This window comes from Meles meles, chromosome 1, assembly GCF_922984935.1.
Source record: "Meles meles chromosome 1, mMelMel3.1 paternal haplotype, whole genome shotgun sequence".
NCBI lineage: Eukaryota > Metazoa > Chordata > Mammalia > Carnivora > Mustelidae > Meles > Meles meles.
The window spans coordinates 1798065-1938208 of record NC_060066.1 but is presented as its reverse complement, the minus strand read 5'-3'; the positions used below and the strand labels follow the sequence as shown (position 1 = coordinate 1938208).

Here is a 140144-nt window from a genome sequence, read left to right as displayed (position 1 = left end):
GGGCCTGAGCGGTAGTGGAAGGGATGGTGGGTGTACGTCTCTCACCGTGTGCAGCCTGAGCTGAAGGGACCCCTTGCCTGAGGCCCCCAGGAGTCCGGCTCAGCTGGGGGCTCTTCCAGACCCATGGCCCCGAGTCAGAGGGGCTGGATGCTCCCGGGGCCAGGCCCTGGGCAGAGGGTCCCCATAGCATGGTCCTCGTGGGCTCCTGGGGCAAGGACAGTGCCAGGGTCCGAGCTGGGCCTTCCACACTCAGTAGGCTTGCGCCCCCACAACCCCGACCCCCTCCACGCCCCACAGAGGTGCTAACAGCCATGCTTTGCGGAGGAGGAGCCAGAGGCCCTGGGGCAGGTGGGGGCAGGATGGGGACCCGAGGGGCGGCCAGGGGGTGTGGGCTGGTGAGCAATGGCAGAGGGACTGCCAGGGCTTCCTTGAGGTGCGGCCCCAGCAACTCACGTCCACCCGCTCTGGGCTGAAGCCGAGGTCTCTCCCCGCCCCAGCCCCACGCTCCCCGGGGCGAGTGTGACAATCCCACCCACCGTGGGGCTCCCATAAATCCTGTCTGGCCGGGGAGCGGGGAGCAAGACAGGCCCCAGTCCTGGTTCTGCCAGCGTTCCCTCTGCGGGCCTTGGGCTGGGTTCCCGGAGGTGCGTCTGCAGGGCCAGAGTCCCTGTGGGGTACGCAGGGTCCCAGGCATCCCCCACAGCTCCGTACACTCTTCTGGGCTGCCCCTGGTGGGAGCAAGCGTTCTGGGGTGAGGACTTCAGGTGGGCAGGCCAGGGCAGCGAGGGGCCAGGGAGAGGGCCCCCGGGACGGTGCTGATGGAGGCGGCCGCTGCTGCCCGAGGGCGGGACTCAGGGCCTCCCCACTCAAGGTGAGGCGTCAGCGTGCCCTTCAGAGCCCAGCATCTGGGTCTGGAGCGGCAGTGGGGCCGAGAGCAGAGCTGGCGGGCAGAGGCAGCCCCAGCCGAGGGAGGCCGCCTGCAGACGCAGGCATCCAGGAGGGAGGCCCAGCCCGTCTCCTCCCCAGCAGCCAGGCTCACGCCCCACCTCCCCGCAAGCAGCCTGTCTTCACCTGTGAAACGGGCCGGCCGAACCCCAGCCCAGGGGCCTCACCTGGCAGCCCCTGAGCGGGGCCGCCCACCATTCCCATGTCCTGGCTGTGACCAGGATCTCCTGGTCCCTCTAGCCCCAAACCCAGGCTTCCCCTGCCCCCAGGGCCCAGCCAGCCGCTGCCGGCCCTGGACTGAGATGCTGGCGCTGAGCCGCAGGCCGGTGTCTGGCAGCTGCCCTGACACTGAGCGCCCCGAGCGCCCCACGCCTGGAGCTGGAGGTGCCAAAATCAATTTGCTCCTGACACGTCCGCAGAGCTCCCCCGGGGCGGGCAGCCGACGGCCGCTGCGGCAGGGCTGACGAGGAGGCCATGGTACTGGCTGGGGGGGGTCTGTCCACTCCCTCCTGTCCCCGCGGCTGCCGCTGCGGCCCACACCTCTGTGGTGCGGCGCTCCTCGGCCCCTGGAGGAGGAAGAGCTGAGAAATGCAGCTTCACAGAATCTTTAAAAACCCTGAAGCGGTCTTTGGAACAAAGCGCCCTGGATCTGGGAAGCTTCGGACCCTCTTCTGTGGAGGATGGGGGGCTGGGGGAGGGGCTGGGGGAGGGGCTGGGGGGCGGGGCCCTCTGCTCCTGGCCCCCTGCACCCGGCAGGCCTTTCCGGAATGCCCCTCCCAGGCAAGGGGCATCTGGGGGGCAGCCACACCCCTTGGGGTCCTACTGGGGCCTGGGAAGGGTGCTGCTGACCCAGTGCTGTGCCCCGGAGGCCGCGGCCTGCTCCCCCCCCCACCCCCGCGCCTCCCTGGCGCCCACTCCCCACACCAGGAGAGCAGCTGCCTCTTGCCCTCTCCCGCCCACAGGGGCCAGGCCACGGCTAAAGGCCTCTTTGGCTCCAGCCCCTCCCACCTGGGGGTGCCTCCCCCGCTCCCTGGCCCCTGGTCCACGCCCCCTCAGCTGGGCGCCAGGAGACTCAGAGCTGCATCCAACCGCACCCCCACCCCGGTCACTGCTTCCAGAGTGGGGACTCCGAGGTCCTGGGAGGGCTCAGGGCTCGTGCTGGGTCTTCAGGGAGGAAGGCCCAGGGCCCTGCTGCGGTGGGAAGTCAAGGCTCCGGCTGGGACAGCCCCAAGGGAGGGGCAGCCCTGCAGAGAGGCAGCCCTGGACCACCCCATCTGTGTTCCACACCCGTGTCACACACCGCCTAGCACGCACACTCCTCGTGCACACACACTCACACACAGTCGTGACATGCACGCATGCTCACTCACACATTTTGTACATGCACACCCACACGCGTGTGCATGCGTGCACACTCACGTTCGTGACACACTTGTGCTGCACGCGCACTCACGCACTCGTGCGTGCACACATCACACGTATGTGACATGCACGTGCACTCTCTCTCACACTCACACGGCTGCCACGGCCTCTGCCCCCCACTACAGCTCAGGCTCCTGCTCCGGGGATCCCAGAGACGGAACGGTGCCTCCCACCGGAAGGACAGAGACCAGAGCCATGGCCAGCGAAGCAGGGAGTTTATTAGGCACGGGGGTGGGCAGCCAGAGGTCAATGTCCCCGTGGCGGGGTCAGCGTGCTGGTGGGAGGCAGACCAGTGGGAAACTCCTGGGTCGGTGTGGGCCAGGTAAGGGCATTAACCTGCAAAACAACAGCTTCCATCAGCTCCCACCTGGGTGCATCCCTGTAGGGGTGCGGCGTGGCTGCCGCAAGGTGGGAGGGGTCCGGCTCTGACTCCCACCTGGCTCTCTCCACCATGCCCCGCTCTTTGGGGGAGCTGACAGCTGTCCCGCAAAGCAGAGTGGGGTCCCTGACCCCGGGGAGTACAGCAGACGGCACTTGAGCGCCTGGCATACACCTGGGGTTCTACCTGAAGTATCTCATTTGTCCCTAAAAAGAGCCCTGTGAGGTGGGGACCCAGCCTGTGGGGCGGGCGGGGGCTGGGACCCGGCTGGACACAAGCTCTGACCTGCTCGGATGCTCCGAGGAAGAGAAAGTGGGAGGGGAGGGAGCTAGGCTCAGGGAGCCCCGGCCCTGCCCCCACCCCATGGCGCCTCTTTCCTGTGCCTCACCCCTTCTCCCTGGCCTCCCACCTCCAACCCTGGGCTCCTGTCGGAACCCGGCCCAGCTGGAGGGACCTCCGAGCAGGGCTCCAGCAGTGACTTCTCATCCTGCCAGGTACCCGGGAGGGGGCGGGCGGCATCTGCAGGCAAAACACAGGCCACCAACTTCCGTCTTACAGAGGCAGCGAGCGACCGTTTCAGTGTAAGACTCCCCAGATACCGCCCGGGACGCTCGCGCACTAGGTCACTAGCTCACCATGGAAGTTCACCACCAGCTGGGCTCTGCTGGGATTCTGCTCAGTCGGGCGCTTACGGCAGGGGTGTCCGCCAGGCTGGGCTGTGCCTGGAGCCTCTCAGAACCCACTGTGCACTGCCCCCGCCACACGCCCTCACGGAGCCCCGGCGCTGAATTCCGGGGGAGAGCCAGCGGGGCCGAGCGGATGGCCAAATGGCCGAGTGGGATCCGAGCCCGAGTCAGTAATGCTCGCGGCCAGCCGTGACCAAGAGCACAGAGCCTGGCTTCAGCTCAGCCTGCACCCACCCCACGCGGACCTTCTTGGGGCCCACACCGCCCCTCAACTCCCCTGCCCTAAGTTCACGGCCCCTCCCCCTCTGGGCTAGTCTCTCAGCGGGGCCACCGGCACAGGGCCAGCACATCCACACCCCACGCCAGCCATGGCCATGCCCGGCTCCGAACAGCCCACTGCCCCGCTGGCACTGGACTGAGACTAGACCCTTACCCTGCATTCACCCCCCAGAACGTGACCCTGGCCTGCCTACCTCCTCCACCATGATCAACTTCTCGCTGCGGCCAAACATAATTTTCATGGCTCGCGCTTTCTCGTCTCGTCTCTCAAGGAGGGTCAGGTTCCAGATCAGCTTCATCTTGTGACCAGGGTCAGGGCTCAGTGTGTGACCAGGGTCAGGGCTCAGAGTGTGAACAGGATCAGGGCTCAGCATGGGACCAGGTCATACTCAGTGTCCACCCTGGAACATTGCCTTCTGACTGCCTGGGGCCAGCCCCCCATGAGCCCACCTGGCTGCACAGAGGTGACTGAGAGACTTGGAACATGGGTGCCACACGGACCCCAGGGGCCTGAGGGGGAGAGTCCCCACCTCTCAGGTCACTGTCAGTGTCCTTCAGACGTGTCATTCTTCATCCACGAACCAGTCTGCCAAATGGCGCTGCCACCCTCCCGTGATGAGGGGGACCCCAGCTGCTGGGGAGACGGGGGCCCCGATCCCGAAGGCGCCCTGCTCTGGTGATGTGCCCGATCCCAGCCTCGTGGGCCTGCTGGCCTCCTGACAGAGTGATCAGGGCCTGACATGCTCCCAGGGCCGGCACTCCAACCGTCGCCCTCCCGGACGGAGGCTGGCACAAGTCAGTCCTGTCCCAGGAGGAGGGGTCTGGGGGCTGGGCAGGGGGACACCCGGGCCCATATATATTCTGTGGGTCCTTGCCGGTGACACTCTCTGAATAGCTTATTAGAAATTAATATTTAATTCTCTTCTGTGGATTTAGCTTAATTTTTCAATTTATTATTGCAATTACTGAGAAGCACCCAGAAGCAAAACCGCTTGCTTTGAGGGAGACAGCAGAAGGGGACGCCTTGCCACGTCCAACCTGATTCGCAGACTTTGCCCCGGGGGCTTCCTCCTGGGTCCTACCCAAGGGTCCTTCTCTTCAGAAAACGCTCTTTCCTCTGTCAGCATTGGCTGAGGATACCCCCTTCCAAGGGTCCTCCCTTCCGTGGGCAGGACCCCGGCCTCTACAGGGGTCCTGAAGGCCGAAGCCCGTCTCCTTCTGCTTTGATTCAGAGGCCACAGCCTGGAGACACCAGATGAGGAAGAGGGGGAGGGGAGAGCCATCAGCCCCGCCCACGTGGTCACAGCCCTGCCTGCCATAAGGGAGGGACTGTCCCACGGACACAGCTGAAGCCCACGCTCCCCGAAGCTCCGTGGCTGGAAACAGCAGGGCAGGGACTCAGGCGGTCCCACCGTCACAGACAAGGTCTCTCCCCCAGCAGCGCCACGGGCGGGAGGCTCACACGGCCCCAGTGAAGCCCCAGGGCCTCCCTCATACTTCTGCTGCGCCGTGTTCCCTGGGGACGCGCAGGGGTCCTGCGGTGGGCAAGCTCGGGCCTCCTGCTCCCTGGTGAGTAAGGGCCACTGTGAGGCCGGCGTGGCTGGGAGGCCTGACCCTGAACCCTCCCCAAGGCCGAGGTGGGCTTGGGGTCAGGCCTGCCTCTAACCTTCTTCCCGCCTGGGATGAGCCCCTCAGAGCCTCAGCCAGCATTCATTGCTGCAAGCCCCCAGCTCCTGTCCTGCTGGCCCCCGGAGGTCCGGTGTCCTGGTACAACCCCTGGGCTGGTGTGTATTCGTAGTGACTGTGGTCACGGAGAGGACCGCATGGCCCACTTGGACAGGTACGGGCCCAGAGCCACGAGTCATGGGCACCAAACCTGAGGCCCATGGGAGCTGGGGGAGGAAGGAGGGGGGACACAGAGAGATGGTGGGGGCAGGGTGCCCCAGGGACAAGGAGGTGCAATGACCCTCCCTCCAGGAGTGGGCCTGGAGTCGCCCACAGGCCTCATGCGACCCTCCCTGTGACAGGGGCAAAGGCCTGGAAGCTCCGACGTGGGGGATGGTATCCAGGCCTGGACATCAGGGGTCAGCAGGGGGATCCCGCTTCTGGGGGGATCCATGGGGCTGGCAGCTCAGGGCCAGTCTGGGGACAGTTCTCAGGAGATGGGTAGGGTCAGCTAAACGGAGAAGAAGAAAAACCAAGACCGGGCTGGGGGAGGGGGACGAGGGAGGAAACGCACAAACTCGGTGCTCCAGCGGCCGCACCAAGGGCACGCACGGCCTCATCGCACCCCAGCCAGGTCTTGGCGTCCCGAGCCACGGAGGATGAAACGGGGACTCCACGCACGACCTACCCAAGGCCACAGGGTTAGAAACCAAAGTTAGAAAGCCAGGGAGGGTTCGACCCCGGTCCTTTGACCCCGCCCCGTCCCGCCCCGCCCACCAGCCCTGTCCCACCCACCGCCCCAGCCCCGCCCACCAGCCCAGCCCCGCACCGCCCCAGCCCCGCCCCCAGCTCCAGCCCCGCCCCAGCCCCGCCCCAGCCCCGCCCCCAGCTCCAGCCCCGCCCCAGCCCCGCCCCGCCGGCCGGCCGAGTCCCACCCAGGCACCACGCGGCGGGCGGTAGATCCGGCGGGGACGGGGGAGATGCGACCCCCTCGCCAGGCCGGCTGCGGGCTCTGTCATGTCCGCGCCGCGCACACCCGTGCGGCCTTCTGTGCTGCGCCCCAGCACCTTCACGCTTTTCTTTCCCCCCTTCCTCCCGCAGAGCCGTTTCCGCGGGCCGGCTCAGTGCCGCCCTCCTCATAGGGCCACCGGCCCAGCCCCGGCGGCCGAGCAAGCCAGGGGTGAGGCGACCGCGCGCAGAGGGAGGGGTCCGAACACTGGTTACGGCTCCCTCGGGCCCACCAGGAAAGAACTGCCCCAGAGGAGCGCCCCAGAAGCCTCCAGCCTCTCGGCCCCTTCGCCGGCCCCTCCTCTCCCACTCAAGACCCTGCGCGCCCCGCCCCAGCCAGCTCTTGCCCCGCCCCGGTGCGCCACCCACCGTGGCCCACGCCTTTGCCTGGGCTGTGCCCTGGGCCTGCAGTGCCCTCCTTGTCCCACAGAGGAGCCCATACCCACCTCTCAATACTCGACTTTCAAGAGCCACCTCTTCCAGGAAGCGCTCGGGGCAGAGCTGTCCCTCCAGTGGCTTCCACTCTGCCCTGGCAGTTTAGCACCTGAAGGGCCTCCCTCTCCCCGAGGCTGTGAGCTGCTCGGGTCGGTGCTGGATCTGACGCACCTGCAGCCGGCGGCAGTGAGGGGCTGGAGCGTTTGCTGAATCGCACGGACAGATTACTGACCTCGGGAGCTGGGCTCGTGTCCCCTACCCTAAGCAGTGGGGAGGACAAGATACAGCCCTGCTGGCTGGAGGGCCACCAGAGCAGGTGCATGGTAACAGGAACACAACTGTGGGAGTGCTCACGGGGACAGCGAAACAGCCAGCGTCATCGAGAACAGCCCCCCACCCTGGACCTCACCAGGCGCCTAGCAGGAGCTCTGGACACAGGACCTGGGCCCCATAGGACGGACTTCCACGGATCAACCCCTAAGGAGCCCCTGGACCCCGGGGAGCCTCCAGCATTGCAGGCTGGCGCCCATCTCGGCGGGCATGCTCGCAGGCTAGGGCAGGGCCGGCAGGGCTGCCCAAAGTCACCAGATCCCAGGGGCCAGGACCCTCGGGTCTTTGATCAGCTCAGTACGGAGAGGTCATCCGATTCCTCCCCAAACTTTGCCGCCATGAACGACGGCGCCCCAACAATGGGCACCCCTCACCCATCTGGAGCCACAGACCTGGCGGACCTGCGCTCGGTCGGGTCACACGGACCGAGCCAGGAGCCTGGTTCTGGCGCTCCTCGCTGTGTGACCTGGGCAGCCACCTAACCTCTGCACAGGGGTCCCCTCACAGCCCCAGCTCTGGAGGGCTCACCCCCCGTGCTGCCCACTTTTGAGCACGGCCCTTCATGGTTCTGCAGGCCCATTTACCCACCTGAGAAATGGGGACACACCTACATCTCCTTCACGGGGCTGTGGAGGGGATGCAGTGAGGTGGTCCCCAGGCAAGGCTCCGACCCAGTGCTCGATGTGGAGACACCCCCTCCCAGGGTGACAGACTCGGGTCCCCGATTCCAATTACAGCCTGCGGGAGGGGGAGCGGGCCGTCAAAGGTCTTTCCTGGCTGCACACGGAGACACACGCATGTCCATGCAGACACACGCATGGAGACACACCCACACACATAGAGACACATGAGAAAGGCACATGGGTGTGCACTGCAGAGAAGCGTGGGTGCAAACCACATCCCCCCACACGCGCTTCCCAAATGGAAATCGATGCCTTCAGCTCAATACTTCACAGCTTTCAGAAAACATTAAAAATATGATTTGCTATAAAGCTCCATTTAGCCCCTTACGTTTTTTGTGCGCAAGAAAAATACCTCATTGATTGTTGCCTAGATACTGGGATCATCCGTGTCTTGGAGCCCAGCCGTGGCTCCAGCAGGGAGCCTGGGACCCAGGACAGGCACCTGCTAGCGCTCCGGGAGCCTCCGTCCTTCCCCCTCCCACACCTCCTTCGTGTCCTGTGTGTGGCCTGGTGACACAGACGGCTCACACCCCGCAGGGGCCCACAAATAGTCCACAGCGACCCAGGTCCGACACGGAGAGAGGTCCTGGGCCCAGACGCTATGGTCATGCGTGCTCAGGACAGTGGGGAGGGGACGCCCCCAGACCCCAAGGACTCCGCTGCTACTGCAAGGTCCCTCGGCCGAGATCTGGACAGCGGTGCGCCAGAGGCCGGTCTGCCCGGTACGCTCAGCTTCCTCCTGTGTGCCAGCGGCACCCCAGGAACGAGGGACACGGGGCTCACTTGCAGCCTGGGCCCTGTGCCCCCAGGACTTGAAGGAGTTCCAGCTGGGCTGCAGGGGTGGGGCTCCCTGTCCACCTCCAGACACCCCATGCTGGGGCCCAGAGTTACCCCAACTTCCTCTTCCAGACCCCCATGCTGAGCTGACTCCAACCCTCACCTACGGGAGAGGCCTCTTCACCAAATAACCAGGCCCGCACGTGCTTTGGGGAACAGCGGCGCTTTCCTGGGTGGGGAAGGGGCTCCCACAGAGAGCAGGGCTCAGGCTGGGGTGGGTTTGAGCAGGGCCGGGGAGCTGGCTTGTCCCACCTATCGCATCATGTGCCTGCCAGGACTCAGGACACCCAGTCCTGACCACAGACTGTCCGCACAGCTCGCACGCTGAGCTCCGATCCTGGTCACACGCTGAGCCCCGATGCGGTCCCAGACTAGCCTTCATGCCGCAAACTGGGTCCGGGGACCCTGGGGGTCGTGAGGCTGGCCACTCACACTTCGGAGAGTCCCGGCCCTGGACCCCTTGGCGGCGCCTGCTGGGTGGCCGCAGCTGTCCGACCTGAGCGAGCACCGATCCCGACCAGGAGGGAGACCGCCGCCCCAGCGCTCTGTAAATGGGGAACAGCTGCGCTCATGGGGTGGTCATGGCCACGGGAGCGGGCGAGGGTGCGCAGCGGGTGGCCCAGACAGCGGGCATGACATCGGGGCGGCTTGCCCCTCCGAGCTGCCGGATGGCACCGTCCCACCCCGGAATGAGCAGGTGCGCGGGGCTGTCTCAGGCGTCTTCCAAGCCCGAGAACAGGGAACGGAGCTCCTCGCTCAGGGGCTGCTTTTCTCCGCGGAAATAATCCCCCGCCACCCCGCCTTTGAGTCGAGCCTTTTCCTTCCGGCAAGTGCTGTTTATGCTCAGCTGCCTTTGTCCTCGGAGAGGGAAAGAGGGCAGCCATCCCAGCCCATTTCTCTGGGGCCTGAGCAAGGGCCCCCTGCGAGACCCTGCCCGCGCCCCCCGGGCCGGCGGTGGGCAGACAGCGTCCGGGGTGCCGGGCCTCTCTTCCGGCCTGGCTGGCCAGCCTCAGATGAGGTGTCCCTGTGTCCCCCAGGACCCCTGGCCCGCAGCCGCCCTTGGCTCCCTCTGGCCGGGGAAAGGGCTCCAGGGCGCAGAGTGGCTGTGTAGCCTTCACTGCTGCCCAGCCGGGAAAGGGAAGGAGGAGAATCTGACAGAGAGAGGGCGGGCATGCTGCAGGAGTTAGAGCCCCAGGCCCCGGGGGGAGGAGCAAGGGGAAGGTCCAGCCTTTACAGCCCCTCCCTGCTCTCCAGATCGCTGGGGATCCCTCTGCTGGGCACCCAAACTGACCTTCTTCCTAGGCCCATCTGTGTGGCCCCTGCAGACCACCCCTCCCCCTGGCCATGCAGACGTCAGTCATGACTTCAAGACATCAAGATGCTCCTGGGTGCCTGCCAGGCCTCTTGTGTCCTACTTCTGACCTCAGCACGGGAGGCCGTGTGTGACCAAGGGCAAGCCCTGAGAAAGGGCCGGTGTTCCCTGCAGAATGGGACTGCGGGGCTGATGGCGCCCTCCGCCCCCCCACTGAGCCCCTCCTCAGGTTGAGGGGCACCAGCTGTGGACCCTAGCAGGAAGGGACGGGGCACAGGCTCACTGCTCTTGAGCCCTAGATGGGGACACCCTGGGGTGGGGGCGCAGGAAGCACTGGCTCCCCAAGTGCCCCGGAGGAGTGTGGTCTGTCCCCATCAGGGCAGCCCCGAGGGCCTCGTAGGGAGGCTGCCTGGGGCCCAGCCCTTCCCAGGGCTCAAAGGCCTCTGCTCCCTTGGGGGCCCACCCCACCTGGCCTGCTGCTGGGGCAAGCTGCTGACCTCGCCAGGAAAGTAGGTCCCGCCCACCGTCCCAGCCCCCAAGAGGCTCCTAGCACCGGGACTTCTCTGCGGGTCTGAGACTTCAGCAGCGAACCCGTCTGGACCCCACCGAATCCATGGCTGCTTGGGACTTCCACGCGTCCCCCTTACAACGAACAGCGGAAGTTCTGGGGCAGCACGGTGGAGACGCCGAGTAGGGGGTACCAGGGGCTGTTGGTACCTGGTATATTCCCAGGGAAAGCCAAGACCTCTGAGCTCTCCTGGCCTCAGGGTTCATCCTGGCCTTGGGACCCGCCTGCGTCGGGGTGCTAGGAGGACCAGTCAAGGCGATGCCGTGTGTGTCCACAGCGGGCCAACCACCAACGCGTCTCCCTTCCCCGGCCCCACCCCTGATGCTCCACGCAGACCGGGAGCTGGCTCCTGCTTCTCCTGGTGAAATCCCAGCACAGCCTTAGGGACAGCATGACCCAAAGCGACGCTGCCTGCCAAGGACAAGCCTCGGACTGCCGGAGCTCCCTGTCCCTGACCTGGCATGTCAGCCTTGCTGGGGTGGCTCAGGACGAGAGAGCAGGCCTGTCTAAGACAAGTCTGGATGCAGGATCCTGAGGGCCCGGACAAGGAAACGGTCGCAGAACTTCCTGCAGCCCCCCCGCCTCCCCCTCACCCGCTCACATACTGCCTGCCACAGACACCGTCACAGGCTGTGGGGGACAGTGGGTGACAGTGGCTGGGGGACATCAAGGGTGGCTGCGGAGCTCAGCAGGGCCTGCCTGCCCCTCCCCGAGCCCATCCCCCAGCCACTGCAGTGTCCCAGGGACAGGTCCGGAGGCTGGACCACAAGGTGCCCAGAGGACACACAGGCCCCTTCCTGCCACCGCCCTCACACGGCGCGCCCCAACCTGCAGCCAGAGGCATCCTTACGTAGCCTTGCCGCGCTCTGGATGTGGAAGCCAGCCTCCAGGGGCCCCGCGGTCCTCCCTCCGTGGAGTCGCGCCCTGCGGGATGGCCCCTCACACCAGTGCGGCTGGCCCTGAGGGAGTGATACTGCATGGTGACCAGGGGTGGCTCTCAGGGACCCGCCGCCCTGCGGGCCTCACATAGGGGAAGCCAGATTTGAACCGGATCCTCCTGCCCGTGTCGGGCCCCCGGGTCACGCGGCCCTGAGCCCATACCTTCGGAGCCTGCACCTTTGGAGAGATGCTGAGCAGAACTGCCGGCCAAGCCCCTTCCTGACTCAGAGAAACTCAAGGTAGAAGATGGTGATTGCCGTTTGGGCCACGAAGTTCGAGGCCTCTTCGCTGCACAGCGTAGAGAGCCCCGGTGCCTGTTCTGCATGCGGCAGAGGCCCCACGGCTCTGGGTCAGTCCCGGGTCGGCCCCAGCTCCTGCCCAGCACGCGCCGTGGGGCTCAGCACCTCCGCTCCCCGCCCAACACGCCCCAGCAGCCTGGCTCCCTGCCTTGGGCTCCAGCCACTGCCTGCTGCACCCCCGACACGAGCTGCTACCGGCCGCCCCAGGGTGCTGGCCAGGCAGGACCTGGCAGAAGTCAGTGCCTGTAGGAAGGTGAGCTCAGCGTTGGCCGACCCTCGCCCATGGGCTCCAGGAAGACAGGCCCCACCTGCCATGTCGCCTGCTGGGTGGCTGGGGCGGAGCCCGTGCCTGACACAGAAGACCCTGGACGGACAGACAGATGAGCCGAAGGGCAGCGGGACGGAAGTCTCGGGAGCAGCTGCAGCGCGCGCCACTGGGGCACTACCGCCAGAGAGGCAGCCGTGATGCGGGTGAGCGGCAGGACCGTGGCTCCAGACGACAGGAAGTGTAGCTCTTGGCCCTGCGTCTCTGGAGCTGTTGTCATGGTGACCGGAGCCCCAGCCTCCCATCCTAGGGCATGGGGTGCCTGCCTGCCTGGGGCTGGGGGCCCAGGCCGAGCCCGTGCCCTGCCGGTGGCTCCGCACTGAGCTGGTGCGTGTGCTCAGTCAACGACGGCTCTGGGCTGGCCCCGAGACCATCTGGGCTGTCAGGTGGATGTTGGTGCTCTCCATTCATTTGTCCATCCATTATTCCACCCATCCGCCCACACATCCAACCGTCCATCCACCCATCCACCCATCCATTCATCCATCCATCCGCCATCCACCCATCCATCCACCATCCATCCACCCACCCATCCATTCATCCATCCATCCACCATCCATCCACCCACCCATCCACCCATCTACCTAACTCTCCATCCACACACACATCCACCATCCACCCACCGTCTGTCCATCTACTTTCTCAAAATCATTACACGGGGTGTGGGGGGGGAGTGAGGCACAGAAACTCAGCCACGGGGGAGGGAAGGGATTGGTGGGGATGGGGGGAGTCGGCAGCTTCTTGGAGTAGGTGGGACTGAACTTGGGTTTTGGTTGGGGGGGTGTCCACAATGAGTTTTTGAGGGAGGATCCAGTCCCGCTGCAGGGTGGCGTGGGGGACCTGCTGGGCGTTCTGCTGTTCAGCTTCCTCAAGCTGCCTCAGTGTCATTTCTGCTTTGGAAGGAACCCACACCCCAGCCTGAAGACAGCGGCCATCTGAACAGCCCCGCTTCCCAGCCTTGAGCTATTACTACCCTGGGTTCTAGGTCAGGACCCTGGGCCAGAGAGTTAAGTGGCCTGCCCAGGGCTTCCAAGATGGTGCGTACAGCTCTGAGGCCCAGGTCTCTCTGGCCCCAGCTGTCATCACGGGTCGCAGGCCGGCTGCGTGGAGGAGGGGACAGGGAGGAGCCAGCAAGCCCAGAGTGAATGAGAAGCAGACCTCCAGCTGCTCGCCGCTGGGGTGGGAGAGCCGCAGGAGCCCACCGCCCTCCCAGCAGGGCAAGGACATCTGAGCCACGGAGCAGTGCAGCACCTGGGACAGCGCCGCATCTAGGCGCCTGGACGTGGACCCAGGTGTGCGTCCTCGGTGCAGACACACAAGCAGCGTCCTCATCAGCAGGACACCTGCCCTTTTCTGAGCCTTCGCTCATGATAACCTCACCCAGAGTGGCGGGGCGGGTCCTGTCAACACCCCAGTCTGCAGAAGGTTCGGAGCGGGAAGTAACCTGCCCGAAGCCACCAGCTTGTGAGCTGTGGGGTCAGGATTCGAACCTGGTGCCCAGCAACACCGCCAGCTTTTAACCACCGCAGGCGCTGCGCAGAAGGGCTGACATCACAGCTGTGCCCTGAGGTCGGTCTGACCCTCGGCACACGGCTGGTCTGCTAAAGGAAGCGTGGAAGGCGGGGGACCGGTTACATGCCTTCATCACAAGACCTGCACGGCTCTGGGGCCTCCAAGGCAGGTGATGGGCTGTACGGAGCACGGCAGCTGGGTCAGGCCGCTCTCCCCCCACAGCCCAACCATGTGACCTGGGGCATGCCGCTGGCCTCCCCGAAGCTCCGGGGCCTGGCTACCCCATCTGTGCAGCCCAGGCAGAGCCCAGCCAACCGGACCCTGCTCTGACCTCACGTTCACCATCTGCCAGAGTTGTGTCCACGCCTCCCCTGCCCGGGCTCAGACCAGCCTTCCTGGACAGCAGCCAAGTGCCCCCTTAGATGCGATCAGCACTCAGGCCTGTCCCCCCACATCTACCCTCCAACCCTGCACCTCATAGCAGAGGGGAGGAGAGGCGGGGAAGCTGGGAGCCACCGGAGCAGCCGCGGGGACTGGGCTGGAGCGGAGTACGATCCCAACGCAACCCTCCAAACCTGTGCTCAGCCTCCACCAAGCCTGCCTCTCTCTACCCCAGCAGCAAGCTGCCCCTGGCCTCTCCACGGACGTCAAGAGGAAGAGACAGGTGGGCCGGCAGGCAGGGCCCAGGAGCCAGCGGACGCACGGGCTAGGACATACGGTGGAGGCGGGGGCAGTCTTCGACGGGCAGCTCTGCGGACCCAGCCTGTGGCTCCTGGCCCGGCACAAGGCACAGCCCCTCCCCTACCACCCCTGCTCCAGCCCCCAGCACCTGCTGCCTCCCCAGCAGTGAGGGAGCCAATGCGGAGATACTGGCTCCTGCCGGCGGCCGGGGGCAGGCTGTCCAGGAGCAGCAGACCTCACTCGGCGTCCAGAGGGTAGGTCAAGAGTCACCTGAGGGGCTGGCCTCTCGGCTCCCCAGGGACCATCTGGTAAAGCCCAGACAGACTTCCTTAAGGAGGGGAGATGGTTTCCCATTGGGCATCACTCCCTCTGAGAAGGGAGGGGGCCCTCTGCCAAGGCCACACGAGGCGCGGAGAGCGATGGAATGGGGCGATCTGGAAAGGCAGGAGGGCCCAGGACCCAGGCGGGGCTGGCAGGGGGGTAGATGGTTGGGGCCTCAGATCAGCCCCCCACGAGCCCCCCACGGCCCATGCTGGGGAGGCGCCGTTGTCCACATCAAACCCTCATGACCCACACGGTGATCACCGCCTTGTTCCAGTGGTCAGAGGGCAGGTGCCGATGGGGAGGCCACAACACTGACTGGGAAATGTGGAGGCATGGGCTGAATTGTGTCCCCTAAATTCACACGCTGAGACCCTACCCCCAGGACCCCGGGACGCAGCCTTCGCGGAGGAGATGGTGTTGGTGAGCTTGCACGGGGGAGCGCGAAACCACCACGACTGGCACCCTCGGAAGACGGAAGTGTGGCCGCAGATGTGCAGGGAGAATGCCGTGCGGACATGGGGACGGCGCTCTGTCCACTAGCCAAGGAGAGGACAGGTGCCCCCTCACGGCCCTCAGAATGCGCCAGCGGGGCCGGCACCTTGACCTTGGACTTCCGGCCTGCAGACGGCGGAACAGTAAACAGTGGCCGTTGTGGCCGCCCGGTCTGTGGTGATTAACAGATCCTGGGCCGGGTCCATCTCCTCGCTGACCCTGGAGAGTGGCCTCCTGATGGAGAGCCTGGACGAGGCCGAGAACTGGCCTGAGCAGAGCTGTCCCTTCCTCCTTCCTCCTCTCCCCAGCCTGCCCCGAAGCCCTCACTGTCCTGGAAACCCGCGGGCCCCACCCCTGCTCTCCTGGGCCTCCCAAGTCTGCCAGGACCAGAGGGGCTGAGGTCCTGCCGCACAGGGCCACAGGTCCGTCTCTGGAAGCAAGGCTGGAGTCCCCTGGGCCTCTACCCAGGTCCCGTTCCCAAGACACAGAGTCGCTCCATCCCGATGGCTGCCCTCCTCGGTCCTGCCGGGGACGGTGCTGGGCAGTACACACCGACCGTGACCCCTGGGACAGCCCGTGTCGGAGAGCAAATCCCGAGGCCGCGCAATCCCAGCCGCTCTACCAGAGTCAGTGTGGCGCTGGGACAAAGCGGCCTGGGGACCAGGCAGGAAGGAAAGGGCAGGGACCCCAGCCCCACCTCCCACCCAGGTGTGGTCTCCGGCCAGCCTCCACCTACTCCCCCCGCGCTCTGGGTGCTCTGGGCACCTCCGCCCCTCCAGACAGCCGTGGGGATTAATCACTGGGTAAATGACAGCCGCGCCCTGAAGGAGCTGCGGGGGCTGGCGGCGGGGGGCCAATCAACCCCAATTACGCTCTTGACTGGGGCCCAATTACTGTGGGCTGTACGGGTCAGCAGCATCCTGGGCTGTAATTGTTGAATTAATTCATGGGCTGGGAGGAGCTCCACCTTCCCGTCCCCGGGCCGGGCTCCCTGCCCGCAGCGCCGCAGCGGCCCCTCCCAGGCTCTCCTGGGTCCAGTGCAGGAGGGGCGGCTGCGGAGCCAAGTCTGAGTCACCATCCCCGTCTGGGAAGGGGGCTTGCTGCCAGCGTGCCCTTCGCGTGGAGAACACCCGCTCGCTCTCCGGGACGCAGCTGCCGCACTGCCGCCGCCTCCGCACAGCCCCTGCTTCCTTCCCCACAGAACCCGGGGCCCTGCGGCCAGCTCAGCCCCTTCCTCCCAGTAGGACCCTGGACGGGGTGTGGCCACTGCTGCTTGAACTAGGCAAGGCTTCGTGGAAATGAGAGGACCAAGGGCTTGGAACCCGCTGTGTCCGCCGTGGGTCCTGCGACCCTCAGGCCTCCACAGGTACCCATGTCCACTGTGAAGAAGGACAGAAGGACAGGTGCTTGGCCATCGGTCCAGTGGGCACGCACCCAGGTGCCCCGCTCTGCCGGCTCCCCCTTCACTGAAAAGAAGGTAGTGGGGGGACCCCCAGCACAGCCTGCCGGTGGGGCCGTGGCCTGGCTGAGCAGAGTGGGGGGGTGCCCCCCACCCCGGCCCATACAGGTGGTGCTCAGGTGAGAAGAGAGGCCCCAGCTCCTCCCCGCCTGGGCGGGGGGACGACAGGAGGGAGGGGGCCTTAGGCTCCCACCACCACCCCTGTAATTCTCTGGGACTGGAGGGCCGCTGAAGCTGGGGCCCGAGCAGGGCGGCGTGGCCAGGAGTACGGTGCCCCACGGCAGGCCCGGAACCCTGGAGAGCTTTCTTCAAGGACAGGCCGGCCCCGGGGCGGGGGGGGACACCGTGCCCCGCCCCCGCACCGCTGCGTGCCCCAGTGCAGGTCGCAGGGGTTCACACCTGGGAAACCCCCAGCGCGCGCCCACACCCTTCCAGAAGCAGTTTGGAGCCGCAGCCTCAGACGCAGCAGGCACAGCGGGTGCGCCTTCCCCGCACAGACCGGAAGCAGAGCAAAAACCGGAGTCAGTGCAGAAGGAAACTCACGACGGCTAACACAATCCTCGGAGAGCAGAGGTGCCACCCCCGGGGACAGTCTGGAGGGGGAAGGCCTGGGCAGCAGAGGGCTGCCAGGGGCGGTGACCCCCGGAGCCCTCCGGGACCTGCCCCAGCCCTCCGGCCCCGCCCTTCGCACCTGCCTGCAGCTCACAAGGTGGGTGCTGGCCCCGGGGCGCCGGCGGAGTAGCTGCCTGCAGGACAGGATCCTGTCCCTGAGCCCCGCCCGCCCGCGCCCTCGGCTCGTGCCCAGCCCAGTGGGAGTGTGGGGTGCGCAGGCCCAGAGCAGCTCGGGCAGAAGGCCGGGATGGGCCTGGTGCTTTGCCCACTTCCCAGCAGACTGACCAGCACCAGGGGCAGGGCCTGGGGGCCAGAAAGGTCTCGGGGGTCCAGCAGGCAGGGGCGGGCAGTGAGCCAGTGACAACCCAGGCCCCGCAGGGCACGCTGCACACACTCGCCTGGACGCCCACCGAGGGATGGAGGGGCTCGCCCGCGAGCTGCACACTAAGTGTGGCATCAGGCCTCGAGCCCGAGGTCAGGGCTCCCAGTCTCCCTCCTGGGCCTGTGCCCGGGCCGGGACCTTGTCTCCCTCCGGGGACGGGGCCTGGGTGGAGCCCCAGGCTGCTGGCTCTTCGGTCCCTGGCCTGCCGCTGGAAGCTGTCTGGGGCAGTCACTCCCCCTTCCTGAGCCTCAGTACCCTCCTGTGACAGTTGGGGGTGTCCCCGCCCCACACGGCTTCTCTGACAGTGGATGCCCGCCCGGACCCAGACGGCACACTTACCCCTCGGCCTTGGGCTGCAGGGGACCTGGAGTCCCAGACCAGCAGCGCTGACAGTGGGTGCTCCCTGAAGCCAGAGCCTCCTCAGGGGGCCCGGGCAGCTGGAGGCCTCTGTGTGCTGGACCCGAGGTGGGCCCCCACCCCTGGGTTCTGCTGTCCCGTGGTGCAGGGGTCCAGAAGGGCTCACGGGGGGGGGGGCGTGTCCCGGAACCCCGGCTCCTGCAGCCAGAGACTCATCAGGGAAAATGTAGCAAAGGGAAGGGAGGGAGGGGTTGGCAGGGGTGAAGGGGTGATGGGCATTTGGGCATCAGGTGCTGGCTTTGGACTCCATGGGCCAAGGGCACCCCCCTTGTCTGCAGGGATCTGGTCCCAGTGCCGGTCCCGGTGGTCCTGGAGAGGACGCCCAGGTGTTCGCGGCCAGGGGGCTGGGCCGGCCTCCATGCCCCCAGCTACGCAGCTCTGTGCCCGCTCTCAGCCCGGTGCTCGGTCCCTCTGCCCCCCGGGCCCCTTCCCTCTGACCCACCGGCCCCCTCATTCTGTACCCCCACCCCCGAGGCTGCCCAGCCCCCACCCCACTCCTCAGAAGCCGCTTCCCATGCAAATGTATTCAGAATACATGACATTTCAGAAACATCTATTTGTATATATTTAGACTCCATTTCAAAAGAATTATTCAAAATCGGAGCCATTTGGATAGATGGGTGTGGAACGGATTGTTTCTTAAGTGCTCACGTTAAAAATACCATGTTTTCTAAGTGGATCACAAATGCTATAATTATTGAAATGGGCACATTCTGCTGGGGGAAAATTACCGAATCATGACTTGATTTACGATTCTGTGTCCCGAGGACACGGCACGGGGGCACCCGCCCCAGACAGCGCTCCGGGGCTGGGGACAGCGCTCCGGGGCAACCACGCTAAAGGGGCGTGGGGAGCCCCTGACAGCTGGTGGCTTTGCCAGCGACCCCACTGAGACCACGAGCACCTGCTCCGAGCTGGGGCCTGCCCTGGGGGACGGAGAAGTCCAGGTGTGAGGAGACGGGAGGAGGCCAGTGTCTGAGGCCGAAGTGGGAGCTGGAGGTTCTGAGGTCGGGCAAGGGCCTCGCTCCCCAGGGGCCTGGGACATGGAGGGGCTGGAGTCGGGGCGACCTGGGCGCCAGCCCGGCCCTCACGCGTGTGTGCTTCCACACCTGCAGACTGGCCGCAGTGACCCCACTCTCACAAGGAAGGCGTGGGAAGGGTCTGGAATGGCACCCGGAATGCCCCGTGATTGCTGCGGGGCTCAGCTGTGGGGTGACGGGCCTCGGCCAGGCCTCATCCTCGCTCTACTGGCCCCCCCCACCCCAACCCCCCCACCCCCACAAAAAGCTCGCCTGCGCGCCTGCTGCTCCCTGCCTCATGCAAGGCCTCACCAGACTGCGTCCTCTTCCCTAAATAGGGAGCCCAGCCCTGGCCCCAGGGCCTTTGCATGGGCTAGTCCACTGTCTGAACCACCCTAGCCCCCTCTCCGTCTGGGCATGTCCTGCACTTTGGGGGATGGCCCCCACCCCCTGCTGTTGCCCTCTGGGATCAGGACAGGTGGGGCTTGTCTCGGCTCCCCGCTGAGCTCCCAACTTCTGGTGGGTAGGGCTCAGTCATGCCAGGCCACGTCACTGGCGGGGACAGACGCGGACCAGGGAGCCAGACTGCGCATACGGCGGACCTCACTCACCGGCTGCAGAAAGCAGGCTAGGGGACACCCTCCGTGCATGCGCACGGGGTGAGGCCAGCAACCCTCTGAGGGGTGCCCGAGGCTGCCGGCGGGCAGAGTGTGTACCACGTGCCAGACCCAGGGCAGGTGCCCTATCAGGGCCGGTCCCTCCAGTGGAAGGTCTTGCTGGTGAGCAAAACCCAGCCCGTGTTTTCACGCCCCCCGCTGGCTTTGTCTGGACCTGGCATGTCGGGGGGAGGGACCTCCTTTGGCCTCAGGGGAGCGGGGATAGAAGGCTCCAAAGAGACTCCCCTGGCCTGGCCACACCACTTGAGGGTCACTCAGGGGACAGACACGCCCAGCCTGTCCCCAAGGCCCCTCCAGGCTTCCAAAGGCCACCGACTGGGTGCCATGAGTAGGTCAGGACGTGCGGGCCCGGTCACACGGCGAGCCTCCCGTGGCATCAGAAGGGCGCCCGCTGAGTGCACCGCGGGGAGACACGCGAGTGGGACGGTGACTGCAAGACGGGCCCCAGGAAGCCGCCCGGGCCACACGCGCAGGATGATCGTTGCCTGGAGACACAACACCATTGTGCCGTTATCAGCGCCCCGACTCTCTGGGGGTGGGATTACCGGGAGCTCACATTTTGTTTGATTTTTGTTTTTGTGTTTTGGCTACAAGGAGCTTCTGTAATGAAGACAGAAGTCTGGGCAGAGAAGGCTTTCGGGACTCACTGCTGCTCTTCCCAGCTGCCCCGGGACAGGGGGGCAGGGAGTGTCCGGGGCTGAGACCCGTGCCCCAGGAGGTCATTGAGGGGACCAGCCCCCGGGCCCCGCCCTGACCCCATTCCCTCTTGTCTGCCCTGAGTCTCCCGGGGCAGCCTCCTACCTGCACTAGGCAACCTCTGAGCGTGTCAGACATGGAAACCCACCGATTAGCCCCCTGCCCCTGCCCTATCCCTGTGACTCACTCAGTCCCCAGGCCCCCTCCTGCTGGAGGCTCCAGGACAGCCGTGGGAACAAATGAAGATCCCCACAGACATCCAGCTCCCTAGTCCCCGGCCTCCACATGGGTGTCCCCTGTGTCCCCAGACGAACCGCCACTCCTCCCCTGAGAGCTCCAGACGACCCCCACTCTGGGCAGAGTCGCACCGACACCCGATTGCCCCCAAACCCCTCCTCATTTCCCAGAGTTAATAAGAAGTACACGCTGCCCGAGGGCCGGACGGTCTGTGCGGAGGCCGCAGCCCTAGTAGAAGGACCCAGGTGAAAAGCGGGCTCTCAGGGAAAATCCCCAGGGTACCGTGTTGTGATGGAGACTAGCAGAAGAGGCAGTGGTCAGGGTTGGTCGGCAAAGGCGTCACTACGAAGCTGACTTTTCCGTCCAGAGCAGAAGACAGAAGGGGAGGGAGCCAGCAGATTTGTGAGAACGGTCCCGGCAGGAGGGCAGCGCGTGCAAAAGTCCTGAGGCGCAGGGCACCTGGGCATCCCTGAAATGAGGGGGCAGCGCTGGCGTGGTCTGAGCAATGGAGAGCAGAGGTGAGGCCTCGGGGCCTCAGGACCTTTGCCTGTCCTGTCCACACCACCTGGGGTGCCCGTGCCCCGACCCCAGCCTCGCCCACCCTCACCTCCCACAAGTCTTCACTCATTTGGCAGCAAAGTTCTTGCTGCCCGTCCTCAGGGGACGCGTCCCTCTTGGCCATGCCCTCCCCTACCGCATCCCTCTCCGCTCGGTCGTCCGTGGGCCGTACTGCTGTCCCCCCCGACTGGACCGTCCGCTCTGCGAGGGCGGGACAGGGACTCAGAGAGGGGCTTGTGTTTTGGGTGGTTGCCCTGGTAAGCGTCACCCTGTCAGGGGTCCACGGCCTTCCACGAGCTACTCCAGCTGGAGGGCCCATGGGAAGGCGGCTCCCACGGCCCGTGCAGGTCTCCCAGCTCTGCCCCGCCGCGTGAGCCGGTACCGGACCCCCGGATTCTCGGGGTCCTTATCTACAAAACACGGTCACGCCGGGTGGCACATGTGGTCCCTGGCGACTTCAGGCCATAGACACGCGCACTCTCCTCCTTGCTAAGAACCTCCCGGACGCGCACCCTTCGGCGTCCTGGGGAGCCCCCCGCGCAACCCCGAGTAGAGAGGGAGGAGACGCCGCCTCTTGGCCGAGCGTCGGCCTCTCCCCCAGCAGCGAGCGCGTGATGATACCCACGGGGCAGCCGGCGGTGCTCACCGCGTCTTCCCGGGCAAGGGTCAGAATCGGTGTACGGGCGGGTCTGAGACGATGAGCGGTTGCTCCTCCTTGCCTCCTGTCCTGCGCGGTGGGCCTGGGTCTGTGCATCCTCCCTCAGGGCGGCAGCCAGCCCGACCCGTCGGACGGAGCCCAGCCCCTTTACCCAAAGAGGGGCTCTAGACCCCCCTTGCTCACTGCCCCCCACCAGCCTCTTCTCTGGGAGCAGGGCCCCAGCACCCCTGCCTCCCTTACCCCGGCCCCTTCCAGGCTGCACGGGAAGTGCTCGGCTCCCCCAGACCTTGCGCCCCATTACCACCAGTGGGCAACGCCTCTCCCTTCCGCTGCCCTGGCTGAGCCCGGCCCTGAGACGCGTCCAGCTGGGCTACAGAGGACAGAGAGAGGGTCCCACCTGCTGCTCAGCGCACCGGCCGCCAGCATTCCCCAGAAGCCCGCTCTCCAGCAGAGGCCTCTGTGGGACGCAGCCCTCTCCGGCCCCCCACCTCTCCCACCTCCTGCAGACCCCACCCAGGTTGGTGCGCGAAGACACAGCTTCGCCAGGCACTAGCAGGACCTGGAGACTGGAGGAGAGCTGCGGGTCAGGGCGAGGCTCCCAGGGGAGGTCCCGGGGGCGAGGCAGGTGGAAAGACAGAAGATCCACACTCTGAGGTCAAGGTCAGGCTGAGTGCCCTTGGCAGCCCAGCCATAGCCCTCCGCAGCCACTCAGCTGCCACATCCCTGCCAGCCCCGAGCCTTTAGGCGGGAGCCCCTGCCTGAACACCAGCGGCCACACCGGCTGCCCCAGGAGCCGACGGGGGGTGGGGGGGTGGGAGGGGTCAGGTAAGGACAGTCAACACCGTACACAGTTCCATCAGACGGAAAACAGGCGAAACCGCTGTGGAGGGCCGACCTCCATGGGCAAGCAGGGAAGTCAAGGCCTCAGGGTGGGGCTCACCAGGGGGGTACTTGGGAACAGCCAGAGCAAAGGCCCCGCCCAAGGCAGGAACGTGCCGGCGTGGGTGAGGAACCGCGGGGCTGGTCCCAGTCCAGGACCACACTGAGTTCTCAGAGGCCGGCGGCCCGGGCCTCGGGACCCCTGCCCACGGGGGAACCCAGAGTCGTAAGCAGGAGAGACGCTTGGGGAAGCCACGTGGGGCGGGCAGTGAGCTCGCTGCCCAGAGTGCCTCCTCCAGGCTGACCCTCTGGGGGTCCCCTCTCCGGAGCCGGGACAGGTCTGCTGGTGAGGACGCCCCCGACTGACGCCCCGGCCTCACCCTGACTGGCTCTCACAAGCCATTAACGTGTTGGCGCCTCAGGGTCCTCTTCCAGCAAGGCCCAGCCCACCTTCCCGGGCCGCAGCGGGAGGCAGGAGGTCGCCTGTGGTGCGCGCGGAGCTCGGAGCGGAGGACAGGGTCCCTGAGCAGAAATGACAGGTGTCCGGCTGTCACAGAGGCTGCGGCCACCGCCGTCGCCCCAGACGAGAGGCCAGAGAGGAGGGGACGAGCAGCGGCCTGGAGGGGGTCGCCTGTCCTGTCAGTGCCGGACCCGCCCCGCCGTCCCCCACGTAAGGCAGCGCTGGCAGGAGGCTCCCCACCCCAGAGACTGCCGTCCCCACCCCAAGCCTGCATCTCAGGATTAGAAAGACACCGTTTGACGTTGTTTCCTTTGGCTTCAGGTGGAAAGACCCAGACCCCACTGGAACAGCCAGCGTCGACGGGGAAGACGTGACGCACCTAACATTCCTCAACAGTGTCCCTCCTGGTGCCCCCTCTGGGGAGGGGTGCCTGCAGGCTTCCCCAGCTGTTCCCTCCCCCGGATTCCTGGCTCGCCGTGCAGGCAGACCCCGCCCACGGGCTCCCGCTCCGCGGCCGACCCCACGATCCAGAAAATCCCGCCGCCCCGAGACCCCACAAGGAGAGCTCTCTGGGGTGTGGCTAGTCCCCTTCGAGGTGAGCATGGTCCCCGGGGACACCCCTGCCTCAGAGGGCAATCCCGGAGGGCTGGGCTGGAGCCGGCAGGAGGGCGGCCTGCTGGGCAGGGGGGACGCCAGAGTCACAGCCAGCTGGACGGTGACTGCCACCTCCCGCAGGGGCTGGGACGCCAGACGCCGAAGCCACGGCCCCAGAGGCTGGGAGAGCAGAATTCAACGCTCTCCGGAAGAGAGTCCCGATTCCAGCTGAGGTGGAGCCACGGACTTGTCGTCCAGGGTCATCAGGCAAGCGGGAGAGCAGCCCGGAGAGAACAGGGCAGACGACCGAGGAGCGCGAACACGGGCAGGACGGGCCCGTGTCCGGAGAACGCAGGATACGGCCGTCGGAAGGCAGCAAGAGGCCGCTCAGAGTGAACAGACGTATCTCAAAGGAAATAAGCTTTTAGAAATGAAAAACCGTGGTTTCTGAAGACTCAGCTGACGGGTAAGGCTGACTCTGTCCGCTGTAAAGGGAAGACGGACCCGAGTGGCTTCGCTGGGACTCCACGGGCCGACAGTCTGGAAGCAGAGCCAAGGTCAAGGTCATGGGTTGGCAGGGGCTGGGGGAGGGTCTGACGGGGGTGCGGTCAGTGCCTGCAGAGGGACTGCCGGGGGCAGGAAGACAGCAGGACGGAGGGAAGCAGAGACGCTCGCTCGCTTGGCCGGAGGGAGGCCCCCAGCACGGCCACCCAGGCACGACCCTTGCTCAGGAAGGGGCCACGGCCTCACCTGAGACTCGGTCACAGTGGGGACACCTGGCAAAAGTGCGAGGAAAACAAAGGAACAACTGAAACATAAAGTAGAAACGGAACACTTTTTAAATAAAAGAAAAAAATGAACTAATTTTTTGAAAATGCAGCTGATTCTAGACACGCGACAACGACGTGTGATTGGGTGAGATTAGGGGTTCGATCCTGGACTTCTGGACGCGGTGCTGGGACCCCCCCCCCAGCAGGGTCCGTGCTCCGCCCGGAGCTCCATGAGCGCGGGTTTGCGGCGGCCGCTGACGGCGGAGGGTCCAGCACCGGGCACCCCGCCCCGAGGGTGACGGCGTCACAGGCGTCAAGGGACAGATCTGCGGGCGGCCAAGGGGCAGCGACAGCCGGGAGTGTGGCCAGAGCCTCGGTCTCTCCGCACTCTTTTCCAACACGTTTATGTACGTCAGCACAGGTGTTCAAAATAACCGTTAAAAACTCCGATTCTAAGAAGGGAGCATCCGCAAAGACAAACACGATCCAACGAAGCGGGAGAAACTTGGGCGGATGCGCCGAGAATGATCGAACCCACCGGCGGAGAGATGGGGTCACGGCCCGGCTCTTTTTTTTTTTTTTTTTTAAAGATTTATTTATTTGACAGATAGAGATCACAAGTAGGCAGAGAGGCAGGCAGAGAGAGAGAGAGGAGGAAGCAGGCTCCCAGCCAAGCAGAGAGCCCGATGCGGGGCTCGATCCCAGGACCCTGGGATCATGACCTGAGCTGAAGGCAGAGGCTTTAACCCGCTGAGCCACCCAGGCGCCCCACGGCCCGGCCCTTAACTCCAGTCAGGACAGACGTGTCCGAGGCCTCGAGGCTCAGAAATACCAACGCCAAGAGAACGGAAAACCGTGAAGACACGAATCCCAAGAAAGCTGCCACAGACGCCACGTGGGACAGAAAGGCCGCTCCGTAGGTGGAAAGCTCCCCCGGGCCAAGACGAGACAGCAGGCCCTCCTCGTACGGAGCCTGAGACTTTCCGAAACCCTGGCCTTCACAGAGCCACGGCGGGGTGGCCCCGATCCCACACCCTGCACAGGCATTCGGCTGCTTACGGGTCGGGTGGACCACGGAGGCCACAGACACAGAGATCTCAGTTAGCAAGTGATGAGCTCCCCGCGCCCTCTTCTCACACACACGTGGGGCTCGCGCGTGTGGGATTCTCCAAGCCGTAAAGCAAGTTCACGAATCTCAAGGAACCGGCATCGCGATGGAGACATTCCCCGAACAAGACGCATCCCTTGGAAGGTCACGTAGGAGGGGCGCATTTCAAACACCCCCGCGTCCCCACGTTTCACAATTCACTTCCTACTAACCCACGGGGCACGGCAAACGCCCTGCAGAGGCGCGCGTTAAGCTGAGCCAAGAGGACGGTCCAGGGCGTCCCGTGGGGGGTGCAGGGACAGCAGGGACACGCGGAGGCCAGTGTAGGGGCACAAATCCTAAAGGCAGCACGGGCACGTGACAGCCCTCCGTGACACCATGACAGTGGGTTATTGTCACGGTTACTTGCTGCGGCCGTGCCGGAGCTGCCCCAGAGACACAGGAAGGTTCGGTCCGGACGTCTGCTTCCGCCACCCCAGCCAGGCTCACCCGGCGGCGGAGGAGGCTGAGGACCCGTCTCACAGGACACGAGCGTGTTAGACGCCGCGAAGCTCCCATCGCCCGTCCAGAACTTGACGCCAGCGACCACCCCACACCCTCCTCGAGCACTTCGCGAACGTCCTCGGTCTGACAACGAACATGCCCCATTCCCGACATGGCGGTGCCAGGCGCGTCCCTGTCACAGCCGGCCCGGACACCACCAGGGCTGCCCGCCCCCAGCGCCTGAGGGGAAGCCGGTTTCGGAAGGACACCCGGGAGGGACACACGGGAGGGAAAGCCGAAGGCTGAGAGGAGTCGGCAGACACCAAGACCCCAGCGTTCGGCAGATTCGTGTTCCGTTCACGGGATTGCACGCGTGTGCACACCAGCAACAGGCTGGCCCGTGCATCGTTCCCACGAACAGACAAAAACACGTGTTCAGGAACAAACCTCTGAAAAGACAAGAAGCTACACGCGGAGGAAATCATGGTTTTAATGCATCGGCAGCATCGAAGTCGGCAGAAACACGGAGAGCGACGCGGCGTTCGCAGACGGGAGGACCCAGCGTCACGAAGACCAGGTCTCCCCAAACGATCTCGAGCCCGTCGAACAGCCAGCGGTCCTGACGGAGCCTGGAGACGGGATCCTGAGACGCGTGGGAGAGCCAGGGGCCGGGAAGGAGCCGTGTGGCAAGGCCGGCAGGCGTCTCTGAGCAGAGCTGCGGGCCCCACACGGGGAGGCGGGGAAGGGACTCGGGGAGGCGTACGGAGAGCGTGGCGCTCGCAGAGCCCGACACGCCCCGGGCAGTGGGGCAGGCGGACACGGGAGGGCGTCTCCCCGCACTGCGCCGCAACTGTGTGCGGCGAGGAGGAGTGAGTGTGAGCGGCAAACGACCAGCAGCATCTTTCAGACAAGTGTGCACGGCGCCCGGGAGTCACCGAGAGACCCCACGGGGACGGCAGGAAAAGCCGCAGCCGGGACGGGGTGTCTGGTGCGGACCCGCAGAGCGCCAGCGTCTACGCGGGAAACACGGCCCGTATGTGTGTGGCTACATTCCAGAAACCATTAGGAAGGGAAAAAACAAACAATCCAATTTTTAAAATGGGCAAAAGGCATGAACAGACTTCGCAGCGCAGGAAACACAAACATAAACAGATGAAAAATTCCAGCCTCGTTAGTCATCAGGGAAATGCAAATGAAGACCACAATTAGATACCAGTTTACACCCACCGCATTGGCAAAAATCAAAGAATCTGACACTGTCAAATAGCGGACAGGCGGCGCTCTCCCAGCGGAGAACGTGGCGGCCGCAGCGCGCGGCAAAGCGGGACCGGCTTGCGCTCCCCCACGAGGCCGACGCGGTGTCGGAGCGGGGCTGTGCGCGTGACCCGGGAGCTGGAAGCACGCGACGTCCCGCGGGGAGGGGAGGAGGGGACGGCGTCGCGGTCTCCCCGCTCCGGGTCGCTCTGCGCCCCTGTGAGACCCTCGCGGCCGAGCCCCGCAAAGGCCCGCGGGCAAGTGCTGGGAACGAAGCTGAATGAGACGGGCAAAGCCCTGGGAGGACGCAGATGGCCTCATCGTTACGCAGCTAAAACTAAGCCAAACTACAAAAGCCACCGTCTGGCCACCAACACCTTTTACCAACACCGTCTGTTCAAAATAACACGACGCCGAGGTAGGTAAGGGCCGGGGGGGTCATGAACGGGAACTTTAGGGAGAGCTTCTGGGGGCGGAGCCGAGGGCAGGGTCCGAGCCCGCGGACGCGCAGGCGTGATGTGGGGCGAGGGACTGCGGGTGCCGCCCGCAAGCTCCTGACGTCGCGCCCCACGGTCGCCCTGCGCTGTGTGCGACGTCGTGGATCAAGTAGCTACTCGGAAAAGGCCGTGAACGACGACGCGGACGGCTGCACGGCCGTCCACCACACAGCAACCCTCCTGTCTGGGAACCCGGGTCAGGGTCCCCTGCCTCGCCATCCTGACACGCCACGTTCATGACTCTCGCGGTCCGCGGTGCCGTCCGCCAGCCCAGCGTTAGGATCCTGACATGCCAGCATGAGACTCCCCGACTCCCACGCCCTGAAGACCCACCCCATAAAGTTCCCGGAAGCATGTCGCTTGCCAAGGCCACGTGGGGCCGCGCTCCCTGGCTGGGCCTCCCTCCCCACAGCCCTCACCACGCAGTCCCCGCCAAGGCGGCCCCTGAGACCGCAGGGCTCTGGTCCCCACGAGAGGCCCTCACCGTGCAGATGGCTCAGGGTCCCTTTCTCTTGGGGCGGGCCCAAGACTCCCCAGCTGCCGGGTCCCCCTGCCCAGCCCCAGCTCACCCCCAGAGCAGGGGCCAAGATCCGGTTTCCAAACCCCGGCCCAGTCCCTGGCCCGCAGGCCACTTCTTGCCCTCCACCTCCCCCAGACGCCTCCGGGCACGGCCCTGGCTTGGGCCAGAGGAGGGAGGCAGCCGGACGAGGCCCTCAGCCTGGAATCCAGCAGACAGATTCCAAGCACGTGTGATTTGGGGGAGGCCCTGAGCCTGCATAGGGTTGGCCCTGTCCCCACCCAGACTGGGACATCCTGGGGCTCCCCGAGCACCCAGTGGGAAGTGTCTGCACGAGGCAGAAGCTGGTCGGTCGTGAACCCTCCCCCGCTACCCACCGGCACGGGCTGGGCTCTGCACACAGGGCCAGCCAGGAGGGCAAAGGCCGCTGCCCAAGGTGGCCACACCAGGCCCTCTTCCCTCTGCCCAGGGAGTGCACCTGATCTCCAGTCGCACACCTGTGCGCGCAGGTGCCAGAGGCAGCCGGACGGCTCCTCGGCCAGCATGGACGTCAGTCCCGGCCCCGGTGCATCCACAGAGCCTGGAGCCTGGGCACCCAAGGGGCTGGAGGGAGGGACAGGCAGGTGGTGAGGGCTCGTCTGGGGGCCTGAGGAGGCGGGGACAGCGCTAACACCTTCCCAGGGGTGGGGGACAGAGTACAAGGAGGGCACGGGAGAAGTCCCGGGAAAGAAAATCCTGGACACCTAGGACGGGGGGCAGTGGGCTGACCTCTGTCGGGGCGGGACTGAGCCGCCAGGGAGAGCTGGGACGGCAGGCCCGGCAGGGGTGTCCGAACCTGAAGGGTCACCGAGGCTGGCAGGGGGCAGGGCAGGACTGCGGCCCCTCCCTGGATCGCGAAAGGCCTTCTCCCCCCCACAGAACTGAGTCCAGGGAACGGAGGCACGGGCTGGCGACTTCTCAGACCCCCCACGATGGGCAGGGCCTGGAAGAGGCCAGGAGACGAGGGGAAGATGAAAGCCGGGGTGGACGGAGGGTCACGGTGGACACAGGGGCGCGACCGTGGGGATGTAGGTGTTACACACTGTTCAAGACCTCTGCTGCCCTCCTGCTCCCGACCCCCGTAGCGGGTCTGGCTTCTGGATCGCCTCATCCCGACAGGAGAGCGGGAGCGTCTCACCACTTCCACACAGATCCTGGCAACGCTCGCCTGAGTGTCGTCGGCCACCCCACGGCCCTGCCCGGAGCCCGGCGGCGTCTGAGCTGCTGCCCGGCCAGTCTGCGCCCCAGAGTCGGAACACAGGGGCAAAGCCGTACTATCCCGCCGTGGACACGGACGCGGACCCACCTCGAGCCGGCGCGGTGGGGGGTGGTTCTGTTACCGCAGCCACACGGCCTGACAGACAGACGCAGGCAGGCGCGGGACGAGCTCCGATTCACAGAACCGAGGCGGGCAAGTCCGGCCACCGACCCGCTGTGTGGGGTTCTCGGGATCCCGGCTCCCTCGTTCAGAGCGGACAAGCAAGGCTCTGGTCCATGGGGACCCCGGGGGCTGGGGGGGCGGGCGGGGCAGTCACAGATGCTGGGGGGCCCCAGGCTCCCAGAATCCACGGCTCCACTCCCGCTCCCGGCCCAGCGCCTCCCTCAGAGTTTCGCAGCTGCCCTCGCCGCAGCATGGAAAGCGCATCCGGAGGGGAGGTGCACGCCGGGGGCTCCCTGGGGTCCTCACCCGGCCACCGACAGGGCTGCGGCTCCTCTGATCCCCGCAGCGCAGAAGCCAGGTGAGCCCCAGCTGCTGGGTGCCACGCGGCAATCCCGGCCCACACCAGATCCCAGGCCCCTCCCCGAGCGGGCGGCCGTCCGTCCCCGCCTGGTCAGCCAGCCCGCAGCGCCGCCCCCCTGCAAAGGCCCGTGGCTGCTCCAACTGTCCTGAGAACACGGGCGTCCCTGGGCTTTGGTTTTTCCTCGGGAACCTTTCCGTCTGTCCTGCTGACAGCAGCATTAACGAGCCCTCGCGGGCGTCCTGGAAGCAGCTAAGAACCAGGTGGAGAACACAGTCGATGTGGTCCGGGAACGCACAGACGTGAGCCGGGCAGAGCCGGACAGGACGGTCACCCAGTGCTCCCGGCTTCCCCACCGGCAGGGGCTCACTCAGGACAGGGCAGAGCCCCACACAGACAGCCTCGCTGACTGTCCTTCCCGCCGGTGCCCCTCGCAGAGGGCGAGGGTGAACCATGGCTCCCCCAGGCCCGGGGTCTGCACCCGGCCAAAGAGGACACGGGGACCCTGGAGGGTGACTCGGTGCCTCTGGAGGGAAGGCGGGCTGTTGCAAAACCCCTTCCTTGGACAGGAGCGTGTTTCCGGGACGGGAATGCTGAACCCCGCAAACACACAGAAGACAGGGACTGGGGGGAGGAGCCCGCGTCAGGGTCATCTGGTCCAGGCTTCCCAAACCCCGCCTTTGGGCAGGTCTGACCCCCTTGTTCTCAGGGACCTCATCCCACGACACCTGCTCCAGGGGCTTCTCTGTGGGTCCAGCACCTGGGGCTGAAGGGGGCACCGAACCCCCAGAAGGCCACCATCACGACTCGAGATCTTGTCCTCCCTGACTGAGGATCAGGAGGCGGCACGCTCCGGGCTGTCCCGCCCATGTCCCTGTCCTGTCCACGTCCCCACGTGCCCCACGACGGGCCCACCAGCAGCTTCAGCACCCACGGTTCGTCCACTTAGGGCACACCACACCCCTGCCCGTCCCGTGGCGACGCCGCAGCCCTGCTCTCTAGGGAGTCAGGCAGGCCCGGGAGCGCTACGGCCCTGGAGACGCGCCCCTGGCTCATTCGGGGAGCAGGTCACATCCTCCGCGGGCCGCACACACCTTCTGTCTGCAGAGCACGCGCTGGGAGAGACGGCTTGTTTGACGTCCGGGCTGTGTGCTTGGCTCAAGTCTGCTGTTCTCCGTTCCTGCTGTCGAGAGGTAAACAGACACCGATCTGTCTTCCCAAGGAGGCCAGATTAACGCCACCTCAGAGCAGGTGGGAGGAAGGGCCGGGCTGTGCCTCCAGCCAGCCGTGTGACCCAGGCCAAGCAGCTGCGCCTCTCTGGGCCTCTGCTCCTCGGGTGTCTTTGGGGCCGCGATATTGCCCCACCCGGAGCTGTGTTCGGAGCAAGAGAAGGCACCGCGCGTGCTCAGCCCCCGCCCGGCTGCTGCCTGCCCGTCGCTTCATGGCCGGAACCCAGGAGGGAGGCATCTCCAGATGAGGCAGGACGGCTCGGAGACAGGACTTAGTCTCATCGAAGTCTGGGATCAGGTAACCAACAGAGCCAGGACTCAGGCCAGGCCATTTCCAAGCTTTGCTCCTTCTCTGGCAGCGAGCTCGCGGGGACACTGGGGCGCGCTGGCTTCCCGATGGTCGTCGCCACCCTCGTCACTCCTGCGTGCAGTGGTTTGGAGGCAGGCCTGGGGGTCCACGGCAGCGAGTGCCCACCCTGGCTCCTCCTCGCACTGGGCCGGTCTCCTGCCCTCCCTGCCCCTTGGCTGTTTTATCTGCAGGATGGACGCATCATTTCTGCCCTGTGTCCCGCCCAGGACAGGTGTGAGGCTCCGCTGAGCCACGCAGGGACAGGCTTGCTCTCAGTCAGGTGCTGCCCGGTAGGAGGACCGCGAGGGCGTGCAGAGTCGCACACCAGGCCCCTCCTCCCCGGCCCACGCCCTTCCCACCCAGAAGCACGGCCCTCGGTGGCTCACACTGACTGGCCTCAGACCCGGTGCAGCTCCCCCCAGGGCGGGTATGAGGGAGCTGGACTGGGCCGGTGTGGCTGGTCGGAAGGAGCAGGCGCCGTCGCGGTAGGGGCTCCGGAGCTGCACAACTGGGCAGCCTCCCAGCTGGGGCTGGGTGTCACCCTGTGCGGGGACTCAGGGGGGACGCAGTGGGGATGCTCACCGCGGGGCAGGTGGAGGCCGGGCTGCGGCCCACTCCTCCTTCCTGCCGCCTCCAGCCCCTTTAGACCGCGGGCTGCCCTGGGAGGAGCCCGGCCTTTCCCAGAAGACAGGAATGATTTCACGCAGATATTCCCGGCTTTTTGCTGGGCGAGCAGCACAGGTCTGTGTCTCCTTTCCCTCCTTTCTTGGCGGAAAGGGCAGCAGAGCCGTGGGCCCTGGTCCCACAGGCCTGGCCGCGCTGAGGTGTTTCAGTGAAACCCAACTGTGTCTGTCTGCGGACATCAGGGCTCAGCCTGCTGGACCGAGAGGCTCCCTGCCCTGAGGCGCTGGCTTCCCCGGTGCCCGCTACGCCCTCCCCTTCTCTTCCGTCCCACCCCGTGGCCTCGCTGATCAGCCAACCCCCGTTGGCCCCCGAGGAACTGCCGTGGCCATCAGGCCCACCACCCCGCTCCAGCCTGCCTCTACCAGTTCGAGGCGACAAGCAGCCCGAACGCTCCCCGAGCTTCCAGAAAGCTCTAAATCCCCATCTGTGCACAGTGGGTGGGAGTGGGCTGCCCCGTGGGGCTATCTGCACCGCTGCTCCCTGGCCACCTTCTCTGGGTCTTCCCAGCTGCTTGCGGGGCACCCGCCGTTTCCTGACCATCTGGCTCCCGGGGAAATTCAGAGAGCTCGGGGGGAGCTTGGCCTTCAGAGACCTGGGCCCAGAGTCTGCTCCACCACTTGCTAGGCCCACGATTTCAGGCAAATGCAAGCCTTTCCCGAGTTTCAGCCCCACATCTACAAACGGGTGGGCAGCAACCCATCGTGAGGGGCACGAGTGTGGGGAGGGACTGGGCCACACTCCCGGAGCTCCTGGTGCTGTGCTCGGTGCCCCGGGCCCTCTATCGCCGGGCGCTGCCCCATGGGAAGCTCCGAGGAGGCCGCACAGGGCCCTCTGGCAGGCCCTCCGCCCTCACTCTGTGCTCAGCCCTCGGCCGCCCCCCAGATTGGCCGGGAGGGGCAGGACTGTGTTTCCCCTCGGAGAGCTGGAGGCCCGCGGGGAGGGGTGGGGCTCTGACGTCCAGAGGAAGCCACTGGACATCATCCAAGGGGAGAACAGGACAGGGTGTGGTCCTGCATGCGAGGCCACGTGGCCAAGAACCGTGGCACTTCCAGAGCCACAACTGAATCTCCGCCTCCCCTGTGTTGCCCACCTGCCTGGAGTGGCCTTCTTGGCAAGGCAGGGGCTCTGGAAAAGGCAGCCACTGTCCCCACTGACAGGAGAGCTGACCGTGGAGGGAGGCTGAACCATGGAGCTCTTCCGGACCAAGCCCTCCAGCGCTTGCAGGGGAGGGACACGGGTTGGGACAACGGCCTCACACCGAGGCGGCCTCCGAATAAGGTGCGCCCATCTCAGCAAGGAGATTTTTCTTCGTTTTTCCAGTGCTTTTCGCCAGGCCTGGTATAGAAGCCTCATCGCCACCACGGCCATCAGAGCGAGTCACGGTGCCACGCGCTTCGCATGCAGCCCTGCGAGCCGCTACGGATACGCGTTTCACGGAAAAGGAGAGCGAGAAGCAGAGAGCTCATGCGATGTGCTCAGGGTCACACACAAGGAGTCATTCACAGATCGGGACTGGAGCTGTCTGTCTGACCCAAGGGACCGCCTTCATTTGTTCAGTAAGTAGCAGCGGCTGCCCCTACTCAACGCGGCTCCTGGAGACGGGGCACTTGCTGTGAAGGAGACGAGATGCTGGGCTGCCTCTGGGCCTCCAGAACGTGGCTGCTCTGGGCCACAGGTACTGTTAGGAAAATAGGCTCATTTGCATGTAATTTGCATACAGCTGCTGAAAATAAGCCCAGATTCCCCATCACTTAAAAACTGCATTGTTTCTGTCTTGAATGGGACCTTCCCACGCACACACCACCCCCAGTCACCCCGCTGTGGGGTTATGTCCCCTTGTCACCCCTCTGAAGGAGGCAGTTCCCCACTCGGGGGTGACCGCACACAGGGAACCTCCTCTCCCTCGAGGAGCTAAGTCTTCCCACGGCCCTCCCGGCTGAAGCATGCGAAGCTGGACCGGGGCAGGGTGGGAGGCTGCGTTCTCTTGCCGGGGAGAGGCTGAGGGGGACCACCTTGCCTGGGCGGGTGTTTTGTGAGCCTATGACTTCCTTGACAGAGACCTAATGCCTCTAAACACCTGGGCTGGGCAGGGTGCCAGGGGCTGCGTCCAGGGGCAGCTGGCGGCTGTCTGCCTGGCCCAAGAGCCTCTCCGGGCCTCCTCCCTCCTCCAGGCCACCGTCATCCAGCCCTATCCCTCCCACCTGCCTGCCCCTGGGCCAGGGCTCAGGAACGCTGGGCAGCTTCCCTGCGGCTACAGCTCTCCAAAACGCAATCTGGGACTCGAGGCTGTTGGGCTAGGAAGAAGCTGGGCTGGACAGGGCCCCTGGAGGCTGCCCCCCTGCGTGGGATTCCAGAAACGCTTGTGAACGGGATCCGGATCACTCTGGAGATCCACCCGGGACCAGGGTCTGTCTGGGAGATGGGGAGGTGTGGCCACACCCCTCCCTTTACGGTGGCCCCGGGTGGGGGCAGCTCAGAGGCTGCAGGTCGGGCCCTGGGCATGCTGATCTTCTGTCCCCATGCCCAGCTCCCTCCATCCCTCCCAGCCCTCATCTGCTCATGGCAGAGCCAGCCGCCTCCCGGAGCGGCCCTCCTGGCCACTTGTGGTGCCACGCACAGAAAATGGACCAGTTCCACCTCTGTGCTCCGAACGCTGCCCCAGGAGGCAGGAAGTGCTCAGGGGCGCACACGCCATGCACCCACACACAACACGTGCACCGTGCCTGGGCCTGCACACCCAGCCCCGCACAGACAGGTGCGCACACCCGCCCCACGGACAGGCGTGCACAGGCTCACCACCACCCCCAAGGCGTGCCCGTGCCTCCAGGCTGGGCGCAGGTGCTCCTGGTACCTTGGACAAGTCTCTCCCTCACTGTGCAGGGGGTCACAGGCGTCTCAGCTGACGGGGCTGCTATAAGGACTGCACTGGGAGGCTCCCCCACCCTAGGGGCAGAACTTTCCTGCTCTAAGATCCCTCCTTTGGGAGGCTTTTCCAAATCAATCTAAGCCGTGCTGATTTATCCGCTGTCCTTGTCTGGCTCACGTGCTGGCATTTAATTAGCCGCTTCTTCCGGGCCTCAAGGGCACCGCCTGACCCTGGCCCATGAGACAGGAACACAGTGGTCAGGCCAGCCGGCCGCCCCAAACCGCCCCTCCCAAAGCCCGGTTGCCAGCACCCTGCTGGCCCTCCCAGAGCCCAAGGTGGGCACCCATTTGCTGGAAGGGCACAGCAAGTCCAGGGGGAAGGGGCAGCACCCAGGACTCGCGAGGCCCAGTCCTTCTGAGCAGGACGTCTTCATGGATCAAGAAAGGGTGACGCAGCCTGTGCCTGGGGGGGCCGGAGGGCCACACCCCTATCACTGCCTCCCTCCATCAGCCTTGGGGGCACCGCCCGCGGGAGCTCACTCCCACCTGGAGCGGCCGAAGCCGCCAAGAGCCTGGCCCCAAGGCCTGCACACGCCTTCCTGCAGGCTCCCCGGGTCCCGACCTGAGGACGCTCGTCCTGCCGGCCCAGAGACCAGGCGTGTCACCCCAGGTCCCTGACATCCTGGATGCAGCACGGCAGACACAGAGGAGCGGGGCCGCCCCGAAAGTCGTGATGAGCCCAGGCCTCAGGCGGTTCCGAGTAGCCAAGGACACTGTGGGGCAAGTGGGGGGGCTGCGTGGGGCGCATGCCCCCTCCTTCGCCGGGAAGACGCCGGTGGCTCTGGCGGGCCGGTGCTGTGTGCAGCGTTATTAAACACTCAACGGATAGATGTTAATCTCTGCCTGGGGGTATTTTTCTGCCCGGCGCTCTTTCGGAGCAGGGCTGGGGGGGCCAGCAATGCTGCGGACGGGAAAGGGCAAGGCTCTGGGGCCCTGGGCCTGAGGCCCAAGTGCATGCAGGGTCACCCCTCCCCACCCCCGCCACGTCCCCGCCAGCTGTCCCCCACGGCGCCCAGAGCACATCGCTCAGCAGATGGAGGAGAGAATCTGTAACAATCTGATCACGAGAACGAGATTGTCCCGTGTTCTCTGCGCCCGGGGACACCACACACTCTCAGGCCTCCGCGAAATCCAATTGCTGCTTATTTAACCTGCTCAGCCTCCAAATTAAAAGGCAGCTTCCCCCCCCCCCGCCGCCCTCCCCCCGCGGCAGGCTTCAACGGGCCCACGGGCCTGCCGTGGTTACGACACCCTGTCCCCACGAAGGCCAGGAAGAGGGCCCCCACAGCCTCCCCTGGGGCACCGTGGAGCTGAGTCATGGGGATGGCAGAGGCAGCCGAGGCAGCCGGCCCTCAGGGACAGGGAGAGTGGCTCCAAGCCAGCCAGACCCCGCAGGCCTTGGAAGGCCAGCTAACCCTCCCTCCTCCCTGCACCAGGGCCCAGGGATGACTGCTGGGCCCTGACAGCCGGCAGGCACCCAGCAGAAGTATCTGAGATTGTGACCAGATCCAAACCCCGAATTTTACAGAGAAGAAAATGGTAAAAGTCAAGGCATGGTCATGGGAAAACCAGCCCAGAGCCTGAGCCCCTGGGAAGCTCAACAGACTTCTGAAGGGGCGGAGGGGGGGGGGGGGGAGGGACAGGCGTATGGAAGGGAGGGGGGAGGGGAAGGGAGGGAGGGAAAAATTAAGGGCAGCTGAGCAAGCAGGAGCCAGCTGAGGCTGGGCGGCCCTCCCTGGACGGGGTCCCCACCCCTCCCTGGGGGCGCTGAGCGGGGCTGGGCCAGGGTGGCCGGAGGGGTCCTGGGCCAGGCCTGCCCTTTGCTGGGTGTGGATGAGCTCAGGAGCCCCAGCTCTGCAGGCTGTGTTCGTGGTGCAGCTCCTGATGTCACCTGGCCAGGGGGCCAGCCCCGGCCGTGCCTCCCAAAGCCTGCGAACTCCCGCCCTCCCCACTGCCCAGACGAAGTTCGAAGTTCAGGAGGACTTTTATTGAGCACCGACTGCATGCTGAGCTTTGTCCCAGTGCCAGGTGGGGACACAGCCAGAACCCTGCCTGCGTCCCACTCGGGAGAGACCACGCCCCGGAAACAAGTCCCCACTGGGGCGTCAGCCGCAGGGCGCACGCATCGGGGAATGCTCTCTGTAAAGGGCAGCGGCGGGCAGGACAAGGGCTGGGCGGGAGGGGAAGGCGGCCGTACTGACGGAGGCCCTGTGCTTGTCAGCGCGCAGGGCAGGCGTGCTAGGCTCGCGGGGAGGGGGCCGGGCAAGGGGCCGCTGCCGAGTTCGTGTTCCGCGACACGGTTCCTGCTATCAGTCGGGTCCTTGTGGCAAACACGAGGCTCCCGAAAGGCAGGTCCCCTGGCGCAGCGTGGCTAAGGCTCTACCTGGGATTACTGCCTCTGCAGTCCTGGGACAGGTGCGCGGTCCCCGGACAGGCGCGTCCATCGTGCCCCTTCGCCGCGGGGCCGTCTCTGAGGATCAGGAATCTGGGGACTCCCCTCTTTTTCTGGTCTCTAGAAGAGTCCGTAGAGGCCGGACCGATTCCTTGAAGGTCGGGGAATGGGGGCGCCTGAGAGTGTGTATGGGCTGCCCGTGCCCCGCAACCCGCGCGCCTCTCCAGGAACCTGCGTGTTTTCTACCTTTCAACTGTGTTGGCATCAAACCATTCACAGAATTCTCGTGTTTCGGAATTTCGGTTCTTCCCTCCTGGGTCCATCTTATCTTGTCTACGGTCCCGGTCTTTCCAAAGAACCCGCTTCCAGCCTCAAGGGGACTCTGCAGTCACTCCCTCCATGTGCCCTCGTCGCCAGCGTCCTCCCCTCCGGGTCTCCGGGTTTGTGTGTCCTTCCTCCAGCACTAACCTCTGCCTCCTGGCTTCGTGCAGTCGTCCTCCGCCTGCCTGGTTTGTGGCAGAAGCGTCTAAGGCCACAGATTTCTTCCGAAGGTCCCCAGAGGTCACCACGCTGCGTGGCACTTGCTCGTGTCTTTCTCACACGCACGGTAACGGCGCACCATTCACGAGTCCTTCTTCGACCTCTGAGTTACGCAGGTCTTTTTAAACTTCCCAACATACAAAAAACGTGTTTTTCTTTTACTACTTACACCGTCAGTTGCGTTTCTCCAACTGCGGGTTCTCAACATTGCCGTGTGTTTTGTTCTTTACTGACGCCCTGAAGTCTGCTGACACCTGGCATCAGACGGTGAGCTCGTCCCAGTGCAGTGGGTGCGGGGGAGGGAGCTGCTCCGCGGCGGTCCGGGCTCTGTGGGTCCAGGGAGCCCCGCGCCGGCTCACTCACCCCGTCCCCGGGCCCCCCGCAGAGCCTCCCCCCAGGAAAAGGGGCTCCCCTGGCGGAGGGAGAATCTGGAACGTTTAGCACAGGCTCAGAACGCACAGGCCCTGGGCGTGGTTTCCCTTTCCCGTTTGCCATACGCGTTTCCTTCCCCGTTACTCTCGTTTTCTCTCTTTTATTTAATCTTTTCCGTTTTTGCTCAATAAGAACTTGTGTTTGCTCAATTGTGTCCTCATTCCATTTTCTCTGGTTTGGAAGCCCAATCCCCTCATACTCCTGGTTCCGAGGGGAGCCCTGCCTCAGATCTCACTGTGCTTTTCACTGATCCCGTGATCTCGCCACGTACGCTCTGGCCAGTGCCGCCAAGACCCGCGCACCATGGCCCCGTGGTCCCCTGCAGCTGTGCCCTGGCCGCCACGGAGCTCATCCTGCCACCATCGCCACAGGGCCGCTGCTCTGACCATGTTCTATGTGGGGACTCACACGGCAGGGACCCCGAGCCCGGCCGTCTGCTCAGAGCCCTCGCGCCGCGCCACACCGCGTGGAGACAGTGCGCTTCCACGGCTAACGCGAAGGACATCCAGCGCTTCCAGTCGGGGACTCCTACAAACACAGATGCTGCGGACATCCGAGTACGGGTTTTTGGTGAACGGGACTTTTTACTTCCCTCGGATAAATGCCCAGGCGTGCGGTGGCTGGGCGGTGTATTTAAGAAACTACCGAACCGGCTTGCAGAGTGGCCTCCCCGCAGGCAGTGCACGGACAGCCCAGGCTCCCTGTGTCCCACGTCTCGCCTTCTGCGTCTGGGGCAGGTGCACAGCGGACCCCATTGCAGTTTTACGTGGCGTTTCTCTAACAGCTAGTGGTGCCGGCCGTCTTCGCGGGTGCTCACGGGGCCGTCGGAAATCTTTGGCAAATATCTGCTCCCATCTTCTGCCATTTCCTCACTGAATTGTTCGTTTTCTTACTGTTGAATCTAGAGAACTCTTCACACATACAGGATACGAGCCCTCTGCTTCTCTCCCTGAATAGCCTGTCCTCCCAGCGTCTTCACGGGGCGTAAGTTTTTAATTCTGATGAAGGAGTTTTACCGTAATTATTAACAGAAGCCAAAATGAGTCCGTATTTAACTTCCCTACGCACACTACGCGATGAGAATACTTCAGCAGCTCTTCCCAACGGTTACACTACCTATCTGGGTGTCGGTCTGAGCTCTCCCAGAATGTCACCCCACGGATTAGACACCACAATCATCATTACGACTTTGCTACAAAGTAACTTCATTAGTTCACAGGCATTTGCTGGCTCTGCCTACATATTTACCAACTTCTCGGCCCCCCATCCCTGCGTCGCAGGTGTTCCTTCCAGGGTCACCTAGTCCTTCAGACGTCCCGCTGGGGAGCGCCGCCTCCTGGTGAGCCCGCCGGGCTTTCACCCGCGCGGACGCTCCTGCGCGCGTCTTCGTCCTCGACGGGCGCTGCTGCCGGTGACAGGACTAGCGCTCACGGTGATTTTCGGACACTTCGCAGACACGGCCGTGCCGCGCTCTGGTTTCCCTGGTTGTGGCCGTGATGTGGGCGGCAAGTACACTTGTCGCAGTCGTCCCTTCCACGCGGACGGATCCCCTGCCGTGGTCTCCGCGGCTTCTCCCCACGCGGCCGGGAGAGCAGTTGCCACGTTTCTGCTGCGGGGTGTCCCGCACCCACCCTGCACCTGCCGGCCCACGCCCGACTCCAGCCTTCTGGGCCCTGGTGACCACGCTCCGCGCTCTGCAACACGCCAGCCACTCCGGGTGTCCCTCTGCTCACCGTTTGTCACTTCCTCCGCCACCAGATGCCCAGGCTCGTGGCCGTCCATGGAGCTCTTCGTTCTAGAAGTCGGAGGTGATCTTTTCCAGACACACGTGGTCACTTTTGATAATCTCTTATCGCCCATCGTGATTTCATCTTATTTTAAAGTATTTCGTAGCAACTGTCTGCATCACATCTAGCTAATTCCCGCAGCTGCAATGCTCCGCGTCGGCCGGCTCGGCGCCCCAGCGACACAGGCCGGGTGCCTGGGACAGCAGGAATCGCTCTCCTCCGGGCTCTGGCGGCTGCGCCGAGGACCCAGGCGCGGGCTGGGCTGGTGCCCGAGGCCCCTCTGCCGGATAAGGGGTGTGTGGATAAGAGCCGTCACCCTCTGAGGGCCCGGGGTGAGGACTCAGTCACTTGGGGACAGAGTTGGCCCCGTAATGGGGCCTGTTTTGTTATCTCTGCAATGGGTCCTGCCTGCCCTGCTCTGCCACCCCGTCACATAGAGTGGCCTCCAGCCGTGGGGTCACGCGGGCCCCTCATTCTGTGGGCCTCCCGCAGGCCTCACTGGCCGCTTCCGCCCATGAAGAGCTTTGCAGGTCTGGGGTCTCACATCAGCCCTGAACTTGCTTGCCACGCTGCGCTTCCCATCAGGGCTGCAGGGGAGGTGATGGGCGAGAAAGGTCAGTTCCCTTGTTGCATCTTGGCAAGGCGGCAAGGCACTGGAGGCGGAGGGTTCCCAGGTTAGACTGTTCCAGAGCAGGAGGGCCGCTGGGATGGCCAACCCCGTCACCCGAGGGCAGATCTGCCCAGCTGCCCGCATGCCCCGCAGCTGCTCCAGGAGTGAGGCGCCGGGGCTCCCTCGGCTGGGAAGGCAGCGCGGCGAGGGATGGGGTGAGAGCCTGCGGTCCGGACACGGGCTCCAGGGTCACCCCTGCACCCCAGACTCCCGTACGAGGGGTGCACAGAGGTGACCTGCAGCGTCTTCCAGACCTCGGCCTATCCGGCCTCTGGGCAGTCAAGCCAGAGACCGTCTCCTGTCACGGCCACTGACACCTTCTCGATGCCCCACATTGGGACCGTTTCTTCGCTACCCATTGGCCCTTCTGGATCCCTCCCCTGGCCTCTGCCACCGCAGCCTTCCCGCTCTGCTCTCCTCCTCCGCGGGGCTGCGCCTGCCTTCTCTCGCTGCCCTGTCGCCCTCCTTCCACACAGGGTCCTCAGAGCCCCGTCCCCTCTCTGCCCCTTCCCTCCTCAGGCCCCACAGCCCCAGTGACCCCCGTGCTGGGACAGCACGCTCATGCACCTGCTCCCGAGCACTCCACTGCTGGGCCCAGGGGCACCTGTGATGGGACCCCAACCCTGGCTTCACCCCCCCACCAGCTCGCTTCCATCCTGAGTCTGTGCCGCAAGGGAGTGTGCGAGCAGGACAGGCTGGAGGCCTGTGGCCGAGCTGAGCCCGCTGCAGTCCCACCTGCGAGGGGGGGCCGTCCTTTCGCTGCCTCCTTCCCACGCTCCCCAAGATTCTCTTCCCAGGACACTCTGACAGCTCCTGTCTAACCCGAGACCACAGCTGTTTCCGAGAGGCCCTTCAGGCTCCCCTGATGCATCGCTGAGAGGAGGTTCCAGAGCCCCAGGGTGAGGACGGCACCCGAGCCACCAGGGCTCCCCTCCACGCACGGCCAGCCGGGGTTCTATTCTCGCGGCATGGCCCGGTCTCCTCGTGCGCCCCGACCCGTGGCCTGCGGACGGGCCCCCGCTGTCCCCGTCGTGCTCCTCCCCAGGCTGTGTCTGCAGCACGGGGTTCCGGCCTCAGAGGCAGACGGACCCGGGGCCACCAGCTCTCAGCTCCGGGACTCCGGAGCCCACAGCAGGGGTGGAGGCTGCTTTTCCCCAAGCTCAGCCCTGACTCTCTGCCAGCCCCTCCCGTCCCACCTGCTCTCCGGGGCTCACTGACATCTACCATGTGGTCTCTAGGGCCTCTGCCCGCACGCCTTCACCAGCAAGGCCACCCGCTGCCTTCGGGGCACGAGGTCCTACTGCGGATCCCCGGGCCGGGGCGGCCAGCTGCCCATTGTCACTGCCGGCCGACGGGATGGGACGCGAGCAGAAACGTCCTTCAAGGAGTGGACGTGCTTTCTTAATCCTTCCTCTTCCTCCCGCCGCCTGGAACCTGTGTGCGGCGGTGGGGGTCCTGCAGCCAGCCTGGGCCACGGGCACACGACGACGGAGCAGCGCCCGCAGGCCACGTGAGCCCGAGGGCCGCAGAGCTGCCTGCTGCGTCGACTCGCCAAGCACGGACTGCTTCTAAGTGAAAGTCATCCCGCCATGTTCTCCAAAACACGCCATCTGGGCTTTCTGTCGGACACAGCCAAATCTAGTTCCAACTTAAACACAGGAAACACTTACCCAGCATGTGTTTACTTCTTAGTATTGTTTTCTACAGCCGACCCTGAGCTCTGCGAGGAGCGGCTCTGGTCTGCCTTGGCCACTCGTGCATCTTCGGCACCTAGTACGGGGCCAGGGCCAGAGGAGGCTTGTGGTAGGTATTACAGAAATAATAGGGTCCGGGCTCAGGGTAACCCGGGTTAGGGCCCAGAATATAACTAGGATGAAGCTTTATAGTGTGACCAGGATCGGGGCTCAGAGTGCGACCAGGATCAGGGCTCAGAGTGAGACCAGGGTCAGGGCTCAGTGCGGGACCAGGGTCAGGGTTCAGTGTGTGACCAGGGTCAGGGCTCAGTGCGGGACCAGGGTCGGGATCCAGAGGGTGACCAGGCATAGGGCTCAGCGAGGGACCAGGATCAGGGCTCAGTCTGAGACTGGAGGTTTCAGCCTGTATCACAGAGAGGCGTGCTCATAGCCAGTAGGGAGGTGAATGACAACCGGGGGGGCATCTTTTAGTGGACGGGAACCATCCATCCCCTCCCTCCAGAGCGAAGATTAACAAGGCTTGAGAGCTGGCATGAAGACGAAACTGAGGTTTTAGGAGAAAGGCGGCTTCCCAGGGAGGGGCCGTCGGAGTGAGGCTGCCATGGGCGGCGAATGGCATCCTATGCCCCCACAGGAGGGGGGAGGCCGGGATGGCGGCCGGGCCACGTCGCAGAGAGCAGCTGGACGACTGGCTGGAGAGATCAGGCTCTCTTCCGCAGACGACATTACTGGCACGCTGCTGGGTCATGGCGAACACAGAAATCCAGAGGCGGGTCCCGCCCAATGTGCCAGGGACACTAGTCTCAGCCCTCCTCGATGCTGGACTTCCCCAGGGCCCGGGAGCTAGCACGCTGCCCCGCCCACGCCAACACTTGAGGCTCCCACTTCTAGAGAAGACTTTTATCCACGGCGGTCAGGAGAAGGAAGCCAAGGGGAGATGGGCAGAGGGCACGCGGCCCAGGACCAGCGAGGACCTGGGGTTCAGGGAGCCCTGCCCTCTCCTGCTGGCCCCTGCGGAGCTGTGTGGCTGCAGCCGTGTGACAGGGCCAGGGGTGGACACCAGCTCCCTGAGGGACTCGGGGAGGCAGATGTGAACACCCAGCCAGTGCTCGGGGCTCCCCCCCGGGGCTGAGCACAGCAGCCCACCCGCGAGAGCAGCCCTGGGCTCCGTCTCGTGCTGGCACCATCACGGTCACTGCCTTTTCTTGTTGTTATTTTATGCTTATATAAGAAAAATAACTTCTTTGCGAGAAAATCAGTAGGTACAAAACAGCATCCCACCCCGTACAGTACCAAGTCACACATACGTGTCCGTGTGTCTCTCACACCACAGATCTAAAACCGGGAGAAATGACAGCAGGCCCGCAAGACGTGGTTCCCTTGGCAGGATCGTGGAAAGCGTCGGAGCCCAGCCCACAGAGCCCGCACAACCAGGAGGGGGAGGAGGAGGCTTGCAGAGGGCAATCCGGGTCTGGGGACACTGCACCCCCCGCGGCTGTCCTCCAAGGCACGCAGCCCAGCCGGGGAGCACGCGATGGGAGTGGGGGCTGGGCTCGGCCCCACCCCTCTGCCGCCTCCAGCCACAAGGTCCCTGAGTAGACGTCTGCCCAGGGCCCACGGCCGTCCCAGAGCCTTCCCCTGCAGTCGCCGAGCGCATAGACAACACCCACGAAGGTGTCCTTCGTCCTCGCTGGCTCTGCGGAGGCCCAGCGGCGCCGGCTGCCCCCGGCTGCCCCCGGCCCACCTCCCAGAAGGGCTGGAGTCCCAGCTGTGTGCGCCCTCGGGGGTCAGACCTTCTCCTCCACCTTCAGGATCATCCCTGAGAAGACCTCCAGGCCCGGGGAAGGGCGCTGTGGGCTGCCCGGGGAGCCTCTGCCGGGCCCGCGGGCCGCTCCACCGGCAGGGGCGCCGTCCACGACAGGGGGCGAGGCTCCCGGCACCAGGTAGGCCCCCACCAGCTTCTCAAGGGTGCGGTTGAGGGCCTCCATGCCGTCGGCCAGCCACTGGCTCTGCTCCGCCAGCCTCTGCAGCAGCCGGTTCTGCTGGGCCATCAGCTGGCTCTGCTGCTGGGACCAGTGGGACAGCAGGACCCCCTGTCGCCGCTGCGCGTCCAGCAGCCACCGCTCAAACTCGGAGGCCTCCCCCGCGGGCCTCCCGGGGGATGGGGGTGGCCCGGTGGGGGGTGGGGAGGGCCCGAGGGCCCCTGGGAACGTAGCCGCAGGGGGCACGGAGGCTGGGGAGCCCGGAGAGGCCGGCGGGGAGGGCGAGGACGTAGGCGCAGGGTTAGTTCCTCGTAGGTCCGAGGGCTCGGGCTCCGGCAGGCTCGGCCCCTCCAGGGTCCACAGGCTGCTGGGGGCGTCATCGTCCTCGTCCGCTGGTGGAGGGAGACAGGAAACGTCAGCGTGCCGCAGCCATGCTGGGGCGACGCATGGGAGGGGCGGAGAGGGGACAGCAGGGCCCTCTGCACACAGAGCCCCTTGGTCTCCCAGTGCCCTTCCGTGGTGGGCAGCAGCACCCACACGAGACTCACGGGGTGAGTCTTCATCCGGTAACACCGAGGTCCTAACCGCAGCCTGGAACTGAGAAGCCTTGGTGCCGTGCCACTTGTCCACACGTCCGGCCAGCTGGCCGCTGTCTGTCCACCGCCCCGTCTGTCCATCTGTTCCACCACAATGCCACCCACTCATCTACCTGCCCGTTCATTTCCTCATCCAACACCCATCCATCTTCTTCCTTCCTTTTCTCCTCCTTCCTTACACTCATCTGTCCGTCCATCCGTCCTCCGCCCACCGTCCGCCCACCCGTCCTCCGCCCACCCATCCCCCACCCAACCATCCATCCTTCCACCCATCCAGGCCCCCACCCATCGGTCTCCAGGTCCTCCAACGAGTGGGTGTTCGGGAGGAGGGGAGGGTGCACCGGAGCTTCCCCAGGGCAGCAGGGCACGTCCCGGACAGGAATCCGAGAGCCTTGGCTGCAAACCGGCTCCGCCTCTTGACAGCCGCGCAGCTGTGGGAAGCCCTGCTCCTCCCTGGACCGCCAACCCCAACGCCTGGATGTAGGGACGTCACTCTCTCTCGTCAGGGTGTGGTGGGGGTGGGGGACACTGGCCAACTTCTCAGGGAAAACCTGGACCTGAGGCCTGGGCCTGGGCCGTGTGCTGCCTGCCAGGCTGGCGATTAGCGCGAGACGTTCCCGGGCGGAAATGGGGTAGGGATCGGGTCACCAGAGGGCAGGGTCCAGCAAGCTCCCCGGGAACGGGACGGGGCTGGGGCTCTGGCCCAGTGAGGAGGCCCCCGCGCTGCCTCCGCGTCCTCCTGCCGTTCCTCCTCCTCACAGCCCGTCTTCGCGTGCGGTCCTGGCACCCGCCGATCCCGCTGACGGCCGGCCCCGGCGGTTCCCAGAGGCAGCCACCGGCCGGGTCAGTGCTTCCCTCTGAAGCTGCCGCGGTAGGGAGGGCGCCCGCAGGCCCTGCCGTTGGAAGAGCTCCCATCCCGGGGACGCCGGGCCCTGAGCTTCGGGCAAGTATGCCCTGCATGTCATTTGCGACCTGTTCCTTCCACTCCGGGAGGGCCCTGGAAGGCCCAGGCCTGGCGGCGACACCCCCGCTGGAGGACCGGGCTGCCCTCCGTGTGCTGCAAGCTGCAGGGGCCGTGGGCCGGGCAGTGAGCCCCGAGCTGGCGTCAGCCTGCGGACAAGACCTTGGCCCGGCCTGCTTCTTCACCTGCTCTCACGGGCCACTGACTGTCCGTCAGCTCGACTTCTCATTCCAGGGCCGCCGATGCAGGAGACGGGAAGCCAACACCAGCTGTGTTGACCTCCCGGAGACCCCAGGGAATGAGGGCATCATCGGCCTCGTCTCCCCAGGTGCTGTGCCCTGCTCCCACCAGGACAACCACTACTTGGCCTTCAAGATGGAGCACGTGCCCTCCCGGGAAAGTCTGCCTGCCCCAGTGGCCCAGGGCCCTCCTCTCACTGGACTGGACTGTCCACCCCACCCTCCCCCTGGGATGCCCCCTCACGGAGAGACAGGCTCTACGGTGTCCATCCCTGAGTGTCAGAGCCCAGCGCGGAGCAAAGGGCCAGTGAGTGAGCGAGGAGGGAGTGGGGAAGGCTGCCTGCCCTCCTCCCATCTGCATCAAGGCCGAAGCCTGCCGCGCCCCATCAGGTGCTCACACGGCAGCGGCGGGTCACACAGGGCTGCTCAAAGCCCCATGGCAAGAAGATGAAGGCCTGATGTTTGCTCTCACTCCCTCTGAGCAGCCAACTTGCCCCAAGCCAGGCTCTGATGGCTCTAAGAAGGGGCGGCCCATCCCAGCCTCCAGGCCAAGCCTGGCCAGAGGCAGCCCCGAGCCGCACAGGGGCCTGGGCAGCTGGTGCAGGCAGGAGGGTCAGAGGGTCGGAGGAGGGTCAGAGGAAGGGGACAGACCCCACCGACCCAGCTTGCCCACCTGGGCACAAGAGATGCCACAGAGCTTTCCGGAGAGGCAGCCTGGCGATCGCGCTCCAGGGCACCCACAGCAGTGAGATCCCCCACACGGGCCCTGTTCATGTTCACGACCAGCTCCCTGTCCTCCACCTTCCACCAAGCCGGCTGGGCCAAGGCCAGGGCCGCCTGCCTCGGCAGGGGTGCAGACCCCGCAGCCCTTTCCCCTCCGCTGCACCAGTCCTTGGCTCTGAGAAGATTCTGTGGGCGCAAGCTCCCAAGTACAGGGCGGGGCCTGGGCCTCCCAGGGAGACAGGACAGAGGGGGCCACGGGCCAGCCGGGCCCGTCCCTTCAAACTGACTTACTTGGTGCTGGCTGGCTCCAACCAGGAGCTCGCTGGCCGCCTCTGTGTGCAAGGACGCAGCCTCAAGGCTAGCTTCAATACTATCTGCAAATCAAGACAACAGAAGGAATTACAGAGTGTGACCCCAAGGACACCCCAAGGGCGAGCCCCGGGGAGCCCAGGCCCAGAGATGGGGTGGGGTGGAGGGCTGCTGCCCCACCCCGGGCTCACGGAGGCCCCATGCTGGTGTTACTGGAGGCCAGGCGAGGAGGCCAGCCCCCAGAAAGGCAGAGGCCACAGGGATGGAGCGCCGGGCCACCTGGCTGGCGTGCGCACTGGTCACCAGAGCCATCAGGAGGCGCACCGGGGGGCAGGGCAGCTCACTCAGGAGGACAGAGGCCCGCCCGGATAGAGGCCCCGTGAGTCCTCTGCGCCCCGGGCCAGTCCTCCTGCTCCTGACCACGGCCCCTGCCTCGAAGAAAGAAGGGGACCTGTCTCTGCGGGTCCCGTGGAGCCAGGGGAGGACCCCCTGCTGGGCTGGGAGCCAAGGCGCGGGGGCCGCAGCACTGCGCCGGGCCAAGGTCTCGGGCCGCGGCCAACCGGCTGTCTTCAGTGTGGGGCCCCGGGCGCGCCTGGCAGGGGTGTCGATGCGGCGCTGGGCAGTCCCACCGGCGGCACAGTCGAGCCACCCCCACGCGCCCCGGAGCAACCTCGGGAAGCCGGAGCCCTGCACGCCGTGATGCCGGTGGTGAAAACACGCGCCGAATTCATAACTGGACCCGCTCGGAGCTCAAGGCCAGGCCGCGGAGACACGCAGAGCGACGGTGAGTGAAACGGTGACACCCATCCGCAGCAGGAGCGGGGTGTGAATCCCGTGACGGACGGGTCTACACCGTGCCCTCCTCTACGCCCACGGATCCCGGTAGCGCGAGACGGAGCGAGACGGTGGCCGCAGCACGAGGCACCCTCCTCGCGGCCCAGCGGCCATGACGCCGGCTGCCACAAACACGCCGCTCCTTCTCCAAGACGGAGACAGGACTCCAAGCTCAAAGGACTTCGGGGGCAGAAACAGCTCGATTGCTCTCTTCCATCTCCCCTGGACCGCGACACGCCCAGCCTGGAGCGCAGCGCGGTGGCAGGGCAGGCCCAGGTGAAGGCAGGCACGGGCAGCACACAGCGTGCGCTCTGCCCAGCGATGGCCCTGAGGGGCTGGCTGTCTCCCGGGGTTCCCTCCCCCAGCCCCCCCAGGCTGAGCCCCACTGAGAGGAGAGGAAGGAGGACTTTACCTCTTCTCGTGCCGGGGCACCCTGCTTCTCCCCCCCTGCAGCACTGACTGCCCAGTGGCCACCCAGGCCCCTGGCCCTACCCCGGCCCTGCTGAGGTGCCAAGGAGCCACCTCGCACCCCGAGGCCTTGGGCAGCGGCAGCCCCGTCCTTCTCCTGCGGAGGTTAGAGACGGACGCCCAAGACAGGAGTGACCGCCTCCATGCCCAGACAGACGGCAGCTTCGGGGACAGAGCCTGGGCTGCCCTGCACCCTGATCTCAGGCTCCAAGAAAGCCCGAGTCTGGTCGGCCTCCAGCACAGGCCCTGGGGACACTGGGAACCAGCTCTGACGGCAAGGGATGGCCTGGAGACACGAGTGAGCACACGCCAAGCCCACCTCGGACCAAGAACGAACGTGCCCAGCCCACAGAGCGCTCCCCAGATCGGACCCGGCTCTGCCCTGGGCCGCCATACAAGCAGACCCGCCCCCCACGGCCGGCTCCCTCCCCAAGGGGCTACTGGGCAGGCCCCCACCACCTGGCCTGCTGGCTCTGATGCTTCACCTGCCCTGAACCACTTCTGCTCCGTCCTGAAGACCCCGGGTTGGTCGGGGCAGATCAGGCACCCCCCACTCACCCCCACTCCCGCACAGGGGCTCCGCTCCGGAGAGCACAGGGCGCCCAGACTCTGGGCCAGGCCTGCGGGGGAGAGAACCTCCCGCCGGCCCCACTCCCCAAACATTTAGAGAAAGCAGGGGTGCACCCCGAGGCACAGAGAGCTGCCCGCTCAGCTCCCCACGGAGGTCCCCAACTCTGCCAACGGGCTACCCACGGCCCCTGTGGCCGCGAGGGGTCCCTGCAGGCCTCCCCCTGCCCAGGCACCAGGCCACTCCCTCGCCCTCGGTCACTGGGCGACAGTCAGCCCAGGACGCACGCCCCCAGGAGGGGCTCCCAGCACTAAGGGACCAGTCAGCCGCCACTGTGACGGAGGCGAGCCCGGGGCCTGCGGGGTCTAGGGAAGGGGGCTCCCGGCCAAGCGCGGAGGCAGGGACGTCTGTGCTGGACTGGACCCCACCATGAGCCAGTTTGCTGAGCCAGCACCAGCGACCTGCAGGAGCAACACGGTCACCAAGTTCCTGCTGGGCTGCAGGGCTGGGGACTCGTGAGGTGGGCACAGGCACCCCAGTGTGCACCCCAAACCGGGTCCGGCTTTGTCTCTAGCAGAACGCGGCGGCCTCCCCTGGCCTGAGAGGCTGTCCCCATCCCGCGCCATCTCCCAGGCCCACGAGCAAGGCCGGTGCCGGGGCAGGCGTGTCCGCACCCGTCTCCCGCCGGGCCTGTAGAAGCCGGGCCGTGGCCGCCCGCTGGCGGGTCAGCGAGCAGCCTAGTCCTATGCTCCACTGTGTGGCCTTCAGGAGAGCTGGTCCTGCTCCGGGCTTCGTCCCCAAAGTGCTTCCAGCAGCTCCTCGGGAAGCAGAGTCCGTGTCGGCCGAGAGCAGGGGTGCAGCCGCCGCGAGCAGCCTGACTAGGACATTCCGAGGCGTCTCGAGGAGGAGGAGCGGCAGGAGGCATGGAAGGGGGTGGCGAGCCAAAGTCCAAGCCAGCACCCCTGGGGGCCGGAGGGAGCTGTGCGTGGCAGGGAAGACCCCATCACGCCCTCCAGGCCTTCCTCACCGGGTGCAGAAACTTCCAGCAAAGGGGGGGCCCTAGGGGCGGGCACATGGGCCCAGAGTTGGGGGGTCAGTGTACCCCGGGAAGCGGGGAGCCACTGGAGACTACCCTGGTCTGGAGGCTGAGTGACCCCAGGGAGAAGAGCCCCCATAATGACCGCATGGGAAGGGGTGGCCCCCCTCCCCCACATCGGGAGAGTGACACCAGGTGGGGATACGTGGGGAAGCGTGGCCCCTTGGCCTCTGCTCCCTGAGTCTCTGGAGGCCCTCGGCGGTGCTAGGTCGTGGTGGGGGAACCCCGAGCAGGGCTCCCAGCTTGGGGCCAGGAGGAGGCCGGCTCTGACGTCGGGCTCTCCTGCTGCCCCGGCGGACGGGCCCCTGCCGGACCCCAGGCTCAGTTTCCCACTGGGAAGCAGAGAGCTACCACGTGGGCAGTGGCAGGCCCCCAGGCCCCCAGCCCTCCCCTGAGGGTCCCGCTCCCTGGGGCCCTTCGCTGGACCCCCAGCACGGGGGCAGGCCCAGGGGGTTCACTTACTTGGCAGGGGCTCGGCGGCCTGGCCCTCGCCTAGGGGGGCTGGGGCTGAGAAGGTCTCGGCTACCATGCGCTCGACGGGTGAGCAGGAGGCCGGGGGCCCGCGGGCGCTCGGCCAGCTTCTTGCGCACCGCCCCGCGCAGGTCCCGCCACTTGGGCTTCAGGTCGCCCAGGTTCACCGCCCGCAGGATCTGGTTCCACGTTCGGTGCTTCCGGGAGGGCGGCCCGCAGCGCCCGAACAGCAGCGGGTAGTGGCATGTCGCCCTCCGTACCAGCGCCTCCGTCTCCTGGGGGCTGCAGTGGGGCTTGCGCGTCTTGGTGCGGGAGTGGGGGCCCCGCTGCGGGGGCGCACAGCCCAGCCCGGGCAGCGGGGCCGCCAGGGCGGGCTCGGGGCTGGAGCTCTGCCGGCACGTGGCCTTGCTGCTGCCGGACCCTGGAAAGGCACCAGAGGCTGAAGGGGCAAGCAGAGGCCAGTGGCCAGCCTGGGGGGTGGTGGGGGGGCAGGCGGGCTGGGGCCGGGCCCAGCCAAGCGACACCAAGCTCATGGCCTCCACTGTCCCTGCAGAGGGGCACACGGGCCCCTGGCCGTCATCCAGGACAGTAAGACCGCCCACAGCAGTACGCGGTGGGGTCCTCAGGTCCCAGCAGCTCTCAGCCCTGGTGCTCCACTCCAGGTGTCCCAGGGTCCCCAGGCCCTGACCACGGTGGCTGAGACTCAGCCCCTGCCTGCCCCTCCTCCCCTCTGCACCTGCCCCTCCCAACTAGTCTGTCCCTGGGACTGAATGACCCCCTGGGGGACATCTGGAGCGGACAGAACAGTCAGCACACCCCGCCCAGAGACACTCGGCGGAGGTGGGAACAGCGGCCACAGCCGCGCCGAGGCCGGCAGGGGTGTGAGGCAGGAGGACACGCAGCCCAGGCAGGCAGGGGCCTGGGGGGGAGCAGCGCGAGGCCTGCCAGGGCACCCCCTGCACAGCCCCGGGCACGGCCCTGCCCCCACCACACCCATTTCCCGAGACACGGAACCCCTGAGGCGGCTCTGGGCTCTGCGTGTCCAGCGTTCTCTGCTGGGTCACCAGCAGCAGCCTTGACCCCTCCCCCAGCCAGCACAGTCTGTCACCCTGCAGAGTCCTCCGGTGGGAGGAAGGCCCAGGGCGGGAGGCACGGAGGCCCAGACTCCTCAATGAGCAGAATGGGGGGTGCCCCCCTCTTGCAAGAGCCTCCCCAAACCCGGCCTTCCTGAGGGGCTGGGGACATCTGGGGACACAGAGAGGGAGGGCAGCAGAGGCTCAGACCTCCAGAATCGCCCTGGCTCTCGTTCGTCTGGGAGGCAGCCCTGCCTACACCTGGGGGGAAGGGCACATGGCCATGGGGGGAGGGGCTCAGAGGGTAGCACGGGGACCCACCGATGGCATCTCCTTGCTCTGACACCATGGAGACCAAGTCCTTGATGATCCGATTGACATCCAACAAGTCACCCTGTGGAAACAAGATGGCCATTAGTGCAGCGGTCAAGGGCACAGTCGTCAGGGAGTGCTCGGTGAAAGCCAAGAACCAGGAGCAAGCCTGGGCCACCCACCCCTGGGTGGTGGATCTGGGATCGGAATATTCTTTCCTGGTCTCAAGGCCAAACCCCAAGGTCCCTGGGTGTCTCCGGGCTGTAAGGCACCTCACCGGGTAGAGACGACCAGGGCGATCCCCGGGGCTGCTGCCGCCGCCTGCTGCTTCTGTAGGCCTGTCAGCCCCGTGCTCACCCCACTCCCCGTCCTCGCTCTCGGGCTCCTCGAGTGAAGGAGGGCATCTCTCCCTCTCCACGCTCACAGCCCCTGGCCCAAGCCAGCACACAAGTGCTGCTCGATATAGCCTGGAGGAGTGGGGTGGACGGGGGGTGGACAGGAGGACGGATGGAGAGTGGATGGGTGGATAGATGATGGACGGATGGATGGATGGATATGTGGATGGATGGTGGATGGATGGATGGGTGGTAGACAGATGGCAGATGGAGGGATGGATGGATGGATGGGTGGGTGGAAGGATGGCAGGTGGATGGGTGGTGGATGGACGGTTGGATGGATGGGTGGGTGGATAGATGATGGACGGATGGATGGATGGATGGGTATGTGGATGGATGGTGGATGGATGGATGGGTGGTAGACAGATGGCAGATGGAGGGATGGATGGACGGATGGATGGATGGGTGGGTGGATGGTGGATAGACAACGGACATATGGATGGGTAAGCAGTGAATTAATGGGTGGACAGGTAGATACACAGACGGATGGTGGGTGGTGGATGGTAGATGGACGCCAGTCCCATGGAAAGACTGAGTGGCTTCATGAAGCCAGTGAACATGGCAAGGAGTAGAGATTTGGACCAGGAGGATTTCATCCCATGTAAGCATGTCTCACGTCCTCCATGTGGCCCAACTGTCTTCTCTCCATTTGCCAGCAAAGTAGCAGGGCCGCTTGTGAGGGATGTGGCCACACACCTGGAGCAGTGCTGGGGGCACGTCACACAACACCGTCAGACTCAGCAGCACCCCTCAGGCCAGGCACAACTCATCAGACAGCAAAGGCTGTGGGCACTCCAGGGGGTCCATGACCTGCACGGCCTCCGAGAGAGAGGGGCGGCTGGGGCTGTGCCCACTGGCTCCAAGGCCACCTTTGCCTGACGGCCACCTTGCAGGGCACAGCTCCTCCACCCGCCGGCCAGGTGACTGTGGACAAGACCATTCACCTCAGGGCCAGATTTCCTCATCTATCACGTAAGCAAAACCAAAGCTTCCTCCCCAGGAGCCCAGCCCATGGCCGGCGCCGAGCCCAAGTCAGGAAAGATTCCTTCAGGCCAGCAAGGGGGGCAGGGGAGGCGGGAGTGGAATCCGACCCCGGGCCCACCCACTGTGCAGCTCGTTCTGGAACCTGGATCGATTTCCACAAGGGTCACTTCACCACCGCAAAACAGGACGAGGAAATTCATTTCTTTTTAGGAGTGTTCTGGGAAATGAAGGAATTCGTACGATCTCAACCCTATGTGGACTGTCGATCACAAGCCAATTACAGGTTTAGCCACGGTGCAGGCAGACGGCCACTCAGTAGAAACAGCCCACGGCTGGGAAGGTGGCGGCCCACTGGCAAGCCTGTGGGTCTCAGCTCTGCAGGATGGCACCATCCATCCACCCATTCATCCATCCATCCACCATCGGACGGTGCTGGCCCCGAGCCTGGGCCTTCTTCTAAGCTTCCCATCATCACAGCCTTCTGAGCAAGGCCATCGGCCGGGGAGCCCAAGTCTCAAAAAAAAAAAAAAAGTCCCAAAGCCAAGACGTCAAGGTCATAAACAAAGGCTGCAGGCTCGGAGGGCCTCAGTCACACTGCTTCCCTGCCCAGATTTCCAGGTTTCCACCGCAGCCCTGTCAGAGGCCCAGCACAGACCATTGCACCCACCCTCCACCTTGGCCACCAAGGCCTCCCTCACAGGAGGCTTGTCGGAGGGGCCCTGCGCCTGGCCCTGGGTGCACCTGGACTCTGGGACTCATAGGAGCCTTTCTAAGGTGACTCAGTCTCCCCACGCTGTATGTGAGCATGCCTGCCGGTAAGCCCACTTCGAGGCCTGGGGAGACAGGGAGGCCAAGTCACCAAGAGGTCAAGGATCTCTCCCGAGGACACGCGACTAATCAACGCTGGCGCGAGTAATCACGCCCGAGTCTGGGCTGGCCTGCCCCAGGCCACCAGCCAGCCAGACCTCGCCGCCGTGGGGCACTCCGGCAGTCACGACACCCGGGAGTCCGTACACGGGGGTGTCACCCACACGGGCAGGACTCACGGACATGCACTGCTTCACTCGATCTCCTCCCACGCGGGGCCACGGCTGGCCTAGGGACCCAGTCTCCCTCAGCAAAGGAGCGGACAAGGAGGGGTGCTGTGATGCACACCGAGCCCGTGACCCTCCCAGGGGCCTGGCACTCTCGGGCCACCTGCCTGGGGAGAAACCACCATGCCACACGGCGGCTGAGCTGGCCCATCCCTGTCTGGCGGACTGCTGACCCCAATAAACCAGGACGACCAGGATGGAACAGTGTCTCCAGTCAGGCTCACGCTCTGGATTTCGGGGGGGGCTCCCTAAAAGATGCAGCGGCCAAGGCAGCTTCCCAGCTCGCTGCCCACACGGGGGCCCTGGCTGCCGGCCGGTTTTACAAACGCTCCCCACCAGGGCCGGACCCCCTCCCACCCAGACAGGAAGCCGTCCTCAGAACACCGCCAGGAGCCGTCGCAGGCCCGGCCGCCTCAAGCTGGGGGTGCCTGGCCCAGGTCCCTGCCGTCGCCCCCAACCCCACTGGGATACCTGCCAGGCCCGCATGTGGGACCTGCCCAGAGCGGGACACACGGAGCCAGGTAGGCCACGCCCCGGGCCTCCTGTCCACGCCCAGCTGGCCTGGCACACAGGCCACCTGGAGCAGGGACAGCCTGGTCAGCCGGCGTGAGCAGAGACGTGCAGGGCAACCACTCGCGCTCTGATTCCTGGAGTCCTCCGCGCACGGGAAGCAGCGGCGTGGGGGGGCCTCACGCGGGGTGACCCACCCTGGACCGTGCCTCAGGGGAGCCATCTCGGGGCCACACACCTGGGGGATTCCCACTCCCTGGCCTCCGGGCAGCCCAGGTCACCCAGGTCACCAGTCACACACACCCCCTCCCTTCTTCCAGGCCTCACCCTTTTCAGAATGCCCGAGAGACCCCTGACCTTCGCCGGCCTCCAGGAGGATGCGGCAGCAGCCAGGCCGGCCCTCGTCCCCAGCAGACCGTCCTGAGGCCCTGCGTCACTCCCAAGACCCACAACCCCTGACCCCCTCAGTCAGCGACACATAAACGTCATCCGTCTTGAACAGAAGCTCAGGCTAGACTCCTGGGAACAGCGACACAAAGATCCACCCCACTCTGGTGTTTTGGAAAATGCTTCTCCACGGGACTCTTCCCCCACGCGTGATGGACTCAGGGCCACTCCACTGTCCACCCAGGACAAGGCCCATCGCTCCCACTCTGTCTCCCCCAAGGCGAGCGGAATGCTCGTTCCCCTGACCAGTCAGGACACGAGGCCTGGTGACCCACTTGGAGCTGAGCTCCTCTCCTCCCCGGGCCTGAACAGCCCCTAACACAGCCCCCACCCCGACCTCCGCCCTATGCCAGAGAACCCCATCTCTCAGCTCTTGGGGTGCTCACACACCCCACCTTCCTGGCATTCTCCGTCTTGCAAGACATGCCCCATCGTACTCGTCTGTTTGCATAAAGACTGTCCATACTCAGAAGTCGGGGTGGAACGAGAGGGGGTCCCACGGCCCCACGTGCTTCTGCTGGTCTCTGCCAGGTCCGAGGGCTGCAGGAACCCGGCGGGATGACAGGGATGCCACGAGGGGCCGCCCTCAGGAGGGAAACAGACTATGGGGAGGGGCTGGTGAGCTTGGGACTGCAGACCCCTCCCGGACCCCCAGGCAGCAGCCCCCTGCAAGCCCCCACCTACGACCCCCACCACAGCGCCAGGGACGAGTGGGGAGGTGGGGCCCTTCGGACGGCTCTCCGCCCAGCGTGCCTGGTTCCGGGGGGTGCGCCTTCTGCAAGACGCTCCCGGGCGCTGGGGCCTCCTGGGGTGTCTGCACCGTCTGCAGCATCGATGGGGCAACGAGTCAAGGCCGGCTCTGGGGACAGAGCTGCCAATTTGCCAGGAGAGGGATGACCCGAGAGAGGGAGTGTGGACAGGCGGCCTCAAGCCGGAGGGAGCATGCAGAATGGGAACATCTGGGCACAGGCCACTGGCAGGGACGGTGTCCCTCTGGTCACTGTGCCTGCAGCCCTGGACATGCTTTGGTTCCTGGAAAACAAGGCCAAGGGCAAGTAGGACCCAACTCCTGGGCTCCCCTGGAGGATACGCCAGACATGTGGGCCTCCCAGGAGCCCCGGTGGGAGCCAGGTTCCAGCAGAAGCCGGTCCTCGTTCCGGGGTAGGGGGCTCGGAGCCAGGCTGGTCACGGGCCTGAGGGAAGGTGGGCCCGCACTGGGGTCCCAGAAGTCGCCCCAAGCTGCCCAGGACGGCGCCCTCCAGGGACGGCAGGCGGCGCCAGCGGTGGCCGGGAGAGCGGGAGACACGGGAAGGCTCCCACCTTCACTCCGTGAACGTCTGAATCGCGCAGCCACTTTCCGGACTGCTTCGGGAACTAGAACTCGTTAAAAGCTCTCACAGGATCTTCTTGCTCCTCTTCTCCTGGCACCGCGGAGGAACAACCTCGCACGGGGCACGGGAAACCCGCGAGGCACGCGCGTGCACCTGTGCGCTCCCCTGGCTGTCAGGAACGAGAAGCAAGAAAACACCGCAGCACTTTTTCCACCACACGAGCTCTTCCCACAATTAGGATCTTGGCAACCGTCCGCCTATGAGCACGACTGTTCCAGTTAACGGAACGCCCAATCTCACTGGTTTATTCACGGGTTCACAGTCATCCACCCCGTCAACCCCCCGCCCCCGCGTTCTGGCTGCACCGTGCCGACCTCCAGGAGGGCACCCCGGGGCTCTGCCCTGCGGAGGCCCCTCATCCCGAGCCTCCTCCCTCCTGGGCCTGCCACGCAGCCCTGGCGACAGAGCAGCTCCTGTGCTGGGTCAGGTGACGCCGCCCCAGAGGGGAGTGAGATCAGGTGAGGGGGCTCGGCAGGGGGAGCCCGGAGCACACCCGGTGGTCAGGCCCGGTGGGCCGCCCAGGCCAGGAGCGGATGGACACACGACTCGAGTCCCAGCTCCATTAGCCAGACCCGTGCCCGGCAAGCCTGCTAGGTGCTTGGCTGGAGCCACGGCCTGTCCTGCTGGACTTCCGCGGCCCCGGGAGGCGACCCGCTGCCCCACCCTCCAGACGGAAAAGCGGTTCTCAGCCAGGGTTAGGTAGCAGCCCCTGGGCCCTGCACACCTCCCTGGCCGCCTGCACCCTTCCCCCGCCCCGGGGGAGGCCCACAGAGGGGCAGGGATTGGACTGTGCCACGCGCACCAGCACAGCCCGGGCTCGAGGCCCCGCCCGGCCACGCTCGCGCTGCACGGCCGAGCCAAGTGACGCGGCTTCTCTCAGCCTCCGCATCGTCTCGGATAAAATTGGAACACAGGAGCGCTCGCTCTCGCGCGGCTGTTGTGAGGGCTGGTAAGGCAGCGTATAAACAGGCAACCGAGCCTCCTCGTTAAGTCCCAGCCCTGCTCGGGAGGCCCCGCACGTAAACTTGTTCTTGCCTCCACCGGCCCCCGCGCAGCCGCCCGCGCGCCACGCATCGCTCCGTCCCCTCCATCCGTCTCCCACCCACCTGTCCCTCACCCTCCCACCCAGCCGTCTGTCTGCACGACAGTCATCATGTCGCGCGTCCTCTGTAGTCAGGACACCGCGACGACCATGGGCTCCGTTCTCGCAAAGAGAAAAATCACAAGATGGTCCGTGACACGGTACGTTCGACGACGCAGAGGGGAACCCGGAAATTCAGACGGACAACACCTGCACCAAGCCCAGAAGGTACAGAGCAGGAAGAAGGTGCTGGAGCGTCTGGAGGAACAGGGTCCGGGCAGGAAGGCGCCAGCGGGTTCAGAGAGCCAGGGCAGCTGGCGGAAAGGGCCCAGAGAAATGTGTGTGCTCCCCAGGTCGGTGCTGGAGGGCCTGGGGGACCCCCAACCCGCCTGCCATGCTGTTCCTAGCAGCAACCCACACGTCTTACCGCCGTAACCGCCTCGACCACCAGAGCCCAGGTGAGGCCACGGGCTGTCTACTGCTGGGTCACAGAAGCACCCCTGAGCCTCCCGCTGGGGTGAACCCCTAGTCAGTTCACACCTGCCCCGGGCTCGGCGGGGTGTGAACTGCGGTGTGAACTGGGGCACAGGCCTCCAGGAGCTCCCAGAGAGGGGTGAGGTAGGGGCTGGGGGGCATGGGGGCCAGCTGTGAGCTACACCCTGCCCTCCCCCCTGCCAGATCTGGCTCTGCCCAGGTGAGGCCCCTGGAGGCAGCCGAGCTCCGTGGTGCACGGTCACCTGGGGGCTCACAAAGATCCTTTGGGTTCCCTTAAGTCTTTCAACAGTCTCCAAGACCAGGGTCCCGTCTTACAGAGAAACCGAAGCTCCAAGGAGACCCCCTGGCGCTCCCATGGCCAGGCAGCAGCACGGCTGGGGCTCGACCCTGGGCCAGAACTCCACTTCCCCTCTGCCACCAAGAGCTGCCAGAGGCCAGCCGGCCCCTCCCTACATGGGACAAGGAAGTTCCGGCTCCCGCCACAGCAGCCCCCCAGGCTCCACAGCGAGACTCCCCTTTCTGCCAGGACCGCTGGCTGCCCTGGTGGTGGCAGGCCAGGCTGGACCACAGTGGGCTTGGCCGCTGCTGTGAGGACACGGGACTAGCCACCCTCCCGGGCAGCCTCATTCCTGGGAGAGAGGAGTGAGGGGCCTCCTGGCCTGCAGCGTTGGAGCACGAGGCCCTGAACACGTACCTTCTGCTCTTCTGGACGAGGGGCTCAGTCGAGGTTTCAGAGGCAGCTGCCCACAGCCCATCATCTGAGGGTGTCCCCAGTGCTAGGGAATGGGCTCAGAGAGGGGATCTAAGGCTGGAAGGGATGCGAGAGGCTGCAGCCCGAGGGGCCAGCTCTGCCCAAACTGGCCACGGCCTTGCCAGGCGCAATCTGCTGCAGAGAGCACAGGACGGGAAGTGGGGGCTCAGCCCCACAGGCCGGACTCCCAGGAGGCGAGCACCAAGGCCAGAGAGAAGAAGGAGCTGGCCGCTGGCGGGGCTCCAGCACAGCTGTGGTGGACGGACAGACCACCAAGGGCCGGCACACAGGCCTGGGGGCAAAGCTGCCCACCGCCGGTCACCGGCCAGCCCACGGTGTTGGGGGCGGCAGCAGCTCTGGACGCAGCTTAATGGGGAGCCTCTGCGGCCCTGCTTCCTCCCACCCACGCCCAGTTAAAGCCCGAGCTCCCAGTGGGACGGAAACGGCCCTTCCCACTGTACAGCAGCCCTGACACCGAGCCCCTCAGAGCCATGGGAGGTCTGGGGTCGCCCAGGTCACAGCCCACCCAGGAGCACTGTCAGGAAGGGGCCCTAGGAGGTCCCTCAGAGTCTAGAGGCCAGCTGCTTCCAAATCAGGGCCAAGGAGAAGCAGCCCCAGAGAGCCCCGGAACTAGCCTGGCGGAAGGGGGGCCATGCCTCAAGCCCCCCGCACTCCTCGTCGGAGGGGCCCATCCTCTGACTCCTGCCGGTGGCTGGACACGCCCCTCCAGATGCACCTTGCCCAGGACGAGCCAGGGCTCAGGCCACGTGGGCCCCAGCAGTTGGCCTCCCCCATCAGGAAGGGGGTCACGGAGTCCTGAGAGCCTGGCCCGGCCCCCTCCGCAGGAGCACACCACCCCTGGGGCGGCTGCCGGGTACTGCAGCCAGTACCCGGTGGTGTCCCCAGAGCTCCCCCTGCACACGGGTGCTTTCCTTCCCAGCTCTAGTCACCAGCCCAAACTGCAGACGGTGCGGGATCCTGTCTAGGGCAGGGGTGTCTCGGGCTGGCCGCACAGCATGGCCCTGCCGCCCTCCTTCCAACCCTCCACACGCTCAGGCAGCCCTAGTGGGAAGCTTCCCTTCCCACAGGAGGGTAGCTGAGACCCAGGGAGAGCCTGGGTCTGCCCTAGGCCACTCTGCTAGTACTTGGGGACAGGAGGGTAAGGATCAGGACAGGACAGCTGAGGCCAGGTGGGGGCCGGGGGGCGGGCAGCTGTGCCAAGGCAGCCTGTAAGCGGCCCGGCCCGAGTCGAGCAGATCAGAGCCGGGAGGAGCAGGGCTGGGTGGGGCTGAGCTGGGCTGGTCAGGTGGAGCTGGACAAGGCGGAGCTGAGTGGGGTGGGGCAGAGCTGGGGGCGGAGGGTTAGTAGGGGTGGGCGGGTGGGGGGGCGGAGCCGGGTTGAGCGGGGGTGTGGTGGGAATAAGCGGGGCGGAGCTAGGCTGAGCTGGGCAGGGTGAGGCTGATCAGGGTCGGGGCCACAGAGCAGGGCGGGGTGGGGCGGGGCTGAGTGGGGTGGAGCTGGGCTGAGGGAGGCGGGGCGGGGCGGAGGGGGGCGGGGCGGGGCGGAGGGGGGCGGGGCGGGGCGGAGTCGCCCGTCCACAGGGCTCAGCGGCTCTGCAGGGGGAGCGCAAGCAGCCGAGCAGGATGGAAGCAAGGCGCGGAGGGACAGCGCGTCCAGCTTTGCGGGCCAGGGGTTTGGGCACAGGCACGGGCACAGAAACCCCGCGTGGGGCCTGTTCTGGTGGACGGACGGCAACAGCCAGCAGCCAGAGGAAGGGGAACGGCGCATGGAACTGGGAGGGACAAAGGGAGGGTGGGGGCAGACTGCGCCTGTGGAAAGAAGCCTGCTCCTTTGAACAGGGAGGCCGTGTGAGCCGCCCACAGACGCCTGAGGCTTCGGCCACACCCCTCCACTGTCCTCTGTAGCTCTGGACAGACAGTCCCGGAGACCCTAAGCAGCTGGGCTCTGGGCCAGACCTGTGGGGGCCTGGGGCAGCCCACCTGTCCCCCAGGATCCAGCCTGTCCCGGCGGCACTGCAGCCCGTCCCTCCGTTTGCGCTGTGAGCCTCCGTCACCAGGGCCAGCCATGTAGTCCAGGAGACGGACCCACAGACAAGGGCTGACCACGCGTCCACGTCCCCCTTGTGCCACACATGGAGACTCTAGCTCCTGCAAGCCTGGCCATAGTGGTCCCCCCTGCTGACCACCCTGAGGCTCTGAGGGCCACAGAGGGACTGGCTGAATTCAGGCAGCTCCATACTACCCCAGGTCCTAGGGGGCCGGGGCCCCAGGCCCCTCCCTCTCAGCTCAGGTGGGCTGATCAGCCCTGGTAAAACCCACCCTCTGCCTAGTGACCACCCAAAGAACCAGAGCAGGACCCAGGCCTGGGCTGCCCAACGCAGGAGGTACCCTACTTACACAGGGGCTCCTCGGAACCCCAGCCTGGAGGCCCCCCCTTCATGTTCGCTCTCAGAGGTGGGCGCTCACCTGCTCAGGGGTTCCTGGCCTCTCCCAGGGGCAGCCCTCGCCCCGCCCATGTCCTTATGCCCAGGGCCCTGCCCTTGGCTCCCAGCACCCGGACAAGGCCCCCTCCTCAAGCACGGCATGGCCCCCCGCCCCCACCCGGCTGCCCAGCCTCCCAACCTCTGCCCCTTCTCCCTACTACCCACAGACAGTGTGCCAGAGGGGCCGCTGGGCCCTTCCTACAGGGACCCGAGTTCTCGAGCCAAAGAGGAGGCAAGTCAGTCTACCCGCCTCTCAGGACCCCAGCAGCCCGTGTGTTCGGGGCAGTGGTGCTCAGATCGCTTTCTCAGCTGCTGGTGGGAAGCCGGTCTTGCCGTGCCAGCAGAGAGGGCTCCCTGTGTGTGTGCTCGGTCCTCCTCTGGATGTCTCAGCAGAGGGGAGCCCCCTGTCCCTGTCCCCGTGCCGCCTCCTGCCCAGGCCACAAGCCGGTGGACCTTCCCCTCCGGGAAGAGGACAGTGTGAAGGAACGGGTCCCCAGAAGCAAGGGGGCCGAGCTCTGCCTCCCTGGGGGGGGGGGCATCCACCTTCTCCCACGGTGGACAGCAAACACGGCAACAGGTTCTGTGCCGCTGACTCAGTTTACCAACTTGCCCAGGTTCTTGTTTTTCTAGAAGAAGCTGCTTTCGGAGAATATGCATCCAGAAACGGAGCCCTGGAAGCAGCTCCAATGTCCCAGGCAGATACAGAGACAGAGTCCGGCGGGGGGGGGAAGAGAACCCACCCACATCTGCACGCGGGGGCCAGGGGGCTCAGCCCACTGTCCATGCAGCCAGCGTCCCCGCTGCGCTCCCGATGCACTTCCAGCACCCCGGGAAGACGTCCAGGAGTGGTCGTCGTGACCACTCGTGACGAGTGGCCCCGTCACTCACACACCCCACCCCCCACGCACACTTCGCAAGCCAGGTCCTCACCTCGATCTGCAGGATGGCCTCCTCGCGCAGCCAGACGGCCTCCAGGTGTTCCTCCGTGATCTCCGGAAGTAGCGCCTGCTCCTGGCCCTGCCACATGCTGTCACTCCCGTTAAAGATCTTCTCATCGTCAGGCAGCTCAGCAAAAGGAGCCCGGGGACTCTGCCGGCGACAGAGACAGACCAGTTAGCGAGGGCATGCCAGGCTGCCAACCCGGCTCAGGCCACAGCTGCTCCCCGGGCTCGCGGCTTTGGGCACCAGCGGCCTCCAGGGGTCTGCAGGGCCCCCAGCCCTCACTCTTGGAGGAGAGAGGACCCACAGCCACGGGGCCTTGCCACGAGGGGCCACTATAGGGACCAGGATCCAACAGACACCCCGAGCCCACCTCGGGCCACCCCAGGCCTGGCTTCGGGACGCACTCAGCAGCCCCCCGCTCCCCACCAACAGCCCTGCTGGAGTTCAGACCCCTTGCGTCCCCAGCTCCTGGTGACACCCGAGAAATGCCCCTTCACACATGGACACAAATGCAGCTCACAGGGCTGTGAGCCTGTAAGTCCACTCTGGGGGCGGCCACAGGTCACAGTCAGGGTCTAGCTGCCAGGCAGGGGCTGTGGAAACGGAGGTGTGGCCATCCACACAGCAGGGTACGCACGCCACGGGGGACGGTGCGTCCCGCACACACCTTCACGGAGACTGGACCCCGGGGGAGGGGTGCCAGGGGGCCTTTTGTGACTTTCCGTTCTGTGTCGATTGCTTTAATTTATCTAATCCTGGAATTCAATAAAATGTGGCTTTTTCCTTCAATTAACGATCTGCTCTCTGATAGGACTCTGAGTACACGTGAGTGGACGTGCAGGGCTGCCTGTGGGGGGCTGTCTCCAGGCTGCGCAACCCACAGGGGTGAGGGAGGGTGGGAGGTGGGACCGGGTCCCACTCCGGATTCCTGGCTTCACAGGAAAACGTGCAACAGCAAAGACGACAGCCATGCCCGCCTCAGCCCCTCCCCCATCAGAAAGCCAAGCCCCGGCTCACAGCCGCTCCCCAACCCCAGGTCAGCCGAGCTCGGCTTCACATCCCCGCTGGGGTGTGTGGGTGTGTAGCTACACGTGTGTACATGTGTGAGTGTGTGTGCGTCTGTAAGAGAAGGGGATCAGCATCAGGAAAGGCCGGAGGAGGGGCTGAGCCACCTGGCGACCCGAGGCTCCATGCCTCCCAGTATGGCCAAGCTCCTCCCACCAGCAGTCTCTGACACCTCCGACCACCCTGCAAAGAGCCCTGAGTCCATTTTACAGATAAGGACATTGAGGCCAAGAGGCCAAGGAACCCGGAATAGGCAGATGTGAAGCTGGGGCTCCAGGCTCCAATTCCAATGCGGAGGAGCCCCAGGGCAAGAAGCCACAAGGACAGTACGCCTGAGACCAGGGGCGTGGGAGGGGCTGCCCTGGCCCCCTGGATGCAGCGGCTTCCTCCCGAGCTGACCCTGTCCCCCAAGCTGCACCCGGGCCTCCTCGGCAACTCTCCTGCCCTCACTCCGGCCCTAGGTGCTGGCTCTGAGCATAACACCCTTCCCCTGTCCAGAGATCATGCTGGCATGGGGACAGAGGGCAGGGTACAGGTGGCCCCCGGTCTCCCAATGCCAGCCCGAGCCCTGGTCGAGCCCCCTCCATGTGTCTGGGCAATGGGCCAGGACTGAAATGCAGGAATGGCCTTCCCTCATGGAGCCTCCCTCTGCAGGCTCTGCGTCTCTTGGACACTGCGCACTGGGCAGTCCAAAGGAGGCTCTGGAGACTACCACCGGCCTGTCCACTCTCTTCCCTCCGTGACAAGAGCACCTTCTCATCCCCCCACCATGCCACTCGGGGCCACAGGGCAGGGTGCTGGCCAGGGCAGGGCCCAGCATGGGCCCCCCACCAGGCACCCGTCACATGGCCTCGGCAGCAGGGAGAGCACCACCCCTCCCGCACACTCTCCCGGCCCCTGCTGGCCCACCCTGCGCCAGTCCCGGGGGTACAGCCGGAAGACGGCGAGAGCCCCGCGTACCACTAGGCTTGGCTGGGCACAGAAACCAACAAGTCACAGACAACGATTTCAGCCCAGTTTGGACAAAGGCCTGCAGAAGGCCCTGTGCCCATGCGAGGGCCAGCCCCGGGAGCCACGGCAGGGACAAGGCGAGAGGCCAGCGCTCCTCTCTCCAGTGGGGCTCACGACCTGTCAGGTGGGCATGCTCACGCCTGGGTAAAGAGGGGGCGGTGCGGGTGCCCCAGGGATAGGGAGAGGCCCCCACTAACCCAGCTCTGCTTCCAAAGCCAACGTTCTGCCCCCACAACACGCTACGACGGGCGGAACCTCTTCCCCCAGCGTCGGCAGAAGCCTTTACAGAAATAAATACGTGGAGAAATGAACATAAAATAAAAGATCTACAAAATCTGTTGACAAGCGCTACTGGTCCAAGGTGGCAATTACCGCCTCCCCTTCCCGGTGTGGGCGGACGGCAGCGGAGGGGCTGGCACGGAGCCGAGCCGCGGCTTCTGGCCCAGCGCAGCACGCTGGGGGCCTCGGTGTCCCGCGGACCAGGGCCCCACAGCCCCGGGTGCTCAGCACACTGCTGCGCCGCTGGTCAGACCCGTCCTGCGTCCCTTCTGGGCGCCACCGGACACCCTCGCTCCCGCCAAAAGGGACCGAGAGGGGGTCTCCTCGCTGAGCACTCACACCACGGCCCAGACGGCAAGGCCCAGGGCGCTCGCTCGCTGTGCCACCGGGCAGGTCCCCCGGCCTCCCCCACCCCCCCGGGCACCCCCGCCCAGACTCAGGGAAAGGAGCGAGAGGAGGAACTACCTCGCTGTGTCAGCAGGCGCACGTGAAGATGACGCGTCAGCAGCGGGAGGGAAGCCGAGGGACCGTGCCGCCCCCAGAGAGGGGCATGAGTGCCACGTCCCCCGGGGGCTGGGCCCGTCGGCTCCAGTGGGAACGCCGCCCGGGCACAGCGCTCGGAAAGCCTCCCGGGTCTGCCCAACAGTCCCCGAGGGCCCCTCGTCGGTGCACCCGGGGCCCAAAATCCAGGAAGGCTCCCCACAAGCACGTACCCTGGGAGAAGGTGCTGGAAAAACCGCCATGACGCCTACAGACCAACTGGCGGGAGTACTCGGACACCGGGCGACAGACGTGCCCAACACCACAGCCACTTGCCCTGGACTCAGGCCCGCGGAGGCGGCCCGGCAGCTGGGGACAGAGGGGGCCTGCATGTCCTCACCTGCACAGGTACGGCCCGCCCCTTCCCCAGCCGCTCGCGGCAAGACAGAAGACAGGGCAGCAAGAAATGGCTGGGACACCTGATCTCCCGAGAGGACCAGAAAGTGCCCCTTTATTCTCCGCACAAAGGCCCAGTTCGGGGATTAGGGATTTGCTGGCAAGGCGCTGGGGCCGGTGCGGAGGAGACAGCCCTGTGATCGTTTTCCAGCACAAGAGGCCGCCAACAAAGACGGCTTTCTCCTCCCTCCAAGGCCGATGGTTTGGGTCCCACTCTGTACGGAAGAAATGCACACACCAACGTGACCGCTGGACCGCGGGGCTGAGAGCACTTTCCCGTGAGAAGAGCGAGGCGGGAGGAAGCACACAGGCTCCCTGGGTTCTTGGGGACTCTGGGAAAGGGACCCCTTTCCCTTGCACTCCGACCTCGGGCTCTGCGCAGGAACGTCCATGACCCTGGTGGGAGGGCAGGGGTCAGGGCGCGAGCCAGTCACGGGCTTGGGAAAACTGCTTTTGTTCAGCGGCCCAAGGCTGGCCATCAATTTCTCCAAGTAATAAATGACGCCGTTTGTTAGCAGGTGGAAGTGCCTGGAGACGCGTCAAAGTCCAGAATGTCAGAACTGGCATGACCCCGGCACGACCTCCGGAACTGGGGCCCGGAGGCCAGGGGCACCCCACCCCGTGCAAGGACGACAGGATTTCCAGACAACACACAGCGCTCTGGCGGAAACTGCGCCGAGCCGGCTGACGGCAGCACAGACCGTGGACCGTCCCCAGCGAGGGCCGGGAGCCGGCCCAGACACACCCAGCGCCCCCCACTGGCTCGGCTTGACCAGGTCTGAGACGGACCGTGGACCTGACCCAGAGGGCGGATGCCGGACGGCTGACCTGCTCCCAGCCGCGGCCGGCACTTGGCCGGGAGAAGGTGGGCGTGGGTACCCCTCACTGCGGCCAGGACCGCCGGGCACGCAGACGGCGCCCCGAAGTCTGCGAGATCGTTATCGCAGCCACGCCCGTGTTAAATAGGGTAGTACGTCATCTCCCTGTCCGCGGTTTGCAGGATTCCTGGAAACAATCTCATCTCTCATAGTTTCTCAGAAACACTGCTGACCGCTCTCTGCCTTTTTAAAAAAACGTGGCTGAAAGTCAGCACATTGCAGTCCAGAAATCAGACGCGCACGGTCTGAATATTCTTACAGAGGAAAGACCTCAGGCCTGACACGGAACCTCGCCAGGACCCTGCCGTGCCTCTCCAGCCGCCCCCGCCAACACGCTGCCTCCAACCAAGGAGAATGGTCTGGTTTCCAACGTGCCCATCGCCGTGGCCTGGTTTTGACCTCCCTCCGCGCTGGTTTCGGGCTTCTCTGGCTAGACACTGTGAGATCACACGGCGGGCCCCACTGGCAACAGCTGGCTCTTCCTGGCGCTACGGCCTCCATGCGGGAATCCAGCACGAGGGATCTGGCCGCTGCCCCGCAGGCTGGCTGTCTTCCCAGCACTATGAGCCGCCTTCGGCGTGACTTCGGGTGAACACACAGGTGCCTCGCCACGGGCTGTGCACTTGGGGGAGGACTGCAAGGTCACAGGACAAAGAATGCGGGAACCCGGGAAGCATTTCAGGGTCCAGAGGGGCAGCATCTGTCTCCATCGGCACGGCCTCCCGGTGAGTGCTCCGGTGGGTGCGAGGGGAGGGGCCGGGATTGAGCTCCCAGGGCTCCCTCGACTGCCTCTGACGACGCCCCCTGAGCGCAAGCCCGTGCACTCTGACCATGTGGACATCCCCTTTTGTGACCTGCCTAAGGATTCTGCCCTTCCATGATTTTGAAATGGGTCGTCTGCCTCTTTCTGATTGATTTCTCAGAGATCGTCATATATTCCGGACATCAGGGCTTCCCAGACGCGGGTACGTGAATACCGTCTCTTGTGCTCGCTGAAGGGTATGTTGATTTAACGACGTCAAGTCGACCTGCTTTATGCTTGGTACCTTTTCATCTGTGCAAGAAACCAAGAAATGTTTGCGCACCGTGAAGACGTGCAGACTCCCATGGTGTCTCCTAGCAGACTCACTGCTTTCTCTCTCACACGTAGGTCCACGTTCTCACTCGAGTCCTTCTTGTGCACGGGGGCGGGGGGTGGGTTTCGGGAGATGATCTGCTGGCAAAGGCAGCTTTCTGCCTGCGCCCTCCTGGCCCCTCTCAGCCACATAAGAACGGACCACGGCCTGGAGCACTTCCCCACCAAGAGACAGAGCCTTCCCAGCTGTGCCGCGCTTGCTGGCTCGTGAGACAACGTCTTTCCCTGTTTCAGAGGCGATGCAGACTCTTGTTCTGTGAAAGCACGTGCGTCCTGTGGCACCTGGCCAAACCCACTGCTGCGTCTGTCCCCTGCAGGGGGTGGGGGAAGACGGGGTCCCTCTGCGGCCGCATGGGGATGCGTGCAAGCCGGTCAACAGTCAGGAGGGGCCTGCTCGCCGCGGGGGACCACGCCCACGGTGGAAGCTGACCCTGCTGGCTCTTCTCTGCACAGGCAATACCAAGACGCAAGGCCGGGGGTGTCCGGACGTGGACTTGCCTATTGCCCAACAGGATCCCCTTCCGCGGCTCAAAACCCTGCCAGCCTGGCATCGAACCCCAAACAGACCCCCGTTCCCTACCGCTCGGCAGCACCCTTGCTCCAACAGCTGGGGAAGGCCTCTCCCGGTCCGGTGCTCTCACAAAGGGACCGCCGTTTACATTTCTTCCCACGCTGTGCTGCTGGCATGGTGTCCCCTTGGAGGCAGACCCTGTCTCCGTCGTTTCTCAGTGCTAAGTTCACGGCAGGCTCGCCCACCTTCCCCAGCAATGCAGTCTCGCTGTCTCTGCGGGGCCTGCTTCCTCCCCGGTTCCTCTTACACCTGTGGCTTCTGCTTCACGTCTCAGGGCAGCGGACACGCTCTCCAGCGCAGGGGCAATAGAACAGGACCAGACCCGTGTCTCGCCCTCAGTGTCAGGAGGGACGCTTTTCACGTCTCAGCAGCCAGTCTGGGACTAACCGCAGGGCTTTGGAAGCCGCCCACCGTGAGATGAAAGGCTCTCCCGTCCCCCAGCCCGCTGAGAGCTGCACGCGTTCACCAATGGCTCGTCCCTCCCCGCCGCGGCGATCTAGCAGACGGTCTTGCTCCAAGGACATGGCGGCCTATGTGGGTCATTCCCGAAAGCAAACCAACTCCACACCCCAGAATGAGCCCCGCTTTAGGACAATGTTATCACCCTTTTACACACTGTCAGATCAAGCCCGTTAGTGGTGTGCTTAGGGTCTTTGCTCCTATGCTCATGAGAGAATGTTACCTTCCTCTTCGTGACGCTGTCACAGGAATCTGGAATCACAGCTTGCTGCCTCGCCAAGCAAGGTGACATGTGTCCGCGTTTTACTTAAGAGTCTGTGGGAATTAGTAATATGTTCTCCTCAAACATCTGGAAAAACTCACCAATAAAATCACTGAGGTCTTGAATTTTCTTGGTAGCATTTTAACAATGGAAATTGCGGAACTGTTTATTTCATTTCTGTAACAAATACCGGACTTTCCAGACTTTCGGTACGTCTTGGTAACTTACATTTCTTTCTTAAAAAAATTTAGGCGTCCCACCTGAGCGGGCAAGTTTATTGACATAAAGTCATGTCACGGCATCTTCAAACCTCTATCGGCCGAGTGCGTGGGGTCCACGATCTAGCTGTTGTCATTCCCGATGCCAGCGATCTGTATGTTCTGTTTTGTGACTGATGTTGTGGGAGTCACTATTAGTCCTTCTAAACACACCAGACTGACTCTGCTGGAGTCGTCCAATATGCATCAATTTTATATTTCATGGATTTATGCTTTTTCCAGTATATTTTCTCAGAATTCAGTTCGGTGCTGCTTTTCCAACCTTTTTTTTTTTTTCCATTTTATTTATTTTTTCAGCGTAACAGTAGTCATTGTTTTTGCACAACACCCAGTGCTCCGTGCAAAACGTGCCCTCCCCATTACCCACCACCTGTTCCCCCAACCTCCCACCCCCGACCCTTCAAAACCCTCAGGTTGTTTTTCAGAGTCCATAGTCTCTTATGGTTCACCTCCCCTTCCAATTTTTTTTTTTTATAAACATATAATGTATTTTTATCCCCAGGGGTACAGGTCTGTGAATCGCCAGGTTTACACACTTCACAGCACTCACGATAGCACTTACCCTCCCCAATGTCCATAACCCCCTCCCCCTCTCCCAACCCCACCTCCCCCCAGCAACCCCCAGTTTGTTTTGTGAGATTAAGAGTCATTTATGGTTTGTCACCAACCTTTTTTTTTTTAAGATTTTAATTATTTATTTGGCAGACAGAGATCACAAGCAGGAAGAGAGGCAGGCAGAGAGAGAGGAGGAAGCAGGTTCCCCACTGAGCAGAGAACCTGATGCGGGGCTCGATCCCAGGACCCTGGGATCATGACCTGAGCCAAAGGCAGAGGCTTTAACCCACTGGGCCACCCAGGTGCCCCACTTTTCCAGCTTCTTGAGACGGAGGCCGACCCCGCAATTTTCAGCTTCTTCTCCAGAGGGAGGCACGCAGAGCTCTGCTCCAGCCACACCCCAAGACCGGGCGTGCTGCTCACTCTGCTGTTCCCATCACGAGGGCTCCAGTCTCCACCGTGATTTCTTCTCCGGTTCACGGGTTTCTCCGAATCGTGTTCTTCTCGCTCTCACACTGGGAAACTGCCTTTTTGGTATCAAGTGGGAGCTGAACTGCGCCAACCCAAGAATTTACTGGGGGTCGCACCCACCCTCTGGAGCCCGCGGAGGCTGGCGTCTGAGTCTGGTGCGCACCGCACCCCAGCGGGGACACCCGCGCTCCCGTGGCTGCTCACCACATCACGAGCCGCCGGTCAGCAAGAGCGCATTCACCAGTCACACCAGCCGAGTCTCTCGGATCCTCCCGCACCTTCCCGTTTCCTTCCTCCGCATCTCCACGGGTGTGTCCCCATCTCCGGCTGCGGATTTGCCGTTTCTCCTTTTATTACCGTCGGTTTTGTCCTACGTCTTCTGAGGCTCCGTGGTCAGCACGCAGGCAGCCCTGCATCTCGCGTCCGGACGACCGCGCTGTCCTGTGAGCCGGGACGGCCTCCACGCGGGCTCGCGGGCTCTGGCACGGCCGCGGGCACCAGTCTTCCTCGCGGGCGGCTTCATGGCGTGTCTCTGTCCAACCTCTAACTCCCGGCACGTTTCTGGATTTCTATTTAACCGAGTCTGACGGTCTGTGCCTTTCTGTCGGAGGGGTCAGGCCGCGCTCATGGAGTCACACAATCTGGCATAAACCTGCCCTCTTACAACCTGTTTCCCGTTTTCTGTCCTTTCATTTCTCCTTTCATTTGCGGGGGGGCTTTCTTTTAAATTAGTCAGGTTTGTTTTATTATCTCATGTATGTATCAGCTTACTGGGTAACTGACATTCTCGTGTCGTCCCTTGGTGTCCCCTGCATGAGACGAGATGCCCCGCAGCTCCTGTCACCTCCCGAGGACGTGGCAGGCTCCACGTGGCTCAGTCCTGCGCTCCGGCCGGCCGGGCTCTCGGACCGGCCCCTGCATCCAGGCCCCACAGGGATGGGGCAGCACTCAGCGGCCACCTGAAGTCAGACGTGTCCGCACATCAGCGTCTCCGGGACACAGAGCCCCTTCCCGCGCTCCTGTCGGAGTTCTGTCAACGGCACGTTCCCTCGTTTTATGCTTCTCTAAAAATGTTTTCCTTCTAGCCTCATTTCTGAAAAATGTTTTCAGCAGGCGGAGGACCCCATGTGAGCAGCGCCTCTCAGTGTTTTAAAGAAGCCTCCAGGTTGCTGTCCGGCGCCCACCGGCCCACCTCAGATGCCGGGTGTGAGTCTCCTCACTCCTTGAAAATGACATGATTTCTCCTCTCGGGTTTTAATCTGCTTTTAGTCTTTGGATTTTTGGTCCTTTTTGTCTTTGGTTTTCAAAATTGTAACACGACGTGAGCTGGTAACAAAGGTCTTCAAGCTGTGGCTTGAGCTGCCCGGACAGCCCTGGAAACCCTCAGCTGTTGCGCCGCCGGACGCTGTTTCCGCCCCTCTCGGCCCTGCTCGTGCAGGAGTCCGGCGTGCTCGCCGCCCCCACCCCCGTTTCTATCACTTCCCGCTCCCAGGAGGGCCGGTCGGGTCCAAGTCCGTCCGTGGGGCGTGCGGTACTGTCCGCACTCGGCTGTCTCGGCCGTGCTGGGGAACGAAGGTCAAAATGCCAGTTTGGGAAAGGTTCTTCATCGAGTAAGACCCCCTTGGATGGGGCCCTCCATGCGTCCCGCTCCCCCACAGGCACAAAGGGCCCCGGACACCGTGTCATCATCACCTTACGCCCGGACCGCGGTGATCACTCGGCGCGTACCTGCTGTTCGCTGCCCCGCGGCGCCGTGGGAAGCAGGGCTCGGGACTTCTCGGCGATTTTCTGTGAAAGAACAGAGGGCGACAGACGAACAGAGAAGGTGGGGAGGAGTGAAGGAAGAGTCAGAAAAGCTCAAGGTCGGGGACAGGGCCGGGCAGCAGAGCCCACCTTCAGCTCGGCGGCAGGTAGGCCCCTCCCCCACATGGAAGCCCTGGGTCTCAGTGTCCTCAGCTGTCAGACGGGGGATGCCCGCTCTCCCCACCCCCCAGGGGCCCCCTGAGCAGCACCCACAGGCGAGTCCCCTCCCAGCACATGTCCTGAGGCTGTGGCAACTGGCGACGAGCAGCCGTCTACAGGCCCTGCCCGCCCTCTGCTCTCGAGGACAGGACCCCCACCAGGCCGACCCAGGCCAACCCAGGGGCAAGACGGTTGGGAGGGAACTGCAGGGCCCGAGCCGGCCCACACGCCCTCCCAGGCAGCCGCACCTTCTGCACCCAGCCGTAGCGCTGCACAGCGTCGGACAGCTGAGTCTTCAGACGGTCCAGCTGGAGACTCTCCTGCTGCAAGACAGAACGTGACTGTGCAGACAGCCGAGGCCCCGGCCCACCCCATGGCCTCCCCCGTCCCTGGGGCGCTCCAGTCCCCCACACACCCCATCCTCCCCAGCCCCCAGGGGATGCCCCTCTCCTCTCCCGAGGAGGCCGCGAAGCCAGGCCGCTGACTCCAGGGCCCTACAGCCAATCCAGCGCCAGGCTGGGTCTCATCCCCAGGGTCAGAACCACACTCATCAAACCTCCCTCCTACCGCCAGGCGCTCTGCAGCGCACAGGGCCCCCCCCTGCACGTCTTGCTCGCCAACACACCCCGGTGCCTCAGATCACACCGGGCACACACCTGCCACGCAAGGGGACGGACGAGCGAGCCACGAAACCCAGTGCTGCCTGCTTGGGTTAGTGTGAGCACCACCAGGTCACCGGGACCCAACACTCCTGTGTCTCCACGCCGTACCGGCACACACAAAGACACGCCAAAGCCCTGTGGCCTTGCATGAGGACCACGACGTGGACTCCTGGCCCCTCCTGCCTCATCAGCCCCCAGGAGAGGCAGACCCTGCACCCCAAGTCACAGACAGCTGCCCCTGCCAGGGGCTCCTCTCGACCTCCAACCAGAACCCAGCCCTGAGCTTGGTGCCCGCCCTGCCGTCCCCGTCACGCAGCATGGGAGCCCGCGCAGGAGAGCGGGCTGGCCACGGTTTGGGGCCCCAGCTTTCCAATGGGCACTTTTCGGAGGGACTCAACATGGTCCCTGTCAGACCATAGGTCTGAGGAGCCCATTTTAGTATCTGGGGCAGACTCTTGTGAGGGGCACCCTATGTGTGTGTCCCAGGACAGAGCCAAGAGCCGACAGACTCCTCAGTGGTCTCCGGCTGTGGGATCCGGCATCAGCCCCGTGTGACGGGCACAGCCTTTCTTCCCAGGAAACAGGGAGCAGTGCCGGCCCCTCCCGGCCAGGCTGTCCAACCACGGAACCATGAGAGCCTCGTCCGTGTCCTTCGCCCGGCATCTGGCACGCAGTAGGTGTTCAGTGTTTGCTGGGTTCTTAGATGGGTGCTGAATGGGCAGGTGGGTGGCCCCGTGGGCAGGTGGACAGACAAAAGGACACATTAGGCTGAAGGTGATCCCCCCACCTGCCGGGAACTCAAGCTTGGGGTCTCAGCCTTCGTGGTGTACACAGGTGACAACATGGACTGTGGACCCAGAGAAACCAGAGTGGCCATGTAGCCGAGACCCTGCCCGGAGCAGTTGCTTGGCACAGGACACTCTCCGGGCCTCAGCGTCCCTCCAGCTAAAAGGCCCGAGGATGCCCACAGGCAGGATGGCCAGGAGCCCCCAGCGTGAACAACATGCACAGGGCCGCCCGCGGGACGTGTCTGACACGTGCTCTGGGACGAGTCAGCACACGCGTGGTGTGGCGCCCACGGAGCCCAAGAGCGCGGAGCACGGCCACGCACGAGAAGGCGGCATGCCTGCGCCAACCCCGCCGAGCAGTGTGGACGCCGGTGCGGGGAGCCACCGCGATTTCCAGCAGCGTCCACGACCAGGTCCTGGCGTGTTGTCCCGAACCACTGGGGGCCGTGCCTAAGTCGTGCTAAGCAGAGCGCCGCAGCCCTGCAGCCAGAGATGGCCGGCACACGCTGCCCACCCCGCCACGGACGGCGGACCCTCGCTCCCCAAATGTGCCTCTGGTACCGAAGCCCAGCTCGCCCTTTGCCTCCGGGCCTCCGTTTCTGTGAGAGGCTGACTTAGCTCTTGTAAGGAGAACGTCCTCATTTTAACTCAAAGCTCCGTAACTGCTCGTTGTGTCGTGACCGCCGGCTGGTTTCGGAACATGTCCACCGCCCCGAAAAGCTCGTCGGGACCCCCTGCAGCCCACCCCAGCTCCCCCCACCAGCCACACAAGCCTCGGCCCCGCCGTTGGCACAGGCCTGTGTTTCCTAGACACCCCAGATGTACGGGGCCACACGGCCCGTGGTATCAGCAGCAGCCTCGCGCCCCATGGACGCCGTGGTCCCCGGGTGGCGGCCACGGCAACTTCTCAGGCCCATCGCGGAGGCTGTATGCGCCCTCCACAGCACAGCCGGGCTGCTGTCTGCATCCTCCGGCCTCCCTAGGGGCCCCCCAGCCCCAGGCCTCCCCCCTGCCCCCCACAGCCTCCAGGGCTACATACCTGGGAGCAGCCCCGCAGGAGCTCCGTAATCTGCCTCACGGTGCCGGCGCCGGCCGCGATGCTCTTGTTCGCCTCCTGCTGCATCACGTGCCTGAGGCCAGGAGAGGGGCGCAGAGAAGACAGCGTGGACGGAGAGGGCAGAGCGGGCGGCCGCAAGGTGACCGCACAGACGACAGCAGGAGCAGGGCGTCAGGGGCCGCACGTGGCAGTGCAGGAGACAGGAGCAGGGGAACCAGCGTGGAGAGCAGAGCCGGAGACACGGAGGGGACGGAGGCCAGAGGCCCAGACACGGAGAAGGCAGTGACGGGGCGAGGAAGGAGGGAGAGAACGACAGGGGTGAGCTCAGATCGGGGAGGGTGGCCCGCCGCGCCCGTCACACCCGAGCTGCCATGGTCAGGACCCCCGCCCCACACACAAACCGTGTGTGCGCTGCCGCGGCCTGGGCCCTCTGGTCTGGGGTCAGCGCGGCACCTCCTCGGGAGCCTGGACCCCCTGGTGACAGCGAGCAACCTGGGCACCACAGCCTCTGAGGCCGGAAGGACGGTCCCACCTCCAGACCGAAGAGCCCCAGGGGCTGTGCCCACGTGTACAGTCTGTGGTTCTGCATGTCAGCTTGAAGGGACTGGAAAGACCAGATCCTCACCTGCTTGGGGGTGACCACAGCCCCCCTGGATGGAGCGACACCGGGAGCAAACCCTGCCCTCGGGCCTTAGGAGAGCAGTCGGATGCCTCCTTTGCTCCCTGAAGGGCCCCAAGTGGCAGGGGTGGGGGCACCATCTGACCTGGGCCTGGGTCCCTGACTCCTGCCTGGGCCACACAGAGCACGCAGCCTGGAGCTGGGGCTGGGGGGGCGCGGGGGTGGCAGCATGGAAAGGACCCCCAGGCCAGCCGGAGAGAGCATCCGAGGACGGCTGTGTGAACAACCTTCCCAGCAGGTCGCCAACAGATTCCGGGAGCCCACGGAACATGGCTTCTCCCCTCGGACTCACTCACCTCGTTGCACACCACCGAGCCCCCACTTCTCCCTGCTGCAACCTCCCACCCCAGGGCCCACAGTCTGCCCTCCTGGGGTCTCCACCCCCAGCTCGGGGCCATGCTGCTCGGGGGCTTTGCGGGATCCTCACCTCCCTGACCTCTCTGTCTGCGCCCGGAGCTCAGGCCCTGGAACCCCTTTGCCGCACCCCGTGCTCACCTCCTGGGTGCTCTCCTTTAGTCCCCTGGCCTGAAGTCACCTGTGTGCCACCGTCCCCCACACACGTCCACAGCTGGGCCTGAACGGGGGCCTGGCCCCGCCAGCAGCCCTCTGGGCGCCTCCACCTGGATGTCCGGAGGCCTCTCCAACTCCACATGCCCAGGCCGCCTGCCCCTCTGTGGGTCAGTTCCTCTGGTCCCTCCAGCTAAAGCCCCGGGGGCGCCCTTCCCACAGCCTCTCTCCTTTCATCCTTGAGAGCAGCGTGATTCTCAGGCGCTGACCCAGACTCGGGCCGCCTCTCCCCAGTTGCTCCCACGTGCCCCCAACCAAGCCCCCACCGGCCACCCCATGGCCAGTGCGGCATCACACCCCACAGTACCCCACAGCTGGGAGGTCCCATTCTAGGACCTCTAGGCCGCGTGGGTCCCGTGGAAGCACAGCCCCACCTGTCACCTCGTCCCCCCGTCCTCACTGGGCTGGACAGAGCCCTGCCTCACTGCCCGCATCCCTCCCCCACCACCTCTGCAGCCACCCAGACGGACAGCGGGTACAGGCACACACAGCCAGGGCTGGTGACCCGCAGCAGCCACCCGCACAGAGGACACTCTGTGTGGGGGGGGGCAGCAGGCCAAATGCCTCCAGTTTGCGCGGGCCACGTCCCTGGGGTCAGGCCACCCCCGCCCCACACTCGTCCCTCTCCACGTCTGCTCTGATGCCACCAACTCCCAGCAGGGAACGCGTCACAGAGGGCTCACACTGCCACCCGTTGTGCCCACAGCTCAGCACAGCCTGTAGGCAGAAGCAGCGTGCGGACGCAGCCCTTCACGGGCCGGAGAGCCGCCATCTCACGTCTCGCTGGGGCCCCCGCTGCTGTGTCTACGAGGGACATGCAGCGCTTTTCCTTCTGGAGTCCTGGCTTCGCGGCGGCGTGGGCACAGCGGCAGGAAGGTGAGCGCCCTGTCCATGTCCAGGGGCACGCGGTGTTGCTCCGCGCTCTGCTCTGGGCGTCGGTGGGAATGTTCTTAAGGTCACACCTAACGTCCTCCAAGACATGTGGAGCTATTTAGGCTTTCCCTTTCTTCCCAAGTCAGTTCTGAAAATTCGTGTCTTTTGAGAAATTTTTCTGGCTCATCTTGGTTATGAAATCTCAATTTATTGTCTTAAGAGCCATAATATTTCCTAATTAGCCTTTTCCTGTTGGATCAGGAGGCCTGATCTCTCTCTCTGTTCCTTTTTTGTTTCTATTACTAGTTCATGTTTTATTAATGAATGAATTTCATCCTCTCTGTACACGCTCTCTCTCCTTCCTTCGTGGCTGGCTTCTTAAGTGCCCTGTAAGATGCTGTGAGGTGGGCCCTGCCCCCTCTTCCAGGGCCGCTCACACTGTACCTGCAGCCCTCCTTCTCGTTTCATTTTCTGCCGGTCCCTCCTGTTTCTGGCGGCACGGGCGGTCTGCGCCAGATTCCCCGCCACGCTGTGAACGGGTCTCTCCGTGAGGTTCTTGATCGCAAGAAGCGGCGTGGAGATGGCCTTTCTCCAGACGTCTGTGTGTCCCTGACCAATGGGCACCCCTTGGCCCCCCAAAAAAGGGATAATAGATGATGACCAAGAGGATTTTATCCCAGGAGCCCAGGGTGGCCTAACACTCAAAAAACAATGAATGGGGGCGCCTGGGTGGCTCAGTGGGTTGAAGCCTCTGCCTTCGGCTCAGGTCATGATCCCAGGGTCCTGGGATCGAGCCCCGCATCGGGCTTTCCGCTCAGCAGGGAGCCTACTTCCTCCTCTCTCTCTGCCTGCCTCTCTGCCTGCTTGTGATCTCTCTCTCTGTAAGATAAATAGATGAAATCTTAAAAAAAAAAAAAAAAGACGGAGGCATGGAGAGATCATGTCATCTGCTCACTTGAATTAAGAGCATGGTTTGGATCCTAATTCCTTCCCTCTTTCTCCCACTGCATCATTTCTGATTAAAAAAAAAAAAAAAACAATGAATGAAATTCTTATATTAACAGAATAAATTTTAAAAGGAGAAAACCCTCTCCGTAAACTTCACAGAAAAAGCATTTAACAAAATTCGACAGGTATTCGTCATAAAAATTCCAGGAAAACCAGAACAAAGAAGGGAACATGTTCAGCTGGACAGAGACTCTAACGGACCCCAGGACTCAAGGCAGAGTCACGGGTATCTCTGTGTCATCGCACCCAACACCCGCAAAGTGAAACGTGAAGGATGATACTTTGTATAACTGTACAAACAGCGGGGCAGGTAATGATACACTGAGTACAACACACACAAGACCCGCACACCAACCGCATGGGAACTGTGGGGAGAAACGGAAGAACATATAAACCAGAGAAATCCTCACCATATTCACGTGCTGGAAAACTCATGATGGTCAAGAGGTCGGTTCTCCTTAAGTTGGTCTAAGAGTCACTGCAACCTCAATTCAAGCTAAACCGGATGTGAAAATTGCAGAAACCGACAAGCTCTTCTAAAATTGATACTGAGATGCACAGCAGCAGCAAAAAGCCGGGGGCGTCCAGCGGAGGTCAGGACTTACTGCAGAGCATCAGCGATCAGGAAAACCAGGGTGGGGGGTGCCATCAGGAAAACAGGCACACGGGCTGTGAAACAGAGTAACCCAGAAGGCAGCCACGCATACGTGATCAGGTAATTTCTGGAAGAGGTGCCAAGGTACTCACACCAGGGAAAGGATAATCCTTCCGACGGTGTTGGGATAAGTGGATAATCATGCCAAAATAAAAAAAATTAGCCTGGACTCCTGCACCACGCTGCATTTCCAGGGGCTCAGGCGGGACACACGGCGGGTGGCCAGCAAGACCCAGGCGGCCCCCAGCCCCCCATGCTCAGGCAAGCCCGTGGAAGAAGGGGAGCTGCTCGGGCAGGCAGGGGTCAGGAGGCCAAGTGAGGAGCAGCGTTGCACACGTGTGACCAGGGCGGGCAGTCCGTGGTCAAAGGAGGGCTGGAGGCTCAGGCCCAAGAGCGAGGAGGAGACACATTTGGGCAGGAAGGCCCAAGGTAAGGTAAGCTGAGAGGTGCCCACGGCCAGCAGCCGTGTCTCTGTGGGGGACAACGGGCCATGGGAACCCCACGGATGTGAGCTCCCCCAACGTGGGAGGGAAGCTAGAGAAGGAAAGAGGCTGGAGCAAGGAGGAGTCAGCAAAGCAGAGTGACTCATGAGCCACCACCCCAGGGAAGACAAAAGCCTGAGAGAGCACGGTCTGCTCAGGCCAGAAGCTTCCAGAAGGAGGGAGTATCTCAACAATAAAAAGACAAAAAGCCCAATTCAAAAATGGGCAAAGGGTCCGAACAGACCCACCTCTGAAGAGATAGAAACGGCCAACATGACCGTGAAAAGACACTCACTCGACGTCGTTACCGGGAAACACAAGTCAGCTTCCCAGCAAGACGGTGCCTTGTCCCCACCAGACCTATGGTCACAGCCGGTAACAAGTGTCGTGGGGCCTGGAGCACTCGAAGCCTCGCGCACTGCTGGGGGGAAGGCGGGGCAAGGCAGCCACTGGGGAAGACAGCTTGGTGGTGTCCCAGCTCAAATGCAGCCGAGGCCGGCAACCCCACGTCCAGGCATCCATGCGCGAGAACGCCCTCCACGCACGAGCTCCCGGCAGCCTTCCTCAGGACGACTGAGAGGGGACAATGCCAAGACCATCCATGACGAACAGCGCGTCTTTGCCTGCTCGGGCTGCCGTAACGAACACCACGAGCTGGACGCCTTGGAGACAGCAGACGTGTCTGCTTCCAGCTGGGAGTCTGGGCGTCCGGGATCGGGGCGCGCTGGTGGCTTCCACGTGTGACGAGGGCCACCTTCCAGTCCAGAGACGGCACCTCCCCACGGCTGCCTCGCAGGAAGGGGTCCCGGAGCTCTCCGGGTTCTTCCACAAGAGCGCTCGCCCCATGTGCAAGGGCTGCACCCGCAGGACCTGCTCCCTCCTGAGGCCCCCACCTCCTGGCCCCGTTCCCCAGGGGTTGGGTCTCCGCCTACGGATTTGGAGGAACATCCACACGGGGATACTACTCAGCCATACACAGGAGGGAAGGGCAGGTCCAGGCACGGCAGGGAGCACCGCAATGGGCCCCCTGTCCTCCCAGAGTCACTGGTCCTCTCCCTTCAGCCAGCGCGTTGTAAAACAGCAGAAATCGGTCCCCTTCCACCTCCCCTTAGTCCTTCTCAGATTCCTTCAAAGATCCCTGCCCTGCACCCGCTCGGCAGGAAGCAATCCCACCCCTGCGCCCGCTCAGCAGGAAGCAATCCCACCCCTGCGCCCGCTCGACTGGAAGCAATCCCACCCCTGCACCCGCTCAGCAGGAGGCAATCCCGCAGCCTTAGAAGGCCGCCCTGGAAGAGGACCAGGCCAGAGGGGGCTCTGCCACCCCAGAGCCGTGCCCAGGGTAGGTTCTGGGAAACCAGGAGGCAACTGCCCAGTGCCCGCATGAGCTCACCGGCCCCTGAGCCCCGGGGGCAAGCACCTGGGCCGACCCTTTCCCAGTCCCACAGGCAGGGGTGAGGCTATCCCCCAGCCTAGCAGTGTGGTCCTGGGGGTGCTCAGGAGTCTCCGCTGCCTGCGGCCGGGGGGGTCCCGGTCAGGCAGGAGCTCAGCCCCCGACCCACCAGGCCGAGGGACAGCCGTCCAGGCCCTGCACAGCCATCATCCCTGCCTCTCCTGCAGTTCCCTCCGCCCACAGCGAGAGCCCACTCCTCCAACTTGTCTTCATGGCCGTCCACCAGGCCACTGCGTCCTAGAACCTTCCACTGGTTCTACTGCTTTGGAAATAAAGCCTGAGCCATATGCCAGGCCCAGAAGGCCCACAGGGCCGGGCCTGCACCCACCTTGCTGACACGCCTCCCCTTGGAGCTGCAGGCCCCTCCTCTCTGGGGGCTCCGCCAACACATCCACTGCAGCGTGGAAACTTAGAGCAGTCTCAAGGGCGGCCACAGTTTCTGACTGCTCCCCCCGAGGGGTGGAGTTGAGTCCCTTCTCCTTGAACCTGGACAGGCTCGCTCCTCCCTCCTCCGCTAGCGCTTGCACGGGAGCCCTGAGCTGACCAAGGTCAGCACCGCGAGGCCGCTGTGCCCCAGGGAGCCCCGGCGGCAGGAGAGCCCGCGTGTGGACGCCGCGAGGGACCTCCCAGCAGAGCTCTGCACATCTGCAGACCAGGAGTGGACAAGAAGTCTCCAGGTCCCCCAGCCACAGCCGCAGAGGCCCCGCAGCACTGAGTGCTCCCAGCTGAGCCCCAGGCATCCTGGAGCCAACACAAACCTCCAGCGCCAGCCCAGCGGCCCACCAGCTCCGTGCTTCAAGCCCGCGGGCCTCCAGGGCTGCAGGCTGGCCCCTGCACTGCTGTCTGCTTTCCCCTAGAGACGGAGCTGAGCATCACGTCCAAGTCCTGACGGCCCGCCCAGGTCATGACGACAGGTGCACAGCTCCTGCACTTCCCGGGGAGCCGTCCTCTGCGGCCCCGGGGCAGCCCTCCTCCCCCACCTGATTTCTGACATGCTCGAGGAGGCCGCAGCTCCGGGGAGTTATCACCCCAGGTGATGGGGCCGACGCCACTGCCGACAAGCCCAGCAGCAGAGGACAGAGCGCGCTGGACGTGCGCCCGCCCCCGAGCCCCAGCTCTTGAGCAAGCCTTGCCCCGTCTCCGCAGATGCGCACACTCGTGACCGTGACCATGACCAGGCTGGAAGGAGCGGCTCACGGGGCTCAGGTCCTGCTGGGCTGAGCTCAACAAGGACGAAGACGGGGCTGGCCCAGGGCCCCTGCACCAGCCCTGGGCCACCCCCACTAAGCCCCGCAAGGAGCCCCAGACCCCTGTGTCGCTGGATTAGCAGGACCCAGGCCTCCCTAATCCGCTTGGAGCTGGTCAGGACACAGAAATCCTGCCAAGGTGGGGAACAGCTACCCACCTGGAGCCGGGGGCTCCCCAGGGCCCATTCCCCTGCCGGGGCCTCTGCCCTGTTCCCCCACCAGCAGTGGGCAGATACCAAGCAGACACCTCTTGCACACACACCCACGTGAGGGCCCTCGACCACCAGAGTCACGCGAGAGCACACGCACACACCGGCCCCACCAGACCTGAGACAAACAGTCCGGAGACTGTCCCCTCCGTCACACACGAGTAGTGGGACACCAGGCGGTCACCTCCCTCCCCCAGGCACACCTGCCCATCCAGTCCAGTCCCCGGGCGGAGGCCCCACAACACACACCTGGTGGATCAGTGAGCGCACCACAGAGGCATCCAGTCAGAGCCCTGCTCCCCCCAGCCCCCCGGCCAGGCCCATCGCCAGCAACATGGGGTGGGGGGTCTCGGAGCTCTGGGCACCCAGGTGGCTGCCATACCCCCCAGGAAGTACTGCTACCCTCTGAGGCCATTCGCCATCCCCCTACGGCTCCCTGCACCCACACCCCTGCTCTGGGCCGTCCTCCCGCTGCAGTGAGGTCCGTCGGACGGGATCTCTGAGAGCTGAGCCCAGCACCAGGCACAGACGCCATCACGGCCTCCTTCCCAAGGAACACCCCCAGCAGGGTCTGCGTCCACACGTCAAAGACCAAGACACCCAGGTCACCCCGAACGTCACACAGAGGGTGACAGGCTGGCTCCTGGGGCCCCACTGCTACCGCCTGTCAGCATGGGGCTCACCGGATGAGCCGGCCGGGGAACCAGGCTACAGACACAGAGGGGGGGGTGCCAGGGAGTGCAGTGGGGGATGGGGCACTGGGGGGTGGGAACCGGGGAGGGCGGGCTCTAGAGGAGAAGGGGCAGGCCATGCGGGACCCCTGGGGCCCTGGAACTGGGGACTCACCCCATCCAGCCTCCACACCTGCTGGGAGGAGCTGGGGACCCCCCCACCCAGTCACACGGCTACTGGGAGGAGCTGGGACCACCGGGATCCCAGGGTTGGGGAGCCCTCCGCATCAGCCCAGAAAGAGCCTCCCCGCCTGTTGTGAACACAAGCTAACCCCAGCCAGGTGTGGGCTGAGCCCCGTCACCCTGATGCTGTGCCCAGGGACCTACAGACTGGAACCAGGGCTGTCCCACAGCGTGCCAACGAGGCTGCGGGGACAGGCCCCTTTCCGCAGCCACAGTGCCCACACAAGGCTCCTGGAACGCCCATCCATCTCTCCACAGCAGCCTGCGTGACACTCCCACAAGACAGACAGACAGACAAGGTCCCCTGGCCACTGAGTTTCACTCCACAGGGGAGAGCGATCTCCATCCCGGCCACTCAGCCGACTGGGGAGCCTACGGCAGTGTGCCCAAGGCGGGGTCCCCTCACAGTCCTGACACAAGGGGCAAAGCCACACGTCTCATGCAAGGAGAGAAAGTCAAGGTCAACTCCATGTGGCTCTCTGGTCACTAGACTTACTGTTCTCGAAGGAACGTCCCCTCCCGAGATCAGAGCCCACCGTGTCACACTGAAGCGTCCTCTCCTCTACCTTCGATAAAACACGGGCGATAACGCATGGTGATGACTTTTTTTTAGTCCTGCTTCACAAAATACAAACCCAGTGACTGTCAGCGTGGAGAAGACACAGAGCTGGAACCTACACCGGCCTCAGTCGCTTCCAGATGCTAACACTCACCAGCTGCACCAGCTCCACGGTGGAAGGGGGCCGGGAAGGCTCCGGCCCGCAGCCGGTGAGGAACTACCCTGCAGGCAGACGGGCTCCAGGGGGATGGGGCTCTGGCTGGGGGGAGACAGGAAGGTGCTAAAGCCAGAGTTTCTGGGTCTAAAAGCTGAGGCCAACGGGGCAAGACAGGGGACGGCCCCAGCCACACTCGATCATGTGGGCCGGGGAAGGAGCAGGAGCCAGCTGTCCTCTCCAACCCACGCTGGTGACATCGGCCTTCGGCCAGCTGGGCAAGGCAGCCCAGAAAACACGCTCAAGGGCCCGGGCCCTGAAAATGCCCACCGCTCAACCCCGGAACACGGCTCCAGGCACTGACCCTGGAAACAGGCGTGAACGGAAGGACACACCACAGCATGGTTCCTGGGAACTCCGGCCGCAGGACCGAGAAAGAGGAAGGGTCGGACAAGCCGGCCGACTGTCAGCTCGCTGAGGACCCAGATCCAGCTGCGTCCGGACTCAACAGCTCTGAAGAGCATGTTCCCCGCGTGTAATAAGAGCACACGCACTCTGGGTTCCTAACAGTCAAAACCAGGATCCGGAACATCATTCACTGAAATCCAATTCTGCAAAATGCGTAAGGACTCGAGAAGAGGCTGGCAGGAAATTCCGAAATGTTAACTCAGACATCCTGCGTGGCCACGTTTCCCCTGACGAACATATGCTACTTTCACAATCAGAAAACGATACGTTATTTTTAAAAGAGAAACAAAACGAATAATTAAAGACAGAATCGTACGTAAAATCTGCAAAGGGCCCCTGGTTGCCTTAAGCTCAGCACTTCCCACACGGGGCAGAAGTGGTCCTAGCCAGCCTGCTGGACAGACAGGAGGAAAGCCGGATGGACGGGGAGCTGGGTGAGACGGACGGGTGAACCAGTGCCCGGGTGGGCCCGTCGGTGGGCGTGCACACAGACGGGCAGGCAGGTGGGCATACAGAGAAAGGAATGAATGCACGGGTGGGTGGCTGGATGGGTGGACACAGACGGACAGGGTGATGGACAAACAGACGGAAAGGGGCTGTGGCCTCTCCAATAGACCCCAATGCCAAGAAGAGACACGTGGTCTCGGCCACAGCCCACACCCCTCAGAGCACGTGTGGTCCACCGGCCACACTAGCATCCTTCCCAGGCGGGAGGCTTGGGCTCAACCAACCCAGGGTCCGCTGGCCAGGAGGAGGCACGGGGAAGGAGGGTGTACATGCTAGTCCCAGGGTCCCCGTCAGGGATCCCCACCCAGGCCATGCTGGGATCACGTGGCATTCTCATCACGTGTCAGCAGGCCCTGGGTGACAGAGCCTAATCAGAGCGACCCCCCGCCCTGTGCCAGCCAGGCCAGCCCCCCGTCTCTCCCCAGAGACACAGTCCCTGAGAAGCCTTCCTGCGGGGAGGGCAGCCTCGCCCTGGGCTGGCTCTGCACCCGGTCCAACCCGGGCCGGGCCCCGGGCAAGCAGACAGGAAAGCCCAACAGGACGCCCACAGGGCAGAACCACAGCCACAAAAACGCGGGCCCAGCTGGGTGTCCACAGTGGCCAAGCTGCCTGTGCTCCGGCACCCCCGTGGCAGCCGGCGTGCCCACAGGTGTGCTCACGAGGGTGCAGGCCCTGCCCGTGAGCTCGCTGTGACACACACGTCTGTGCACACAGGCGGACGCTGGTTCACACCTGAGTGCACGCCGGCATGCACGGGAGCGTCTGCACAGGTGTGGCAGGCGCAGCCGGGCTTCCACACGCGTGCATGGAGGGGGACGCTGGCTGTGAGCTCGGCCTCCAGCTCCGAGCACGGGCTCGGCTGGCCCTCAGGCGTGTGGGGCGGGCGTGTGGTCCCAGCAGGTGTGGGGCTGGTCTGCGGACGGGCAGGCCTGAGCGGGTGTAGGGCACACATGTGCACACCCACGGGCATGCCCGCGATCACACACTCACAGGCTCTCCCTCAGCTGCTGCGTGTCATTCGGCGTCCCCAGGGACCGGAGGCTCTGCTCCAAGGAAGTCACTGCCCAGAGAAAGGGACGTGCATCAGGAGCAGAAGGAACCGCCCGGGTGATCCCCAGACTCCGGGCTGCATCCCCACCCCCAGCAGAGGCAGGGCAAGGAGCCCCAGGACAGGGGGGCCGAGGCCACGGAGACCACGCAGTGAGCGTGAACACAGAGCCAGGACAGAGTGCTACAGCCCCGTTCCAGCCCCACACTCGGCCAGTCATACCCCCGTGGGGTCCCCCAGGCACAGTCCTCTCCCAGCCCTTCAGGTCCAGCCCATGGTCTCCGAGCTCTCGGAAACTGCCCCTGAGGGCCTCACCCCAGGTCTGGAGAGGGGCTTTCTCCCCTCTCCCTGTCAGCACTCCCCTGCTGACCTGCCAGAGCTCAGGGTTCAGGGACAAACACCAGCCCTTGCCCCCAGGGTGCAGCAAGCCACCCCCCATCTCCCAGGACTACAGGAACTAAGGATGGGGCGAGCTAGGACTCTCACCCCGGATCCCGGGGAGCCGTGAGGCGGCCCGTGCTACCAGGCAGAGGGAGGCTCTGAGGCACCCCTCCAGGGGATGGGACAGGTCTACACTGCAGGGAGCAGTGGACACACGGGCCGCCCCCACCCTGCCCTGAGAGCACAGCGCTCTTCTGGGACCAACAACAGGGCCTGGGCTGCAGGGTGGCTGAGTCAGGGGACGGCCGGGTCAGCTGAGGGGGAGACGGGCCCGCCACAGACTCACTGTGGGAGTTGATTCGGAAGACGCTGGCCGACGTCTGCTGGAACAGCTCCTGGAGGTCGCCTGGGTCCACCTGGGTGGCTAGGAGAGAGCAGAGGGGAGCACGCGCATTCACGGGGCTGCCTGCTCCGGGCTGTCATAGCCTCCCAGCCTGGGGTCACCCAGAGCCTCAGGGATGGAATGCTGAGCCCGCCCTGGGGCACACAAAGCCACAGCAAAGGGAGGAAAGCAGGGGGCAGCCCCTCAGAGAGGCCCCAGCAACCCCGCACCCCGTGCTGGCGCACTGGAGAGAAACAGGAATCCAGGCCCCCGGGAGTTCCTGTACACGCACATGAGGTCACTGGACACGTAGGAGACCCAGGACAGAAACAACCCAACGCCCGGCAACTGAGGCTGAAGCAGGGGCCGCGCCGACGACACGCCGCACAGCTGAACCGCTCACACGCGCTGGGCCTCCTGGTTCCACGGAACCAAGTGTCCAGATCCTCGGCAGCCAGGGGTTGGGCCGGGGATGGGATGAGGGCTAATGGCTGTGCGGTTTCTTGGTGGATAAAAGAAGGTTCTGGATTATTCGTGGTGATGGCCGCACATGCCGTTGGAGATACTAAAAACCGCTGAAGTGCACATTTAAAGGTGGATAACACGGTGAATTTTATGTTGTGTGAATTTCATCTCGTGTGAGTTTTAACTCAATTTTAAAAACTCTATTGAATGTCATATGGACACCACCAAGTCCTGGGGGGACGGAAAGGCCACACACACACTGTGGCCACGACGGCAAAGTCTGCCTGCCTTAAAGGACAAGGCCCCGCCTGCCCCGTGGTCCGGCCATGGCCCCCTGGGATTCACGCAAAGAAACACTAACAGGCCCATAAGACGCTCATGGTGGCTTCATTCTCAGAACCTGGAAAGGGTGCCACTGGCCACCAACAGAACAGCCAGGGCTCTTCACGTGACGGAGCCAGAGAGAGGAAGGACTCACATGGGTGTCTACACTGCCCACCCCCGACTCCAGGGAAGCTGGGACGTCAGCCTGGATGGGGCAGACCAGGCTGACCGGGGCAGGTCTCCCGGCAATCGACAGGGACTTGTCTGTGATGACAAGGGTCGGGGGGAGGGTGGCCTGGGTGGGAATGGGACGCCGTGGCCTCTGGGCCCCCACCCCAGACTAAGCAGCCTCAAGGCCCTGGCCTATGCAGCGGGGAGGCTGGTGGGAGTTTTCCTACGGGACAGACACAAGCAGGAGCTCAGGCAACACTGGTTCCCTCGCCGCGGTACGAAACGAGAGGAGGAGGTGTGTGGCTCTGAAAGTCTGTCCTGTCCTCGGAGTCTGTGTGGAGATGATTCCAGAAGCCATTACACCGGGGCAGAGGCCACCCATCCCCCTTCTCGAAGCTGTCTTCCTCCGGACACCTCTTGAAGCCCATCCACGGGCTCGCCAGCCACCCTCCAGCCCCGCCCACTCCCGACGCCCCGGGCTCTGCATCTCTCCAGATGACAGGTGTCACTGGCTTAGTGGCTCTGAGACCTGCGTCTGGGACCCGGGGCCAAAGCAGCTGAGCTCAGAGAGGAGGAGGAAGTGGCCCCGGAACGGGCAGAGGTGGGGGGGGAGCACACCCCACGGGGGTGGCTGACGGGTCTCCGCAGGGGACCCAGATGCAGCTCGCCAGCCTGGCTCCAGCCTCACGGGGGGCAGGCCCCTTCCTGGCCGGGGTGCAGGGGGCTGGGGCCCGCGAGCGGCCGTGGGTGTGCCAGCAGTCTCGACGCCACCGCCACCAGCCTCGGGGGGTTGGTGTGCACTGAAGATGCCGTGGGCTCGCCTGGAGAGCGCGGCGGGAAGGGGAGGGGGGCTGTCAGCGGGCTGCCTTGGGAACTACCGCAGACCCACGGGACGGGGTGGGGGGAGGGGGGGGAGTGCAAACGTCCCAGCCCAGCACCCAGACAGCCTTCTGCCCCCACGGAGGTCTGCGGGAGGCCCGGGGGCTTCTATCCCACCAAAGCAGCGCCCAGGAATGCTGGCTGAGGCCCGTTCCCTAGGAACCAGGCTCCCCTCGGTCCTCGCACCCGGCCACGCAGCTCGGACACTCCCTGGCAGCGGAGAGGGCCCGTGGGACAGTCCTCAGCCTGGAGTGAGAGCGTCCCAGAGCAGTTTCCCCTTGTGCTCTTACAAGGAAGCTGCCGGCCCGGACGGCCTCTCGCACCTCTTCCCCGCTGGGAGCATGACCTCTGACCGGGGGTCACCGGCCAAGGGCAGAGCCGCAGCTGGAGGGCTCCGCTGGTGGTGGCGCAGGGACACTGCGGCTTAACCTCTTCTTTACTACGACACGGACACAGCAGCACGGGGGACAGAGGCCTACGGCCCCAAACACGCTACTGGGACTGCTGGGGGGGTGGGGGGACAGGCTCACAGGGACTGTGTGCCCAGCGCCCACACCCGGGGGCCCACCGTCAGACAGGGCAGGCGGCGAGACGGTGACCGCATGACAGCAGCAGGGCCGCCGCATGCAGCCCAGGGGACTGACGCAGGCCTAGGGTCCAGGCCAGGTGAGGGCAGGATGACGGGGTCCGGGCCTCAGGGAAGAGGCGGCAGGGCTGTGGGAGGCTGAACTTGCAGGAGCAGAGGGAGAGGGAGGACGTCATGCCCCTTGGGCCCAAATGTCCCGTAGGCATGACTGGGGTGGGAAGGGGGCCAGCCACCACCACGGGAAACACAGAGGAGAAACGGGCAAGGGAAGACGCAAAGAGGTCACTGTGGTCAGCATAGGTCAGCAACACGGGGCGACTCTCGGCTCAGAGGTGCAAGCCAGCCGACGAAATCCAGAAATTAAGACCCCCCAAAATCAGCCAGCTTCTCCCGGAATCACAATGCAGAGCAGCTTCTGTCATAAGGGAATGGGGCCCAGGATCACCGCCCCCTGAAAACAGCTAAAACTGCATGAAAGATGGGAAACGACGTTCTGATCATGGACAAGCTCCAGCACAGCCCCAGGGGAGCGCCAGCCCGCCCACCTCCCCGAGCAAGGCCAGACCACGGGCCTGAGGAGACAGAGGAGAGACTGTGAGGCAGACCCGGTCCCCTGGTTTCCGGCCAAAGCCATGTCTGCGCCTCCACAGGGAAGGACACCCCTCGGGTGCAGGGCACAGGGGTTATGAGGGAGCTGCAGGCCGCCTTCTTCCCCAGCATGGTCGGTGTGCCTCAGGGAAGTCTCCCAGGAGAAGGACAGGGGTCCTGGGCCCCATGGCATCCAGCAGTGACCGCCCAGGCCGCACCTCCAGAGCGGCGGGTACAGTCAGTCTCAGCGTGACAACTACGTCAGAAATGCCGGAGACAGCACAGAGACCACACGTCCACTGCCCCAGAACCAAAATCGAACCCTACTTAAGTGCAACAACCAAACACCGCACAAAACCACTCAAAACTCACAATTAGAACTTCCGGGACGCACGAAGCAGCAGGAGCACATACGGGCCCTTAACCGTAAGAAAAATCGTCAACAGAGAGTCAGACCCAGAAACCAGAGACGACAGCAGTAGTGGAGAAAAATCACTCCTCCCCGCTGCAACGGCGCTGAAGGGCACGGGCGCGTCCACCCGGCAAGGAGGGACCGGAGACGCGGGAAAGCCGCAGGGCCACTTCTGAAGACCCCGCGGAGGACATCACCGTGCGCCTCCCCTGCGTGGGGTCGGCAGCAGACGGCATGCAGGGCACAAGGGAGTGGATTCGAGGACAGCACGGCGGCTGAGCCACGGGGGACCTCAGGCCGACACCCAGCAGCCCAGCACCCGCGGAGCCACAGGAGGGGAGCCACAGGCGGGCAACAAGCAGAGAGGGAGAAGTTCAAGAAATAAGGACCAAAAGTCTTGTAATTTTACACAATTAAAAACTAAGAACTCCATGAAGAATTTCATAAAGTCCCAAAGAGAATAAATATTAAAAATTCAGAGCCCGAGGCACAGTAGTCAAAACCGCAGGAGACATCAAAACTGCGGTGACGAGGACACTTCCGAAGGGGCTGGAGGAGCACGCCCGCCGCCACAGACCGAGACATGGGGAGCGCTTCGCCCAAACACGCCACGGCGACAGGGCAAAGTGCCAAAAGAAGGGAAAAAATCTTTCAACCAGAATTTTATACCCAGCGGAAATATATTCCAAAAATAGAAGAAAAAGAAAGACATCTTTTAGACAAAAAAGCTGAGAGACTCCATCCCAGCCAGATGAGCAGCCCAGGATGCGCTAAACAAAGTCTCTCAGGTCAAAAGAAATGGCAAAAGGAAACAGGGTGGACATGAGAAGCCAGGGCGTGGCAGGGCGGGCGTAAGGGCAAAGACAAAGACACCGTGTCTCACTTGAGATTATCTCAGAGAACACGGGTTACTATGATGAAGGCAGGAACAAGACGCCGTTCCGAAGGGCGGCAGGGGTCGGCCGCGTGAGCCTCCCGCATTGCAGGCGAAGTGACCGAGCGGGACCTGAGGGCACACGCAGGCAGCAGCTCAGGCAGACACAGGACTCCAAAGCAGCCACTAAGACACAGAGCGGGAGGTATCACTGATGAGCCACGAGCGGGCGCCAAACGGAATCAACGCACAGTTCCTCCAAAATGCCACCAAAGGAAGAAAGGAGAAGAAAGGGCAGACACCAAGATGGCAGCACACTGGCTTTATGCTCGTGATCGAGAGCAGGCCACATGTGGCCGCCGGTGGCCACGCTGCAGGGCGCAGACCACGGAACCCGTCATCAGCAAAGGCCCCGCGGACGGCACCAAGGCAGCCGCTCCGGTGGAGGCAGAGGTGGTGAGATGGGGTCGGGAGCAAACCCACGGACACGGAGCACAGGAACAGCACTTCATTCGTACAACCAGACGTAAGCCGAAGTTGGAGGACGAGAAAATACATTTTGTAAGACCCTAACCCTTACTGGATTAGGAGCGGCGATGCCGGCATGCAGAATTCAGAACCACGCGCGTGAGCAGAGACAAAGGAACGTTTTCACGGCGACAAAGGGGTCAGCTGATGAAGACAACACACCAGTCCCAGGCGGGCGCGGTCCCAATACCGCAGTATGAGGATGTCTGACGCAGACACCGACGGACTGAATGGAGGAACAGACAAATCCGCAGTCTGGTGACAGTCATCACCCCTGCGGGCAGCGAGCGGGGCGGCAGACGGAAAATCCATGAAGAGACCAAGACTTGAGCAACACCGTCGATCGACTGGACCCGAGTGACATTTATAGGACCCTCTACCCAGCAGAAGCCGGGGACACTCGTCAAACGCGCGGTACGTACAGAAGGATCCGCTGTATTTCAGATAATACGGCGGCTGACATCAGAGGACAGCGTCTCCGAGCACAACGGAATGAACCTAGAAGGCAGACAGACAGACGTCTGGGAACAGAAAGACTTACTTGAAAATTTAACATGCTTCTGAACCACCATTCGTTAGAGAAAAAATTACAAAGGGCACCTGGGTGGCTCAGTGGGTTAAGCCGCTGCCTTCGGCTCAGGTCATGGTCTCGGGGTCCTGGGATCGAGTCCCGCATCGGGCTCTCTGCTCAGCGGGGAGCCTGCTTCCCTCTCTCTCTCTCTCTCTGCCTGCCTCTCTGCCTGCTTGTGGTCTCTCTCTGTCAAATAAATAAATAAAATCTTTAAAAAAAATATTTTAAATGAATGAACGAAAACATTGTATGTGCAAAACTGTTTTAAGTAAAGGAACGCGCAGAGAAAACTTACCACAAAACACTCACGTTAGGGAAGAAGAACGGCTCCTGTCGACGATCCAACAGAAGCACAGTAACCCCAGAGGGAGGAAAAGGAAGGAAATAACAAAGAGGAGCAAAAATCAATTAACTCAACGTTGGATAAACAGAGAAGATTGACGAAATCGAAATCTGGTCCTTTGAAACAATCAATAAACTTGGTAGATGTGTAGTCGGACCAGTCAAGTACGAAACGGAGAAAACCCAGAAATGTCAGCAGTGGGAGAGGCAGCCTCCGTGCCGACCGGACCGGCACGCCAGCACCACGCGGGGAGTGCCGCGGACGAGAGCTCGCGGCGAACGCCGCAGCCTTGACGCAGCGGGTAGGTCCCATGAAAACACCGAAGACCAAAGGTCTTACGAGACGCAGCAGAAGTCGGGCAGCACTGAACACGTAACCCGCGACACTGTGCCCCGCGACACTTGCTGTGACCCACGACACGTGATGGTGACACGTGGCCACCACGTGACGCTGTAACACTGGAGAAACTGTAGCTTCCGACCTTCCCGCAATGAAAATACCAGCCCAGAGGCTTCCCCGGTGAATTCTGCCAAAGAGTTAAGGGAAGAAGAGCATCAATTCTACACAAATTCTCTCAGAAAACAGAGGCGGAGAAGCTAATTCCCCGCCTGCTTCAAGACCTGCTCTGCAGTTACTGACAGGCAAGGCGGCCTGGCATCGCGAGAAGCAGGGACCCAGATCGCCAGGAACGGGTCGACCTCCGGCGGCGGCGTGACGTGTCAAGGTGACTCGGTCTCTTCAAGCAACGGCGGCCGACTGCTGGATGTCCGCGGATCCCCAGTCCCAAAGCCACAAAACTCACAATGAACTCCGCACGCATCAGTCAGACACAAAAGCTAAAACTTCAAACACAGGGCGCCCGGGTGGCTCAGTTAGTCAAGCGTCTGCCTTCAGCTCGGCTCGTGACCTCGGGGTCCGGGAGCGAGCCCCGTGTCGGGCTCCCTGCTCAGCCAGGGTCTGCTTCGTCATCGGCCCCTCCCGCATCCCATGCTCTCCCCCACCCTCAAAAGAATAAATAAAGTCTTCAAAAAAAAAAAAAAAACCTTCAAAAAACAATACTTCTGGGACTCTGTAGCAGGCGAGAACTTTGTAGGTGCGGTACAAAGAGCAGAAAGCCCAAAAGAAAACACTGATAACATCAAAACCTAAAAAACTTCAAAAAGACCATCAAGGAGAGCAAAGGCAGCACCAAGCCCGCCAGTCGGTCTTTCACGCGGCTGCGGCCCACGACCCCGGAACCCAGGAGCCAGGAGCCAGGACGGGCGGGGGCAGGCCCGAGCCCGGGGTGAGCACCGACCACCACAGGGGAGACGTACACGCGGCCCGCGAGCGCACGGGCATCCCCCCCAGGGACGGGCCGGCTGCCGCTGCAGGGACACCCCCACCCACACCGCCGGGGACCAGCCAAAGTCACACCTATGGCAGGAGCATGTGGGACTGCCATGGGGACGGAGCAAGACAGCCACTCCGGAAACCAGTCTGGTGGTTTCAGAGACATGAAGCGCTGTGTTCCCGGCCCCCCAGAGAGGGACAGCGTCTGCCGCGGCAGAGGTGAGCGATCGCAGACCCTCACTCAGCCAAAAGCCGCCCACCACGGAACTGTGCATTGAGGCGACAGGACGGAAACTAGGAGATGCCCAGTCCTGAGCGACGAAGGACACGCCACCGGACCCCGACAATGGAGTCCACGTGCCCACGGGTCCACAGAGGCCCACTCCGCGGTGGCACAAAGCAAGCCAGAAGCTGCCCTGGGCCGGGGCAGGCCAGGTGAGGGGCCCCTCCCCAAACTCCACCCCGGGGCACACCTCACATGTGGACGCGCCGCACGCTCGTGAGCTCCTCTCCGTGAAGCCGGGTCCCAGGCCCTACCTGCGGTGTGGATAAAGTAAAATAAAAAAAGTAAAATTGGCAGAATGTATCTAGCTTTTCCCCGGGAGTCCTCCTCCCTGCCCTCTGCTTCTACTGTGAGCAGAGATGACGGGACGCGGCTGAACCACCGAGTCAGAGTTCCTGTCCCAGGGGCACCTCTGCGCAGGTGCGCGGCGCCATCCACCCACAGCAGGAAGGGGACCTGAAGCCGCCGGTGCATCTGCCAAAGCCTTCCAGCCGCCAAGGGGCCCAGCTCCTCCGCAGCCCCAGTCCTGCCCTTCCTGTCCCGGCCCCAGGCAGCAGCCGCAGCCCCACCGGTGATGCTGGAGGAGGGGTGGGAGCGCAGAGACCCCCTGGAACCCAACACTGCCCCCGCCTGCCCGGCCGCATGCGCCAAGCGGACAGCAGGCTCTGCCCCACCGCGGCGGCTCCCGGGTGCGACAAATGGCTGGCGGAAGGGCTGGGCAGGAGAAGGCCAAGGGCGATACAGAGCCCCAGATGTGGATGAGCAAAGCAAGTCAGGGGACGTCTCAGCTGCCGAGCAGACAGGCCTGGGCGAAACCCAGCGCCCCAGTGCACGGGCGCTGCTGCCTGGGGGTGCAGGGCCAGATCCACGCGTGGGCAGGCTGCAGGGGATCCCCAGCGAGCAGCAGCACGCGCACCGGGGCCCATAACAGGGTAGCACCCCACGGCGCTCAACAGCTCCCGAAACGACAGTCGACGGCCACTCCCCCTGCGAGGGCAGGCTGACCCTCCAGGACCTCATGCGGAGGAAACGTCTGGAAAGCAATCGCAAAGCTGTGCGAGCCAGGGGCTGGGGGCTTGCTCCTGCTTTGTTCTTGACGCCCCAGGTGTCTTTTCTAGCCCCGGTTCAAAGACTAGGTGAAGAGGGAGAAACGGTCCTCAGAACCTACCGCCGGCACCCACCTACGACCGAGGAAGCACGCACAAAAGACAGGCCCGGCCCTAACTGCCAGAATCTGGGCTCAGCCTCCATTCTCCCCGCTTCCTGCCCGTGGCTGCAGCCGCCCCCACGCATCTCTGTGCCCCGCGGGCCCCACAGGGACTGCGCATGTCCGTGCGGCAGGCACCCGCTGGGCTCTCAGACACCGGGCTGACGCCCATCGACCCTCTACCCCACCGTGCAGACGAGGAGAAGTCATGGCCCGCAGAGCAACTCCCCCTGGAAAACAGCCACAGAAGGACCTCACGGGCTCCAGGCGACCTGCCCCCGAGCCACCACCTGCCCGTGCTGACGCCGCAGGGCTGGCCCAGCCTGGACCAGCAACAGAGCCCGGCCCTCCAGACCACAGCGCTGCCACCTGGTCACGCACTCAGCAGACAGGGTAGGAGCCGGGCTGGAGCAGGGCAGAGGCGACAAGCATCGGGCCACGGAGGACAAGGTGGCGGAACCACAGCCTTGGAAAGCTCGGATCTCAGGTGTGAGCGCAGGAGAAAATGCGGCTCTTCCCGCAGGTGCCGCTCCAGAGGCAGGAGGCAGACAACCGCGTCTTGTGGGCACCCAGCTCCCCACCCCACAGCCGGGCGCAAGCGGGCAGAGGCAAAGCCCAGGGGAGGCAAGAGCAGCCGCCGCGCCTCGATGTCCCCGCGCGGCCACGCCAGGGTGGGTGCGAAGGAGCAGGAGCCACCCCAAGAGCAGCGGCAGGAAGCTCCTGGGCGGAGGGACGGGGAGCAGCCACGGCAGGTCCCCACGTCCTGCCCGCCAGCCGGCGTGGGCAAGGGACTCACCTCGGGGCAGCTCCGGGCTGAAGCCCTCGGGGCACAGAGCCTGGCAGGAGAAGGTCCTGGCCACCGCCTGCTCCATGGGCGTGAGGGCCAGGGCCGGGGCCCCCGGGGCCGACGGCCGCGCGCCAGAGTTCAGCCAGTTTGCGCCCACTTGAGCTTGAGGTCCCCGAGGTCGCGGCGGCAGTAGCCCAGCGCGCTCACGGCATGCAGGATGCGGCTCCACGCGCGGTACCGGCGGGCGGGCTCGGCCTTCAGCAGCCCCGCGCGAACTGCAGCTGGTGGTGCTTGCTGACCTTGGCCACCAGCACCTCCGTCTCCTGCGGGCAGAAGTTGGGCTTCCTCTTCTTGGCACGCGTGGCACCGGGCCCCGCCAGCCGGCTGTGGACGCCGCTGGCAGAGTCCTTCCTCGGGCCGGCAGCGGGTGGCGAGGGCGGCTCCGGCATCCTACTGCCTTCAGGGGTGACCCCTGGCCCTGGAAAGGCACCGAAAGGCGGGTGTTTAAGGCCAGGGGCTGGTGGGGGGGCAGCCGTGGCTCCCAGGGCACCGCCTCCTCCTCTGTGGCTTCAGCTTCGGGCGTGGCTGCCTGCACCCAGCACCACCCCATCCCTGCAGGGTGTCCAGAGGCCCGGGTCCAAGTCCCCAGCCCTGAGACTGCCTCGGGCACCAGCCACCTTCCTGCCGAGCCGTGAGCGCACGGGCAAGTGGACGACGGGAGCAGGAGGGCAGGCAGATCGCCGTGGCCGCGGCCTCCACTCCCTCTGTGCGCCCACAGCCCCTCTCTCCTGCGCTCCTGGGGGTCCCTGGGCTGGGCCGGCACACAGCACCCAGCCTGCAGGCCTCTGCCCACCTCAGCAGCCAACCTGGGCCAGCCAGGGGGCAGGGGGACCCTCTATAAGGGCAGAAGAGGCAGCCCCCATGAGACAAAGGGTCTCCCGCATGCAAGGAAAGAGCGAGCCCCCGACACTGAGAGCCCCTGAGGGCAGAGGGATGTGTGAGCCCCTGGGGAGCACTCAGAGGGCGGCCTGTCTCCCCCAGGCCCCCTATCAACCGAAAGCCCAGCTCCTCGGAGGCCCACACGCCTCCCCTCCCTAATGCACATGCCAAGGACCCTGACGCTCCCTCACCCGCTCCCCCTGCGAGCAGCAGCCGGGCCCTGGAGTGAAGGGGCTGCAGGAACTCGCCCCACAGGCTGAGCCTCCTCCCTGGAGCCCAGGGGGCCCTTACCAGCACCAGCCATGACACGATGGCCCTCCCACCACGGGCCCAGCCACATCACACCGGCTGCCATCCTTGGGGGAGTGGAAGGTGAGTGGGGGTGAGGGGTGGGCCACCCAGAATCTGTGCTGCGGCTGTCCCCTGCTCCCCAGCTGACACACCCAGCTCCCGCCGGCCAGCCCTCCCCCCAGCACCTGGCATCTCCGGGTGGCCTTTCCCAGGTCCCCCCCAGACCCAGCACCCAAGTGGAAGTACCTTGCTTCCTCGCCATTGGGCCTCTGGGCGTGCCCGCCAACCCCAGATCACCTTCTCCATCCTTGCCCACACAGGGGTCCTGCGGGCTGCTCTCTGGAGACGGGCAGGGGAAATGGCGGATTCTGTACTCAGTCCAACATTTAGCGCACTCTACAGACCGCAAGGGACATCACAGTTACACCCTGCCTGCCCACACAGCAGCTCGGGGTGCTGCTGGCAAAGCAAGGCCCCACACGGGACAGCAGGTGCCCTGAGCCCTCCAAGTGTCCATGCCGAGAAGTCCACTTGGGCCAACCTCTTCCAAGAAACGCTCCCAGACGGCCACACCTTGGGCAACAGCCGCTTTGGCTGAAGACCAGCGGCAAATCCAGGACTTTAAATGTTCCCAATCTTAAAACCATGATCATTCTAAGAGGCCCAGACAAGGACAAAATCCCCGAGAGCAGGGCTGTAGGTGTGGCCCGCAGACCAGACCAAGCCTTCCACGGCTATCACCCATCGGCGACAAAAGACACATACAACCGGGTGGTAAGGACGTCGGGATTTTGGCGACGATGTGAAATCACCACGGCACCAACCTATTTATAAAACATCGTTCCAGGGCACAGTGAGAGTGAAAGTACAGACAAAACCCGTCCTTCCTGGCGCTAGGCTGCAGGGCTGAGGGGCGGCGGGGCGGCACTGGTCGGCCTCCTCCCCACGCGCACCCCCGATCAGCCTGCACAGGGGCGGACCCCAAGGACATTCTCATTGATTCAGAAACACGTCCTACACCCGTTTTGCCAGAATTTGTCAACCATAAGACACACCTCATAAAAACATCTCACCACCTCTGAAAGACGGACCTTTCAGCCCGTGGCCCCGGCCATCTGTGCGACCTTGTTTGCTCTGGAGCTCTCTGAAGGGCAGTTTCCGTGGAGTGAGCTCTAGGAGGTCACGGCTGAGCTGTCCAAGCACGCCCACAGCGGCCCTGAAGCCCAGGGGACATGGCCTGTCCCGGCCGGCCCCAGCACCCAGCTCCTGAGGCAGCTCCTTCTCGGAAAAGACCTTGGACTCGCATGTCCCAAGAGAATGGAGAACGGAGGACAGCTGTCCAGCTCATGCACTGCACGACAGGGATGGGAAGGACTGCCCCGAGTGATCCCCCCGGACCCCAAGTGGGGGGGGGAGAGGCCTCAAAAGGCCATCTCGGCCATCCTCTGCCTGCAGACAGCAGGGACCCAACGTGCACAGGCAGCCCACGGGGCTCCCGGCCAAAGCTGGGGGAGAAGGAAGGGCAGGGAGGCCAGCTTATTGGGGAGGGAGGTCCCCACGCCACAGCCAACTACAGCAAAGTGGGTTTCTGACTCCGACGACAAGAGCTCTCCTAGACATCCAGGGAGGCAGGCACGGACCTGGGCAGTCACAGCCCGGGAGAGAGAGGCCATGGCCGAGCCCCTATGTCAGATGTCTCTGGCGGGTCTGAGGGTCTGACCATGAGCCTCCAGGACAGGGACCATCTCCCAACAGGGCAAATCAGGGCAAATCCTGTCACTTGCCCTCTTCCCGAAGGGCTTGGTGGGGAGCCTGTGGGATGGGTCCTCCCCCCAGACAACCGCCGCCAGGCTCTCCTGCAGGCCCGGGAACTTGTCTAGACCAGTGTGAGAAGAGGCACAGCTGTCCAGGCACCTGGTGACCAGGGTCACCATCTGCTTCGGAGCCCCCAGAGCCCCTCCCGTGGGGAGCAGAGAGAAAGGGGACCAGCTGGCGGTGGCCCACGTCACTGCCCACATCACCACGCGATGACCTCCCCGTGCTGGCATCCGGTCACGGAAGCCCAGGCCCTGCCTACCTCCTCCTGGTTTCTCCACGTGGTCCAGACACCTGTGAAGGGGCCAGTCCAGTCCGCCCTCCAGAATCACATGACCCGAAAACTTTGGGGGAAGGTCAAACACAGACAATGAGAAAGAAACAATAAAGACCGTTTGCGGAGGTGGACACGGTGACCACAGGGGCGGGGTCTCGCACAGTCAGAAGACTGTGGACGCAGCTTCACTTTCCTTCATTCCACGCACCTGTCACCGTGTCCGGACGTGTGCAGAAGGCACCCAGCGACCTTCTACAGCTCTAGCTGACGCCCACGTCACAGCCGCCTCCCTCAGCCCAGTGGTGACCGCACTCCCGCGTTGTCGGCCCACACTGCCTTGATGACATCCTCGTGGCGCAGGACGAAGCGGGGCGGCCGGGGGAGGGGCAGCAGCGGTCCGGGAGCAGCCGACACCACACCCTCTCCTCCGGAGCAAACCAGCTCCGCGGGCTCACGGCCACCTTCAAGTCCGTCTGTCTGGGCAGCCGGTAGGCTCAGCCGGGTTTCCTATCTCTTCACAGGTCTGGCCATTTGGAGGAAGATTTTTAGGGTTTCCTTTGATTTACATGAGTTCTTTATGTGTTAGGAAACTGCCAGTTGGCTTTTTGCCATGTTTTTGCCGTGATCCTACTCCGAGGGATCACCCCGAGCCCCGTGTAATCAGCCACAGGCTCGCGTGTGCCCCGCGGTGCTTGGCACACAGCCGGTCCTGGGTGATGGCAGCGGCGCCTGCATAGACGGGGCTCTCCGCCTGGCCCCAGCGTCCTGCAGAGCGCCAGCCCACCGGTGAGAGCCTTCCCGCGTGTCCCCTGCAGAGGACGGGGTGGGGTGTCAGCAACAGCCGGGCCTCGATGACGGCCAACAATCAGGACCACGTAGGTCCTTTCCTGACGAAAACGCAATTAAGTAGAACTTGTTTTAAGAAACAACTAGAAAAAAAATGACACACGGTTGGAAACAATGAACTATGGTTCTAAATAAATCCGGGGGGGGGGGGAATAGTAAAATAAATAGATAAAAAACAAGTAATTCCCGAGTCAAAGAACAGATCGTATGGAAATAAGAAAACACAACCGAACTTTAAAAACGCCGCACACCCCTGAACGTCTGACAGCTGACGCAGTGGCCGCCCGCACACTTACAACCTCAAGAGTTTTTACTACAAAAGAGTAAAAACTGAAGATGAGTGACGTAAATTAACATCCAACTTGGGAGTCAGAAAAATAAAACAGCATCAACGCAAAGACAAGGGCGAGCGGAGAGCACCGCCAGCAGAACCCGAAGTCGGTTCTTCGGGAGACGTAGGAATGGCCAAGCCTCAATCGACACTGACTGTAAGAAGAGGAAACAGGGAAAGCACAAATGAGCGCTTTGAGAAATGAAACAGAGGATGTGACGCGGATAGCGGGACCGTTGACAAAGCAGCGGCACCACACGGGCGGGCCGTGCGCGGCCTCAGCCTTCGCGACCGCCCGTGCTCAGGCAGGAGCAGCGGAGCGGGGCAGGCAGAGCCGGGCCGGGCCCTCGGCCACACCACAGTCCTGCCCTGTCGACACCAGCGGCTTCTGTCCACCGTCAATTTCAATAAATCCGAGCCTTTTAGTGAAGCAGACACGTGTCTCAGAAAACAGTTTAGCAAAACTGACCCAAGAAGCAGCAGAGAGCCGGACAGTGCTGACGACGGGAGAAGTGCCAGTCAACAGGCACGCCGCGAGGGAAACGTGGTTTTAGAAGCCTGGACGGTTTCAGAGCAAAACCCCAGAAACACTTCAGGAACGTGCAGTCCCATCTTCCAGACGCCGTGTGGGACAGGAGCACCATGTCGCCCAGCGTCACAGAGGCTCCGGACAGTGCGGAAAGGCGGGAAGAAGAACGGACACATTGGGGGAGGAAAGAAATGCTGCTACGTACACACAACCCCGTCCAAACGCAATACCTGAGAGTCCCCAAATTCTGACAGTCCACGGGAGCGCAGCAAAACGGCACAACACAAAGCCAGCAGACAAACACCAGTGACACTCCCCAGGAAAACCATGGTTCCTTCCAGAAATAAACTTCTACAGAAAGAGAAACAAACGTCAAAACGCTGGAGGGGAATCTCGAGCGTCAGAGAGACTCGAAAGGCCGGTCAGTCGACTGCTGCACGCGGGTCTTCCACGGCCCGGCCACGCGCCACAGAGCCACCAAGCCCTCAGAGATGCCCGGATGCATGGGACGCTCTGGTTATGCACACACGGAGCCCCTCCCCCGCAGAGGCAGGGCACAGGTCGACGGGAGGCGTGCCGCATCTGGGACTGGCCACGGAATGACACGACGGCAGCCCGAGGTCACAGCCGCCGGACGGCCACAGCGGACTCCGGATGAGGTAGACGGGGCCGCTCTGGGCACCGCTGCTTCATCAAGTCTGCTTCCCTGTGTTGGAAACTGTCCACATTTAGGAAGTTTAAAAACAAGGCATTTAAAAATCAGAATCTCTGGACTATGCCTTTTAAAAAAAACCCATCGTCGCACACACGTACCGGCCACGAAGCTGTGGAGCGTGTAATGCCCGGAGTGGTACCTCTTCTAATAGCAAAAAATGTGGCGTTTTTTGTTCAACTTCATAAAGGACATACAAGGTCTTCATAACGAAAGTTGTAAAACTTTACTGAGGACCACGACAGAAGATCTGAGAGAGACACACGTGCCCGTGCACTGGAGCCCATGAACAGCACGGACGCCCGTCCTCGCCCCGTTCACGCCGCGGCGCACGGCAGCTGCAGCCCAAACCGCAAACCTGACGAGGGGATTCTGAAATGCGTGTTCTGAGCAAAGTGCCAAGCCCCCAAGGCCTGTCCGAGGGAAAACAAGTGGAGCCACTTGCTGTGAAGAACATCAGAAACCCTAACCCGGAAAATTAAGGCGAAACTTTGCACAGGAAGGGAAAAACTGACCAGGAGAACCTACACGGAAACGCCCTTCATCGCAGAGCTCCGACTCTGCGGGTCTGTAGGAAGGGGACGGCACTTTGAATAAACAGTCCCAGGACCGCGTGTGGTTGAGAGAGAGAAATATGGGGTCATGGTTCCGCCCTCCCTGCACGCCACCCCACAAACAAAGATCAAAGCCCGGTGACGGGGAGGACAGACCCACAGACGGACAACAGTCCCATCAGCGTCCGAGGAGAGTACACGAGACACCAGGGTCATCTCGTGTAGGATTCATCACACCGGACAGAGTCGCAGACCGGTCAGAAGAGATGGGCGTGCTCGAGTGAGTCACGAAGGAGCAGAGAACCCCGCTCCCCAGGAACTCTCTGGCAGGTGCCACGCTGAGAAGCCAACTGAAGAGACACAGAGCAAGCGGACAAGGGTTTCTCTTCCAAAGCACGTAAGGAAACCTGGCAAGTCAGTAAGATGATGGCAAATGAGAGTCCGCTGGAGGACAAATGGGTCCACGCCAGCGGTCGCCGCACGTATGAATGTAGATGAAAGCCCGAGGAGACCACGCCGGCCCTCGGGCTGCACACGTTCACCCTCCGACACCAGCCCCCACTCCATGGGTGAGCCCGGGGCGCCAAGGGCAGCCCAGGCAGTGCCAACAGCCCCCCACAGTGCCACAGGCCACACACGCTCAGTGGCCCTCACACGTGGACCAGAACAGGTGTCACGGAGCAGGAAAACAGAAGGGAACAGCGACTCATGGCATCAGGGACTCGGGAGCCGAACCAGCAAACGGCCAGTAAGACAGCAAGGTGTGGTGTGGGGACAAAGAGCCGGGTCAGCCAAACCCGAGAGAACAGCAAGGAAGCCCCCAACACGGCCCCCGGGGCAAGGGCATCTGGGCAGAGGGCAGGCAACGTAGCGCTGCTCTGCCCTGTGCCAGAAGCACGGCACCTCCCCGGCCCCACGAGCCTCGGTTTCCTCCTCTGTACTTGCAAAATGAAGGCCTGCACCGCACGGTCACTAGGGAGACCAGGCCAGGCCGTCCATCGGCTCTGACAGTGGCCAAGCCCCAGGCACCTCTAGAGCAGCTCGGTGCCCCCCGGCTTGGTGCCAGCAGAACCACAGACACCAGGTCTGGCCCCTCGGCAGGGCAGCCGCACCCAGAAAAGCCTCCCGTGCTGCTGACCTAGCCCAACACTCACAACCCCGTCCCAGCCAAGGCTGGGGTCACCCACCCCTAGCCACAGGCGACACGGGTGAGAAAGAACCGTCACGACGGCAGAGACCCGCCTACTGCCACCTGTCCCCCGCCCGCCGCCAGCACTGCCAGCCGCTGTCATTACCTAGGGGTCGACAGCCTTGTCTGCAGGGTCCCCCGAAAGGGTCACGGCTCCCCAGGCCACCACTGCCCGCGATGGATCCGTAGGACATCTTCTCACCGGGAGCAGGGCCGCCGCCTTCCCGCAGAGCTGGAGGAGATGAAACCCGGGTCGGGAGGGGGAGAGGAGTTAGCGCTCCGGTTCAGGTGCCCTCGGGCCCCTGCCCGCCCCACCACCAGCCCACGTAAATTCCTCCTCACCCCAGGCGGCCCCAGGCCCACATCTCAGCTCAGCTGGGCTCCTCCCGGGCCCAGGCAGTGGCCCACGGAGCCCCTTCAAGGTGCCGCCTTGTCCCACTGTCCCGTGTGGGGACAGGCACTGGGAATAATGTCTCGAAGCCTGTGGTGGTCCCCAGCAGAGCCGCAGGGCCCCGTGCTCACCCCTGCAGAAGCCCACCCCCACCGAGCTGAGAACCCGGGGCTTGAGCCACCTGCCCCCTCCTGCTCAGTCCTTCTGAGCCACACAAGACAGCAGGACGGCCACAGACAGGCTGCCGGGGCTGAAACCACCTTGACACTTGGTCCCTACGGAGCTGGGACGAGAGACTGACCGTCCCCGGCCTCAGGGTCCTCATCCGCAAAGCCAGGGTCATGAGAGGACCTGCCCCCGGGCCGGCCGTACAGAGCGGGTGACACACACTGATGGCGGGCACTCAGAAACCTCCGCCGGTCTCGGAGCCCGAGCACGAATGCAGCCGTCCCCGCCAGAGACGGCTCAGCATCCCACCCACCGGATCGCCTCCGCCGGGGACCCGCGGCTCCGGGATGGCGGGGAGGGGGACGTCTCCAGCCTGACAGGGGCCCCTGGGATCCTCCAGGGTCACTGGTCTCCTGGGTGTCCGCACGGGGCCACTGGGAGCACACGGACTCGCCCAGCATCTGCCCGACAGGCCACACGTTCCCGACGCCATGTGGCTGGTGCAGCGCTCCCAGCGGGCCGGGCGGGGCTCTCCGCACCTGCAAGCCCGGTTCCACTCGGCCCGGACCCAGGTGAGCTCGGGGGCGGCGCGAAGCAGGCCCAAGTCCCTGGGGTCGGTGGGACTAGGACTCACCCCGCGGCTAGGACTCACCCAAAACCCCAGAGAGCTATAGCTTACGTGGTGACATCTGCCAATATTCACTGCGTGGGAAATCGAAAAGAAGTTTTTAAGATACATTTACCACTCTGCCTCAAAGTGACAAGAAGCCCGTCACAGGTTAAACTGACGTCTTTGCGGACCAGAGCCGCATTCTCCCGGATGAAACCATTCGGTAGAAGAGCCAGAGCGTCTGATTCTTGGTGACTCTCTCGGTGGCTCGACAGATGTGCCGGTTCTCACGCCTGCTTCCGGTCGGCTTGAGGCGACGCTGGTCCGAGCGTAGGACAGAACCTGGCCGCACACAGGGGAGCTGTCTGCAGGGGCTGCTGCGGACCCGACAGGGACTTGGGGACCCCCAGGGATGCCCAGTCTGCACACTCTGGGGACCCCTGGGGAAAGCACATGGTTTTCCTTCCCACGGGTCCCAGGCACCCGCCTGCTCGCCAGCGCCTGACAGCCCGGGCCGCACTGGGAACACGTCAGATGCGGAGACAGAGCCCGGGACTCGTGGGGACGCAACATGGAGAAAGCAATCCCGGGAAGGACGGCGTAAAGGCGTAAGCACGCAGCGGGCACCCGGAGCCCAGGCACAGGCCCGCACGTCCCCACACGCCTCCCACAGGCTCACACTCCGTCCGCACAGAGACTGAAAGGAAGCCCCGCTGCTGGCTCACGTGCAGACGAGGACACTGAGGCACGAGGGATGGGGCACCCAAGGCCATGCAGCTGGCGGCCGGCAGAGAAGGGCTTGGGATCCAGCAGGGCGACCCTGGTGCCCGTGATCTCACTGCACGGCCCCTCTGAGGACGAGTCCAGGTCACCCAGCCCCTCGCCCCCACCCCGAGAGACAGGAGACGCTGCCCAACACCCAGCAGGCCGCTGTCGGCGCCCAGAAAACAAACACCCAGGCTCCGAGCAAGGGCATGGCGGGCGTGGAAGTGCAGAGCTCAGTGGAACGGGGCCGGGATGGCGTGGGGGACACCACCGAGGGAGCGGAAGGAAAGACGAACAGGCCAGGACCAACTGTGCTCCCACGTCCGGGGACAGCAACCATGGGGACACAAACACACCCAGGGAAGGGGACGCACGACCCAGAGCTCATGGCCGTGGAGCGGAGCGCTAGGATGGGGGAGGGGCCCACCCTGCGGGGCACACGGCCCACAAAGACTGCACCCAAAACCACGGTGGCCCCAAGCGGCGCAGAAGACGCTTCCAGACAGGGATCGGGCCCTTCCTGTCCTTCCAGGAGAGGACGCAGGCCATGCTCCACCCAGCACAGATGATCCAGGAACAGTCAGCCGGGACCGCCTGCTGCAGGAGCAAGGGAAGGCCCCGGGGCAGACGCTGTGCCGGAGCTGGGAGAGTGGCTGGCTGACGGAGTGGCAGAAGGTTCCAGAGAGACTCCCTCGGTGAGAGAGGGAAGACGGTGGCATCGGTGGCATAGGGACACGACCAGGCTCCAGGGAAACGCAGTGAGCGGGATGGGAGGACGATCCGGGTTCACCACGAGGTCCGGCCCCCGACAGCTATGTAGTTAGTCAGGAAAGGCCTCCGTTACCTGCCACGGGACGGTGCAGCCCGGAGGGATCCGGGGGCAGCAAGGGGCAGCGGATGAGCGTGCGTGTGCTCGGGTGTGCGTGCGCGTGTGCTCCAGCGTGTGGGTGCACATGGGCTCAGCCGCTGTGGGTGTGCGGGTTTGCACGTGCATGTGTGTGCGTGAGCGCGTGTGTGCGAGTGTGTGCATGAACGCACACGTCAGTCCTCACCCTGCACGTCGACACGCCACGCCTAACTTGCCCACCGGCAGCAGCAGTGACGGAGCTCGGGACCGAGGGCAGCACCTGGCATCCAGAGAGCTGCGGGCTCAGACGTCGCTAAGTCTGGGGAAGGAAAAAGGAACGGCTGCTTTGTGTCAAACGACCGTGTAGGGCTCATTTTTCCTCCAAACTTCAGACGTGATTCATCTTGACACACCAAAGCTTCATTCTAAGATTCCAATGAGACCGTCATCCAGAAAGAGGAGTCTGGAAGCCGAGCAGCGGGCTGTGGGGTGTCTGCCTTGAGCGGCTTGCACGGGCGGGGACGCAGCCCCCTCTCAGATATCTGCAGGGCGGCCCCAGAGTGGCCCTGTTGTCCTGGAGGGGCTACGAGGAGCCCAGGTGGGCACCTGGGAGGCCGGGGCACAACTCCGCAGATATACCCTGTGTCCACCGTGTCCAATGTGAACGAGGTGGCCTGGTCCTGGCCTTGAGGACATGAACGTTAGTTGGGAGTCAGCCAGAGTATCCGTGACGAGGGCTCAGACAGGAGGGTGCACGGACCTGGGGGGCCTGACAAGAACCCGGACGGGGCGGGTCTGGTAGCCCCCGAGGAAGCAGCTCAAACCACGTCTGCACAGAAGCAGGAAGGAGCTGGCCACCCCGCTTTGAAGGGAGTGGCACGGCACGGCTCTGGGGGATGGGAAGGCAGAACGCACACCGCGGTGACCAGCACCGACGGCAGGAAGTGACAGAGGCCAGGTGCACAGCGCTGGGGACTCTCCCAGCCCAAGAGGTCTCCGTGCGCCCAACACAGGAGGGCAGAAGAAAGGGACAGAGGGGCCGAGGCAGCTGCCCTCAGTGGCGTCCGGGCTTGGGAAGGGCAACGAATGGCTGGTCTACGGAGGCAGGAAGGAGAAAAGACGTCCAGCCGCCACCGTCTGACTTGCGATCCATTTTGCTGTGCCCGGAGCACATGTCCACGCTGTGCGGGAGATGGAGGTGGCCCACACCTGAGCCACGGAGAGGCACCCCAACTTGGGGAACAGAAACACGAAATGCCAGCGCCCAGCCTCTGCCTGCCGCCATGCACCCGGCCCAGCCGGCCACTCAGCACCCCGAGACCCGGAGGGACCCGGCAACGGCAGACAGCGAGGGGCCACAGGCTCACCCCCAGGCTCCCCAGGAGCCCCGTGCCTGGGCCGCTCCCGCCCACCCACCCACCCACAGCCAGTTCATGTCCCGGCTCCCCCACAGGCAAGGGCGGGCAGCAGGCAGAGCCAAATGAGAAGGGAGGGGGCAGCTGGACAAAGGCCGTTGGGGCCACCGGTGGCCCGGTTGGGCGGAAGCTGCATCAGGGCCCAGCTGGAGGGCAGGACTGATGCCGCCGGGCTGCAGTGCCCAGGAATAGCCCTGGACCGCCCCAGAGCGGTGGGCCAGAGGCCACAGGAACAAGGTCGGCTCCCAAGGAGGCCTCCCACCGCGCAGCTTCCTTGAGCCAGGCTGCCAGCCTCCTCCGGCCCTGTGTCCCCGGGGCTGGCGCCAGGCTCTTCCCCGGCCACCTCCCCACACCCCCCGCCAGCAGGAGCCTGGAAGGGGCCATTTGTCCTGGCGCGGCCCAAATCCTGCTCTTTGGGCAGCAGAGGAAGCAAAGGTGCCAGGGAACGCCCCAGCAACGCGGCCCTGCCCCCAGGACAAAGCCCCTCGGCCAGGAGAAGGTCAGACGGACAGCAGGACGCCACTGGACCCCGGTCAGGAGGGAGCACCCGGATACAGCTCTAGGCAGGGCTCCAGTGACCTGGACTCCGGGGCCAGCGCTGAGACAGAGCCGCTTCTGCCCCAGACGGGCTCCCAAGCAGGACACGCCCCTGCCTACAGCTTTCCTCCATCCGCCTGGGGCGCTTGGGGGCAGTGAATTCTGGAGACGAACGCTGAGCCTCGTAGCAGCAGACTCGGAACAGTATTTTCTAGACTGGGGCGCCCTAGAACAGGCCCTGCTCCCCGCAAGCTGAAGGGGACCCCAAAGATGGAAAGCAGGTATTTCCCGGGGGGTCCGTTTCTCATCCGTAACATGGGCACTGCCCAGCCCTCAGGGGAACATTGTCAAGAATGAATCAGTTCATCTTGGCCTTGGTCCAGCGGACCTGACCTGCACCGTGAAGGAGACGGCGCGAAATCAGCATCACACAGTGCCCTCGGGGGCCTCCTGCTCCAGCTGGGCGCACACAAGGAGGGGTGACGCGCCATCATGCGGACCTTCACCCCAAGTACCCTGCTTCAGTCCCACCCAGACCTCGCCTGCCGACAGCCCTGGGGACCTGGCCCTCGGCCTGCACTCTGGCCTGGGCTGCTGTCCTTCACCCGAGTCCTCCCTCCTCTCTGCCCGGCACCAACCCCAGGGCTCCCCCTCCCCCGCCTTTCCTCCCCACCCTTGCACACTCACAACCCTGGTGACCCCTGCTTTCATAGCACAACCTTGCCAGCTACCCTCCCGCCGTCTCAGCCAGCCCTAGACACACGGTGAGCCCCCTCGGGCCACAATGCCAGGCCACGGCCCCGACCACGGGCTTGTTCGCTGCTCTGCAGCTCAATGTCCTTTCTGCCTCACCCACCGAACCGGAGCGAGCAGAGCTGGCTCGGAGCAGAGTCACAGGACGCAGCCCACACCCGGGGAAGCGCCCACACAGACAGCGGCCAACAGACGCCCGCGCTCCTCAGCACCTCCCGTGTGCGGAGTGTCAGCGGGGGGCAGACCGGGAGACGCGCGCAGGGCTCCAGAAGAAAAGCTGGCCACCCCCCACCCCTGCCCACCGCCTGGATCCCCCTGCCAAGAACCACCGTCTGCTCACCTGGGGGCCCACGGGGAGGAGACCTGCAACCCGCACCGTCCGGCGCTGCTCCCCCGGGGCCCAGCCGCAAACCCCGGAAGGCCCAGGGCTGCGCTGTGTAGAGACCACAGTGCTGCCCCGAGGAGGGCAAGGTGAGCCCACGGGGATGCCCGACCCCGGCCCCACAGCTCCAGGCACCTGAGCGGCCCAGGCTGCCTGATGATGGAAGGGCCGGGCAGACACCACAAGTCAGCCTTGCAAGAGCCATCGGGAACTGTCGCCATCTGGACCCACACCTCCCTCCAAGGGCCGCTGCCCACAGGCCCACTGGCGCTTCAGCCACATGGTCCTCGAAAGCCAAACCAGCCTGAGAGCCTGGATGAAGGTCTCGACATCACCAGACTTGGGGCCGAGGCCAGTCCCACTGAGCAGCCAAACAGGACTGACACGTGGACGACATCTAGGCTGCGTGTGTGGTCGCGGGGGCTGCAGAGAAGGCCGGGCGGCGATCATGGGCTCGTGGGAGGGTGGAATCACCTGGGCCAGGGACGCCCGGATCTAATCAAACCCACATTTTTAATATAAGAAAACCGAACTCAGAAAGAGAAAGTGACTTCTTTCAAATCACAGTCCCAGGCAGGATCTCGGAGCCACCACCGGCCCATCCCCCCGCCGTCACGGCAGCGGCTCCCAACTACCCCCCTCCCAGCCCTCTCTCGGCAGCAGGCAGTGGGCTCAGGTCCACCTCACGTGGTCCTGCTGGACCATGAACCTCGTCCTCACCCCTCCGTCATCCCAGCATCATCTCTGCCCCGACGGGAGCTTGGAGGCGCCATGGGAACTCCGTTCTCAGCGTGCACACCGTCCAGACGCGGGCTGTGTGTGTGCGACAGTCATGACCTGCCAGCTCGGCCCCCGCACGGCTGCTCACGAGCTCCCCGTGGACACGAACACGACCAAGACGAGAGTGTCCCATCTGCGTTACCTTCCCGACTGCATCCCCGCGCCGTGCTTCTGTGAGAGGCCGCGGAGCCCAGGACCCGGGAGCATCGCGGCTGCAGCTCCCGGTCAAGCCGTGCAGAAGGGAACTCGCGCGTGTGCACACGGACACACGGAAGGACGACCACTGTGGGGAAGGGGGCTGTGGCACACGCAGCGTGCCCGCTAATGTGGGGATTCTCATTTGAATCTGAAATCACTGGGTCCAAAAATACTAAGTTAAAAATAAAATTAAAACTCACTGCAGACTTTTTTAAACTCTGGAAGTAAGTCTGTCCGAAAGGTACAGGGTCTGAACACAGGACTGAGAGCGTCTTGAACAAAAGGTGAGCAAAGGTGCCCCTGTCGCGGACGGCCGCTCAAGACGCCGGGATAAAGGCTTCCGCGTCGACACGGACACAGTTTAAATGCTTCCTAAAACTAGGAAGTCCCTCCCATTTTAAGTACAAGCCACTAAACAACTCTTAGGGAAAAAAAGAAAAAAGAAATACTAAAATTAAGAGATTTCTAAAAAAAAAAACCCCAAAAGTGAAAACCCTGCGTAAGAATGTTGATAGTTGATAAGGTACCTTTAAAGCGGCGATCGGAGGAAATTCGTGCCCGCTAATGTGGGGAAGCACTACGTGCTTCGTGACAAAAGGTGGAAACAAACTCATTTCTCAGCTGGAAGGGGTAGGAAACGGCACGCAGCACCGTCTTCTGAGAGCAGCTCGCTCAACACCTGCCCCGCAGGGGCTCTGAGCGCGGAGGGCAGCACCCGGGAACAGCCTCTGCTTGGGTCACCCGCGTGCCCTCGGCTGGGAGCGGCCGCGGCCCTGACGTCTGTCACCACAGCCCGTGAGCCTGAAGCAGCTCGCACGCCAGGAGGGCACGCCGAGGGGACTGTGCGGGAACACGGCCGTTCCCAAGACCCGCCGCACCCCCCATCCCCTTTCCCACGAACTCGGTCCGGTTTTCTGTTACTCACAGCCCGAGAGTCTTTAAGGAATACACCTACACTTAAAAAGTTCAGGAAAAACAATCCACGAGTCCAAGGGCGACCAAAGAAAAGAAACAACACAAATAAACGTGAGCATTAACGTGCCGGAAGACAGACAGCAGCAGACCTAATTCACAACGCAAAACCCAGTTTTCTGCAACACACTCACGAAGACGACGGCCCGGGAGCGAGCGCACTCAAGCAGAGAGCGTGGAAACACGTGTGTGCAACCTGGAACGTTCCAAGGGAAGAGTCGCCTGGAGCCAGAGCGCAGGTTAAAGCAGCCTAAGGCCCCACTTGCAAATCTGTGCAAATCAGTTGTAAAACTGCGAGGAAAGGGGTCTGCCGAAAGCGACCCACGGGAGGCAGCCTGAACAGACGAAGCCGGAGACAAGAAACAGAAACAGTTACCGCGAAGCCACCCATAGTGACACCAGGGCCAGACGGCGGTGCGGGGGTCCTGCCACGTCCCCAGCGCTCCGACGAGCGTTCCGGGGCACCGGCGATGAGGGAGGCGTCCTGACACTTTGCAACGAAGCGTGTGTAGTGCCGGTCCCCGAGCCCGAGAAACGCTGTCCAAACACAAATGGCAAACGGCTTCGGCATGGACGCAAGAGCACCAAACAGAATCCTAAAGGACAAAGCTCAGAGCCCTGCTCCTTATTGTCCCAGGAACGCGAGGCATGTCCGCTGTGCGGAAGTCCACCAGCCGAACAGACCACACAACTAGCGGACCAAAGGCACAGGCTTACAAGCCCCCCACAGGCGCCAACCACATTGCTGATGCGAGCGCTGAAGAACTTTCTAGAAACGATGAAATAAACACCCGTTAGATAAAAGGTCCAGGAGGGGCCCTGGGCACCTCCACACCCGGCACCGTCCAACTCTGCTCTGGAGGCAGCGGCCAGGGCACTGGACAGCAGGGGTCACCGTGAGACGACAGAGGCTGGAAGCAATGGTCCCTCGTGGCCACTGGCTCAACGGCACACTCACCAAACGCACAAGGGACGCCGCGAGTCCGAGCTGCGGGCAGAGCAGCCGGCGAGGGGCTGGCAGAGAGCAGCAGCCCCCACGCACACAGACGCCCATCGAGAGGCCGGGCCGGCAGAGAAACCCCATTCGCAGCGGCAACGACGAAGCCTGCACACGTGGGAACCGACTTCCACGCACGTGGAGGCAAACAGGCAGCACCGGTCACGGGAAACCTTAGAAGCCACGCGACGACAGAGAGCCAGGCCCGGCTCTCGGACCGGACGACCCAACCTCATGAAGACGTGCTTCTCCACCCCGATAGCACCAGCAAGCATCCTTCCAGAGCTCGGCAGGCTGGCCGGGACGTTCTGCGGGAAACCACGGGACCAACGAGAGCAGGACAAGGGCAAACAGACCCGCAGAAGGGACCCCTCTCGCCGGACCTGCGACGTCCCCGAGAAGGGAGCGCCGGCCCAGGCGGCGACACGTGCTGGTCTGGAGCACATCCTGCGGACCGAGGGCGTCTGACATGGAAACAACGTGCGTGCGATTCCGCTTTCCAGGAGCCGCCTCCCCGCTCACCAAGGCCAGCCAGCTTGTCCTATGGGCCCGTCAGGGCCCGGCCCCACCCCCACGTCTGGTTTCTCCCTGCTCTCCCCCTCCTCTGCTCCTTCGGGCCACCTGGCCACTCAGACCCCCACCTTCTTCCTGGCACTTCCCCCCCTTCCTGGCCGCGGTGCGGTGCCACGAGAAGAAAAGAGAGCAGAGGGCAGGTCCAGGACCGGGTCCCTGGGAGGAGCACCCTCTGGTCTTTGAAGCGGCCACAGGGCACAAACCCAGCTGGAACCACGGGGGCCGCTCGGGTGCCACAGGCCGTCATGGCACAGCGCCCTGACTTAAGGGCCCCAGGAGCCCAAGGCCCGGCTCGGCCAGGCCCACACGGGTAGGAGGTGGAGCCAACACCCAACCCAGGGGGGAGGCAGGGCTGGCAGTGACACCAGGACGCTCCACCCAACACTCCCCCCGACCCCCAACTTGCCCAAGACACCAGGACAGTGTGGAGACAATGCAGTCACGGCTGCCCTCCAGGAGGAGGCCAGGGCGGGCTTCAGAGCTCCTGCCAGGGCTGTCCCTTGGCCACGGTCCCCCAGGTCCTGCTCCCGGCTGCTGCAGGAGCCTGGGCTGGCGACAGGCGGGAACTGTGACAGCAGGAGACTCCGAGACCACCACGCAGCAGAGGAGTGCTGGCCCCGGTGTTCTGAGAGTCACATCACCAGCCCCTCTGCCGCGCCAGGGTCTGTCCTGGCACAGGGACCCCAGGGAGGGCGGGGCCGAGGGGGCGGGCCTGAGGGGGAGGTGTGTCGGGGCGGGGCAGGGAGGGCAGGGCCCGGGGAGGGCAGGGGGAGGTGGAGGAGGGCCAGCAGCGAAGGAGGGGTCCAGTGCAGCTGGGGGAGGAGTCGGCTCGCGGGCAGTTGAGGGCAACCGGCAGGATCACATGGCAGACGGCCTGTGCAGTCTGCAGCGAACGGGCGGCTGAGTGCAGCAACGCGGGGCGTTAGCTCCAAATCCACGGATGCAGACACGTTAGAAGACCACAGCCCGGCCGCCTGGCACCCGGCTTCTAGGCACAGCCCTTCAGAGTGGGAAGTCCCTGACCCGCGCATCCCTCAATGAAAACAGCTTGAAACGGGAAAGATGCACGAGTGGGGCAGGGAGAGGCAGACAGCGAGGGGACCACCGGGGCCTCAGCGCCCTGCCCTCGGGGGGCCTGGGAAGGTGTCCTCCCCCACCAGCCTGCTGCAGCCCACCTATCCACGCCGGACAGAGCCTGCGGGACAGACACCAGCGGGTGCCCCAACACCGGGAGCTCCCGGTCCCCTTGCCCCACGGAGGCAGCAGCCTGGCTAGGAAGACTAGGCCGGGACGTGCCTCTACAGGCCCGCACTGCGCGACCTCCCCCACAGAGCGGCGCCGTCAGCAGACGACACGCCCAGAGCCCCCTAGCACCAGGCCCTGTTCCAGGTACTGCAACACACAGGGGCCTGTATCCAGGGGCCCCGGGAAGACACGGGCAGGCTCCCAGCTGTGCCCTGGAGGGACCTGGCCTAGCCTGTGCCTGCGGGGGCAGGGGGCAGGGAGGGCCACCACAGTGCCCCCCCGGGGCCACTCAGTGCCTGCGAGAGGAAGGCGAGCTGGCGGAGGAGGAGACGGGCACCCCGACAGGACGGGCCCTGGGGGGGCAGCAGCTTCCTCTGCCCCTCAGGATGTACCAGGCTGGCCTGGGGGCTGTTGGCCACAGAGCCAGCCCACTGGGCAGGCCTGGCCACGCCCCCGGTCAAGCCCACTGCCCGGTCTGTGATGGCGCACTCGGCAGCTGCTCAAAGCCCTAATCCTTAAAGCAACGAATCAAGTCATTCCCACTAAAAACAGCAGCGCGCCTGCCCGTCCACGTCCCAGGAAGAGCAGCGGGGCCTTGAAAGCAAGTGCCTGCTTCCCACCCACACACTGCGGTCCGGACGCAGGAGACGCGGCCCGGTGCCCCAAGGCCCGGTGCAGACAGCAACTAGAGCACAGCGTGGACAGAGAACGGGCGGAGGAGGGGACGCCCAGCAGAAGCTCGGCACCTGCTCCCCTCTACAGGATGGGGTGTGGGGAGATGGCAGGTGCCACCAGGTCTGAGTCCCCGGTCCCCAGTCTGCCCACAAGGAATGCCTGTCCTGTGCAGGGAGCCCTGAGAACCCCGGGGGTGGCCCAGGAGAAGGGCAGGGTGAGGGGAGAAGCCAAGGACCGGGGGCTGCCAGATGCAGGACCCCCGGGGCCACAGCCTATGGGCAACGAGCCTCCGGCCCACAGAAAGACTTACGAACCCACCCCCGACACCCAGGGCAGAAAGCCCCCCTCCCCACGGCAGCAGCAGCTTCGGGCCGCCCCGTCAGGACCTGGGCCGGGCAGGGATGCAGCCGAAGACGGGAGTCAAGGACAAGGGGCTTCAGGGAGCTCAGCCATGCGGCCACCGCACGGGGCCTCACCCAAGTCACAGCAGGGACCTGAAGCACGAGGCGGGTGGAAGCCTCACCTGAGCTCACACAGGCTCCAAGGAAGGAGCCCCCCACCCAGAGCCCATCCCGTCCCTTCCAGGAGCCGGTGCCCGGACAAACCTACGAGCCCGTTCCCCACCCTAGACCAGAACGGTCCAGGTGGACGGAGGGCTGGGGTTGAAAACAATAAGGCAGCAACGCAACGTCACACACAGAGGAGGAAGCCCGTTCGGCAGCACAGCAGACAAACAAAAAGCTTCGGTAAATTAAAACGCAACACGGGCAGAACCAGAGACAACCAGCACCTAGAACAGGCGCCACGAACCGGACAACGGCTGCTCCCGCTCGCATGTGACGCGCCCGTACAGAGTGAGTTTAACACACCCACCGTGAACGCGCGAAGACCGCGCAGTCGCTGGGGGGAAGACACGGGCACGGCCTGCCCGCGGGAGAAGCCACCCGAGAGCAGCCCGCACCCGCCTGCGCGCCCGCCGGTCGGACGGGAGCTGCTCGGAAACATGCAAAATAAACAAAACCCAGGAACAAACAAGAAACCCAGCGGCGAAGAGCCACGTGTGTGCGGGCCCCCTAAGGCCGAGGATGACATCGTGACCCTCAACGGCCTTGGCAGTACCCGTTCAGCCGCGGTGGAGACAGACCAGCTGGAGAGAGAACCGAGCCGGACGCGCTCCCTTCAGTCACCCCCAGGCGCGGGTGGAGCACGGTCTGCCTGTGGGAGCCCCCGCCGCGTACACCTGCCTCATGGTTCTGTGTAGACACCCCGGCTCCCGGTCGTCACTCCCACGCACAGAACAGCCCAGACACGGACCAACAGAAAGGACAAACCCCTGCCCGTCCATCCCCTGAAGGGACATGGGGCCTGCTGAGACGTGACACACACGGGGACGCCGGGTCACGCGCAGGACGCCAGCCCACGAGGAGTTCACGCTGGACGACACCACACACCTGAGAGTCTGGAACACGCGACACGCGCGTCTGGTGCTGGGATTACGAGGGGGCACAGGGGCCGGAAGGGGCGGGAAGACCTCTAGGGACCCCATGTTCAATCTGGGTGGCAGCAGCCACTTCACGGGGGAACACGGCTGCCAAAAGTCACCAAACTGAACCCGTGAGGTCTGTGCGTGCCGGGGCCCCTTCGCTCCAGCACCCCCAGAACTCGGTCCGTGTGCAGATGAGAGACTGGGAGGGCAGATCAACCTGCCGAGTGTCATCCTGGGAGACGCCCCGAGACGGGCCCCCACGCAGGACCACGCACGGCTGACTCCGCTTGCACGAAATGTCCACGACAGACCCATCTATGCGGACAAGGTGCAAACCGGGGGCGGCCAAGTGGATGCAGGGTAGAGGTGGGGGGTGACGGCGGCGGCCGGGGTTTCACCCGAAGGACGATGTCCTGGGGCCACTCCGTGGTGACGGCTGCACAAGGCTGAGCCAACACTGACCCGTCCGCGGGGACTGGGCCCTGCAGGGTGCATAAGGACATGCCAAGGCGGTCACAGAACCAGTCCGGTCGCTGCGGCTGAGGGAGAGGGCAGAGGAGGCCGTGGGCGGGTGAGCCGCACTCAGGGCTCAGCGCCCGCGAGCACTCTCCCTGTGAGCCCCCCGCGCTCCCCAAGTCCTCGGCCAGGGACACGCCACTTCTGATGACCCGGAGAATTACACCAAATACACCACCTCCCCAGGCAACCACACGAGCGCTCCTGGGCTGGGCACGAAGGCACGATGACCCGGAAGGCGGGACAGACCACGGGGTGTGAGTGGCGGGGCGCGCAGGCTGGCGGGCAGTGATCTCCGGCTGGGGTGTGTGCGTCGGCCTCAGTCACCAACGTGTCCCCCAGGCTGGAGCAGCAGGCACGTGCGGGCGCTCGAGAGCGTCTGCGGCTGGCGGGGCCACGGCACTCCCACGCTGCGCACGGCCCGGCTGGTGCCCGGGGAGCTGCCCCCCACGGCAACAACCCGGGGCAGCCCGCGTCCGCAGAACGGGCAACCATGGGAGACGGACACATCGGCTCCTGCTCCTGCCCCGCCGGCCTCTGCAAGCCGGCCCGCCTCGTCCATCTCTGCCTCCCTGGAGAGGAGACCGAAGTCGCCACATGAGCCTGGCTGGAGCACACGGTGAGCCGCGACCCTCCATTTCCTAACTCGGTTCTCAGGGACAGACCCACACGTCACAGGTCCATCCAACCCGGAATGTCCTTGTCCCCAAGAGCCCCCAACACCCCCAACTACAGACAGAAGAGGGGCCACGGACAAATGGAAGTGACACCGAGGTCAGCAGCCGGGCCCCCCAGCCTGGGTCCCCACGCAGCCTCCCCTCCAGGAGCAGACTGGCCTCTGTCGCCAGCCCTGGGGCTGCAGGCCACTGAGGCTCTGTAGGGCCAGAAGACCCTGGCGAGAGACCCGGCCTAGACCACCCACACCTATTCAAGTCCCTGAAACACCGACACGGGCCTGCCGCTCAGGTGGGGGAGGGGATCCGGTCTTCCTCCCTGCGTCTGTCCCACAGGAAGCACTGGAGCCCGAGGCAGGCACCGCGGGCGCTCGGGGAACCCGGCCCGGCCCCGCCCCTCCTCCCGGAGCGCTGGGCAAACGCCCCAATCTCCCCGGGCGTCGCTACTCTCCCTGCCGCCCCCGCAGCCACAGGCGACAGGCGGCCCAAGGCCAGCGCCCATCACAGCCGCCTCCGCGCCACCAGCCCCCGCCCACTCGGGAGATGTCCGGGTGAGTGACTGACCACAGCCGGACCCCGGGGCCGTGAGTGTCGGCCGAGGCGGCCAACCGCGCCCAGGCCCAGGCCCCGAGCCTTCTCCTTCCCACACCCTGTGAGGCCTCCGCTGTCGAGGCCGGCGACCCCCGAGGGGCTGAGGTGCCGGTCAGGGTGTCCGGAGGGCGGGGCGGTGGCCGTGGCAGGCGTGGCTCTCGCAGGCAGGGAGGGAGGCAGAGGCAGGAGACAGGCCGCAGCTCCGTTCCACTCCCTCCGCATGCCTTTCCCCACAGCACAGCTCCGACACAGCCACCCTGACGGACGGGCCCGACCAGACCCTCCCAGACGTCCCACGAGGCAGGCACAGCCATCTCGCAGGTCCTGGGCACATGCGCCCGTTAGTAGAGTTCAGGAGTAAGACTTGGCCAGGCCCCACGGGACTGTGCAGAAGCAGGTCCCTCGGCCATCTGTCTGCCAAGGCGGCCCACGCGTGTGGCCGGAGACTGGCTGCCGGCGACAGACACGTGGATGCCGGGCATCCTCTCCCACAGCAGGCGGCTGCCCCAGGCGGGCCGGACCCCAAGACCCCCTGCCAAGGGCGGGGCACAACGAGAGAGGAGCGGCTCAGTCACAAATGCTGACTTTCCCGTTTCCTTCGGGGGGAGCTGGCCACAGGTGGAGTCGGTCCCCTCGCCCGCAGAGTGAGGCACACACCCTCACCTCGCCGACGGGCATATGGCCACCGAGACCCTGAGTCACAGAGCCCCAGGTCATGCCCGCAGGCACTCGCAGGCACTCTCAGCCCATCCCCCAACCCACTTCTGCGTTTCCCCGGGGCGTGCACCCAGGCCAGACGCTCAGCCCCACGCGCCCGGGTGCACCCCGGAGCCAGAGGCAGAGGAGGCCCAGCTGGGGGAGCAGCGGTGGCGCACCTCGGGTGTTGCTATAGCAACCTGGACTCCACGTCACACCCGGCGCCAGCCTGGCACCCCAGCCTCCTCCCAGACCAGCGCCCGGGACGGGCCACGGCGAAGCAGGGCCGCTGATGGCACCAAGGGACGGTCGGGACGGCAGTCACGGGACGGCAGCCACACGTGCCCGTCTCTCTCTCTGCCTGCCGTGCCGCCTCTGCCCCCCACCCTGGGGAGGCCTCAGGAGGCCAGGCTTCCAGGCCTGGATCTGCCCACCGCCCAGCTGTCTGCCGCACCCGCTGAGCCCCCTCCCAGGACGGTAGCAGCAAACAGGCAAGAAGACAGCCTGAGTCACGGGGTGGGGTGACGGCCACCCCCAGCTGCACGAGACCCACAAGCCACAGTCCCGCTCAGACTCGGAGACTTCTGCTGCGGGAGGGGGCGGTGGTGGGGACACGGCTGGGGGGCACCGTGGCCCCCTTTTGCTTGGGCACAGCCCACCTGGTCACCATCTAACCCTCAGACCCACGGGAAAGGAACCTTGACTGTCACACTCAGATGGAAAACTGAGGCTCAGAGAGGCAGGAACTTGCTCAGGAAGCCAGTCAGGGGCCGAGGGGGGATCGAGACCCGGGCCCACGTCCTGCCAGGGCCCGTGCTGCCCCACCCACCAGGCCGCAGCTGTCGGGAGGCCCATCAGGCTGAAGATCAACTGGGCCTGGGGGTCACATCCCAGCTCTCTGCATGGAGGCCAGCGAGGAAGGAGAGCCACGGGCACCAGTGAGAATGTTCCACGAGAACGCAGAGCCCCAGGTCCCCTCAGGTGGGGCCAGGCACGGGGGGGGCTGCCTGACGGCGATGCTGAGCCCCCGGTCGCAGGGAAAGAGGGCAAGGCACGTACACGAAACCTCGATCCTGAAGTGCACCCTGTATGACCTCAGGCCCAGAACACCTTCTTAGGGAAGGAGGGGACGGGGTGCTGGGGCACTCAGCCCCATGCAGGCGAGCAGAGGAGACGTGGGCCTGGGCGCTTCTCCCGGCAGGCACTGTCACAGCACCAACACCATCGAGTGGCAGGTGTCCGGGTGTGGCTTCACCCCCGTGTCTGCTGTGCTGGAGCAGCACCAACAGCAGGGTAGCCCTACCAAGGCCGCCACACATCAACCTCCGGGAAGCCTCCCCTGGCCCTGCCACCCGCCGTCACCCCAGCCACAGGAACCTGTCCTCCAGGAGCCAGTCGCCGCCAGGCCACCACCCAGACCACAAACACCCGCTCCTCCCTCGCAGCAGGGGCGGTGGTGCTCAGGGAGGGGAGGCTGGGCGCAGCTGGAGTGACGCCGGCAGGTTGGCAGCGCCGGGGAGAAGACCCCCACCTCAGCACAGGGGCAAGAGCTGCAACAGGGTCTCAGGGAAGGTGGCAGGGGACCAAAGCAGAGTTAAATCACAGAGAGGTGCCCCCTGGCAGGGGCGGCAGGGTGGCCGGGGGACAGGCCATAGCACAGGCCAGGGCCCCAAAGCCTACTGTTCACCACAGCACCGGAAATGCAGACCCACCGCAGAGGGGTCCCCTGGCGAGAGAGCTCTCCCTCAGCCCCGCCGACAGCGGTACCCCTGACTGCACACCCCACCTGCCAGTGATGAGCACCAGGACGGCCCTGGCCCCTGGGGTCTGCAGGGAAGAGACATCCCTGTGGGAGGACGGGGCTGCCAGGGACGGAGGCCCCGTGAGGGACAGCCTGGAGCTGTCCGCGGTGCTGAACGCAACAGTCCCGGGCCGTCCTCTCCCCCAGCCTGGGCTGGGCCCTGCAGGGCAGGAGGGGGCGGGGGCGTGGATGAGCCTCACCAACACCAGTCCCAGAGCAGGCACGGGACCACACTGCCCTGTTGCCCTTCTCACAGTCCCACACGACAGAATACGTGCTCTTTCTACTTCCTTCTAGAAATCGCATTAAGATGATGACAGAATGACTCCCCAAACGTCATCAAACAAAAAATTTAAAAGCTCAGACTTCGTATTCAGAGGAAGCAGGAAACATGTACAGTCTGCAGGCCCCACGACACAGGCACAGGCTCCCAAGAGCAGGTAAAGCCGGCGGGGCCCTCGCAGAAGGAGGCACCAGTGTGCCGAGAGCAGCAGCCGGTCTCAGAGAGCGCCTGCTCCAGGCTGACCCTGGGTCACCGAGGACAGAGCTGCACAAGCAGGGCTGGTGTCAGAAGCCCCGAGAGGTCAGTCAGGCTGTAGGAGAGGAGAAGACAGAGAGCTGCCCAGACAGCCTCTCCCTCGGGACAGGCTCTCCCACAGGAAAGGCTCTTGGGAGGATGGGCTCTCCAGGGGATGGGCTCTCCCGTGGGACAGGCTCTCCATGGGACAGGCTCTGGGGAGGACGGGCTCTCTGGGGGATGGGAACGCCTGCAGGACGGGCTGTCCATGGGACAGGTTCTCGGGAGGATGGACTCTCTGGGGACGGCCTCTTGGGAGGACAGGCTCCCCCACGGGACAGGCTCTCGGGAGGACAGGCTCTCGGGGGATGGGCTCCCCTCTCGGGACAGGCTCTCAGGAGGAGAGGCTCTCGGGAGGACTGGGGATGGGCACCCCGTGGGACAGGCTCACCCACGGACAACTGTCTGCCTCTGTGGCAAGAGCCAAGGAGGGAGTGTCCAAAGGCTGCTCACCGCTAGCTCCCCATGCCCTGCGTCTCTGAGAAGGGGGCAGGGAGGACCCTTACAAAGAGCTGATCCAGAAAAAAAAAATTCATTCCAAAATGAGCAATAAATTCTCAATTGCCAAAATAATACTGAAAAATAGCAAAACTGGAGGGGAACCTGGGTGGCTCAGTGGGTTAAAGCCTCTGCCTTCGGCTCAGGTCATGATCCCGGGGTCCTGGGATCGAGTCCCACATTGGGCTCTCTGCTCAGCAGGGAGCCTGCTTCCCTTCCTCTCTCTCTGCCTGCCTCTCTGCCTACTTGTGCTCTCTGTCTGTCAAATAAATAAATAAAATCTCAAAAAAAAAAAAAAAAAGAAAAATAGCAAAACTGGAGATATCACATTCCTGATTTTAAAACTTAGAGTAAACCTACAGCCATCGAGATACTGTGGTGTTGGCGTAAAGATGGACACACACAGACCGTGGGGCAAACAGAGAGGCCAGAAACAGCCCGTCACGGATGCGGCCAAGTGATTCCAAGCAGGACCCCAGGACCACGCAGCAGGGAAAGGAGAGCGTCTCCAACAAGTGGGGCTGGGACCCCGGACATCCACGTGCAGAGAAACGAAGGTGACGCTTACCTAGCACCACACACAAAAATCAATGCAAAAAGAGATCGAGGCTCTAACTGTAGGACTAAAACTATAAAACTCCAGACACAGACACAGACAACAGCTTCGTGGCACTGGGTGTGGCTGTGGTTGCTCGGGTCTGGCACCAAAAACGAGAGGAGAGGGACGCTCACCGCCCAACAAGAAGCAGGGCAGGAGAGTGCCCGGAAACGTAAATGTAGCAAGTGTCCCCACACAGGAAGTCATCCAAGCAGAGCTAGGAGACCTCGCTCAGAGAAGGAACCCTGAGTGGACAGAACTCGGAGAACAAAGGAAAGAGAAAGCGCACGGAGGACAGAAATGAGAGCAATGCCACCCAGAGGAAGCACAGGCCTGGGGCTCCCGCACAGCGACACCCCGAGTCAGGAGACAGTGCGGAGGCTGCTGCAGGACCCACAGGACAGGTGGTCAAGGATTCCTGCAACGGGCGCCCAGCCCTCCACGCCCAGAACACGCAGGCCCCAGCCCAGAAGCCATTCTGAGAAAGCATCGGCAGGGCACACCGCAGCCCGTCCAAGGCCAGCAGGGGAACTGGATCTAACGGGCGCGAGCATTTAGCACACGCCCCTGTGGGTGCAAGACAGACAGACAGACACAGGGCTAGACTGAAGGAGCGCGGGTAACATGCTGACTTCAGAGAAGCGACTCGACTGGTGAACGCGGAGGGAGGAGAGAGGAGGAACAGTCAGCCCACGGCCCATCGCCCATCAGTGAGAAGTCCCAAAGCGTGTGACTGACAGCGGACCTTTCCGAAAGGAGACAAGTATTAGCAGGACAAAGGTAAAAGGTAAACAGGGAGAAAGGGAATGAACCACAGGGACTCCAGCTGAGTGATGGGAAGAACGCAGAGCACGGAAAGGCCATCAGCGCCCACAGAAGGAGCCTGTGTTTCTTCCGGCTGCCGAGCAGGTGACCGTGGATTTGGCAGCAAAAGGGCCACAGATCTGCCGTCACGCAGCTTCTGCAGGTCAGCAGTCAGGCTGGGCTGCGGGGGCTCTGGGAATCCGAGAGCCCTAGCTGAACCAGGTCCCCACGGCCAGAGGGCTGAGGTCACGCCTCCCGTGCTGGCGGTCAGCTGGTCAGCCTGGGGCCAGAAGCTCCCCTCCGGTCCTCGCACACCGCCCTCTGCTCAAATCCTTCCCATAGTTGGAATCTCTCTCAAGTCTCGCTGGAGAAAGTTCTCTGCTTCGAAGGGCTCAAATAATCACTTTGAGCCCACCCAGATAATCCAAGATAAACTCTTTTAAGGACCACACAACCTTAATTACACCTGCAAATTCCCTTTCTGCCACATACCAGAACGCGCTCACAGTTCTCAGGGGTGAGAGCAGTGACGGTGGCTCTGCGGGAATTGGGGGGACAAGGGCAGGGGAGATAACGTGCTGCCTGGCACACAGGGTCCTTATCAGCGGCCCCACAAACAGGGAGCTAAGGGCATTACGTAAGGGATCATGACCTAAGACAGATACAAACTCTCCTGAACGTCAGAACCACAGAAACTTTTTAAAAAAGAGGAAAAAAAGAAAACCACCAGAGAGTAAGAGATATTACACAAAGAGATAACGCACACACACAATGGAACTAAAACCAAGTACACAGGACCTGCCCACTCCGGTAAAGCACTTAAACTTCTCTAGCGAAATTTTAGAAATTGGAAGATCCTCAGGTGGGATCTCAAAGCTAAGCCTGACTTCCAGCGGCGGATGAGACGCGGCTGAGGCCACTCAGAAGGGGCAGGAAGAGAAGGCCGGGCGGAGCCGTGCCGAGCGCACGCGGACCAGCGTGAGCAGCACGAGTCAGGACCCAAAGCAGGCGACGCAGCAACGAGACAAGGACAAGCGCAGGATGACGCTAACAGGCGCAATCCAGGATGAAAGTAAAATAGTCTCAAACAGGTACGCATCAGGTCCCACCACAGCCAACACTCACGGGAGACACAAGGACAGAGAGACAGAAACGTACGCACGGCAGGGCGCACAGCAGAGCCCGCGGACAGAGACCAAGGGCACACGTGACCCAGACGAGAGCACTGAGGGGCACAGCGGACGGACACCCACAGCAACATCGCCACGTCCAAGTCAGGACACAGACCATCTTCTCAGTGGTGAAAACGGCTCCGTATCGAGGCCACAAGGAAAACTGCATAAAACCCGGAAAGAGGACAGTCAGTGTTCTTCCCTAAAAATGCAGTTACAACTACCAAAGTAACGAAACCAATAAATCAAAACGCACTTCGCTTGGAAATTTTAAAACTTGCTCCGAAGCAACTCTTGGACCAAAAAAGCAAGTAGAGACCAAAATGAGAGAACCTCCAGACCGCGATGTTATGGAAAATACATCGGATCCAAAAGTAAGAAAAAGCTCTTAAATGCTAAACACGTTTTGGAAAAGAACGAGAGCCAATGAACGAAGCACACAAATCACACACCTGAGAAAAAGGATAAACTGAGAAAACGCAAAAGAAGTTAATTGAAAGCAAAATGTCATGAACTAAATGGCAGAAAAACAGGGGCGCCTAGGTGGCTCATTTTGCTAAACAACAGAACAGAGAACCCGGGAGTAAACACACACACATTCGGGCAACCGATCTCCAACCAGGCGCCACGAACACACACAGGGAAGGACAGGCTCTTCTGCAAAGGACGATGCGTACGAAAAAAATGAAATCTGAGCCCAGCTTACACTGCAAACAAAGTCAACTCATAATTAAATCGCAAACATCTGCAAGACCCAAACTGTAAAACCCCAGAAGAAAACCTCAGGGCAAGCCTCTGACGTCGGTCTTGGCAATGACTTCCTGGAACACACGGCAACAAAACCAGAAACAGAGAAGTGGGACGACATCAAACTAAAAAAAGTTTCTGCGAAGCCAAGGGAACCATCGCCAAAGCGAAAGGCACGTGAGGAACAGGAGGAAACGTTTGGGAACCACAGATCTGATAAGAGGTCCGCCTCCAAACCCACAAGCTGCTGTCACCACGTGACGGTAAAAAACAGTAACACAACTGTAAAAAGGGCTAAGGACCCGCACAGACATTTCTCCAAAAGAGACACAGAAACGCCAACAAGTGCATGAAGGAAACTTCAGCATCACTCATCGTCAGGGAAACGCAAATCAAAACCAGCACGAGAGACCACCGCTCGTCTGTCTGCATGGCGACGATCAAAAAAACCAAAGCTACCAAGCGCTGGGAAGGACGTGGAGAAACTGGAACCTTTGCACACTCCGTACACAAAACAGCACGGCCACTATGCAGAACAGTATGGAGGCTCCTCAGAAAATTAAAAATAGAACCACCGTGGGGCACCTGGGGGGCTCAGTGGGTTAAAGCCTCTGCCTTCGGCTCAGGTCATCATCTCAGGGTCCTGCGATCGAGCCCCGCATCGGGCTCTCTGCTCACCAGGAAGCCTGCTTCCTCCTCTCTCTCTGCCTGCCTCTCTGCCTACTTGTGATCTCTGTCAAATAAATAAAATCTTTAAAAAAAAAAAAATAGAACCACCGTATGATCCGGCGACTCCACTTCTCAGTTTGTATCCAAAAGAACCGAGATCAGGATCTCAGGCAGGAGCACTGCCACGTTCCCTGCAGCATCAGTCCCGAGGGCCGAGCGAGGAACGGGGTAATCGTCCCTCAACAGACAGACGACGAGCACAGGGGGCACCTCCAACGGGGCACGGAGCATCCCTCGGCCTCGAAAAGGACGGAAACCCCGAAACACACACCATCGCGGGTGAGCCCTGCAGACACGTGCTCCGTGACGTAAGCCGGTCTCAGAAGGACACATACCGCAGATGCCACTAACCTGGCGCGTCTACAACAGCCAAACCAGAGTCGGGACGGCCCACGCCGGCAGGGGCTCAGGCAGCGGGCAACGGGGAGCTGCCGGTCAGCAGGCGCAAAGCTTCGGTCAACCAAGTCAAGGGACGTGCTCTGCCAGCCCAGAGCACGCCGGGAAGACGGCAGACCTCGCGTGGAGTGTCCTCACCATGAACAAATGCATCCGTGAAAATCCGAACGCAGTGGGAACCGAGAGCATGACTCGGCTGGAACGAAAACCCCGGGGCAGAAACGGATCGCGTCAGCGCCCGGCTGGGAGCGCGAGCAAACCACGGGGAAAGAGACCCCACCTCACACCGCTCACCACCACGGAAGGGAACGAGTGAGAACTCCAGAAGCGGCCGCCACCAGCGGAGGAAACCGGGCCTTCCGGAAGGTGAGGGAAAGCAGCCCTTGCTAACCCCACCTCCAGCCCAGCCATGACCGAGGAGCAAAGCGGAGGACGCCACCGCGTGAGAGCCTGGACGGGGCGGATCACAGACGGGAAGCGGAGCGAAGGCTGGAGACAGACGCGTCTGGCACTCAAGGAGTTAATCTCCACAACCCACGGGCAACAGATCAACAACACCGGAAAACATGAACAAAGGCACGGAAAGTTCACAAGGAAAATACAAGAGTCTTTGATATTTGAAACCAACTCATCCCGCACTTTAAAAGGAACCCAATGTGTCCCTGTCCCCGGGGAGCACCAACCGGGAGGTGGCCGACGAGCCTGCCTCTCTGGGCCAGCCCCTGCACACGTACGGTCCACGTAAACGCGTACGAAGCGACCCGGGAACAAGGCGGCCCCTTCGGTAACGGCAGAGACCGGAAATCACGGGAGGAGCCGTCGACGAAGGACGGCGGGACGGACGCTGGCACCACCACACCTGGAGCCGTCTCAGCCGTCAAAGAGGAAAGGAGGAGCTATCCGTACCAAGAGAGGAAAGTTTCTGGGCCGTTTCATCTAGCAGGGGAGAAGTAAAAACCAGGGGCACAAGCCTGAGATCACACACCTTGCGTGAGACCAAGGACAAACAAGAACGTGGACGTTTGCGTCCGGCTGACCCGGGGCTCACACAGAGCCAGGAGCACGTGTGAGACCGCAAGACCCGCGTTGCCTGCAGACGTGGGGCCGGGGCTGGCTGTAAGGGGGATGGCTCACTTCTGGCTGCGTGCTCCCCACGTGGTTCCACTCTCGACACACAAACCACTGCCAGCACGGCGTGGCAAGGACACTGGTGAGTTGCGCTCCCTCCGCCCCGCACAACAGGGCTCGGCCCTGAAAAGCAGCAAGCTCCCGATCCGTGTGGCAACCTTGAGAAATCTCCAGGGAACCACACCAGAGGACCAAGTCAGTCCCCAGACATGACACGCTCTAGAGTCCCATTTATGGAACCTTCTAGAAACGACATCAGAGCAGGGAGGACGGACGAGCGGTTCCCAGGAGCTACGGGGTGGAGGGCAGCAGGCAGGAGCACACGGGTCCCCTGGTGATCGAATCTACTTGGACTGCGCCCACGCCTGCATCCTGGCTGAGACACCCCTGCCGCCATGAGGAAAAGCGCGGAAGGGTCCCCAGGATGCTCGGAATCATTTCTTACAACTGCGCGTGAACGTGGCATTGTCGTGAAGTAAAAAAACTGAATGATGCAAAAGTGACACCAGCCTGTCCGTGTCCACGCACGAAGTCACTAAGTGGACAGAGCAGAGGCCATACTCAACCTGATCTGCTCGCCCGAGCACCTGCCTCCTGGAGCCTGAGTCCAGAAGGCAGTGGGCAGCCACAGGGCTCAACCTCTCCATGCACGGGGCACTCCCGGGGAAAGGGAGGAAGCCCAGGGATGGAGAGTGGTCTTCCAGTCACACAGGCTGCCTGGCCCAGCAGCATGAGCGTCAGGAAAGCTGCCCACCATCTCCAGAACCCTCCCCGGGGAAGCAGGCCCACAGGGCACTCCTGGGTCTCTGGGGGCGGGGAGGTCATGGGACTTGTTCTGGACAGTGAGCTGTGAACCAAAGCAACCCAGCTCCCTGCTGGGCCAAGCGTTTCATTCCCAGGACAAGGCCCAGAGTTCTTTTCCTCTGGCAGGGAGACCACACAGTCCCAACGGCGGCTGCTCCGTCCGCCCAGGGCTCCAACTGCCCTGAGCCAGTCCTGCCGACCCCCGGTGGACCTGCATCCCTCCGGCTTCAGGCGACTGACACTTGAGGAAAGGCTGTTGCTGCAGCAAGGCCTGGCCTGCACGGTCAGAACCTCTTCCCACCCGACCACGCCTGGCCTCCAGCTGGATGCCAACCGGTCCTTCCCGCACCAAGGACAGACGCCTGCGTGCTGCCTGAGGAACCGTCTCCTACGACGGCCTCCAAACCCCCTCCTGCAGGGCGGCAGAGGCCCAGAAAAGCAGCGGGCGTTCTGCCTCAACATCCTGTCAGACCAGAGGACGCAGGGCTGCGACCCCCCGTGGCGGACAGCTCTGGCCCTGGCCTGCCCACACGGCGCAGGACGGCTGAACTGGCTTCAGGCGACGCCTCGTTAACAGAATCCCTTCTTCAAACACAATGGAACTCACGAGGTCCAGGGGACTCGTGACATCAGAGCTATCCTGGGGACAGGAAGGGGGCACGCGCAGCAGGGGTGGTTAGAGCCCCGTCCCATCCCGATGAGCAGCCGCAGCCTGGTCCGGCAGCTCCCCACAGTCCAGCCTCCTCGGGGTTAGAGGGCAGCACCGTCAAGCGGGGCCCAGGTCTCATGCTGGACACACTGGGTTCCAGCCCCAGCTCCGCTCAGCTCGCTGCTGGCCTTGCGAAGACCAAGTCCCTCTCGCAGTCCAAGAGAAAGGACCCACCCACTGCCCTGCTCTGATCGGTGGCCCCAAGACCACCAAGTGGTCTCACCGTCACCAACACTGCCCCGCACCCCGCGCCTCCCGTCTGCCAAACAGTCATCTGCTCGCGGCGGCGCTACCCAGGCCCTGGGAAGCTGCAAGGTACAGGGTCTGGGCGACTCCACCCCCACAGCTGTGATCACCCCTCCCCCTGCCCCGGCTCCAAGCGGGGGTCTCCTTTGGCTCTGAAAAGTGGACATCATGCCTGGGAAACACCTGCTCACGGCTGGCCCACCCACGCTCTCGGTGCCCCTCACCGCTTCCTCCCACCAGCGCTGCGGGCCGAGAACCAGCTCCCTCCAGTCCTAGCTCTGGCCTGCACACGCGCTCACGGAGGGCCTGTCACATGCGCTTCCCGGCCCGGGGCCACAGACACAGAGAAGATGCAGGTAACCTGGGGGAGCGCACGGGGAGCCCAACACCACAGGCAGCGAGGAACCCGCCAGGCGGACCCGAGGACCTGCGACCACCCAGTGCCCCACCCTCCTGAGGGACTGCAGCAAACAGCAGGGGCAGGCGAGGCGTGAGGCCCGCCGACCGGCCGGCTTCCAGAGACGACGCTGCGCCGAGCCTTCGACACGCAGAGCAGGTCACCAGACGGGGCCGGCACCAGCCCTTCCAGGCAGACAGCCGCAGTGGGACACCTGAGGGCAGGCTCGGGAGGCCAAGGAGTCGGCCCCGCAGGCTGGCCAAAGGCCAGAAGATCAGGTCAAACCGCGAGGGGCTGCAGAAGCCGGGGGAGGGAGGCAGCCAGCCCCTGCACGGACCAGCGCCCCGAAGGCCTTTCAGCAGAAGAGGGCCGCGCGGTTCTGCTCCCAGCAAGGAGGGCCACCACGTCAAGAAGGATCAAAGGTGGCCCCGGCTGGAGGCTGCAGACTAGCGAGAAGGACCACCCCTGCGACTAGACATTCTCCAGGCCCCAGATCAGGAGGAACAAGACTGGACGCCCCCCGCCCCATGGCCCCGGCGCCCGCTCCTCACCCCCACTGCGGGCACACTCATTAGCACCTTCACTGGGGGGACGCGGCGAGGGCAGGAGGTTAGACCCGAGCCCCGTTAGCTTCCGAAAGCCCGCGCGGAGCGGGTGGCCGAGCCCAGGCAGGAGGCCGTTGTGCTGGCTGACTTCAGCGTGGGGGAACCGCAGTCTGGGCCGCCGGGCGAAAAACACTTGCCTTTCGGAAGCCCTGGCTGGAACGGATTACAGGAGGAGGGCGGCCAAAGAGGTAGCTGGGGCGGGGAAGAGAGGGGGTCGCACCCCTCAGTGTGCCTGACCCACCCCGACCCCGTCCTCCCCAGATGCCATCCCGCCCTCCTCCCTCGCCGCCACCGCACACCCCAAAGTCCGGCTTCCCAGCCAGCACAGGCTCAGTCTGCACCGCGCAGCCCACACCCAGGGTCTGGCTCAGGTGACAGAAGGGCAGACGCGAAGCCGGATGGCTGGTGGCACCCCAAAGCCCTAAGAACGTTGACAGTCACAGGACACCCCTGCACGGGTCGGGGAAAGCCAGCTACCAGCCACCAGCAAGCTCATTCTACACACTTGCCACCCCGGCCTCCAGTCTCCACGTGCTGGTCTGCACTTGGATGCCCAGAGTCCCTGGAGCTCTCAGACCTTCACCAAGCTCTCCTCTAGAATGAGCCCGACGGCAGCCCGATATGGGGGAGAAGTCCAGGAGTCGGTCTTTCTTAACACAACCACAGCAACGTCCACGCGGTCCTCTAACCCACAGGCATCCTTCAGGGCGGACGTGCCGCGCGATCAGGTCCCCCCGCAAAGCAGCAGGGCAGGAGTGCAGGGAAGGCGGGCCAGCTCAGGGTGAGGGGACTCTGTAGCCCGAGGGCCAGGTTCAAATCTGCCCGTGCCTCTGGATCAGCCTCCCAACCCCGGGGAGTCTCCTGATCTGAGGACATCGGGAACCCAGCAGGGGCTGGGCAGACACCAGCGGTCAGCAAGCGGGGCTGACCACTACAGTGACCGCGGTCGGCTGTCCTGTGTTCCCACTGAAAGGCAGCCCACACCTCGCCCTGGCCATCCAGTAGAGCGGGCGCTCCGAAGCAGGAGCCAGCCCAGAGGTCACTCCAGAGGCGGCTACAGCAGCCTCCCGGGCACCCCCAGACCCCACGGCCCTCCTCCCCCCTGCCCTGGGCTTGCAGGCCCGCCCCTGCAGTGGTACCGGTGCCCGGTCCCCAGGGGCCGCAGGACCAGAAAGGGCGGGCTCGGGGACATGCTACTGAGGGGCGTCGGTCAGGATACCAGAGCTGCGACATGGCGCGACCACGTCCGCAGGACATCCCCGTTTCCGTACGGGGACGGAACTCAGTCAGGCCTGGGCCCAGTCCCTCCCTCAGGGGAAATCAGAGGCGGAAAATAAGAGCATCTTCCACCGATTCCATCACCGAAAACGCTAACGGTTGGTGGGGCCGGAGCTCCAGGCTGGGGGCTTGCGGGGTCAGCGTGACCACCGGGCTTGCTCTCCCACGTCTGCTCCAGGGAGGGCTGCTCTCCCCCCAAGAGCGGGAGCCCGGCACCGCGGGGACAGCAGCACCCTGCCACCCCGTCCCGCAGGGAGAGATGCGGCAGTCCCGAGCCACCAACCGCTCCCTGGCGGGGGCCTATGGCCTAGCTGCCACCACCACGGACCCAACCACAGGATCCTGAGCCCCGGCTCCCAGGCCTGGACCCCGTGGACAGAGGGAAAGCACAGGCCTGTCACTGCCGTGGCAGCCCCCTACGTGAGTCCCCAGCTGCCATGTGTCCCAGACCCCCACCCCACCGCTCCTGGCTCGGGAACAAAATCCAGGCCTCGCCTGGCTCCCAGGCCCTGACAGCCTGACCCTGGTCATGCGGGCCCATGGGAGACCAGCACTGCTGTGCCGCCCCCCAGGCCTCCCGCTGCCCAGAACGGCCCCACACCCTGTTCCATCCGCCCCCACCTGGCTGCTGCTCGGTTTTTAAGACTCAGCTCAGGCCTCGCCAGCATCCGGGACCCCTTCCCCATAGGGACCCAGGCCCTCCGGCCCGGCCCACAGCCGCACACACTTGGGGGAGAGGGTGGTCTCTCTACACCGCCACCGACCCCTCCCTGGGGCCTCCCTCCATACCTTGCACGCAGGAGCCTTGGCGACAACGTCAGGGATGGCTTTAGGGCAGCCCCTGCACTCACCGCACATCCTGACCTGCGTGCAAGACGGGACCTTCGAGAACCCTTCTGAGCGTTGCCCGTCTCACGTGGCACCCCTGGGCACAGAAAGCCCATGGCGGGGCCCTGCCAAAGATCCCGTGCCCCGGACACTGCGCCGGCACAGTGACGCGGGCAGCCTGCCACCTGGCCCACGTCCTCGCAGGGCTTCCCTGAGCCCGACGTGGGCCTGGAAGCTGGGCAGGGCTCCATCGCGCACGGTGCGGCTTTGAGGTCGAGTACAGGGTCTGCAGGGTCAGCTTTACCTCACGCCTGTCCTGCCCAGGCTGCAGGCTGACGGGACAATCCCACAGCGGCAACAGGTTTCCGAGGACGGCCCAGGGCGGCAGAGAGCGCACTGAACTGAGGCCCCCCAGGAGACGTCACTGCCCTGTCAGCGCCCTGGGCTCGGGCAGCTGCAAGGTACCAGGTCCGGCTCACGGGTAAGACTCGGGCGAGGGCCACCAGCTCCCTTCCCACAAGACGTTCTGGCGCCAGGGCGGTGCTCACGGGCCGCGTGCTGCGCGAATGCGGGTTCAGCTCTGCTCCATCCCCACCAACCTCGCCGCTTCACCGCACCGCGGCGCGCAGCCACCGGCCCGGGCCTGGGCCCCAGGTGGGCAGCAGAGACGCGGCTCCCAGACGTGGGCGGCCAGCGGGGGAGCACATGGAGGCCCCGGTCGGGTGCAGGAGCAGCTCCTCTGAGCCCCACACTCATCACCCAGAACCAGGAATGGTAATTCCCGTCGCCCGCCTCCCACCCCGAAATGGGAGACAGGTGTCTGCGGCAGAGAGCCGAAGCAGGGCGCGAGCCCCCGTTCCTGCTGTCAGTCGGCTCCTCTCCCGCAGCTCCGTCACCGGGACGGGACGTGGCAGCGATGGGGGAACTACTCGAGAGCCGGGCAGTGCGGGGCGCTGCGGCAGAGTAACTCCACTCGTGACACGCGATGCCGACAGAACGAATCCAGGAGCCACAGACACAACTAAGCCATGGCCAGCTGTCCACACAGGAGTCCGAGCGACAAAAGGCCCAGCCTCGGAAGCCTCGTGGCGGAACGGGTACGGTCTCGGGACGTCGTAGTGAAGGGACTGGGCCAAGTCCCCTTTTCTCAGCCTGGTTCTTCACCCGTTCGGTGGGGGGGCAGTCACGGGCCCTTGTCCTGGGCTCACTGGGAGGATGAGCTGAGCTCCGGGCTTCAGCTGCTGAGGACCAGAGCCTGGCACCCGAGTGCCACGTGAGTGTGGCCGGGACGACAGGCACCTCCACCCCCAGGACGCCTGCCAACCAAACCTCGCCCTGCTGCCTGGCCCTGCTCAAATCCCACACCCTAGGAGTCCTCCCTTCTCTGGGACCCTGCAGCACGCATCCAGCCCTTGTCACTAACGCCTCGGGACAGCCTGGGTCACGCTGGTAGTCTTCTCCCCCAGCTGGAAGCTAAGTCCCACCTCCCTGCCTCAAGCTTCCCCACATGTTGAACAAACCCCCAGCCACGGCTGCATTTCTCACCATGGTCTCCTTGCCGCCTTATACCGCCCGTCCCCTCCCTCATCCAAACCCGCCGGCTGGGGACCCAACGTGCAAGGGTGCAAGGGTGACCGAGATGAAGGCCTCTGTGTGGTCACGTGCAGGACACACACAGACACAGGTCATCTCAGGGTGGCACAGAAAAAAAAGCTAAGCACCGGGGGCTGCGGGCCACAGGTGTGGGGGTGGCGCTCCCCCAGGGGAGGGAAGGGACAGGGAGGTTCCAAAGGAGACATCCAGAACACAAGGGCCTTCCAAGAAGGAGACGGAGCTGTCACACTGGCGGGAGAGAGGTGAGCCGTGCAGGAGACAGACCCTGAGAGAGCTGGGGTGCGTCGTAGTAGATGTGGCTGGAGCGACACGCAGGAGCCAGACCCTGACCTTCACCCTAAGGGCAGCAGGGAGCTGGGGAAGGGAAGCCTGGATGCCTGCCTGCCCAGGAGCCTGTGAGCCGGCCCCAGACGGCAGTCCCTGTGCACAGGCACCCAAGCCACAGCCACAGGGAACTTGCCGGGTTGCAGTCAGGGCAGCCAGGCCAACAGAGCACAGGTGTGGAGGGGGCCCAGCTAAAGCTCCACTTCTTCCAGGAAGCCTCCTTGGACTCGCCCATCTCCCACGGCTACTGCAGCACGACCTGGGTCCTGAAGCTGCGCTGTCCTGGGCAGGGAGCTGCGGCACCAGACTTCTCCGGGGGACCCGGCGCGCCCCAGGCTGAACCTTGAGCGTCCCCTTCCCACGGGCTGCAACACCCCCACACCGCCCGGGTTCGTCCGCATCCGTGCCCCAAGTCTCCGTCCCCGGGGGGTTCCCGCGGGCCCCACCGAGCCAGAAAGCAAGCAGACGCGCGGCGGGGCGGAGGATGGGGTGCCGAGCGCGGGAAGCGGGGCGGGGCAGGGCCGTCGGCGGACGCGCTGCAACAGGTGCGCGGCCGGGCCGCGGGGAGGGGCCGGCGGCGGGCGGCGCGAGGGAGCCGGACGGCAGCGGCCCCCGCGCGGGCACCAGAACTTTCTGCCCGGGGCAGGGCTCCTACCTGAGGCACGCGCGGCTGCCACGGAGCGCCGGGAGCGGGCGCCCGGGGGTCGCAGGGGCCAGCGCGCGGCGGGTTCCCCGCGAGCTCCGTGGCCGGGAGGCCCCAGCGCTCGGCACCGGGAGGGCCTCGCACACCTCACGCGGAGGGCGGCGGAAAGGCGCGGACGCGACGGCCTCGAGGGCGCGGGGCTGACGGCCGCCCCGGGCGCCCCACAAGTGGGACCCGAGGCCTCGGGGCAACCGCGCGCATGCGCCCTCCGGTGGGTCCCCGCCCCCCGCACCGGCGCCCTGAGGGGCGGAGCCGCAGCGCCCCCGGCCCGCCCGTCCGCCCCGCCCCGCCCCACCCACCGTGACCACGCCCTCCGGAGGCCCCGCCCCCTCGTTCCGACCCCGCCCGCGGAGGCCCCACCCCTAGCCCCGCCCCACTGCGCCCTCCTCCCGGCCCCGATCCCCTGCCCCGACTTCGGGCCGCGCACCCTCCTGGCCGGACTGCCGTGGCCCCGCCGGCCGGACCCGGCCCGACCCCGCCGCCTCACCTGGGCCGGGGTGGCTCCCGGGCGCGCTCCGCCGGCTCTCGGCGGGAGGGGCGGTGCAGGGGGCGGAGCCGGGCCCTACACGTCACGTGACGGCCCCTCCCGCGTCGGGCGAACTCGGCTAAGCCGTGCCTCGCCCGTCCCGTCGGCCCCGGCGCCTCGAGCCAGCCAATGGCCTCCCGAGCCGCGCCGCGCCGCGGACGGCGTGCGCCCGAGGACTACAAGTCCCAGACCGCCCCGCGCGGACCATCGGAAACGGCCGGAGACGGCGGCCGGCTGGGCCAGAAATGCTTTCTCAGCCCGGCCTACCTGAGTGGCGTCGAGGGTCCCCGGGGTCGTGCGGTCCCTTCCCTAGCCCTGTGAGATGGCACGCCCGTTGTCACCCCGAGCCTCAGTCTCCATCCGTGGAACCGAGGCTGGCCGGGGAGAAGGGGGGAGACGGTGACCGTGAAAGTGAATGAGACAAGACGTGCCCATGGCCCGGCCTCCGAGGCCTTTGCCTGGGACCGCGGCCCCGTGGAGCCCCTTCCCGGGAGCAGCACCTGCCCCTCCAGAGGCCTTGCTGGGGCCGGGCCCCCGCCGCTCCCCGCCCGTCCCCGCCTCCCCTGCGGGCCAGCGCGCCCTGTCCGAGCCTGCGGCCCCACGGGTGGTCTGAGCCTGCGGCCCCACGGCGAGCCGCGCCAGGGCCGGGTCCCCCGCACCGCCTCCCTGCACCAGCACGGTCCTCTCCTCGCGGGGGCGAGGGCGGCCTGCAGTACCTGCCGGTGGCCGGGGGTCGCAGGGGCACTTCCGCGGCGGGTCGGGCAGGGGCGGCCTCCTGCAGCGGGGCCCCGGGAGCAGGTGCTGCTTCCTGATGCTCCGTGGTTCTCGGGTCTTACGTTTGCGCGCGGGTGTGCGCCCAGGATTTGAGTGAGAACAAACCCGTGTCCGTGTGGGCACCGGGCACCTGGACGCTGAGCGGTGTGGACCGACAGTGTGACCGAGTGTGTGAGGGTGAGCGTGCGTGTGTGCTGGGGTGAGAGCGTGGGACGATCGCCGGTGTGTGTGCATGCACACGTGCAGGGGGGAAGGAGGAGGGGGCACCAGCAGGCCCACAGGCCTTTGCTCAGATCAGCCCGAGCCGCGGCCCATAGTCATCGTCACCATGGCTGTGGGCCAGTGACATGTGCCCATTTCACAGACAAGCCAGGATCAGGATGGGGCTTCTCGTCCTGCCCGCAGGCCAGCTGGTGTGCAAAGGAAGCCTGTTCCGGTCCTGAGAGGCCGCGGCGGTGACTGCCGACCGCAGCCTAGGGCTCCAGGGGAGAGGTCTCCCAAGACAGGCGCCTGCCTGAGAGCCAGTCGCTCTGGCTCCCCGGGAGCACCGGGCCCTTCCCCGGGTGGATGTCCGCGGCCAGCGGAATGAGTGGCGGGCACTGGCTCCTGCTGGGAGGGTCCTTACCTGAGAACAGGGGTTGGCTTGTCCTTAGCGGGCAGTCCCCTACTTTGGATCTTCCCTTTAGACCTCAGCAGGGGTGCGAGCAGCAAGGTTGGGGACGGGTTTTCAGAAGGAGCCTTGAGGCACCTCTTGCTAAAGTTGTACCTGGAAATGCTTGTTGCCGTGAGAAACAACGGAGGCTTCCCTGTGGTTATGCCGGGTCTCCGGGTCGGGCTCAGTGCGGGGTGTGCAGTGAGCCTCCCTTCCTCCCGTACTCTCCATGCACTGGAGCCCGGCCCCCTCACCCCCGCCCAGACAGCATGGCTCACACAGCCACACTGCTCCCATAGCCACCGTTTGCTCGCTGTCAAGTCTCGTGAGCCCGAGACTCATGGTGGCCTAGTCTCCCATTGTCCCTTGTTCAGGGCAGGAATGTGCCCAGCCTCACGGTCAGCAAGGGCTGGCTGTGTGACCGTCCCGGCAGGGGGATGACCGTGGGAGGCACAGTAGTTTTTCAGGCCCCTTCCCAAGGGAAGGATGTGGCTGGCCAGCTGATCTGACCGTCCTGCTCTCTCTGTGTCCTTGTCCTTTCTCCAGAATGCGGACAATGTTTGGAAGACAGCAGCCACGTGGGGAGCTAGGAATGGACCCCGAGCTGGGGATGGGGAGCCTTTGCCCCGGCTGCACCCCCGGCCTCATCGTCACGGAGGAAACAGGCTCCTGCTTCTTCCCTGCTGCTACGGATGCCATTCCAAGCAGATGCGACCCCCGTGCACCTCAGGATGGACCTTCCGCCCTTTCGAGTGTGAGCAAGGAGGGCTTTTGGAGGGCAGGCAGGACATTTGTGCTTGCATGCAGGCATGTGGCGTGGCCTCAAGGAGCAGGGACAAGCGTGTGAGTGAGCATGGTTTCACCTGGTGCCCCCGTGTCACTGGTGAGGCAGGCCCAGGCACAAGCTGGGTAGAGCGAATCCGGGCAGGTGGGTGGCCCCGGCATCTGCGCAGGGGGCACGTCGAGAGGGGCACAGGCTGGGACACAGCTGGCAGGGGGTAGCAGGTGGCCCGCGCCACCCCTCCACCCTCGGCCGTTGGGAGACCGGGCTTGTCACCACACGGGGCTCCTAGGGCGTCAACTCAGTCGTGAGACTTGTAACAGCCTCTCAGGTATTTGACGCCGAGCAGCAGTGGTGGGAAAAAAAGTAAAAAGTAAGAGCAAATCCATGAGTGTTTCCTTTGCTGATCACCTGGCGAGGGGTACGTCTGCCGCCCTCCTGGGAACCCCAGCCCTGCGGGAGGCGGCATCTACACACCCCAAGGCTTGCCTTCCACGCCCGCCGCCCAGGCTTGCCACCTAGCAGCGTCCCCTCCCGTGTCACCGATCTTGCCCTGCTCACCGTCGTGTACTCATTCCACGGTCCTGGCTTTCGCCGTCAGGCAACACGCTGGGCCCTGGGGATACCGAACTATCAGACTGGGCTGCTCAGGACAGAAGAGCCCGATGACGTTGGCTTAGACAAGGTCGAGTTTATTCACAAGTTCGAGGCCAGCGGGGTGGCAGGGCTGCGGGGTGACCTCGCCGTCACCAGGACCCAGATCCCTTCACTCCGGGTGCCCCTCCGGGTAGGTCTTCCGCCGCGGGGAGACCTGAGGGAAGGAGGATGCGACCGTGGGGCGGTGTGCTGCGGCTCCGGCCCCGAGCCTGCCTGCTCAAGGTCTCCTCCTAGATCCCCACCCCCTTGGACAGAGCTGGGTCCCTGGGTTCCTGCCCCGGGCAGCTCGGGGCCAAGGAAGTGTCTTCCTCCTGGGAGCTAAGCTCCTATAGCTGCCCGCTTGGCCCTCGGGCCTGATCTGCGGCGGGGGATGGGCTCACCTGGCCGTTGGCAGGACGCAGCCTGGACACACATGGTGCTCACGGTCAGGCAGACCTGAGTGGAGGCTGTGCAGGAGTGGGACGGGGGACATAGGGGACCCAAGGGGGCTGGGGTCAGGGAAGCCCCCCCAAGCTCCCAGTAAAGAGGCCAGCATGGGGAAGCCTTGAGCGGTAGTGATTCCAGGAGAGGGTGGTGGGTGTCCCTGCTGGGCTGTCCCATGCTCCTCGGGGGACACGTCCTGACCTCTGCAGCCATCGGACTTCATGGACTTCAGAACCCCTTCCGCTGCACCACGCCTTCCGCTCCTCATTCCACAGGTGGGACACCCGGCCAGGGTGGAGGGCCACACGCGGGGCCGCTGGGCGCTCTTTGCAGGATGGGGCTGTGAGCCTAAGAGGCAGGGTCCCGCCACTCCCTCTCTTCACAGTCCGTGGCACATGGTTTGTGCGGCAGACCCCAGGGTGGTGAGCTGGGGACCCTTGCTGCGTACGCGGGTGGCCAGCGGTAGCTCGCGGTGAGGGCACGTGAGCGGGGAGATAAGCTAAGGGGCTGCGGCCGTGATGCTCGCTGCTTTCTGTCCCCCTGGATGTGGTCACAGTCCCGGCCGCCTCCCCGGCAGTGCGGTGGCTCGCAGCAGCCCGCGGTGGCCCCAGACACAGGACTGTGAGCAGAGCCCGGCACCTCTTCCCGCTTCCTGAGCCCGCCCTGCTGTTCTTACTGTACCCACGGCAGAGGGACTCAGCCTCTCCAGGCCTCCCGCTGGCGCCCCAGGGCTAGGGGAGGGAGGACCAGGCAGGTAGGTGACTTTCTTAGGAGGGGACTGAGGTTTGGGTGGACAAAGGTTGGGTGCCAGGAAGTGGACAGAGGCAAAGGCGTGGCTCTCAGCAGGACCCAGGTCTCCATCCTTGAGCTCTAGGTGTTACCTGGGGGTTTGGGGACAGCACGACAGGCTAGCATCCCTTCCCGGGGCTCGGGGAGGGCAGGACTCCTCTCATGGCAGAGAGCGGGGGGAGGGCTTGAAAATCAGGGGCAAGAGAAGTAGGTGGCAGGGTTGTGAAGAGCAGAGCCGGGCCCCTCCACCTTGCATGGGGACACCCTCCCCCCACACTGTGCTTTGGGCTCCGCGGGGAGCACCCACAGAACGTGCCCTCAGGGCAAGGCTGGAAAGGCAGGCCTGGCAGTGGGACTTCCCACGAGGGAGGAGCAGAGCCTGGGCCCCCAGGCGGCACCCGTTGGGGGGATCCTCACAGTGAATT

The 140144-nt window shown here is 64.2% G+C and overlaps 1 protein-coding gene across 1 annotated transcript; it reads right to left on the bottom strand.

The window, feature by feature from the left end:
* Positions 1-45121: 45121 nt before the first annotated feature.
* Positions 45122-135670, bottom strand: TSNARE1 (t-SNARE domain containing 1). Its single transcript, XM_046020542.1, is given in 16 exon segments — positions 45122-45252; positions 51117-51546; positions 52520-52592; positions 63092-63250; positions 72732-72791; positions 73214-73306; positions 75455-75545; positions 86235-86304; positions 87020-87097; positions 96415-96518; positions 96520-96558; positions 96560-96677; positions 96680-96883; positions 97882-98031; positions 103995-104120; positions 135605-135670. Coding segments are annotated over 15 exon segments (1773 nt in total). The 5' UTR covers positions 104083-104120; positions 135605-135670; the 3' UTR covers positions 45122-45236.
* Between the last annotated feature and the right edge of the window lie 4474 nt (positions 135671-140144).